General features: G+C 41.7%; 1 protein-coding gene across 7 annotated transcripts; it reads left to right on the top strand.

Moving 5' to 3' along the window:
• The first annotated feature begins 48016 nt into the window (after positions 1-48016).
• PTPN5 (protein tyrosine phosphatase non-receptor type 5) lies at positions 48017-123346 on the top strand. Of its 7 annotated transcripts, none has more exons than XM_063398134.1 (14): positions 48490-48698; positions 89305-89358; positions 90422-90603; positions 91509-91628; positions 93421-93504; positions 97103-97341; positions 99982-100171; positions 102975-103059; positions 105388-105467; positions 105983-106120; positions 109358-109468; positions 114911-115071; positions 117754-117867; positions 121501-123346. In XM_063398134.1, exons 3-14 carry the CDS (start codon positions 90442-90444, stop codon positions 121592-121594), a joined length of 1578 nt encoding a protein of 525 aa, XP_063254204.1. In that variant the 5' UTR covers positions 48490-48698; positions 89305-89358; positions 90422-90441; the 3' UTR covers positions 121595-123346. The 7 variants fall into 7 exon arrangements, with proteins under 7 accessions (XP_063254207.1, XP_063254205.1, XP_063254204.1 ...); XM_063398133.1 differs by lacking the exon at positions 89305-89358 and adding an exon at positions 75491-75634; XM_063398137.1 differs by lacking the exons at positions 48490-48698; positions 89305-89358 and adding an exon at positions 48017-48041.
• Positions 123347-127486: the final 4140 nt, after the last annotated feature.

The following is a 127486-nucleotide window of genomic DNA, read 5'->3' as shown; positions in this document are numbered from 1 at the left end:
TCCATGGAGAAAGAACCACGCGTGTACCTGATTGCTGCCTTCAGTCAATGCCCCTGCCCTTTATAGCACGCTCTGGTTCACTGCCAGCCATGCACACCTCAGGGAAGAGATGGATCTCAAAGAGCTGTGGTTCATGCCACAACTGGAGCCTTCACATGCTGAAAATGGAAAAGAGACATTAAAAGCCAATTTTTTAAAAGTTCTTCGAGGGCAAATTGTTCAGCAGCAATAACCATCACAACACAAACAATTTCCTAGGAATAAGAGACTCAAGGTTGCATTTCAGGCCACAGGCTCTTCACAGCTTGTTACTAATCTGCTGGAAATTTCCTGAATTACAACTGCTACTGCCTAATTGTTTCTATAAGTGAGTTTTGTTTATTCTACAGGCTCTTATTAAAGCTCTATGTGTGACAGGTTTATGAAACTGAGTAGGTGTTGCTTCTGGGCTAAAGCTTCTTCTTTTTAACTCACTGGAAGTTAATTTGTGCATCTGAGTCATAAAACCTCTTCAAATGGAAGAGTCAGAAAGAAGTTATTCCACATCCTTATGACCAAGATTTCGAAAGAGACACAAGTTTAAGTTATGTTGGGCCTCTGCACACAAATCCAGGAAGGATGTGCTTATTACTTACGGGTGCTCTAGTTTACACCATAAGGAATACTACTAATTCTCTGGGCAGAATTGGAAGGCTGCAAAAATATAGTGATCCAAAGCTGTCCAGTTTGGAGCAGTTACCCTAGCTGCTCCAATACTTTCACTGAGACTGTCAGTAGAATACGGTTTAAAAAAGAAAAAAAAATCAGAATGGCCATATTTAACTGCATACCACAGCCAGCCTTGATCACAATAGTGTATTCTCATTAGTTATTCCCAGTTTCATTCATCAGCTCAATGAGCAGTGTCAGCCAGAAGCATCCAATTGTTGAGCGTGGTCAGGGAAGGAGTTGAGAACAATGCAGAGAGCATGGTTTTGCCAGTGTGTAAAACCCAGGTGCGCCCATGTCCTGACTGAGGCTTGTCACTGCTCTCAGCATTGCAAGAGGGACAGAATGGTCTGAGAGAAGGTACCAAGAAGGGCAGGTAAAGAAATGTAGATGATGGTGCAGCTGTCTTATCAAGGGAGCCTTAAAAAGCTGAGTGTTTTCAATCAGGAGAGGAGAAAGCTCCCTGGAAGTAAGATGAATGAAAAACTTATTCACTAAATCAAAACTAACAGTCATAATGAAGTGCTTTTGTACATGGCATGTGATGAGCTTGTGAAATATGTAGTCACTGCAGGTTTTAAAGGCAAACAGTACCAGCAGTTCCAAAACTTCATGGACACATTCATGGACAATATGTCTATAAACAGGGAGAAAGCAAAGATGAGTCTGCAATGTTTGGATGCTGGGAATGGTATTCAGAGAGCAGTCAGTTTTGTTTGCTTTTCCTGAACAGAATCACTTAATGCCACTACTGGAGACAGGATACTGGATGGATTCATCCCTGACTGGGCAAGTAGCACATTCCTTGGCTACTGTTTACAACCAAAACAGTGCACTGTAGGAGGATAGCTTGTATCATAAGGTAGAGCTATCCACACCTGGGCCTCAAACTAGGCCTCAGACCAGGCCTCAGGCCTGGTCTAGCAGGCCTCAGTACGTTCAGCATACGTACTGACAGATAAACTTATCTACTACTAAGGATGTCTTAAGGTGGTAGTGTCACTAACATAGAACAGTTACTGGGATGACACGGTGGCTACCTTAAACTGCAATAGCTTACATACTTCTGTATGTTCACCGCCTATCACAATGCACCTGCTACTGTAAACTATTCGCTCTGTACTTAACCGGCCATCTCACAGAATAAAGCGGATTACGTGCTTAGAACCATATTGGTGTGGACGCACGTTATTCTAGTCCCCAGTCTTTCCAGGGTTCCACGTCGTGTGGCGCCCGAACAGGGACAGAGCCCTGGATTTTAATGAAATATAAAGCTTCGATGCTGTGTGATTATTTAGCTTAAATGCTGTGGATAATTTAGCTTCAATGCTGTGGATTATTTAGCTTCAATGCTGTTAATTAATTAGCTTAAATGCTGGAAGTCCTCGCTTGATTTTGGACGTGTGTGTGTCGCCTGCGAACTACAGTCCAGAATTCCCGAGGCAGGCTGGGGAGCGTCTGTCGATTGGATTGATCAGAAAAGGCGACAGTACCACCTACTGTCAGCAGAGAGAAGGTAAGAGCGGCAGACGCGGAGGGATTCAATTATGGACCGGTACCTTTTGGCTGCCATGCAGCTTGTAGCGTCCATTGTCTCGAAAAGAGGCGAAAATATCAAAGACTCTGATAGAAATCACGTAATCCTATGGATTCAGAAAGAACAGAAGCGAAAGCGGCCAGCATCTCTTTGCAGAGAAGCAGGACGGAAAGAGAAAGGCAGATTGCTATGGGACGTTGTAGTTTTACCCGGAAAAAGAGCAAAGAGACGTTCAGAGTTAAGTGTAATTTGGGAAAAAGCAATAAATACCTTGCAAACATTCACAGAAAAGAGTAAAACCGTAATTTTAGCCGGAGAAAAACAGATTCCCTGTCCCTCTGCTTCCCTCTCCAAGAAAAAGGAACAACAGGAAAAATCTAAGGTAGCCAGACGCTTCAGTGGAGATTCCATGCATTCCACGCATTTCGAGAGTGAGAATGCAGCTTCGCTTTGGCCCTCCCTTTGTTCATCTCTGGCTGTCCGTGCAGGGAAAAGGCAGGAAATGCTCCCTGCACCTCTTGGGCCGAATGAAAACAAACAAGAAGTTACTCAGCTGCCAGACCCGGGAGGCGGTGCGAAAGATGAGAAGGCAAGAGGGGCCGAAGGCGGAACAAGGAGGGCACAAGTGATGCAGCAAGGAGGCGGATCTCAGGGCGGCAGCAGCAGCGGAGCGACCAGCAATGTTCCTGGCTGAGCCGTGGTTTTTTTTGTTTTTTTTTTTCTTTCTCTGTCCCGCTCAAAAACATAATAAACAAGATGTCTACTAATGAGAATGCCAGCACACCGTCAGCTCAATTAGAGGCTCCTATGCCCCCGCAGTCTGCCAATCAACTGCACTAGCCGACGGACTGGGCTCTGAAATCTTCTTACCCCCCCCCCCCCTTTCGCTGAGTGCAGAGGCATGTCAGTGTCGTCTTTGAAGATAAGCAAGCATCGTAACTCGACCCTGTGTCGTGCTATTACCCAGGAAGCTTTCAAGATTGTTAAACAGAGACAGTGAAAACATGCAACAAGTGGACATTGCAAGAAAAACACCAGAAAAAGAAGGGAAAATAGTCATCTGTCCCTCTGTTGTGAAAGAATCCATCACTGTGTGAGAAATACAATGTGAAAAAGATACATCCTATCATGAAAAAGACAAAGCAAAAAATGAAATAGAAATGAGTTCTTAGCTAGAGTTATTAACTCTGTGTAAGGATGAGTTGTTTCTACATTTTGATGTTGTTAAAATTAATTTTTGTGTGAATTAATTTGAATTTGAGTTAATTATTGTTAAACATATAGTTTTAAAGCTTGTTTTTAGGATTTGGGCCCTGATAAGTTTAAGTTAAGTTTGAGTCTATACTTAAATGTTAAGGAGTTTAATTAGTAATGATTTTTTAGTGAGTTACCACACATATAGAGTTTACAAAGTTAATGAAGGTTGTAGATTTTTGTTGAGACGTACTTATGTTAGATTTAAGAGTTAGTTGATTTAAAGAGTGTTTTATAATTTGTAAAAGGTATAGTTGTTTAATTTGTAAAGTTTAGTTAGAAAAAAAAAAAAAAAAAAAAAAAACTAGATTTAAAATTACATGAAAATAGTTATTAGTGCCATGCTAGCTGCATTTGAGTAAGTGGTGCTGAGAGGGCTCTAGCTGACATCTCCAGCTGGAGTGGTCCCCTGCTTCACTGCTAGGTCTTCTAGTAGTTGCTTTTGAGAATGATTCTCAGAGCTGAACAAAGTCTCATCTCAGAACTCTCAGCGTTGTTGTCCTGCCTAGAGAGGTGGGTGCAGCTGGCTGAAGCCAGCCCCTGGCACATCTGTTTGGGCAGAGAGGCTGTGCTACTGCTCTTGAGTTTGGTCTTCTGTGCTAGGGAGAGAGATGAGAGAAGGCTGTCTTACACATTAGCTTTTAGTGCTTTGTCACTCCTGAGGCTGGGGAGTGAATGGCCTGAGAGAATCTGTTTTTATGACCCCTCCTTGGCGGGTTGAGGCGGTGACCAGCGGGTCATTTTTCAGGGAGTTTGTGCTGGCTTAGTCCCAGGCGAGCATGTCCTGTGCTGCAGCGATGGGGACGCACAGGAGTGTGCCTCAGGGGATGAGTTTCAGAGCCTGAGGACTGTGGTGGTGTGTTTTGTTCAGTGATGGCACTAGTGAGAGAGCTGAGAGCCGTGATGTCCCCATGCCTGACAGAATGGGACAAGGGTAAGGGACTTTAGCCAGTGAGACTTTTCAGTCAGTGTGAATTTTGATAGGATCAAGATAAGTTATAATAGAGGTAATTTGAATTCAGGGCCATGACAGCCCAGCCTTCTGCTGAGCAAAGTCATGTGGCACAAATTCTCTCAAGCTGAGTGACCTTCTCCCAGGTTCTCCAAATAGCAAATCTTCCCAGCTTCGACCACAGCCAGTGAGTTGAGAATAATGTTTCCTGAAACAGCTAAATAATCTACAGGCTGAAATTGTACTTGTAAAGTCCACGTTTGTCGTTTGTCAGCCACATAAGAGCGTTTGGAAACATGATTCACAACATTTTGAACTACCTGACATTCAAGAGGCAGTTAGCAGAGCCAGCAATCTTCCTGGGCAGGAGGATGCCAGGGCAGCAGAAATTCACTGATAATCCTGCCAGCGGTAGCAGTGGAGTCAAGAAATTTTTGAGAAAGGTCTTAGGGCAATGAATAAATAAACAGTTTTGCCCAGTGAAAACAAGTTTGACGTTATAACTGTGCTTAGAACCAAAAAAAAAAAAAAAAAAAAAAAAAAAAAAAAAAAAAAAGCGAGAAAGAGGGAAGAAACAGGTTTAACTGAAATGATAATAACAGAACATTGAGAAAGAAGATTTAAAATGATGCAAATTGTTAGATCCTTAATTGTATTGTTAGTTGTGAGTTGTCTTAGTGTATGAGAGTTTTAAAAGATAAGAGTTTTAAAATATAATTCGATGACATGTTAAGTATATAAATTAGTAGCATTAGTAAGTTGATGTTCAAGTTTTTATGTTGTGTTATTTGTCGATAGGGTTTTCTAACAAGTACTTGTCATTTTAAATGATTCTATTTATCTTTTTAGCCATCTAAATATTTCATGAATGTTGTTAACAGATATGGTTGTATTATTAGGTGCAAGTCAGAATTTTTTCTTAAGTGTCATGTTAAGTATATAGTTTGTCTCTTTTGTAATCAATCTTGTATGTTTTATGCAATGTTTTAGCATGTCCTTTTGAAGCTTCATTTGATTCTTTTAACTGTGTTACGCATTTCGCTTGAAATGAGATTTTAGGCTTGTTTTGGTACCTCTTGTGTGAGTCGAGACATTGCATTTCAGTCTGCTAAATCCTTAAGTATTTTTCAGAAGGTCTTGGAGAGAGAGATACCTGAAGCATCATTGATGATTTTTCTATCAGGTGTTGATCCCGTGATTGCTCCAATTGGTACTCAACTGTTTTCAAGAAGAGTTCCAGAAAAGACGAGTTCCCGAGTGATCGGAACAATTTTTTATCTTAACTTTTAAATGTCTCTTTTATGTAATGATATTATGACAGTTCGTTGTATCTTAGGCATTTTATGTTTATTGTTGTTAGAAATTGTCTTTAAAAGATATGCTAAAGACATCACTCCATTTTGGAGTTTGAGTTCTGGCCAAACTCTAACTCTAACTTGGACGGATGGTGTTTGTTAACGAAGCCCAGAGGTTTCTGCTCCAAAAAATAATATGCAAGTTATCTTAACTTGACAATTTGATCCGATCAGAATGACAGCTGAATCAGCTTGGAGTGAAGATTGCCATCTTTACCCGGGGGAAGATGTCAAGGTTCACTAAAGAAAAGCGTTTCAGCAGTTTGCAGTCTCTGGGGTGATAGCAGAAATAGTTTGATAATCGCTTATCACTTTCATTAGTAAGCAAAATTCCTATTCTATTTCCTTGTCTCTGAGAATGCTAACTCACATACCAGGTCTGTTTTAGTTTCTTTTCTGCAAGCTGTAGACTCGATGAGATACTAACAAAAGCTGAACCAGATGAGAAGACAGCAACACAGACACAGCACTGCAGCTGCGTTGACAGAAGTAACCCTGGCTGCTCAGTGACAGCAGAGAAGTCTTCAGCTGTGAAACATCATCAAGCAGTGCAGAAGAAGAGGAGACAGCAGATGATTTGAAACTTTAATCTAGAACCTGCGTATGAATGAAGAGCAAGGACTGAATATAGTGTGCTCTCATCTTTTTGCTTTTAGCAGCTAAGATCTTTGAGTTTTTCTTAGGTAACTCAAATAGTGCTTTGCTCATAACAGTATATGTAGAAGCAGCCAACCGTGTCACAGACCCAGTTTGGATAGCTCTAAAGAAAAAAGGGGGGATGTGTAGGAGGATAGCTTGTATCATAAGGTAGAGCTATCCACACCTGGGCCTCAAACTAGGCCTCAGACCAGGCCTCAGGCCTGGTCTAGCAGGCCTCAGTACGTTCAGCATACGTACTGACAGATAAACTTATCTACTACTAAGGATGTCTTAAGGTGGTAGTGTCACTAACATAGAACAGTTACTGGGATGACACGGTGGCTACCTTAAACTGCAATAGCTTACATACTTCTGTATGTTCACCGCCTATCACAATGCACCTGCTACTGTAAACTATTCGCTCTGTACTTAACCGGCCATCTCACAGAATAAAGCGGATTACGTGCTTAGAACCATATTGGTGTGGACGCACGTTATTCTAGTCCCCAGTCTTTCCAGGGTTCCACGTCGGTGCACAGCACAAGGATATAGCAAATATGAGAAACAAGTGTATTAGCATGTGGCTTGCTACCTCAGCAAGACAGGTAACATGTAACAGGGTATGTTACTATTGTCATTCACAAAGGAGGAAGGGCTCGCTGCTGTGATTTCAGACCGAGGTCCAAGATCTGCTCTGGCTTTGCTTTCCCTTGCAAGTCCTCAGATTCAGACATTATGGGACATCTGTGACCCACACAGAATTCCAAATAATCTTCTGTCCTGTCCATCATTACTCAGTGCCCTGGAGCTACGGGAGCCCAAGGTGCTCTTTCTGGTTGACATTACTCTGGCTCTTACATCACCTCAGACCTTGAAAGGGTCCTCCAGGCTTCCATGTACCACTGAACCCAGAGATGAATCTTCTGGGAACAACTCTCAAGCAGAACCACAAGTCCCATTTACACTGCAACAGAGGAACGCTACACTAACCTCAGAAGTAGCTTTGGTGAAAAAACAGTGAGTGGCTAAATGCCTCACCCTGGGATGGTCCTACCATCATGAGGGATGAGGAAGGTTTCAAATGTTGGATGGAGCTCTAACCTAATTTCTGCTGGTACAAGCCCTCCACAGCCTGTAGCTGTAGCAGGTACTGGCTGGGGACTGCTGGGTAGTATTTTAACTCCTAAACAATACCTTTTTATTTTTTCATTACAAGGCATTAAAGGTGCATTGAGCAGAGCCATCTTTCAGGAGGGTGAAACAGACAGGGTATTCAAAGAAAACATGGCACTTCTTACAATGAGAGGGAAGTTAACTTGAGTTCTGGTCCCAGGTTTGAGATGGTTTTATTTTGACTGAGGGGGAGAAGACAATTGTAGCTGTAGGGGCCAGCAAAAAAAAAAAAAAAAAAAAAAAAAAAAAAAAAAAAAAAAAAAAAAAAAAAAAACCACCACAAAAAACCTGGAAGAACTGCTTTTTTTTTTTTTTTTTTAATACAATTTTTAAAAAGACTTTAAAGTGCCATAGCTGAAAATGACTTTTTGGAAATCGCTAACACCTTCAATCAATTTAAGTTCACTCAGTGGCCAGCTTCCTTTGTGTGGGAAGGCAGGTGAGTGGGAGGATATCTTTCACATAGCAATTGAAGGGAAAATATGCATTAAAACCCCACAGACAAGCACGCTCCAAAGCATTGAGTCAGCTGCCCTGGCAGCCAAGAGGGCCAGCCGTGTCCTGGGATGCCTCAGGCTCAGCATCAGCAGCCTGTCAGGGGAGGTGAGGTCAAGTGAGGTGATTGTCCTGCTCTGCTCTGCACTGGTGTGGCCTCACCTCGAGGCCTGTGCACAGTTTTGGGTGCTACAATATAAGAAAGATATAAAGGTATTAGGAAGCATCTAAAGAAGGACTATGAAGATGGCAAAGGGCCTGGAGGAGAAGCTGTATGAGGAGCAGCTGAGGTCACTTGGTCCATTCAGCCAGGAGGAGGCTGAGAGGAGTCCTCGTTGCAGTTACAACTTCCTTGTGAGAGGAAGAGGAGAGTCAGGCACTGAGCTCTTCTCTGTGGTGACCTGTGACAGGACCTGAGGGAATGGCCTGAATAGTTCTTCACCCAGAGGGTGTTTGGGTGCTGGGACAGGCTCCCCACAGAGGTGGTCACAGCAGTAAGCCTGACAAAGTTTGGACAATGCACATGGTGTGATTTTGGGAGTTTTGTTCAGGACCAGGAGGAGATTTCTTGCGATCCCTTCCAACTCATCATATGCACGATTCTACTGCAGCTGAGCTACTTCTAACACTACAGAACATTTTTGTGTTTTGAGTTTGAACAGACACTAGACTTTTAAACTGGTCATCTCTACACAGGAATGAATGGACTCTGTTCCAGTAGCAAGGAAGTTGTGGTCCTATAGCCTGTCTCACCAATGCACATTTCCGTGTAATCACTCGGTTTCAGCCAGAAGTAGTGTTGTGGGTTGCAAAGGGCTCTGGCACAATAAATATACATCAGAGTTTTACTCAGACTTGCAGAAAGGGCAAGAGGAAAGCCCTGCTCAGCATAGGCAGTCCCTGTCATATTACCAAAGGCCACAGCCATAGCTCAGCTGCCCCACACAGGAGCTAGAGCTCTGAGGTGGCATAGAGACCCAGGAAGCAGTGACTGGCAGGATTCTGGGAAATACCAGAAACTGGCAGAAACATTTCCCCTTCTCCAATTATTTGTCCTTGTCCTTGTCTCCAAGCTCACGAAAGAAAGGCATAAATTTTTTCTTGGCAAATAAAGTTCCAGTGGAATCACTTTCAATTACTATTTAAGTCCCATAAATGACACCATATAATCCAAATGAAATAACACCAAGCTAAACTTGGTGCTACAAAACATTACAACAGGCTGAGTCTGCCCTTGATAATAGTGAGTGAAATCACCTGCCCTCCTGGAACCCGGCAGGTGTTTGCATGACTGGCAACCTCTGTCAAGGGCATTAGAAAAGGGAGTGGCTGCACACATTATGTTGTCCAGAAGTCCCATCTGCCATGATCTTCAACAACACACACTGCCACCTTTAAGCACTGAAACCTTAAGAAACTTGTTAGAAAAACCATGGTTGTTACACCACTTGCAAAAATACTAATGCTTAAACAGCACCAAGATTTCCACATCAGAGGATTGTCATTCCAGAGTCACAGATGACCGCTGAAATCCCAAGATGACAGATATCCATTAAAGCAGGAAAAAAGCTAAAAGGTTACAAATTAAATCCACCTAAATTCTTTGACAAAATGAGTCAACCTCCCTTTCCCTTTCTTCTGACATTAACAATTGTGGCAGGAGGGTGGAGCAGTTTGAATGCTGGGCTTTTATAATGTTTTGCTTACTAGCAAAACTCTACCTCTGCCCCCGCTTCTCCCCATAAGTAATAATGTGGAGAAATGATGCAGAAGTGCAGGTGTCTTCCGACTGTGATGCATGTCAAATATATCAGTAACAGACTGCTAGTGGACATCCTAGGAGAGCAATTAACATCTGCAGGGTCATTTAACCTTTGGTCCGTAACAGAGATGGCCCCTAAAATACAAGAACATCATCCTGTGCTCGTTTAACAGATAGTATTGAAGCATGAACTATTTTCATGGCAATGTACATTTGGCAATACCATAAAAGTGGGAGAAGCAGTTTTCTGAGTAATAAAACTACTGGCTGGAATGCAACTGGCCTGTTTTACACATAACCAGTATTTTTCTGCACAAATGCCTGCTTTAAGGTAAACATCTCCTTTTTACAAAGGCATGCAAAAAATGACAGGAAGCAAAGAGGCAAAAAGAAAGAGGTGAGACAATCCCTGAAGTGCTTGTATCCATCACTATACACCAGAAAGATATCTTAAGGCTTCTCTTGGTGGATGTCAGGTCCTATTTACTGTGCTTAAACCACTGTAGTTGAGTTAGGATGGTTTCAAGCAGCTTGGCAGCAACCCTTAGCTTAAACAGCAAGATGGCAAGAAGGCTGCTAAGAAGACATTTTCCTGGGAAGAAAACAAAAGCTGACATCAAAAATTATCAGTTCACATCCCAGCTATCATGGCTGAACTCCCTGGCCCTGAATTTGCATCCCTGCACATGCAATTCTAATGCCTGGTGGTGTGCTCTGATCTTTGTTCGTTTACTTGTCCTGTCTGACTGGAAATGGTGTTTTGGCAACAGCCTGCTATTTACTGTGGCACCACAGCCCTAAACATCCTTTAAGGCATGCTGAGGCTTAGCTGGCCAAATCCTTGTGCTGGCCTTTCATCTGTCATTGAAAGCCAAGTGCCTGGCTTGATGCATCCTTTTCAAAAATCCCAGGTTCTAGGTTTTGATAACTTCTTAAAAATTATCTACTTTTCAAACTAACTCATTTCCATCTACCACTTGAACCCAGTCACTTCTGTACAGCTTTCTGATGCTACTGGGAAAAGCTTTTAAACAAATGTTCAGTAAACTCTAGTAAGTGAAATAATGAACTACACATGAAATACTGAATGAAATAATGCTAATTCCCTGTGTTCTTCTTGCATCAGAAAAATGGTGCACCAGCATACTGCTTTTAGGATTATTAGTTTGTGTGTGCAATGCTTCCACCTGTCATTCCTCAGTTAAACAGGCTGTTCTGAACAGTACTTCTGCTCCCTGGGAAAACAAGAGTCCAAAGGGCAAGGAAGCCACATCCACAACTAACAATCTCTGCGGAAGGCACAGATCCTTTTAAAAACTGATGGATTAGATTCAATCTGCTTCAATAGGCACTCACCAACAACAGTCCAAGTTAATTTTACAGCAGATAGCTTAAAGGTTAGGTGAATAATTTATCCTCTTAAGAGAGAAAAATTTCCTTTTCTGAAAGATCCTGAACTTTCCAGAGTGCATCTATACAGATGTAAGCTGTTACAACAGCTTTACAGACTGTGGAAACAAGGAATCATTTGTTGCTGTCTGTACCTGTCCTCTTTACTCATTGCTCCAGAGCAGAGTAACTCCAAGCACACCTTGCAGAGGGGCAGTGGCTCCATGGACTATGTTCTCTGCCAGAGGTGATGTGGCTTTGCAGGCTTTTAGTTCCCATGAGTGCCTGGCTGAGGAGCTGTACTTGTCACCTCTGTTTCTAGATGAGAGATTAAGAACATAACTCCTTTCAGGTAAATACTATATGTGGTTCTACAGCAGTGCACTTGCTCAAATTAAATGTGTCACAGCAAACCCGCTCCTTTTTGACAAGAAATAACAGTGGCCAGGGAGAATAGAAACAGGAAGAGAATAGGGTGAGGGGGAAACAGATATCGAGGGCATGGCAAAAAATTACTGCCTTATTTCTCCTGGAATTCATACCTCCAGGTGACATCAAAGCAAGGAAATAAAGATTTAAAGCAGCTGATCAGGAATAAAACAAACTGTCCAGAACATGAAATCAGGACATCAAGAGCAAGGAAACATTGAGACTAGGGGTTTTTTTCTTGTTGAAGGAGCATTTCTGCTACTGCACTAAGCAGAGCTAGGACTCAGTCTGTGGCTGCAAGCACTGCAGGAGAGGCCATAAGCACATTGTATGGGTTTTCCATCAGACTATGCTGTCATCTTTGACAAAGCAGACAGTGCTGAGGCTTTCTGCTAGGACTGAGCTCTTCCCTCTCAGTCACTGGCTTCTTTGTGCTAATGCACTCTGAGAGTGACAGTTAATGACAGATACAGGGGAAAAAAAATCATTGTCATGGGAATTCTCACCGGGCCCATCTACTGCAACGATGTGACCAGCCTTGCCGGGTCCCAGGCAGGTGGGTGTCTTGTAGTTGCAAAGCAGTGTGTCCTTTTGAATGATTTCTAATCCCTGTAGCTGAGGAAAGCAGGAGATAATGGAAGATGTGCTTATGCTTCTTAGTGGTTTATCAGAGGGAATTATAATGGAGCATTTTCAAAATTAATTCATTTCCTATATCCAGCATACTTAATTAATCTGGGGAATAAAACTGATTAAGTTTCTCTTCTAGAAAGCATATTCTTCACTAGAACTTGATCTTGCTTTTACTATCAATATATGGTTTGGTGAGATAACTATGACCCAATTTAAATTATTTATTGCAGCATCAATCTTACCTAGTCTATAAGCCAGTTCTGATTCTACAAGGGGTGTGTATCTCCACAATGCAGTAAGTCTTTGTCTGAAGGTAGATGATTCAAAATTAAAGTTAAAACCATGAATATGTTGACCTGAGTAGCCAAGAGATTCTGATTAATTATCAAAATTTTATTTGCTGATCTCCTTCTCAAGAGATCCTCAGGTTTTAACTTGCCCAGGTCTTAAGATACAGAAAGATTAATGTTGATTGCTATCTGCATGCTTATTAGAAGTTTTGATTTTCCAAACAAGCCTTATAGATAAGAGAAATAAATTAGATTTTTTTTTCTTTAGAGGATTAAAGATTTGATGGAGTAACTCCTTCCCTTTCTTGTATGAACTGACCTGTCTGATGTAAGTCACTGGAGCTTGGTGCTATATAAAAACATGGGCTGTGGAAGAAATTAAGACTTAAGACATAGGTAAAAGAAAAACAAGAGCTTTATCAAAGAAACAGAAGAGGTGAGGAATTTATCTAGCAGTTAGTGTTGGTGCTATTCCTTTCTGCTGCCAAGAAGATTCCCTAATTTGCCACCCCTTGTTCCTTAACTCTCCTTCTCTGGACACAGAAGACTGCTGTCCACGTGCTGTTACTTCCATAACTCATTTATCCACAAATGTGGGCCATGTTCCCCTTGGTATCCCACGAGCTCCAGCACTTGCTTTGGCCATGTGAGCTTTACTGCTTCACCTAGGTTCTGGCATAGGGAGCTGGGAGACAGCTGTTAGCCAATAGATAATCTTGCTCTCAGGAGGTCCTGCCAGGCCCCTGCCCTCCCCAGACACCAGTAGGTAGCCACAATGCATTCTCTAAGAGACACCCATTGACTAGTAAAGCTAGTAAGGAAGTAGCAGCCACCAAAATGCAGTGCAAAGTCTGATCTTGCTGCCAGCCAGCTATAAATAATTGCAGTCATCTCAATTTCTCTGATTTAATTTCACTTTGACTACAGCAGCACCACCTTTAACAGTGTGGCTGCCAACTTCATGACAGGGTTTTTTTTCTTTGCGGAAGGTCTTGCATTTGCGTCACAAGCGGGAAATACTCCAAGCTTTTATTTTAAATGAAATATGGATCCTGAAAAATGATCCAAAAGCTCCCTAAAGGATCATAAGCCAGAAGGTGGGAGGGGTGGGGCAAAGAACACATGATTTCTAAATTCTTCTCATGATCTTTGAACACCTGGCAGAGCCAGAAGGAAAGTCTGGGGTTTGAGGAGCTTTTGACACGTTAGCGGTCACAGATTTTCATTCAGTCCTTTGTCGTCTTTAACTTGGGTTGCAAATTGACATTCAAGATGCATGAGGTGAAGAGGGAACACCTTGAATTCTTGAGTTCCTGCCACTGTTAAAGCTGTTCAGTGCCTGAAATGCTGACCCTAAAAGCCTGGCCTGGCCAGACAGTGCTGTTTGGACAAGGAAAGTCTGTCCAGGTGCTTTTAATTACCAGGAAAGTAGTTTTCCAGAAATAGTTTGCTGGCTGTTTGCCAGATCTATTTCTTCCGACAGGAAACGCAAAATGTAAACATCCAGCACTTCATAACAGACCACAGAAACTCCTCTCCAGCCGGAGCAGGACTCTGGAAAGACTGTGCTATCTTCTTATCTCCTAACCCTGGGCTACCTCCTAAGCAGAATTATCCCACACACCTTAGCAGCTTGTCATGGGGACATTGTGGGAGCTCCCTCACACTGCTGGAGACATTGCAGTGCTGAGGAATCCACTGGGTCTTGGTACAGAAACACTGCTTGGGAGAGCAGATCAAACAGGGAGCTGCTGCCATGCAAATGTTTATAAAGCCCTGTCAAAAGACACTGGTCCCACCCAGCTGCCTCCGAGTGGCAAAAGTGGAGCCACAGAAAACTGATTGAGAAGGAGGGGTGCTCTTATTTTGTCCTGTCTTTGGCATTAATTTCTTCTTCAAACCTACTGCTATGGCTGCTGTCAGCTTTTCCTGAACTTCAGAACTACTTTTTAGTTATGTGGCACCTTGCTTACAGGTGATATAGGTATAGAGGTACCTCACGGTATCTTGTATGTTACAACATCTCCTAAGGCAGCTCTTTAGGGAGTATTTCACTTTCCCTTTCCTTGCTTTGTGCCTGGGAATGTCTTACAGGAGGCAGACCCCTGGGAAAAGTCCTGATATCTCCTGATAACTCTAGGTGTATGGGGAAGCAACAAAGTGTGCTTTCTGGGTTCTGTCACCTATGCACAACACTCTGGCAGGAAGAAGATGAGACAGAGAATGTTACAGGGAATAAATGGAGCTTCACTCTTTGCAGTAGCTGCCAGGCAGCTCATGGCTCCAATTCTCCCTTTGCATCCTTGTTCCCTGCTGGCACAGCATCTGTGCTGAGTCTTTCAGCATTGAAAGTTCCCTATTTCTGGAGTCTTTAGCCAAACTACATGACAGGAGATACATTCTTATTAGTGCTCTAGTTTCTAGTTTGGCAATTTTTGGAAGGCATCCAGAGGACATGTTAAAGGATGAGGAAATGGTGTGGTTGATTACACAGATATTACTCTTAATTCCGGTGATGTCTTGAAATTATCAGGAGCAAAGTTTCTCTGCTGGTAAGTGCTACACAAATATGTAGGATAACATTTGCAATAAGGAGGCAATGGATAGAAGAGGAGACACAGATAAGGGAAGCTCTTTAAGGATGGCACAGTAAGTGATTAAGGAGCTTGCCCAAGGTTGTAGAAAGAGATCCTGTGAGAGCCAGAAACTGAGATGATGTCTGCTGAGTCATAAAACACGAGTTTACTCATCTGATTTTTTTCCCATTACATAGATACCAAGAAACTCATCTGTGATATAACACACACAAGTTGCTTAAATGCAACTGAACTCAGTAAACAGAGGGTGGTTTCATGAGCTTAAAGAAAGGACAACCTTCATCTTACAGAGGGTGAAAAACGAATTAATTCTTTGCAGGGAAGGCATTGGCGGGGCAGTGTCACTATTGTGCTTGGTTCCAACAGGGAGATGACTCAGTAGTGCTGACACTGATGCTGCTGTTGGTCTCCCTTGCACATCTGACTTCCTTGCTTTGGGAAGTTTTTGCAACTGCACCCATCCTCCACTGGTCTCCAGCCCATTTAAAGTCTCCTCAGCCATCCCCATTCAAAGTCTCCATAGCCACAGTCAGGTCAGGAGGGAGCTGTGTGGAAACACCACTGTCTGTTACGTGTACAGTGCCAGGAGAGGCTTCCAGCTCAATGAAGTCCTTGCAATTTACAGTCAAGAGAGGCTGGAGGAGAGCATCAGGAGGGAATTGCCTTGCAGAGCATTGCAGATTGAATCAGGAGTTTCTCCTCTGGAGACCAGTTGTAAAAAAAAACCAACAAAAGATCATCTTGCTTCCTCTTCACAAGAGGTCAGGCAAGGCAGAGAGTTGGCGTCAGCCCCAGCCAGATGAAATTAGCAAGGATTAGCAAAAAATCCCGTGTCCATAAGTAACCTTTATAAAAATTAAGACCCTTATATGGCACCAAATAATGCAAAGGAGAGCTTCCCAAGAGAACTTTCAAAACATCAGCACTGTGCGATGGGCAAACAAACAGCTGACTCAGTCACTAAAGGGATGTGGTGCTTTCTGGGGAGGCTCTGGGAATTGAAGAGGTGGTGTGACATGGGGTGGTAAAGAATGAATCAAAGCTGGAGCAGAGGTTTCTGGTGTGTTGAAAAAAACCCCTCCAGTTGGCCAGAGTCTGACTGTGTGCCCTGTCAGCCTCTGATCTGACGGAGAACTCTCAGCTCTTTCTTTAATTTATATCCTTTAACCAATTCATTGAAGACAATGTGACTGCATCTGGGCTTGAGTGTGACACAAAAACTAAATTCTCTACTGCACTGCTGTCTTGAAGTGCTTCCCAAAAATGCAAGAGTGAGTCTCTCCAGCACTGCCTACAGTAGAGTTTTGCTAAACATTTCCCACCAGTCCATGTCAGCTCTCATGGAAAGGCAGCAGCAGTGTGGATTCTTGAGCAAAGCAGATTTTGAATTTGCATATTAAAAGTCTGAGTCCATGAGAAAAGATTTTTAGAAGGCTTAAATGTATTAGAAGCTTAGCTAGCATTGCTTTGCCCATTCTAGAAAGAAAATCTGTACCTCAGAATCCATCTATAAGTTTCTAGAAAAGTAATTTGACTTTCAAAGTAGCATCTGTTCTCATCTCCAGTGGGACTTGCACACATCCAGAACTTATGAAAAAGCAATATATTCCTCTGTAGGAGGCCAAACCTAAACATTTATTAAAGTAACATTAAACATCCACATTTGCAAGGTCTCAACCTTCCTTTAAAATATTATTTTACTAACTGATTTTTCTCATTATCTAAAAGTTGTTCATGCAGTGCTGTTTAATAGGTTGGGTGTGAAAGAGGTCACACCCAAATTGTGAAATTGGGTGAATTCACAGTAGGTTGAGTGTGAAAATGAAGACTATGTCAAAGCAAACCTCAAAAAAAAAATTACTGAAAATTTTGGTCTGTTTGGGTGGTTCCTGCAATTTGTCTTTTTGTAAAATGGCTTCTTGCCTGAGGAAAATTTTAAATGCTCTTAGTTTTTGAATATTGTCCAATGAAAATTTCTGAAGGTTATTTTTTTCCATTTGAGAACAGAAACATGTCCGCTCCATGGTCCCCTGCCCACAGCTGTTAAAAGATATGTAAAAGCACAGAAAGGAGCCCAACCCAAAACAGTAGTTATTAAACTTCCCCCTTCCTCTTATTTTGCAACAACAGTTCAGAAACATGCACAGTTAACTTTTCATCATGAAAACTATTCTCATCTAAGTTGCTAATACACCCATAGAACTGATAAGCTAAGAATATTTCCTGATTTTTTTATTATTTCCACTATTTATTTCCATGCCAAGGAGAAGCGTGTTCTCTACCCACTTTGGAATTCATACTCAAAGATACATTAGCTGTGGAATGGGAGACTTTAGGAGGTTCTTTTTCTTCTCTATTTTTTGTTCTATCTAATGCTTTTATAGAAAGATGTTCAAGAATCTGATCACTCAGAGTGCTCTGAAAGGACTTTTGTTAGTAACAACCAGGACTTATAGGCCAAGGCTGCACATAAACAAGAAATTTCTTCATTTAACATCAGGATCCCTGAACAAAGGGATCTATTGATCTTCTGAACTATAATGCAGAGCACTCAGCTTTCTGTACCTTTGTTGCCTACAAAAACTGCTCTTACTTCCTGACAGGAAAATTATGCCAGACTGACTTCATAAGGCACCCTAAAAATGGTTTGATCTCTTGTGAAAACTAGAAATTACATGGCTACTCTTAATACTGTTATAAATATCACTAATATTCTCTTTTAATAGGCTGCTAAGAAAATTTTATATTAACTTCTTGGCGTGGCTTTTACTGAAGCAGCATTCTGCAGGTCCTTACTACATAAGCACACTTTGATAGTGGCAGGAAGAGGATTTAGAGCACAGGCACCCACACCCACAGGACACCCACAACCACACCACACTAGACACCCACTCACTTGTCACAAGACCCCAAGAGCACCCCTGCCAATGGGACTTCTGTTTCTGCTCAGCTCAGCTCTTGAGTCTCATGAGCATTGCTGGTGTTGGCCTTGCTTGGCCTGTCCCCCAGCTGTCCCCCTGCATTTGAGCATGAGGCCACCCAGCCTTGCCATCCCAGGGACCGTGGTGTGCCACTTCAGGGCTTGGGATTTGGGATTACTTGGGATTTGACAGGTTTGGTAGGACTGGCCACCAACCAGGGCACAGCTCTGTTACTGTGGCAGGTGCTTGTGTTCTGCAGGATTTGAGGCCTGAGGGATGGCATCAGATCTGCTGTTAGCCTGGTATCCTCTGAATGACAGTGGCCAGCAGCAGCAGCTTTGGGAAGAAAATGAAAAGAGAATAACACCGTGCTAAAGATATAGTAATGGCTTCCCAGTGTCTTGCCAGCAGGTTTTCTGCAGCATCCAATCTGCAGCTCAGGGTTCATCTACATGGTTACATCCTGCCATTGACACTTTTCTGCGTGAAAGAACACAGTTCAACAAGAAGCAAAATACAGATGTTTCTTTCTTCAAAAGTTAAATTATACTTTTAAATACCAGAATTGTTTGATGTAAGCCTGGGGAATTTTATGGAAACAGAAACTAAAAAGCAAGAAAGAGGGAACTTACCAACCTGCCCTGATCTCATATTCCCTTGTCTACACCCCACCCATTTGACACTTTTGAGCTGAATTGGTACCAATAATATGATAAACTGCCAGCTGGGTGAGGGTATGCCAGTAGTACAGGCAGTCATCCTGTCTTAGCAAAACCATTTTCAGAGGAACAAGAGGAAGGACTAGGAAGACCTTTGTAAAGTGCACAAGTATATCAGTGCTTTTATGGCTTGGTTACTGGAAGCCCTACACATGTTTCAGTTGATAAGGCAATCACAAGGTTTTCATTCTCATCTGAATAAGAATATTTAATCTTTGCAGCATAAAGTCCCATGTGCTAAATTAAATTTCCTGCCAGCTCAGCAAACAGTTTTGCTACTTTGAACTGCATTGTGCATGATTTCCTTTCATCACAGGATGCATTCTGTCTTGAGCATCAACAGCCAAGAGGAAAAAGCCCAGTCTGCTCCAGCACAAGCATGAACAAGCTGTGGTATTCAGAACCACAGCAGCAGGCAGCTGGGGTGGGATGCAGGTGACAAAGCAGAGGTACCTGTAACGGGGACAAATCTGTCTGAATGAGTCACTGCAGGCTACTTTTCCATGAAAAAAAAGCCTACTTGGTGGCATAGTGCAGCCCATCTGATGGAAGTGCCTGGCTATCCTAAAAGTGCCTTTTTCTCTGCATTGGTTTTCAAGGATGTGTGGAAAATTAGCTCAGGTGCAGACAGCCACATGCAGATCTCTGGGATCTGGAGGGAAGAATCAGATTTCTAGTTTCCCCCCAGTTCTAGCTAATAGAAACCTTTGCCAGAGTAGATTTAGGGAGGCTTCTCTAGGTCCCTCCTGCAGCTCACTCATCTATGAGTATGTTTCAAAATGCTTCATGCTTATAGGCTAAATATGGCCATTTCATTCCAGAGTTCCCTAAAAACTTAAAGCAGAGAAAGCTGGTCATATTTTTCTTTCAGGGGAAGAGAAGGAAGAGGGGGAGGAACTAATGGCATTATTGCAAAAGCAGAGGTGTTTTTTTTCATGTCATATACCCTCAACGAATTCAGAACATTGCATCTTGGTAAAGTTCACCAAATGTTTGTGCTGATTTTGTAACAAAGTTTTATCTGGTTTAATTCTTTATTTAACTTTCCTTATTTACATTTTTACTATGTGAGGGTGGGTGACACTTGTGATTACAAAGATTTTCAACAAACAGAATGGATGCTACAGTACAAACCAAAAGGGAGACTGGGGTCCCCCATTGTTAGGAACAGACAATCAGTTGCCTTTTGGTTAACTCTATTGACAATTCAGGCCCTTCTTGGATTTTCTTGCATCATTTGGAGTTCATAGCATTTTAGAGATTTGCTGACAGAGGTTCAAAAGTACAGGGATTTCAGCTATTAAAATCAAACTCAAAAATACACTTTTTTTGTTTGATCAGTGAAATGTGACAGGAAGATGAGTTGGACCTACAAACCTCAATTCCTCAGTATCTCAAACTCTAGCCTTACTCGACCAGAGTAACTGAACATATCTGAAGAAGAAAAGCTTCATTTGCTATAAGAAGGAATTAAATGTGTATAAACAGACATTAGGTTTTGGCAGGCTATTCTCTCTCCTAATCCTCAGTATTTCCCCAATTACCATACAGCCCAATCCTTCTACATAAGTTGTTTTTATTAACACTATAAGAGGCCATCTGTCTGCAAATACCCAGTCAAATAATAGAAACCAACAGAAGAATAATCAAATTCAGCTACTGACAGATCAAAAAGATTTGTATGCAGAATAAATATTTACTTTTTTAAGCACTTCAGTATCATTCTGGGAGTTTTCCAAGCATTTATCATTTCAGTGTGGCAGGGAACGGTAACAATTCTTTCTCCACCCACTTCAAGAATTTTTACTTTCAATCACCAAAGATGATGTAACATGAGGCCTTTCCAATCTGCGTCATATTATCACACCCCCAAAATAATGAGCATGCTGTGATTGTTACAAGATAATAGAAAAAAAAAACCAACACATTTTGAACCCCAAAATTTTGACTCTCTCAGAGATGCCTCGTCCAAAAGATCAGAGTTTCCCTCCAAAACTATGGCTGCAAAAATGGGCAGGTCCTCTGAATGGGTCCCTTGAATCAATGTAGATGGATTTGGTTTAGCAATCAAAATTAAACTACTTGGATTAATTGAGTAGTTTCTGTTGAGAACTCTCCCACCAGGCAGCTTTTTCCAACCACTCTGCCCCCAGCCTGTAGTGGGCTGTGACCCATATGACACAAGTTGCTTTGTTTTCCAGAAATGGCCAGCAGGTTGTTCTATGCAGCATCCCTGTCCATCTTTCTTTTCTTCCTTGTTTTCAATGGAAATATTGAATAGGACAAACAATGCTGATTTTACACTGAAGATCTTAGAGGAAGCTTCTATGCAAATTAGTGTGTTTAAAAAACATAAATCAGAATAGTTTCTTCTCTCAGATAACATGGCAGGACAAGAGGAAATAGCCTCAAGTTTTTCCAGAGGAGATTTAGATTGGATATGAGGAAAAAATTATTCACCAAAAAGGTTATCAAGCAATGGAACAGGCTGCCCAGGGAAGTGGTTGAGTCACCATCCCTGAAAGTGTTCTAAAAAGGTGTGGATGTGGCACTCAGGGTCATGGTTTAGTGGTGAACCACAGCTAGTTTAATGGTTGGATTTATGATCTTAGAGGTCTTTTCAAACCTTGACAACCCCAATATTGTGCAATTTCACTGACTGACCTCAGAACTGAATTTGCCTCAGTGGCCATAATGATTCTAATCTGTAACTGTGGGTTTTAAATAAAGTGTCAAAATGGACCAAAAGCAGCTCAGAACAATGAAAACCAATTAAATACAATGATGAAAGATCTAAAGAGTTTATGAAAACAGACTAAATTGCCTCTTGAATGATTATCTCTGCTTGAAGGCAGAGATGCTTTAAATAAAACTTGTCTTTTGTAGAAAACATTGCCTTCAAAATAAATTTCTGGCTCTTACGAAAATGAAATTACAGGAGGGATATCTTCTCATAATTATCTTACACTGTAGAGTTATGATGTACTAAGAACAATACCACAGTAACTAAGAAGGTACAAATGCAGCAGGTTTGTGTAAAAAAATTACATAAATGTTTGCAATATGGTCTGAAGTACTACCATTACTGCTTAGGGAACAAAACCTTTCCACCAGGGATAACTACAGCTGCCAAAAATCAACTATTATGTAATAGCTGGGGGAAAAAAAGACTGAAAGAGGGAGAGGAAAAAAATAACCACTCTGCATCTCCTCGTGGTCCCTGGAGTATCTATCCAGACCAGATGTTAGGAGGGAAGGATGTGCTTGGGCTGCCTGCTGCACAACAAATGATTATGCTTTTTGCAGTAGGGTAAGTACAGAGGCATCAGAAATGCTGGGATATTCATTCTCATGGATAGCAATGGGCAGGACAAACCTCCTGTTCTTAATTGTAGGTCTCACCTTCAGAGGATGGGGGACCAGTTCCTGGCTGGGATGTCTGGTAAATTGACTCCTCTCTTTTTGTGTCTTGGCTACCTCTAAGATGGCTTAAGCCAAATCACAATTTTTCATCATTTGGAAGAATGTTAGAAATTGACTCATTGATTTTAAAATCACAACAGTCATGTTAATAGATATTAGTTATTATATATTGCTGCACAATAAAATAGTTAGTATAAACTACATTTGTATCTGCTTTGCAGATTTAAAAAAAAAAAACAAAAAAACAAACAAAACAGTGCATTTGGAAAACGGTTCTCCAACAGCAAAAATTCCACTAATAAAACATATTCCACTTCCTGCTTAAGCTATACTGTTCTAAGGCACTTACCACCCACATAGCTTAATAGAGGGAAGGCACTGAACTTCAGAGCTCAGAGAGGGACCAGCAGTAAAAAATGCTCTTCAGCTGTTAAAGCCACACACCATTTTGCTGGGCCTGAGAAAAGGATGGACAAGTAGCAGGAGAGTTAATGTCAGGAAATAATAATAACACTAATACTTCACTAATTACTCTTTTCCTCCGCACTCGATCAAAAGTGAGATTAGGACTGCAGCTAACCAAAAAATAAACCCCCCAAATTTATGTTAAGAATAAGAGGATACATCTGTTTCCTGCCTTAGCCAGATCTGCTCACTCCTGCCATCAGAATAGCTGCACCGAGATGCAAAGTTCCAAAGATTAAAGCTGAGGGCCACTATTTTTACTCAGACGAGCTCCAGAATATGCGTAAGGGTAGTTTATTATGTCATCTCTGCCTGTGACAATGCAGAAGTGCTGCCAAACGGGGAAACTCGTAATTGTGAAAAGCTCATTTGAGTGAATGCAAGTAAGAAATTAAGGAAATATCTGTCCCAGAAGAGTTCTTTATGCCATTTCTGGAAGTCAAAAAGATGAGCTTACCATGGATTTAAGTAAGCACAGCACTGACATTTGGCTTTAGTGGGACTTTGCCATTTTGTCCAACGTGTCTCAGCTCCTACAGTGGAAAGCCTTTTCAGTATTTTAGATCTGGAAAAGAGACATTTTGAAAATGGACTCCTTCATTTAATTTTTCTTTTACATACTTCTAGTTTTGGCCTGTTGGCAAGATTTCTTAAAAGATGAAAATTGCTAGCAAAAACTATCAGAGTGGGAATACCTAGTCACACTGAGAACTTATAACCATCTGTTACTGGTTACTCATGAGTGGCTGGAGTCCCCTTTGTGCTAAGCACTTCATATCTGCATAGCAAATGAGAAAGTGCCTGCCCCAAATAGCACAGAACAGACAGAGCTAAGATTTGCCCAAGACTGCAAGATGTACATGGCAGAATTGGGAAATGAGCCCAGGTTCTCTCATCTCAAATCCAATTCATCTTTCTAGCTGAAATGGATTGGAAACTGTCCTATGTCTGCAAGGAAAAAAGTTCTGCACCACTCACAAAAACACACAGGGTTTTGTTAGTCTGTGGCTAAACATGGGAGGATGTCCCGAAGCTGCAAAGGAAAAGGTTAAATTATTGTTTAAGCTGAATAAAGGTAGAAGCTACTGCCCATACTGTTCAGAGTGACAGCAGCAGAAATAATCACTTTGTTTCACACAGGCTTCTCTCCCTGTGAAGCCTCCTGTCCCAAAGGAAATAGCAGTGTGGGTATTGCCATCCATTTACTCCCTTCCCTAATATAAGCCCCACGACTTTCTGTCATCCTAGCAACCTTCTATCTTCAAAATGCCTGAACCAGGTTTCTACAAACCAGGAAAAAAAACCCCTTAAAAACCTTTTTAGTTGTATTGTTTGGGTTTTGGCGGGGTTTTTGTCCAATATCTGAGGCTCTGATTGGGCAGAGATTTGAATAGGGAGAAAGAAAGGGAGAAAATATCTCTACTCAAACAGCCTGTTTCTGCTCCTCCTTGTCTAAAAGATCTGCTAATACCACGACATCCTTGCTGTAGAAGATCTCTATAACATCTTGAACCATTAATATACAGTGGCTGGGGCTACTGCACTCCTAACTCACAAATTCAGTCAGATGGAATAAATCCCAGCCCAGGGACATTCCTGGATTAGTGGTATATAACCCCCATCCCTGGCAGTGTTCAAGGCCAGGTTGGATGGAGCTCCGAGAAACCTGGTCTAGCAGGAGGTGTTCCTGCCCTTGGTAGGGGGATTGGAACAAGATGCTCTTGAAGTTCCCTTCCAACCCAAACCATTCTGTGCTTCCACTGGAGGCTTAGAGCTTGGGAGGTGCAGGAGGTCCAGAGAAGCCATGTGCAGCAATTGCATGTATTGCTGCAGCAATTCCTTCTGTAGCAGGCAAACAGCAGCAGCTGTCATGTGCCCGAGGAGACAGGTCTGTGTTTGTCCTACTGACCTACAAGCAGGTTTGTTTCTCACAGCCATTCCATGTCACAGGAGCAGAGGAGGTCACAGCTACTAACTGCAGGCCTGGAGCAGTGGCGGTGACCATGCAGCTGCTCCCTCCAATGTCTGCCTTAACATTGTATTACCACCAATTCTGGAGCCCAGGCAGTCCTCACACAGAGCTCTTTTGCCCCAGCTTTGCAAGGAATTAGATTTGGAACCAAAAGGCACTTAATTGTAATGTAAATGAAGAACCATGGAAGGTAGTGCCTGGGTTTTTGACAGCATGATTCACGGTGGTTACTTTTGTCCTTTCAATGGAAGCGATGTAATTAGGAAAAGCATGGTCAGATCGAGTTGGCCTTGCAGGAGGAGACAGAACTCCAGTGATGAAGCACATAACAGAGAAGTGGAAAATCCCTCCTCCACAGTTCATGCAGCACTCAGAGTGTCATCTTTGAACTGTTCTGCAGTGTATTTTCAATAACACATTACATATACGCCTGGAATAAAACATAGGAACTCTACCACTACATTGATTGGATTTTGTTAACTCATAAATCCTCTTAATGAAACAAATGCATCCAGGCTGAAGATAGAGGTTAGTGTTTTTAGGATTTTGTTTTTTTTAAGTCACTAGCCAAATTTTAACTGTAAGAGAAGGTGTTACATGTGCAATTTCTAATGTTACTGCTCAGCCTGCAATGAGATTATAGTATTGTTAAAATGAAGGAATTCCTGTTCCGTGGTGTTGGTTTTGGCTGATCCTGTATTGTGAGTTAACTTCATGTGATGTATTTTCTTTAGAACAAATTTCCTTCAATTCATCAGCAGAGGCTCAAGCTGCTCTGCTAAGAGTTTGTGACATTTTTTTGGAAGTAGTTATGAACTCACCAATGCAAAGTTAACAGATTGTTACGAACACTCCCTTGGGAATGACATTTCTAATTTTTCTTTATCCTTTATCTTTTGTTTATATTCTTTTCCCTTTCAAGACCATATCTTTCCAGCCCAGAAAAGCTCTTGTGTGGAGCTTTTGACACAATCCTAGAGAGCTGCAGAAGAACCCAGAACAGAGAAGAGCATTCTAATTATCCGCTAGAATGGAGGCCTTGAGCAACAGATTCAAGAGCAAATGTTTAGTCTGTTCCTGGCTTTCTCTCAGACTCATTGGATAATCATAGTCAATTGATTGCAGTGGGGTATTTCAGAGCCAGCCATAAAGACAACCAACAAATTATCAGTGGGGTGATTGGTGCAGAACCAGCAGGTCACCTGGGGAATTACCTCTCAACAAAAATAGGTTTGTGTTCCTATGCTTCACAAAGGGCAGAGGCAATGAACACACGGAGCAAAACTGGAATGAGCTCTTTGACAGAGTATTCGGGATCATGACAAGAGATGCCATTAAGTATTTAGTCAGGGAAAGAAGTATGTGATTGTAGGTAACATAGCTTGTCATTGGTCTTGGTAATTACGGGTAAGAAACCAGTATGCTCAGCCAGACACTGGAGAAAGATGGATTAAAATAATATGGTGTCAGTAAGGAAGAAAAGTGACAAATTCTTTTGCTTTCAAACTAAATAGTGCTTGCTCTTTATTTTGCTTTGAAGATCCTCATATTTTATACAAATGGACCATTTTGAAAAATTCTAATTGGCTTACTTCATACAAAAGCCTGTCCAAGTCTCTTCAAATCCCTTGAGAAAGGCAGAGAGGACTAGCAAAATGAAAAATACCAAAGGAAACAGTCAACAAGTGACCTTGTCATATAGTCCTGTTTAAACATACACTTTACTTAACAAGTGCAGTAAGCTGCAGCTTTGTATTGGATACGGAAAGAAATATCCCCCCTGAAAAGTAAGATTTTGGTCAGCCGTGAAAGCTGCTCTCTTTAATGTGGCAACAACAGGAATACAAGAGCTTCACATTCCCCTTTTATATGTTTAACCTTTGACAAAAAGGTTAAACACTTCCCTCACAACTGACTCACATCAGGAAGCGCAAGAGCTCCACTCTCCAGATGAAGCCTGGCTAGCTGAAAATGCATTGTCAGCATCCAAGTGCATTAAGACAAGGATTCCTTGTGCAGCTCTGAGTAGTGCTATGGGGGCAGGAAGTGGGTAAGCAAGAGGGTCTTTTACAGACAGGAGGGAGATGAAATAGTGCCGGGAACAATAAGGAAGTTCAGGGTGGAGGGAGAATTAGCTCCAATTACAAACATCTCACTGAGATCTATTTTAAACACATTGGTGTATTAAAATCCCCCTAGCAACACAGCAGGAAAGTTTACAAAACATTAAATGGAATATCTATGAAAACTTTCCACGCTTTCCATTCTTACGGACATATTAGGGCCAGATTCTCATCTGGTGTCAATATGCCTAATTTCTTTCACTTGGCTAATGAATGTAAGCTCAGGTTTGGCTGGATCTGTTGGTTTGTTCATTGGAAGACTGGTGGCTGAACTCCTGAAGCATAGCACCTCCAAAGTCAATCAATTCAGCAAGTACTTAATACATCAAAAATTCAGGGCTGAGGACCAGAGAGGGCCATTGATTCTTATTGCCCTAACTGGCTAGAGATGTCCAAGAGAATAAATACAGGCCCTGCCAGGTGGGAAAGAGTTGCTGTTGGAGTGCTGAAGAATGAATGCTGGAGGAAATGCAGAAGTGCTGAGCAGGGACATCTCCCCAGGATAAAGCATGAAGAAATGATTGGAGGTGAGTCCAAGGGTGACTCCTCACCTTATCTTAATATTTGGAGGGGTCACCTACACAGGTAAGAGTGTACCTGCACACCCAGAATAGTGCACACCCAGGAGTGCAGTTCCTCTACATAGAGCATGCTCAGGAATGGGAAGAGAAATTGTTAGGAACATGGCAGTCAGCATCTGGAAGTAAGGTCTGGCTGCATCTGCGGACAGACCACGGCTGGTATGACAGCCAGACAACAGAGATTCTGGAAGGGTCTTGGTGGGGGCAGATAGTGCTACTCCCCTTCCTCATACTCTGTGACAGAAAGGGGAATGGAGGATGGGAAGAGCCAAGCACTGTTTTCAGGAGCAGATCCTCTCTGAGGTGACCCCTGCCTGAGCTTGCCATCTGCCCCAACTTAATCCCTCTCCTCTAGCCCCCACTGCTCTGTTCAATCTTCTTCCTTCTGTATCTTGATTTGACTCATTCTTCCCTGGTAGAGGAAAGGCCACTAGAAAAAGTCATAACACTCCAGGACTTTCTGCTCTTCCAGGCTTCCTAGCTGCTGCACCTTTCCCTGCTGCTCACAACCAGCCCACCCCACTGTCCTGTTCCCCCTTCTTCTCATGACATCATGTGGCCTCCTGCAACAGCACATAGGGGCATCTTTCTCCTGCCTGAAGCCTGCATTTTAGGGTGGAAGGGTGAGCTGGCACCTTTGCTTGGCCTAGGACACAAAAGCTCTTGCAAACCACAGCACAATATAAGGAGCTTAGGAAACGGTCGTGGCCACGCTCCCGGTTCCCTTCTGCACAGTGAGGCAATTGTGAAAATCTGTAGCTCAGCACAGCATGGGATGGTGTCCCAGTGTCGTCCAAAAGCACTCTCTCCAAGACAATGTGCAGAGAGGATGTGAGGAAGAGGCCATTCCAGGACTCACTTGACTCAGAAGGAACAGAATTGCTTGTCACAGCAGCACAGAGCCCTTCAGCCAAGTTGGTGTGGCTGAAGGATTCACAGCATATTAGGGCACAGAAATGGAATCTTCTCTGGATTGACCCTACAAGCAGGTGATCCTAAACCATGAACTAAAATTATAGAATAAAATCAGATGTCTAGGTGTCACCTGCCCAGCATATCTAGAGATTACAAAGCTGTGCTGAAGGCCTATCTCCTGCAGCCCTCATTAGATGTGCAATATAGCAAAGGGTAAATCCTACCTCTGGAATTCTGTGAGGCTTCTCACTTTAAGTGAAGCAGAAACTGGCTCTTGGTAAGTGAGTCAATGTCCCTCCAAAACCAAAGCCATAGTAATGACAAGGAGCTCATCTGCATTTGAAGAGTATTCAAAAAAAAAGAGGAGTTTTCTTGGACACTGTGTTGAAGACACGAAAAGGTATTGCCACAACACCGACCCGCAGCACCCGTTGTGTTGCACGGTGCTCACAGGGGCCACAGCCACCTCCTGTGTGTCCCCCAGCAGACACACCCTGCAGTGAACTACAGGGTCACGCTGCCTTCACAGGTGGCACTACGGTGGCAACCACCACGTCCCAAAATCATCACACACCCATGCTCCAACTGTGCCCATCCTGCCCACCTCACAAGAAGCGTTCTGAGCCAGATATTTTACATGAAGCCCACAGCATCTGCCACTGAAATCGTCATAGTAACGCTGTTTCCTGCAGCTTGGTATACGATGCAGCAGGCACCAGGTGGCGATATCATTGCAAGATTAGCTGCGACATTACAAAATCGTTTTGTAGTAGAAGTGTTAAAATTGTTACCTAGACACCGTCATACACCATTATTGATCCAAAATGAAAATTTTATCGCTCTCTAGCAACTGCCTGATTTGTCATGCACTGACTTTCTGATCTTCTGCAACAAGATAGGTTTGACCTTTAAAAGACCGAAAGGGAGCTCCCGTCGGTGTGGGATAACTGACAGCTTTCAGCAGGAATTTCTGAGACAGACTCTGAGTGGGTTTGCTCGTGGTTTTGTGTGCACACGCATATGTGTGTTTTAGAGTCAGAATAACTCGTGAATGGGCAGAATGAACTCCTACCCTGCTAGTGGAAATGGCAGGCACTGTGCTTTGCAAGGATTCCCCACTGGGGGAAAAAGGAGTGGGTAGAACAGCCATGTAAGGGCTGACTAAATGAACAATGCTCACTCAGTGGAAGAAGCAGAAGAAAGCAATAAGACAGTCAGGAACTTCCCCAGCTTGCTGGCTGGAATAGCTGGCACCAAGCATTCAGACCTGCAGCACTAATGGGCTCTCCAAGTCAGGATCAGGAGCAAACAGACCTCAAGCCTGTTTCTCCTCTCATCAGGACTAGCAGATTAAAGTCAGCAGAGCTATTCTAACATACATTCCCATATCTGGATGCCAGATGGGAAATAAGTAACACATTTCTAAGAGTGAGAGTGACTAACCATTGGAACAGACTAGCAGGGGAAGCAGCAAATTCTCTGTTTCTGAGCCCAAACTGGATGCCTGCTTTGTGCAGGCTGTGTTTTAGGGAGACACACAAAGCTCTTTGTGAGGACAGCAGTCTAAGGCCTGTGATTAGAGAACATACTATTCAATCTGGCTCTGAATTTTATTAATCTGTAGCAGTCCAGAGTATATCAGAAGAGAACTGGGCCCTGCATTTTTTCCCAAGCGGGTGCATGGACCAAGCTTCTGGTGTACTCACAATGCAGGATTCAGAGTTCATTTTTTTCATAACTCATCTACTGGTATAATCATATAATTTGATATTCACATTAGCTCATCTGAATTGGTTATAATAGAAGTGAATTATCCTCCTGTTTTTTGGAATGAGTATCTTTGCTGTGGGCTGTGATTTTGGATAAGCTGGATACACCTCAATTCTTCTGTTTTACTATTGCATTTCTGCTGGTTAATCCCACTTAAAATTCCAGACAAATTTCAGGAGATAGACAAAGGTTGTTGAGGTAGAATTTGCCTCTCTCTGCAATAAAGTACAATTTTTAAAGTTCAAAATACATAATAGCAATATCAGAGATCTATTTGCACATCAGTTCTTCCAGAAGGCAAAGCCTGCGAGGTAGTTAGAAAACATTTCATATCAAAAAAACATATAATTCTCTCCAAACAACTAATATAGTTTGAAAATGTTTGTCTATGTGTCCTCACATATATTTCCCTTTAGTGAACTGTGGTACAAAAATATCCAACAAAGCTGGGTCCATGCTTCTGTAACTGGCTGAAAAACTCATTCAGGAAATTTCATCAATTGAATTTTGTAAAAAGTTCTGGATGAACCAGCTTTTGATAAATGACCTAAATTGTGCCTACACTTTCATTTCCTTTTAGCAGCAATGAACATGCCACCAGCCATAACATTTGGCACTGGTTCAATTAATCCTGATGGTCTGGTGCATGGAAGAGGTAAGATATAATATCTCTAAACTGTGACATTTTATTCTTGGTGTTTCATTATTATTCCTTCAGTATTCACTGCAAGGCATCTCATCTTGATTAATGCAGTGGATATTCATGTGGATTTCCCTTTTCTTCAATTAAAACAGCGTTATAATTCACAACTGGCATAACTAATTGAAATAATGCTTCCTTTTTCAACCACATAATCTATTCATTACAAAAGTAAGTAATAGTCTTATTGTCTGCTCATTAGGAAGTTGCATGAAAAGAATAGACCAGAACTCTGTTTCTTGAAGTAAAAGAGATGAAAAACTTATGTTCTTCTGCCATTTAAATATATAGACGGGAAATTGTGAATTTCCCATTCACACATGCGCCCATCTCCATCTCTGAGCATCACTGCACATAAAAAAAAGAAGTTCAGAAAGGAATGATCCAGAGGAGTCCCAAGACATCTTACTGAACTGTATGCAGGAGAGCACAGCACTTTGTGCCTGTCCATCCACAAGCTCCATTTCCAGTCACTGTGACATTCAGCCCCTCACGTAAAACAACTGAAGCCATTTGGGATCTCAGCTGCCTTCCACCTTCACAGGTCAGCACAAGAGACAACTTCTTTACTGCTCCCAGGCAGAGAAGCCTGAATCCCCAAAGGTCTGACTGCACTAAAGCAGGCCAAAACGTTTCTCTCTGCCCCCACGGGACCCAGCCTGTCACTACTGATGTTCAGAAAAAGCTGGCTCCTTCCAAAACCTCAGCTTTGGATCCCAAGTGCTTTTCTTCAGATTTTGAGACCAGACAAAGATCCACATAATTGATGTCATCCAGGGATTAAATCATGTGCTGTGGTCAATATGGTGAATGAGCATACTTTTGGTCCATAGTGCTGCAGAAAGTGGACTCTTCTGTTCTCAGAATTTCTACTCCTGCCTGCACATTTGCAGTCTCTCTTGGGTCATTGCCCCTTTTCTTGAACAGTGTGTTTTTTTCTGCTTCAAACAATAAACTAAACTAAGCACCTCCTCACAGTACTCTTCTAGTTTTACCATCTCCTTTCTTTACATTGAACAGGATTTAAAAACTTCATTCCACACCCATTTTTGACACACTGTTGCACTGCACCAAAGTTAAAAGGTACAGTTTCTGGGGTAGGCAGATACTCATTCTCTTTTCAGTTGCTGGTGTGCTTTGTAAAGCACAAACAACAGACAGCTATTTCAGCAGAGCCCAGATTAAGCTGTGTTTTCCTGGAAAAATATATTACCAAGCAGTAACAAACACAGCTGTTTGTTTTTTGTTTTGGGTCAGGTGGTAGGAGATCTGAAATTAATTCAATCTCCGAGATTCAAATCCTGAATGAACATAAATAATATGAAAATCTACCATTTGGGAAATTATAGTATATGTTCATTTTTCACTGCCTCTCTTTTAGGAACAAATTCTACTTGCTATTACAGCAATGTAAATTCACAGCAATAGCACTGGTGGTGATCTTACACTGAAGTATAGCCTTGTATATCAAATCAGGGGATGGTCCTCTCCAAAGGTGAAAGGCATTGTATGAAAAATGCTGATTGCTTATTAACAGTGGAGTGTTGTAGAGTCACTACCAGCTGAGCTAATATGTATTTTCAAATTCTTTAGGATCACTTACTAACAAAGCTTTTGAATATATATTAAGGTACAAGTTAAAAAATTGAAATCCTGAAGAAAACATGTTGTTTTTAGTATTTCTCCCTACTACCCTGAGAAATTTCTTCAAACTCCAAGAGAAAAGCATTGTCCTGCTCTGCATGCCCCCTGGGTGCCTGGCTATGGGCTGGCCAGCTGTGTGATCTCTTGGACAAATGTCAGGCCCAGCAGCCAGACCCCACCACCCCCCTGCCATGACCTGCCCCTCTCCTAACCTCACTCTCTGATCTCTCCATCCTGCCTCCCGTGCCTGACTCAAACTTCAGGCCAGGAAGCACCACTCTTCAGGGCAGTCTTGAAAATGAATCTCATGAGGGACTGAGTGAAGCCTGTGTCAGAACTCTGGGCTGGTGAGTGCACACTTTTGGGGCACGGTCTGTTTAGCCAGGGCCGGCCTGCAGGAGCCATGGCCAAGCTCTAGCTAAGCTGGCAGAGCCCCTTACATACAAGTCATAGAAGGAATAAAGAAGTTTCTCTGCAAGCATTGCTGCATCGGGGTGCCTGCCTTCCCCTGCCTCCAGTCAAATACTGAAGTACAAACCTGCCCTCAATCCACCTGCATCTTCCCTTGAACAAAACAGCAATCACTCACACCTTTTCCCCACTGATGGAGTAGGGATAAACTGGGCTCAGAGCCCTAAGCACAGCTTTGACTACCAGAATCAATGGACCCCAGGATCACCAAGCAAAGGTGAGTGTGGTGGGACAGTGGCACAGCTAATGCACAGCCACCCTCTCCAGGGCAGCCGTAGCTGCTTCACTTGGGACTCAAATCTGAAACCTCTGGGGTGCTGCTCTTTAACTAACAAATCAATCTCTCATACAGATTGAGTTGCTTATTAAAGAGGTTGCTTTATGCTACAAAAAGCTCATCTCAATAAGCAAATCCTCCTCCTTGTTCTCTGTTGCCCTTCCACCTTGTCCTGTCTTGATACCTTTGGCTCCTTATCTGAAATTGGCACCTAAGTTATTCTCTGTGAGGATCTAAGGGGGTCTTTTTCCTTTTGTACTAATTTTTTTTCCTTTTTGTAACTGCCCTTGCCATTAAACAAGTTTCTAGGTCCAAAAGAACAGTGCATGACTACTGTGGATGTTATGTGAACGGAAATTATGTGGTTTGAATTTTTACATGAGAATTCCAGAAGGAGGCAAAATGTTGCAAACAACCTTCATAAATAATTTTAAACAAAGATCAGGAAATGCCATCATAATTTAACTCTCAGTATCTAAAAAAGAAGTTCATAATGTTGTAAGACTCCTGTTAAGTAAGTATATTTGCTTAAGAGCTGATTGAAAAAGTGCTGTGTTACTGTTTACATTTTCCATTTTGTATCTCCTGTCCAGGCACAGCTCACTGCTGGCAGCTTTTAATTTGCACTCTGCAGTATTTCGTCATCCAAAAAACAGTCCCTCTGGGGCTACAGAATAAATGGCTGGAGGGAGATAGGTACAAACCAAAACGTCTGGGGAAGGCTGGAGCGAAAAGCTGGTGACATCTATGGAGCTGTGGAGTTACTGCAGCTTCCTCTGGCCTCCTCTTTCCTCAGTCGTTCGGGATAGGAAACAACCCTTTACTCAGCGTGGGATTCCGGACTCAAACACCATTCTGCTTATCTGTTGTCTTGTACTGCCTCACACATTTATTTATGTCACTACAAAACCCTGCATAAGGAGCTTACTGTTTTTAAAGGAATGCTCTTTACAGATGGACAGCCAGACAGCAAAGAACCTGGTCTGTTTAGTCCAGGTCAGTGATGAGTACTGGTTAGGGAGGAGATACATTCTCTACTGTAAAATACCAGTTTTAGTAACCAGCTTTAAGGAGACAAAATTAATTTCACCAGCCAGAGACACAGTTTCAGAACAGCAGTAGATGTCTTGTTACACCAACATTTGACATCCAAAGACAGGCTGAAATGAGATCTGAAAACAAAACCAACAGCATTTAGAGCACAAGAGTAAGGTTTAGGCATTTCTGATAATTTCTGTTACTGATCTGCCACTACCCTTAGAGGTAGAAGAGGGATCAGCTGGTTTTGAGCAATTTTGTGAGCATATGCAGTTATAAAATTCTCTCTTGTGTCATTGGTTTTATATGAGGAAAATTGTTGTCTACAGTCAAGACTTTTTACTTGCATTTCTTTCAAGTAAGTTTTATACTGTTCAAAAGAAGCTCACCTCTCTTCATAAAAAGATAAATTTTACTTATTTAGTATATAAAAGCAAAAACAGCACATCCCATATTAATTTCAAGGTATTGGAAATAATTTAGTTACCTACTTACACCTATTTTTACTTCTGTATTTCTTGTGTAGCTGCCTCAAGAGGGCTTGGGTTCCAATACATTTATTTAGTGAGAAATGTCTTCAGTCTGGTGCTCTGATAGAAGACAGAGAGAAAAAATATTATCATCCTTTTTTCTTACCAGAAGGAACTGAGGGACATGGTAATTTGCTCATACACTCCAAAGGTCTGTGTCAGAAATGGAATTTTAATTTGGATCTCCTGAGTCTCTTGTAGTGCCATTTCTGGTGTCTCAGTGAAAGCAGCCTTGAATTTCTGTCACATTTCTGAAGGCAGAGGGCCTCACACAGGCTCCCTTCAGCTTCCATCCATGACTGCAGTGCCTCGGAGAGTTGCTCTGAGTGACAGGAGGAGCTGTCTTTCCCTGCTGGCAAGATAAGTGTGTTTATTATTTTTTCAACCTGCGTTTTGGAGGGTTACTTATGCAGCCTTAGAAGTTCACATGTGACTCTTCTGTGCCAGTACTCAAGAGTCATGGTCCCTGCTGCTGAATATTTGCACTGCTCTTTTGATCCACAGCTTTGAAGAGAGATCTATCAGAGAAGAGGAGGAACTGCCACAGCTGTCTTTTCTGTAAGTAGTTATTTATGCTTATAAAACCAGATGGGAAAGGTGCCCATCTTGTGCTCTAGGCACTCCTGTTGATTATTTAAAAGCACACTATAACAGAAAGACAAAACCAGTAGACCCACACAGCAGTAACCCTTGCTTAGAGCCTACATCAAAACTGAGAGAGTAATATGAAAGAAAGAGAATATTCAGGCCTCTGGGATGAAAAAAACCCCATGCATTAAGAAGCAGCCATGTTTCTAAACACCCTAGAATTTTCCAACTCCTCCAACCACAAGAGATTGCGGAATTCTGAAAAAATACATGGTAAAAGTACCCAGATCAAGAAATCTGACCATAACAGAGCAGGTCCCAAGAACATGCAGGTTTATCTATGCAAATAAAAAACCAACCAACCAACCAACCAAACAAACCAACAACTGATTTTTCTTGATGACTGAAGAGCTTCTCAAAATTCCTGACCTGGATGTAATTTGCTCGTCGATGGTCACACATATCAATAACTCCATATAAAACCCCCTACTGTCTCTCTCTTGCTCATGCTCCTAAACATACCAGGCATAAAAATAGCAACTTTACAGTCTCTTCTCTGATTCAGTACAACCACATTCAAACACAGGATGCAACCATATACTTTAATGTCACTGAGGAGAAAACAACAACAACAACCAAAAACCACACTGACAAAAAAATACTGACAAATGCCTTTCCCCCTCCCTCTCCTTCTGGGTCTTTTCTAATCATTCAGTGACATTCACTGGAAGCTGTTGTTTTCTCCCAGGAGGTGACAGCTGCCTTGAGAGAGCATTCCTGAAGTACCCTAAGTGGCTTTCAGAGCCAGAGGTGACATTTAGATGCAGGCAGAACAAACCAGGAGGTTTAGAACACCCCATTGGAGGGGCAGCTGAGAGCTCAAGAGTGCCTCAGGACATAGAATTACAGCCCACTCAGACAGGAGGTAGGAATTGAGAACCAATTTTCAAATATCCCAGTGAAATCCCAGACATTCCTGCTGCAATTCTTTGCCTTCCTGCAAAGAAGTTGAAGTGGCAGCCAAAAACTAACCTTGTACAGCAAGCAAATATGTTATTATTTTTTCAAAAATCATGTCCTAGTTCATATTTTCCTTAGATGTCAGTTTTCTAGAAGTTCCGGGCTGGTTTCTGTAGTTCTGGTATCTCTAAGGAAGCGTTTTGAAAAGCCTCTGCATTTGACATGTTGGAAAATATTTGGACAGCATGAAGGTTCACTGTATTTACTCTTATCAGACCTATTTAAACATCTCTAAACTGATGACCAAATGCCCCTTGGGATGGGGGCAGTTTGCTAAAGTCATTGACTTTGCTTTTGAAAGGCATTTTCAAGATAAAAATATAGTCTATCTTCAGGCATCATGAACCACTTGGCCCATGGCAGACTCACAGGATTCTGAAATTTTATGTTAACTATTTCTTTCCTCACCAGGTACAAACCACTTCACCCCACCCAGGCTTCCAAACTCATATTAGCAGTGTTCTTGTATATCTTGCATTCTCCCATCCGTCCTGCCACCTGTTCTGTTGGATTTCTCCCTGACACCACTATCATGAATGTGGTAGATGAAGGGATTGCTTCAGTCTCCTGATGCCAAGAGCCCTGGCCTTTGCTCTTTCCTCACCAATAAACTTCATGTTTTCAAGTGAAACTGGAATGGTTCTGAGTCACATCAATGTTAATTTGCACCTGTGAACTTCAGTACCACTGCCTTGTGCTTTTTCAATTCAATCCCAGCTGAGTTCTCCTTTTAATTCTGAATGGGCACAAGGTAGGGTAGCCAACAGTGTGCCCTGGGACTCACCTGGCCCTAGACAATTTAGGGAGACCCAGTGGGTTGGCATGACAATCACTAATAACTCAGATGACACAGAGACAAGTCAAAAACAGAGACAAGTCAAACTGAATTCAAACAAACCCCCAAAAGTTCAGGAAATGTAATAGAGCCGACTCACTTTGGGACTACAGGAATATCTGAGGCTCCCATTTCTTAATCAGCACTTACTGTAACTTTTCAACCCACAGAAAGAAAAGCATATCAATATTACCATGTGTGCTGGTTTTGCATTAATTGATTTGTGGTGAAGTGGGAAAAAGTTTGGCCCAACTCCTGACAAACACAAATTTTCAAGTACCAGATTTTCACATGGGACAAAATGTTTACATTTATTTTCTCTTTAACTGCAGAGTAGGAAAGAATCCTAGGCATAAATACTTGAACCTCCAGATTACTTCTGCTTTTAGATGGAGGAATGGAGGCACAAAGTGGCTGAGCTCTGACTGATCCAAGGACATAAAAAACCTAGTAAATCACCCAAATTACTCTCAGGAGCCAGGAATTCTGAGTCTTTGTCCACTGCTGTAATGACTAAATAATGATGCCAGCCATGATAAAACCATATAAGAGGAGAAGGTGGGCGTTAGAACACCTGCAATTAGCAACAACTAGGCTAATCTTATGTAGTCTGTGTAATCCAAACATTTAGAAAAATACTTTTGCCAACCCACAGAGGAAAATTGTATCACTCTGTACTCCTACAATGCATTGTACTACATTCCTTGTTAAAACAGTATCAACAGCTTGTGTAACACTCTTTACTAACATATTCTTTAACTGGAAATAGGAAGTGAGTAATAACACAAGCAACAGCATCTCCTGTGTTACTTTTGAGGGTGTGTGCAATACATTAGTCAGGTGTGCCACTGCTCTGAATGAACAAGAGAGAGACCAGGTCACTTGAGTCCTGGTGGTGTTAAATTGAAACCAAAGGTCACCCTTAAGTTTCTCTCCTGCTGTCAGGGGCATTGCATCAATATAGACAGGACCTCCACACTGTAAGAGAGTTAATCTCCACAGAATTGACATTTAAAGGAAGGGATTAAAATACTGTAAATTTAACAAGCAAAATGGATCTCAGATAGAATGGACTTTGGAATATGGGTCTAGTCATACCTCAGTGCTGTTTTAGGCGTCTCTCACCATCATATTGCAATGGAAGCTGGAAGGGATCTATCAGGTGATACTTTGGCAAATGAACAGGAACTTATTCTTAACTCTTTTGTTTCCTAATTTTTTTTGAACTGTTCCAATAGCTATTTGCATTCAAACAGCTCTAGGCATTCACACAAAGAACACAGGAACAGAAAAATCAAACTTGAGGCCTTTTAAGACTTAGTCGATTCTGGATATACATAGACATAACTTGCACCAGTTTCAAAAGGAATTGCTCTGGCTTATGCCACAGACGAGTGTGACCTTTGAGCACGTTTGTTTTGTATACTAGCTCAAATATATGCAGGTATGAGCTCAGAATAGCCCCTTTGAAGTTAGTTCTGGAGCAAGAGGTTAAGGAGGCAGTAAGGCAGCTTTGTCCACAGCCATACCATTTAAATAAATTACAAAAGCTCAAAGTAAAGTAATCTGTGAAGAATTAAGGAAGGAAACTTAAGTTTTGATAGTTTTGACCTATTGTTTCAGTTTAGAAGCAATTTTCCTGTTTCTTCAGTTAATATTCTGATACATTATTTTGCTGATATATTGCTGATATATTTGAATCTTCAATGACACTAATGCACAAAATAGCACTGCAGTCTCATCACACAATGTCCCATCTTGACCCTCCAGACCAGGAATGAGAGCGTGTCCCCAGGCTGTGGGGCCTTTTTCTCCTCTCATGCCCCATCCACTCCACCCTCAGTGAAGTCCCAGTGCCTGGGGCCCTCTCTGGTGGAGCCTGAAAGCCCAGTGATTCACCCTTGCCCATTTATCTAAGTCTTCATAGGAATGGGGTGGCACTACAGGAAAGTGAAGCTACATCCCCAGAGACAGTCTGCAACTTGTCCCTTTGACAACTGCAGCCAGAGGGAGATATTCAATCGTTAAGAGCTCCAGTGCTGACATGAATCCCTCCCTTCTCTCCTACAGTTTTCTCCTACACTTCCAAGCCATCAGGTGTGCATTAAGAAGCCAGGTAAAACCCAAACCATTCTCAACAGCCCATTTTCAATTAACCAAGCCCCATTTCCCTGACAAAACAGCACTTTGCAATAGGCTGTAATGACCAGGGCTCACAATTCCAAGCTTGGCTATTGCTTTGTTCTGGTGATGTTATTTTATATAGGAAATAGATGAAAAGATGAAATGTAACTCCCTCACTCCCTCCTCGGTGGGATGGGGAAGAGAATCAGAATAGTAAAAGTGGGAAAACTCATGGGTTGAGATAAAGACAGTTTTATAGGTAAAGGAAAATGGGTTCCGACCTCCCAAGGGCAGGCAGGTGTTCAGCCAGGCTCCATCACACATAACAGTGACCAGGGAAGGCAAACACCATCACTGCAAACATCTCCTTCCACCTTCTTGCCCAGCTTTGTAACTGAGCCTGATGCCAAATGGTGAGGAATGTCCCTCTGGGCAGCTGGGGTCAGCTGTCCTGACTGTGTCCCTCCCAACTTCTTGTGCTCTCCCAGCCTCCCCCGTGATGGGGTTGAGAGGCAGAAAAGGCCTTGGCTTTGTGCAAGCCCTGCTCAGCAATAATGAAAACATCCCTCTATCACCAGCACTGTTTCCAGCACAAATCCAAAACACAGCCCCACCAATTACTGGGAAGAAAATTAACTCAAGCCCAGTCAAACCCTGCACAATCACTAATTCTCAGAGCTTGGAGCAAGTGCACTTGTTTTCTTCAATAATAACCATTTGCTTCTTGCCTCCTCCTATTCAGGCCTGTGACAGTCTGCCCCTGTTCCATTTTAAGAAGATAAAGCTACAGAGTATGGATAAAGATGCAGGGTATGGATATAGATGTTATATCACTCTATGTAGTGATACAACAGTTGGACACAGGTAATTTATTTCTTTTTTATCTTAAGATGAAGCTCTCTTGCCAGCTGAAGTTTGGATGACCTTTCTGTTTCTCTTGCTGAATTCCATGCTCAAGTGCCATATGGATCCCATGTCAGCTACTCCTACTGTGAGTGTCACACGCACCAACTGGTGTGCTTTCCCAAGCACTGGATAATGAGAATGGCTTATTTCTTTCTCATGTGGTAGACACAAAAGGTTAAAATTCTCTGTTTCTGGCAGTATATAAACTTGAACAGTGTTCGTGTGATGCACATAGAGAGGTATTAAAATGCATGGCAGAAAGTGCTGTTAAACAATAGCAATAAGGCTCATCTTACTTAGTTTTTTTCATTGTCATTCTTGATTATTGATACTTTTCCAATTGGGAAAACCTGATTCATAAGCTCCCATATGCCACAGCTTGGAGTAAGTTGTGAGCAGTGCCTGGTGAACTGGCTTTGTCACAACAGGCAGAAAGAAAGGGCGCTGCTGCTGGCAGTTCAGTAGCGCTAAGTGACAACGAGACTGGGAACGAATACCAACTAGAAGAATTCAAAGAAAAAGCTTGACAACAGCTTCAGGTGCCAGACAAAGCCATCTTGCAGAGCATATGCCAACTTCTGATGACTACACGCAATATGTAGGTCCTTGGTTGCTTAATCAAGTTATTTGCAGCAAAGGAATATATATATCTTGTCTTTAGGTAACTTGTCATGATGTATAAATTAAAATTTTTAGTTGGTTATATGCCCTGAAACCTAATTAAACCACAGAAAAACCTTGTCTTTTATCAATATACTAAAGGTGTTTTTTAAGACATCAAGATACTATTAAAACACAAAGAGTTATTTTCTATGGTGGTGATCTCAGAGAAATACAATACTGAAATTATCTCTGCTCAGGGTATTGATCATGAGGCCCCAATCAATTTGATTTCCCTGGTTCAGTATTTTAGCCTGCCATCCCTCAAGGTCCCCATATTTCACATACATCCTTTACATCTCTATGTACAACCATAATTGCTGCTATATACTGGCAATAAATAGACTTCAGTAGCAAAAGATGTTCATCACAGACACATGGAAGACTTAGGAAGCATCACAGAAATCATCGCTTTATGAATGAATTATCTGAATTCCCATATTTTTAAATATTTTTGACCTTGGTAGGACTATTTCAAGTCAGAAGACACTTTCTATGGAACATTTTCTATGGTACTCTTGGACCAAATGTACTTGTTTGCAGTTTTGGATGACTTTGGACATAAATTTTCTCTATTCTGGATCAAGAGGACTATTAAATCAGACAGATAAACAGGTAAAAATCTTTAGCCATACCCAGCTATAGAGACTCCAGCTATCTCAAGTGTCTGTCAGTGCTGCTTAGCAGCAAGGCGTGCTGTGAAAGGCTTGTTTACTAATATTTGCAAGACTACAACAGATGTAAAAAATGAGCTAGGCTACAGTGAACATTAAGAAAGGGCAGCTGATTGTTTAATCTAGAGAGAGGGAATTTGCTAGAAACACCACTAACTGTTTGCTGGCATGGAAATTTTTATAGTCAAGAGGAATATTCTCTACAGCATCATCCCTTCTTTTCAGATTTCTGCTTTTTTCCCCCTGAAATTGCTGGAGCTGGACTATGGATTTTTGTGTATGGGAAGATCTGGCTGGTGATAGGTGTTGGCTTACCAAAACTTTTGTGATTTGACTATTGTATGTAAAATTAGACTATTTATGTAAAATATGCAGCAGCAAGAAGGAAAAATGCACTCAGAGACAATGTTTTGAATGCTAGATATGGACAGGAGGGATCCTGCAGAGAGATGAAATCAATCTAGGGATAAGTGGGGTACTTTAAAGCTTCAGGAAGCTCAACATGTATTAAAGGGAAACATTATAGAACTGACTGCACACATCTCATTGGTTTTTTCACGGTTAGGTTTACACAGCAGCCATTAATTCTTTTTTCTTATTGGCTAATACAACAAATTTTCATGGCTGTGAGTATATACACATATAAAAATATATATGTGAGATACTATACTTCTCAATTCAGATTGCATCTAAAATCCAGCTCCTGTAGTTTCACACTTCTGTAAGAGTCTCACCTGTTTTGTTATGACCCTGTTCAATTGGGATAGAAAACTACAACCCTGGCCTGAAAAATTTACTTTCTGATTTAGAAAAAGATACTTTAATCAGTGATAACAAGTATCAGGGGAAAGAGGAAGAACAATACAGGTGATAAGATTATGGAATTACATAAATTAAAATTGTTTTAATTTCAGATTTTCCCCATCAGATCTTAATACCTAATATATTGTTAATAGTTTTTAACAACCATTTCAAAATCAGCCTTGTCTAAATGAGCAGTGAGAGAGCCAAAAAGTGATTTTGGAATTTTAAATGCACTGCATTTGTGGATTCTGTCTCAAACTACCTCCCAACAATGCATAGAATACCCAGTGATTTCTGTAAACAGTCTTAAGTTGAGCAGCCACCTAATACCAAAAGTTCCACAAATACCAGCTGCTTTTGGAAGTATGTGCATTGTCTATTTTAGTTCCTTTTTTTTAGATTCACACATACAATGATCTAAAGCTCTTTCACTTCTCATTATCAGACCATTTTCAAAATCATCCATTCTCACAGTGTCAGAGCACTTGTTCTTTCCTGCAGCAAAGATCTCTCATGCTGTAGCTGTAGAGGTCTGCAGGCCTGATCCCCTGAAAACATCCTGCCACCAGCATACTTTTTGTCCTCAAACAAGGAATAGCAAGCTGCCATTCTGCTTTCCTCTGAGCCATATGCTTCAGCATCTTGAAAGCATCCAAGCCAAGACTTCTTTTGCTTAGCTTGAACCTCTGAAATGAGATAACCTCACAGTCCCAATCTCATACTTCTGGATTTTTTTATTTCTGACTTTTGTGCAAATTGAGGTTTATAACTCAAGCACAAATTATGCTCCCAAATTTTTGACCACGTTAACCTTCTGCACTGTGCATTTATCAAAATAGCTGCTGGTGACAAAGCTAAGAGGGGAAACCCCAGGACATGCACCATATGGTGACAGGGACAGCAACAGAAACAGTAAAAAATAGTAATTACTAAATAAACCAATCCTTCATGGTTTCAAAATGGCTTTTCCAGGAAGTATGAAAATCTCCTGGTTAATTCTTCCTTGTGACTACTTGGTTCTGAATAAACACATCTCTTTCTCAACTTTGGGAAAAGTTTTTTTTTTCCTCCTTCTGCCTTTTTTTAACATTTGAAATGTAAGTAGTATTATAGTAACCATGGTATCCTGATGACATAATGGTTACCATGAGAACAAAGCTGAAATAGTGTCATTAGAGCCCCTTCTCTCTGCTGTGTGTTGAGTTTTATATTTAATAGAGATGGCCAAACTGCTGCCACCCAGCCTGGCCAATTCCATCTGGCTTCATAAAAGCAGAGCTGCCCTGTGCTGCTGCCTTCTGCCTTGGTACTGTTAGCTTTGCTTCAGGGCAGCTGTGCCACCAGCCTATAAGCTAGGTCTGCACAGCAGCACGTAAGAGGATAACTGTTGTAGCAGATTCCCTCAGGACAGTGGCATTTGTCATGTCCCTTGGGCATCCTCCTGTACAGCCTTTGGCCATGAGTAAAATGGTGGGGTTTGGTCTCCACTTGCCAGACAAACCAGATTTTACATATTTTTTACTGAACTGTGCTGGAATATTTCTCTGCTAGCCTGTACAGGGTCTCTCAGTGCATGATTGCCTGTGGTCCAGCCCTGCAATTACCTCTGCCCAGAGAGTGCTCTGCACCCACAAAGGAATCCACTGGCCACTGCCAAAAGCTGTACCCAGAGGGCAGCTACAGCTTCAGACAAGCAAAAGTTATTCCCAGCTAGTTTCCTCAGAGAAGATCCTCTTTTACTGCAAGAACCACTGGACATGACTCACTGCATATTGTTTGTTCATTTTGCTATATATATTTCCCAAATGCTATTTTAAGTTGCATTTCTCCCTTATGCTCCTACCAAGTTTACTGCATGCAAACAACCCTCCAGTTTTAATTTCATATTTAACCAAAACAAATGTGGTGTGGCTCTGTTCACTTCAGTAAAGCTATCTGGATTTGTATTCTGCATACAGATATAAGAAAGCTGGTCAGAGGGAAAGACACAGAAGGTACTGCACAACAAAGGGGCCAAGGAAGCAGGCAGCATTTCATACCAAGCTCTCTGCATTCTGCCTGTGCTTCCACACCAACCCAATTCAATTCCTTCAGATGGTTCACATGCATTTTCTTCCTCCTCTATCCAGAATCCACTGCACAGACTCTTCCCAAAGATTCTGGCCATAACCTGTTCTGGCTGAACAAGCCCAGCTCCCTCATCAATTCCTCGTAGGAGAGATGCTCCAGACCCTCAACCATCTTTGCAACCCTCAACTGGACCCACTCCAGGAGCTCCATGTCTCTCTTGCCCTGAGGAGCCCAGAGCTCAGCACAGTACCCCAGGTGAGTCCTCACCAGGGCTGAGCAGAAGGACAGGATCACCTTCCTGACCTGCTGGCAGTGCTCTTCCTAATGCCCCCGGGATACCACTGGCCTCCTTGGCCACAAGGGCACACTGCTGGCTCTTGGGTAGCTTGCTGTCCACCAGGACCCCCAGGTACTTCTCTGCAGAGCTGCTTCCCAGCATATCAGCCAAGGTCAAATGGGTCTCATGTCCAGAAGGTTAAACAGGAAATACACCCCGAAGTCATTTAGAAACCAGATGGATAAGATTTTTCAATTACTTTCTGGACCATGAAATCAAATAGACATAGACTATTAACAAGGACATGAATGCAGAGTGCATCAACTTCAAATGTTACAAATTCCCAGCTATTCCCACCTTAAATCTTACCAGGATCTTTAACAGCTGTCTCAGACACAGTATAGGGCAAATACTTCACTCTAAGCAAGGTAAAACTTTTGTACAAAATTCACCAAAATTCACAAAATAGCTTCTGTTCTACAGCTGTATCAGTGGGTGCCCCAAAATTATTTACATCTTCTGAACACTACTTCAAACCTGTCTCATCAGGTGTGCTTCACCCAAAGTTCAACCTTGATCCCAGCTGTAATCCTAAGTCAGCAACCTCTGCCTGCCCAGCAGGGAGCTGCTGGCAGGGTCAACACTGAAGTCCCTGGCATGGCTGGCAATATACCCAGCTTGCTGTCACTGAGTCTTCACTCTCTGTCCTGTGTTTGATGTTGGCCTCACCACAGTCTCAACCCTTAAACCCTTCCTAATTGTGTCAGGGTGACAGAACACCAGAGCAAACCCAGCTTGCCATCAGCCTAACTCAAGTGCATGAAGCCCTCATAGCACATCCATGTACCCAATCCCAAATTACGGTCACTTCTTCCTGACATAATTTTAACAGCAAGTAGGTGGTTGACCAATTCCACCATGTTCTCTGCAGAGTACAGGGTACCCAAATTTTGTTATTCAAAATCGATTCAGGCAGATTTGGGATGTTTTTCAGCAAAAAAAATTGCAGAGAACCACATGTGGTTTTAATGCTGTTTGTCCTGCACCTTGGCATGCACAAGAAGCAAAATGATTTCTCAGAATAAAGCAGACAAACCCTGCTGCCAGCACCCAAACCCTGCAAAGCTACTGTGCACCCCATGGCAGTGAGCAAGATGGCTGGCAGAGTAGCTTGGAGCATTTGGGAATAAGGAGAACTGATTCCATGGTCCACTGCAGTCCTTCTGCACTCTCAGAGGAGGTCCCATCACAACACGAGTCCAGGTTCTCCTAACACTGACTTTGGGAAGGGGAGAGGATACTGACCTAGTGCAATAGTAACTGATGAATTTAGTTTTGCTTTACATCAAACTGACTCACCCTGCTCTGATACCAACTCACAATTCTCTCTTAATTGGGAAAATCACCAGGATAGTACTCACTGCCAGAATTCTGGGTCATAAAGTCATTCTCTGACTCAGAAGAAGGTTTACAACAGCTGTGGCAGTGATATGTATTGTAGGTGAGTCATGTTGAACTATTACCACAAACATAAGAATCTTATAAAACAAATATATAAAGGATTGCACTGCTTTATCTAAATTATAATGATACATTCATTGTTCTATAGCAAAAGATTTGATAATGCTATATTGTCCACTCAGTTTTCAGGAACACAAAATTTAAAACATGAAGGTCAAAAGATTTGACAATGCTATATGGTCCATTCATTTTTCACGAACACGAAATTTAAAAAATGAAGTTCCTAAGACACTTCTCCCCACAGAAATCAAAAGCAGCTTTTTTTTAAATTGAGAGGCTAAAATTTTAGCTGATACAAATTTTCTGGCAGGCCTTAAATTTGTGGAGGCATACTAGTTTAAAACCTCTCAGAATGTGATTCTAGATTCATGGGACAAAACTCCATGTTTATTGATTATGTAACTGCAAATGCAGATATCTCAAGTGCAGCATGCAATCTATTTACCAGCGTATTACAAAATTTTCTATGCATATTCAGAAGCAGAAAATGTTCTTTTCAATTTAAATTGTATGAGATTTAAATAAATACTTTTGGGTGTTCAAATCAAGAACTCCAGTGAATAAAATCAAGAAAATACATAAAATATTAATTAGAGGAATGACTGATTTTCAGTGAATGGATAGGGAGGTAACCACTTACTTTGTAGGCCCCCACTACCTGAACATTTAAACCTTTGACTGTGCAGCAAGGCTACTAAAACTAACACCACTCAACAATAGTCATGCCAGAGCACTGGGACAACCTCTGGTCTCCAGCCAGAGATTGTGAAGCGTGTGTTAAACAAGTCACAAGCATTTTTGGGACAACTGATTTGAGGGGAAAAAAGGATTACAAGGCTACCCCACAGTACCAACTAATCACTGGGAAAACCAAGTGGGCTTTAAATGAATTTTGAGATGGTTTCCTCCCTCCTATTACTTCCGGACAAGAGTTCTAGTTCAGGTATTAGGTGCTGGGTTTTTGTGAGTACAAAAATAATTGCCTTTGTTGGAGCAAAGTGCGTTTATACACGAGGACCTAACCAGTTGCTGTGGCATCTCTAAGGCCACAGTCCTGTCTCTGGCTTGACAAAGCATCAGCCTCCCACCTTCTCCCCTGTGGGAGCAAACCCACCACAGGCACCGCAGTGTCTTCAAGCGGCCTCTCAGGCCCCTCCGAGCGGAGATGCCGGGGGTGCCGCTGGCAGCCACCTGCCCTCCCTCAGGAGCCCACAGCGGGCCCCGGGGGAGCTCCCCACGGCCGGCCCCGGGGGAGCTCCCCACGGCCGGCCCCGGGGGAGCTCCCCGCCCACCCGGGCCGGCCAGCCGAGCCCGCAGTCCCCGGGCATCACTGCGGCAGCGGCCCCGGCGCTCCCGGGGGCCGGGCCGGCTGCTCCCGCTCGCTGCCTGCCTGTTTCATTCATGCTTTCTCCTTCGCCATCTCCCTCTCCGGCTGAGGGGAAACGGGAGCGCGCGTGGGCGGCCGCTGGAAGGCTCCCTGTCAGTCAAGCGGCCGAGCTGAAAAGAAGGCGAGCGAAGGAGAAGGAGGCAGAACAGCTTTCCCGGGGGAGGGGGCGGCTGTTGTCGGCTGCCAGCCTCGCAGCCCTTCCCGGGGGCACCTGCAGAGACGGGGTGGGGGAAGGCGGGAGCGGTGGTGCACCGCAGACCTTCCCGCCGCGGGGGAAGCGGCTCCTTCCCGCCGCTCGTCACCTGTCCCCCTTCACACACGCACCCAGCCGCCACGGGGCGGGGGGCGGCGGCCGCCCTGTCCGGCCAGCAGCGGGCGCGGAGTCCGCACCCCCGGCGCTGTGGGGGCTGCCCGTACGTGTCTGCCGAGGCAGCGGAGGGGGCAGAGCCCGGGGGGTGGCAGTGGTGGGGGGTACGTGGGGCGGCTGTCCCCCTCCGCTGCACCGGGGAACTTCCTCAGGCTGAGGGGCGCTCCGTAGTGCCGGCACCAGCTGCAGCACGGGGAGCTGGCGAGGGGGCTCTGAGGGGAGGCTCGGGGCAAGTCGCACGGTTTCGGGCGGGGGGGCGGCCCCGCAGCGGGCTGAGGTGGGCTGGCGCTCAGTACCGGCAGGGGAGGGGAGCGGGGCTCTGGCGCAGCGGGGCCGGGGGCTCGGCGGGGGAGAGCCCGCTGCACCCACGGCACCGCAGCGCTGCCTTTGTGCTCCCTCCGCACCTGAGCGCCGGGCTGGGAGGGACGGCGCAGGTGGGGGCGGGCACGGCAGCAGCTGCGGCGCATCCCCGGAGCCGGGGCGGGGAGGTAAGGCGAGGCTGTGCCGTGCTGCGGCGGCCGCTCCCGGGGCTGCGGGGGGCGGCTGCACGCCGGGGGCTGCGCCTCCGGCCGCCGGCGGGGGCGGCGGGCAGGGCACGTCCCTTGCTTGGCTTTTCCTGCAGCCGTTTCCCGTTTCGTCCTGCTGCACGCAGAGAGATGCAACAGCGGCAGCCCGGTCCCCGAGGGAAGGACGGGGCTCGGAGGTGGGCGAGTGGCATCAGCCCGGCCGGTGCGCGGTGGGGCTGCCGGGCGAGGGGCTGGGGCCGGGGGAGCGGCCGGCGGTGCCTTGCGCGGAGGGCGGCCTCAGGCAGCCCGGCTCCTCCGGCGCCGCTCGCACCCCGGGGCGCCGCTCCGCTCCCCTCCGCAGGGCCCGGCACGGCGGCGGCGCGCACAAGGCTGGGCTTTTCTCCCGTTTTCCCCCGTTTTCCCCGCCACACAACGCCGAGATACGGGAGTAGATGCCGGTGTATGCGCCCAGCGGACCTCGCTTGGGAAAGGTTGGGGGATTTGGGGGAGGCTGCTTTCGAACCGGCACAGCCGGTAGTTAACTCGCGGCTGCAGTTACAATCTTCGCAGCAGCAACAGCTTTGCGATGCTTTCCGGGAATGCTGCTGCTGGGAGCTGCTGTTCCAGGCGGTGCGCCGGCGCTCTCCTAGATGGCAGTGCTGAGAGCAGGAGAGCTGCCGGCGTGGGCAATAAAGTGCTGGGAACCCGGAGACCTGTGCAGCTGGATTTTGGTAGAGTTCAGCGTTCACGTGTGCCCTGTTAATACTTATTTGCAGTTAAGACTTTTTCCCCCCTTCAAACTTAACATATGGTTATCTTGTTATGCAATTACGTTTTGGTGAGACTGTGATTATGTTGTGTGAGAAAGGAAAAACAAATGTAGTAGGTTAAGCCTTTTTTAATTGCAGCATTATTTACAAAGTTGCCGAGGTTCGGACCCAGCTCCGCTGGCTGCCCCCTGATCGGCAGCGATTTACAGCTGGTGGTCACGCTCTGTGTCTGTGTTAGAGCAACAAATTGCAGATTCAGAAGAAAGGTGGCTGCATTACCCTGTTTTTATCTCTCTCTTTACTTCCAGAATGTTGCATACACTGGGGAAGCAATATTTTTTAAATCACAATGTTTTGTTAGTCAGTTTGAGATTATAACTTCCTTGTTGTGTAAATTGTGCGGTTAATGGATCAAGTTCAGATCTCAGACAGACCCAGAGCTCATGTTGATTTCAGCACAAGTTGAGTTGTTCACAGCTTGCTCTGCTTCCAGTTTCTTCCTTTGTAGTAGCAGAATGCAGTGATTTTGCCAATGCTCTCATTGATATATTTGAGTTAGTGTTGTACATCTGAAGCCAAGGATAGTTCAGAGGCTCAATATGTGGCCATTGAGAGAGAAAATTTAGCCAGATGACTTGAATGTGGATAAAATGGAATTGAGAACTGTTACTCTACATTTGCATATAATGAATCCAAACATTCTCAGTAGGTATGTGGAGAAAGGTAAGCACATCACATTTCGTTGTTTTATTCATTTTGTTATAATTGAATGGGCATTCTTTGTAGGATTGTGTAGTTGGTTTGTTAGGTTTTTTTATTTTTATTTAGCAGTATAATGGTTTAAGGTCTTTAAAATGTTTGTCACTCCTCTGCAGAAAGAGTTGCCAACTGGGTGTCATGCATGTAAAACAAGAACAAGAGCCTTTAAATAGCAAAACCAACAATTTAGTAACGATTTAGTGTGATAAATGGCAGAGTGCACAAAAAGAATGCAAATCTGAACAGTTATAGCATGCATCTTTTGGTATTAATATTGATTAAGTACAAAGCACAAAAGGCAAATAAACACATACAGATTTTAAGTGCCTAAACCGGTTTGAAATGGAAGAGCTGTTTTCTGTTATGTGTTTTTTTTCTGTTACATGATTTATGCTTTTAAAAAAAGCATGGGGTTGGGGGAAAGATCAGAGAAGTTTTTACAAGCATGTCTTTTGTTTTCTGGATCTCAGCATTCCATTATGTAGGAGGATGCTTTCCAGTATCTGCTTTCGCAGTATCTGGAAAGGCAGATGTTACTGCAGCAGGAGCAATTACACTGATTTGCAGCACAGAAAAAAAAAAAAAATCTTTCTGCCTCTGTGTAAAAAGGTCAGCCATGCAGCTTTGGTTTTGGCTTGTCAACAGAAGAGATGAGACAGAGAAGTTAAGTTTGTTCAACAAAGGGAGGGAAGTAATGTACAGTTTCTGCTTCAGGAATAAAATGAGTAAATCTGCACTGAAGAATTTCACTTGCTTGGCTTTACCTCCAGCTGTCCACAAGCCAACCCTTTCTGAAAGGCAGAGAGTTTTGCTAGGTTTGGTTTGCTGGCAGTAGCTTAACCAGATCACTCTCTCCTGTGGACTGTTGAGTCCAAAGGCAGAAGAGGCAGTGGAGACTAGAGGCATGGAGGCTTTTGTAGGAGAGCCTTGCTGACTTGTGGCTTTTCGAAAGGTGCCTGGCAAAATCCCATAACGGAGCATTTTGCTCTCACAGTTCTTTTTCAGTTCCCTGCTTACCCTGTGTAGGCCACAGCGATGTGTGACTGATGTGACCCAAGATTCAACCTATGATAGGGCCTGGCTTCTTGGTTTGAACTTGGCTTAGAGAGTTTGTCTCGAGATTTCAGAGATAATGTGCTTCAACTTTAGAGAATATTTGAGACTTCCTGGCAAAGAGAACACGCAGGTTAGATTTAAGAACTGAAGGACTGATTTGCACTAAAGCATCTTTAGCAGAATAAGGCCAGAAGAGATGCAGAGTATGTGTGTGCTGTATGTATCCATGCTACCACACAGAGAGCAAGCTATGGTAGTCAAGAAAGGCAAGGGTTTTGAACATCTCTGGAAGGTCACAATATTTTTTATCTCATGATGGAACTCATGTTCTTCTCATGACCAGACTATCCTGTGATTTTGAGCAACGTTTCAAAGAGCTAGTATGGCAGTAATTCAGATCTTAGAAATGAGATTCAAGCTCCTGTGTTGTAAGAGTCCTGATCTGTGACCAGCTAGAATGCCAGTAAGTTGTTTGTTACTGGATTGTGTCCTTTTTACTTAGTCTTTCCTTGTTTAGTGACCTGCTGCATGTAACCTGACTCCTAACCTCTTCGGGGCAGGAGCAGCCTTTCCTAACTTGTTTCAGTAAGGCTCAGATCCTTGTTTGCAGCTCTAGGAGATGGATGTAATAGAAAGTATCAGTCTGGTAACCCTGGTTTAAGGCCATGAGTAGCTACCAAAAGTATTTAGTGTTTTTAGGAGTTGAATCTAGTACAAAAATTTTATTTCTTGTTTGTTTTGCAATTCAGTGTCATATTTAGTTTCATTCTGTGTTTTACTTCAGTGTGTATGCACAGCTAGGTAGTGCAACTTTCTGTATTTTTATAGCAATTCTGTCCTGTGGACACAACTGCATGTGCTTACAGGAACTCATTTTTGACAGAAATCCTCCCTTCAGGTATAAGCAATTTGCTTAAGTTACAGGGAGGTTGTGACCTCCCTTATCTATCATCAGATAATACCTTTTGTTATTGCAGTATATAATAAACCCACTTAGACGATCTTTTAGAAAAGAATTGAATATGTGAGGCCAGGCTCAAATAGCAGGGAGTGCCAGCAAGAATGAAAACTACATGTAATATATTTTATGTACATGCATTTGTTTAGGATGATGACTGTCTTTGTAATCCTGTGTGTGCAAACATGTTGCCTCCAGATGGGGCAGAGTTTCAGGCAGGTTTTGAAAGCTTCAATGAGAAGTTACCCATCACTGCAGTGTGCAGAGCCTGCTCCTTGCTGGTTTTGCCCACTGCCACACCCACAGCTAACATGTCACCATCTAAAGTGATGTCTGTGTGAATACACTGCTTCATCAAACTGCATAAGCTATGACACAGCTAGTCTTAATTACACTGCTTTTTAAAGATCGTTGGAATGTTGTAGTCCGTGTATGGGTAGAACTGTTCTGCCCCTTGATTATCTATAGATCAGGTTTCATTAAGTGCTGATGAGCACCCAGGACTCTGAAGGCAGCAGTTTTGTGCAAGGTAAGTGTTCCTTAAAGAAGCTGATGGAGGATAGAGTTCCTAGCAGACACCGACAGCATAAGATGTCACTGTAATCTAGGCTGAAATTTTATGTCTGAAGGACAATTGGATGTCCTTGACTTTACAAGAATTTTTTGCACTGGAGAAACTTAATAATGGGTTAGAAACTGCTTCCAGGAGCAGTGTAGATATCTTTGTTTCTGTTCAGTCACATTACTATGACTATGGAGCAACTAGTTTTTTTCTACAAGTGAGTGTGAATTGAAGCATTCTACATTAGAGGAAGACATTTAATTTATCCTGGTGAATCTGTGATCTGCATCTGTCAGTTCTGAATGACTTTGCTTCCAGAACTGCTTGGAAATCAAGGAAATGGATGATGTAAGTGGTGTAACATAACAGATTCCAAAGGAGTCTGTGTTTGGAAGATGTGTGTTCCAAAGCTGTTGGTTTACTTGCAGAAGGCTCTTTAAAACCTGCAGCTGCCAAAGGTCATGAGGTCTTTCATGTAATTAAATATGCAAAATATCTCATATGAAGGAACAGGTTGGAAGTTGGGAGGCCAGGGCACTAACACTGCATGTGATGCCCTGAAATACATTCCACAGTTGTAACCACAATATTAAATATAAACCAAACACAATTCTTGGCAGTTAAATGATAGAGCACTGCTTGGGATGGGGGGGGGGGGGGAAGGGGAGGGGGGAGGAAGAAGATCACTGGATATTTTAGTGGGCAATAAATGCAGAAAGAATCTTGCAAAATACGGTTCTATTTGTATTTGTAAGTAAACAGTTATCAAATGCTGTCTCTCATTCCTATGTGACCCTGAGAGATGTGGGAGATGGATTTATTTAATTGGGAAATTGAGGGCTAATCTACATATGGAAATTCACGAACATTAGCATAGCAGGCTTATTCTCCACACACACATGGCCCTTATGCAATCAGACTATGAACTGGAAATGTATATGCCTGAATGTTTGGAATGGTTATTCTGGTGTGTAGCCTGTGTAGACACACTCTTAGATTTGAATTAGTACTGCAGCAGTTGTTGAAATGAAATCTAAACCTAAAGGAGAATAAAACAATGAAAGAAGCCCTTTAATAGTGTAAGTAAAGATGTAGCAAGAGCACAAAGATCTTTGAAGTAATTGTGCTTTGGCAAAGATACACATTTTCATCCATGAACCCAATATGAGATGTTAAGGTTAAAAAAATCCTCTTAGATAGCCACTCCTTTGTTCTATATATGTTGAGTGAACAGAATATTTTTGATTTAGAGGAATACTTTGTATTTACAGCTGCAGTTGTTTCTTCAGGTAATGATGTATCTTGTGTTGCTAGTGCAGCAAAGTGACTCTGTGACTCTGGACTCGATCCATGTGCATCTCTTCCAACTCAGAATATTCTGTGATAAATACTTGTTACTTCTTGAAATGCATGTTTACTGAAATCACAATTATACCTAGAAATCCCAAAGTCCCTAGATCCCATGAGTTCTGTGTGTCTGGAGATGTCTTTATTCAAATGTGAGGGGTACAGATAAAGATAACTCACATTAAGTGCTATTAAGAATTAGATGTTGCAAATTGGCATATGAATAGCACTAGTCTGTAAAATTAAGTCAGTTAAATATAAAGTTGTTTTAAATAAATGGCAAAAGAAGAGTTAGACATGGGACAGTGGGGGCTGTTGATACAAAGGAACAAACAAGATACTTGAAGGATATTGTTCTTTCAAAAAAAGACTGAATTTTTTGTAAAAAATAAGTAACCAGTTTGGATTTTCTTTATAGTGCACAAGGTTTAAATTGTTTCTCATATCACACTCTGAAGTAATTGACAGTGGAGTATTTGCACTGTGGGACCACATCAGCCTGTGAGCTCATTGCATAAGATAGTCAAAAGACATATTACAACAAATTAGGTCTGGATTGTGAGAAAATATGGTCTAAAATTGTGACTGAATTTAAATTGAAAAACTTTTCTAAATTAATGTTTAATTGAGGCGATATAATTTAGGATATTTTGTTTACCTTCAGTTTTTGGGGTTTTTTTTAGCAACCTACCTGTATTGTTTCTGACTTTCTTAGAAGCAGAGATTTGAAACTTTCACGTTCTTAAAGACTGAACGGGACCATTTCTATTTTCTAACATGTGGTTTGTGCATAGCTTCCTTTATTATTGAAACTACAGCATACTACTTAGGTTATTGTTTTATATATAGTTTAGTTCCCTTCTGATTTCCCTTCTTATCTTAATTACTTTCTGATTGCACTTCTTAGTGTGGGTGGCTTAGATAAATGTAGGTGATGACTTCATTTGGACCAGTGTACACATCACTTTCAAGATGAGGTGGTATCTTTTATTTTCCCCCTAATTCCACACTTCAGAAAATAGCAATCCTTGTGGTTTCTACCGAGACTAACATTTCCTTTTTCCCTCTAGATAGCTGCTACTCCCCTTCACTGGTAAACCATATTCTGTTCATAACACCAGTGATATGAGCCTCTGAGGGTATCTTAGAGCGTGTTAGAAAATACAAATGCTGGCATTTGGTAAAGAACTCTTGTGGATATTGTTGAATAACCAAAACCATTGGGGGAAAAAAGCTCAGAATTTTGCACAGTGAGGGTATTTGTTCTGAATTTTCTTTCTCAGTTGCTATAAATAATAACCATTTTCATAATAGATGACTTGCAGTCTGTAAAAGCAGGTCATTCCAATTATTACCTTCTATCTCTTCCTGCTGTTTCAATGGCAGATTTTTAGCAGCCAACAGCATTGCAGGCATTTTTAGGTGGATGTGACCACTTCATGGATGCAAAATAAGGGGAAGGCTCCACTGGGGTATAGGAAGCTTTGTGTCCTTTGGCAAGGCAGGATTTTAAAGGCTACAGTTACCTTGGGTTTTGTAGCCCCATTCCTGCCTCCTACCAGCTTGCCTGGAGCGCAGCTTTACTTCACTTGTGTGTAACGGGAGTTGTAAATGAACATTGAAGGGATGGGGAGAACAGCACTTGAGAAGTTTCTTCTTTGGTTGAGAGAGGTGCAGGGGAGCAGAGCAGCCTGTTGGACCTGCTCACTGACCCCAGCTGGTCTCTGAAATTTGGGGTGTCACAAGCAGTCCATGGGCTGTAGGTTGGCAGTTGTCACATGCAGCTGTGGTGACAACACAAACAGCAGAAGCTTTCCCACACAGACACTCTGGAGACGTGTTCTTACAATTAGCTGTTGATTAGCTACCTCCTCAAAAGGCAGGGATCTCCCTGGATGCTTTCCATATGTCTCGCTTTGCAGCTCATACTGGTGTCTTGGAATTGACCAAAATTTGGGATAATTTAAATACAAGCATAGACTCCTGTAAGATGGTGAGGAAGCAGATCATTGCAGGCCTGCTAATGGCAGTGAGAATCCATATGGGCTTGAGGTTTCATTTTTCTCCACTCTTGCAAGATTTAGGTCATAATGTTTAGGTCAGGACACTTAGAAGCAAGCTAGGCATCTTGATTCAGCCTCCCTAAGAGAGTACTTGTTTTACCAGAGAAGTTATTTGAAGCACTCATGGATATGTGATACCACTGTGGAATTCACTGTCAGTTCACTGAATTACACTGGCCTGTTTGGGTTTTTTTGGTTTGTTGTTGTGGGGGCTTTTTTTGTGGGTTTTTTTTTTGTGGGGTTTTTTTTTTTTTTTGTGTGTGTGTGTGTGTGTGTTTGTTTGGTTTCATGTTTTAATGGAGGTAAATAAAGTGTGCTTAATATGTTTTTTCCTAGCAACATCCAGAGATTCTGGAGAAGGGAATTCATTTTATTAAACAGGCAATGCATTTTTTTCTGGTGATTCTGGTTCTGCAGGGTCCTTTTTACTTTTAGGAACAGAGCTGCTTCCTTCCTGTACCTTGGCTGGTTGAGTATGGCTAGGTTTGTTTATTTTCTTTTGCAGAATGCATTCCATTTGGTACTCCAACAGCATCTGTTCCCTCATTTTCAGTCTCAGTAACAGTGTACATAACCAGACTGGGCTTGGCTGAAGCTGTCTCCTTCAGGGGAGGAGCCTCCCTTGCCAGTGGAGATCACTGCCCCCATTCCATTACCCTGACTGAAGCCTCTGTCCCTTAAGTCTCAGAATAGCAAGCCAGAGAGGTGGAATAATTTAAGTCGTTGCCTTGTTTCATTCCTCTTCTAAACATGGAAATCGGAGCCTGCAAACATTCGTAAGATGAAACGTTGGCACAGACGTGGTAATTTCTGTGAAACTGCAGATGTGACTACTTTGTTATGAAACTGCTGGGAGCTTCAAGAATTATTGTAACAAATCCTGTGACTAAAAAGCGTGGAATGGCTATTTTATTGTGCTTGTGATTGCTTTTTCACTTCAGAGCCTGTTTGGAACGGTCACGTAATTAAAATAGTTATTATTTCCTTTTGAATTAAAAGAACTTCTCTCATACCTGCATGATACCTGACTTGTACCAAAAGACACAAGGAGCCGAGTGCCAAAATGCTGTCTGTATTTCAGCCTCTTAGTTATTGCTTTAAACCATGTTTTCAGATGGTGCTCTGTTCTTTGTGGTAAATTACTGCAAACACATGTAACATTCTCCATGCTATGTACATTTTCTAGCATCCCAAATATCTAAATTACGTATATTGTCCCCAAAGCAGGCACTGACGTTTGCTCTTTTATCCATTTTGACCTTTTTTGCATCATGTTCAACAGTGTATAACTTTGTTAGGAAAAACCATCATCCCTTTGAATTTCCTATGAGCTCTCTAGCACTGTAACCCCTCAGAATCCTGTTTGGAAACGCTGTATATCTTGAATGTAGTTTTGGCTGTTGTCACAGGTCTGTGTGTTACCAGTGGGCAGATCACAAATGGAGAGTCAGTGCTCTAAAATTATGTAGTGATGCTAAATAATGAACCAGCAATTAAGCAACAATGCTTTATCTGCAGTGTAGTCTGTGCAACTCAGAACATCAATTTTCAGTCTGTTATCCATGAGTAGATTAGATTACATTATATTAGTTTAAATTCAGGACTGTTGCTTTGTGTTAGCCTTGGGCATGACTTTAACATTAACATTACTTACTTTAATAAAGGGGTTTTTTAGACACCAAAAAAATGGTGCCAGAGGTAAGATACTGATGTAGGCATGATGCTAATTCCAATGTTTAGACAGAAGAGCTTATTATTCATGTATCCAGGATTTAGAAAATGATTCTCTTCTGCTTGGCAAGCTTGCTTCAAAGTCCTGCTAATGCCAACTCTGGCTTCACTGTGTTCTGTCACAGCCTAGCGGCCTGGGATTTGTAAAGCTGTACCTATGAGATTGCTGATTACACTGGGAAGAGAAGGCAGTCCAAAGCTAGCTGGAATAGTGTCTGCCATCATTTGGGAATTTGCTTTATTAAGGCATCTGGCTTACTCCCTCGGTTGTTGATGCTGAACAGAAATTGAGAGTAGGTCTCTAAGCTAATTTATTGTCTCTCCTTGAAACCGGATGTTTATTCCACTTTGGAATATAGAGTTTCCTATCTGTGTCTATAAGCTTTTCTTCCTTTTTTTTTTTCCAGCTGATACCAATCTCTGCTGCTCTGTGCATGGCTTTCACTCTGTCCGTCTGTGTCTGTCTCCTCTCCAGCCCAAGTGTCAGCTCCTGTAGCTCTGTATTTCTCTTCCTCTCAGAAAGAACTCAGTAACCTTCTGCCACAAAGGTTTCAGACCAGGGAAATACAAACTTCCCTCTTTTTCCACTACATCCTGTCAGATTAACAGCTTCTGATTGATATGATATTGCCAAGTATGAAAGAAGCAGCTTTTCCCCAGGGGCTGTGAAATCCCATGGTTGTAAGGGACTTCATTGTGGGCTGAAATGAGCTGATGGCCACCACCACAGGATACATGAAAGTAATTTGCTTCTAGTTTTTTTGTTCCTCTTCTGCAACTGAGTGCTATGGGCATCATTCTGATTCTGAGAACACAGCAAGTGTTCGGAAACATCATCCTGCTGTCCTAAAAAATGCCTCATTAATCCAGCCAGCGGTTTTTAGGCCTTTTCCTGCAATACTGAACTTAAGCATTGCACTTACCTGGTTGTAATTGCTAGTTTTGTTCCTTGGTTGCTGCATGATTTTAGGAGCTGATGCTTCCTAAATTACCAGGGGTAGAGATGAGCAGAAAGCTGGGATCCTGCTAACATGTCAGGCTACACAAAGCCTTGCTTGCTTGTCATAGTAATTTGCATGTATTGGTCTTTTGCCCTAGAGAAGTGGGTTTTTTTCCTGTTGTTTGAGAACAGGTCTCAGGCCTTAGATCAGTGTAAATTTCAGAGCTCCTCTGCTGTGCTGATCCCTCGTTGCATTGTTTTGGAACAGTTAATTGATTATAATTCTGGATGGTTAACTCATTTTGTTTGAGGATTTCTAAACCTTTTCCTGGCAGACTCAGAGACACCGGTTGATGTGGGGAGCGGTTTTGGGGAAGCAAAGGGATTGGAAGGCAGAAGAAGCTGTTTCTCTTTTGTGTGGAGTGGTGCCATGAAAAGCAAGAGATGGAAAGGGTGAGAGAGTGATTGTTCCTTTCCCCCTCTGCACCTGCCAGGCTTTCACATTTGAAGAGCGTGATGCAGAAGCAGAGCTCCATCTGCTGATGTTCTCTTTCGTGTGGGATAAGGGGGTCTTACATAAATGACTTTGCTGACCTGTGTTTCTGTGGATATGCAATATCGTATCTGCGGACATGTTGTTAACTACTGCACAGAAAAGGAAAAGTGAGAAATCAAGTCAGTTCCAAGGCTGGAGAAAGTAAGCACCCTTTTTAGTTGTATGCAGGTCATCATTTCTAAGTAAGGTTTAGCATCTTCACAAAACTTGGGCCAAGATCACTTCAGACATTACCCCAAAATGAAGCTTGGTTTTTCTTCATGTTGAACTTGGGTGGCAGAGGGAACAAGGTCAGGTTATGTGGTGTTGGCTGGTAAGAAGTGAAATTTCAAGGTCTGTCCACTCTGTCCACACAGGTGTAGGTTTTTGTTGGTTTGGGGGGGTTTTTTGTTTGTTTGTTTTTGTGTTTGTTTTGGTTTGGTTTTTTGTTGGTTTTTTTTGTTGTTGTTGTTGTTTTGTTTTTTGTTTTTGTTTTTTTGAAAGGATTCTGATACTCAGCTGAGGGGCAAAAGCTGCTCTTCTGTTTTGGTTTCAAGTGGTGTCTAGGGAAGAGGAAAACAGTGTTGGCAGCAGCTTCATTTGCTTTGAGCATTATGTCTGTCTGTTCCCTGGAGAACTCATTAATTTTTAAGGCTGTGGCAGCAATAGTCTAAATGGATACAGTAGTGATACCCTGATGGTTTGAGATAGTGCATTCATCCTTTTGGGATAAGCAGTTCTGCTTCCTTCAGAGGTTCTGTGGTATCCCAAGATCACTGGGTCAGTCTCACCTGAGAAGGCAGCTGTTTAGCAAACAGGAAGATGCCATTTGGTTTAATAATGGAAACAAGAAAACTGTTCTTTTAAGAGCACTGTCTGCTCTTTGAATCCTCTTAAGGTTCATTTACCCTCCACTGAACTCCACCTGTTCGTAGAAAAGGGTCTATGCAAGAAGGTGAGGTTCTTGCATGATGGTTTGTGCTGTGGAAAGAGTAGTGTGTGAAAGACAAGGTTCTGAGTGACATTGGTTTCTCCTCAGTAATTGCTAGTCAGGATGAGTGTTGATTGCTGACTTACAGGCTCTTAATGTTGTGAATGGATAAGCTTTTCAGACCTGGATATGTTAAAGGTGGTCATGTTTCAGGTACGTGTGTATATGGCTCTTTTGTAGCTTGTAATATCCAAATATTTAACAAAATCAAGTAAAATAAAGACAATACTGGCCTACTGTGGGAAGTTTTATATAAGACAGGGTGGGGAGTTCCTGAGAGAGCTGAGCTGTTGTACCCAGCTTCCTTTCTAAGAAAAGGCATAGCAGACTGCCACTTCCTTCCGGGGCACAGCCTGGACTCTGAGAAACGTGGTTTTTTAAAATGGGTGGGTGCTTCAAAGGGGCAGCAACCAGTGCTGAGCTGGCAATAAACAAGCAGGGGAGGCTGTGGCATGGCCCTGGAGCCCCAATACCTGTTTGTTGTCACCTTTTACACAGTCACAAGGCATGGGGTAGGATAAAATGGGGATTCTTGCATGACCCACTGTTGGGGCTGGGGTTCACAAGTGGGACAGACCTGGCTGCAGCCAAGGCCTGAGGCACTCTGCAGGCAATTCTTGGGTACTTGTGCACAGCTGTGAAGGTACCAGGAGTATTGAAGGATACAGGACATTTAGAGGCACTTAGGACAGTGAAGGATGGAGACAGTCAACTGATGGGCCTCCATTTAGTACTGAAAGCACTTACTGGCTTTACCTTGAGCTTACCACCCTTACTTTTAACCCTCCTGGCCTTACTTGAGTACTGAGACAATTTAATGCAGATTTGGATGGTCGTGAAGTGCCTCTGTCTGCTCTGTCCATTCTCTTAGCAATGTCTAATGCTGCTTCCTCTCTGCACTATTGCAATCCATTTCCAAGAACTGGGAGTCAGAAGCGTGCAGTCTGTTCCAGCTGATGGAGTTGGAAACTGTAGGGGTTCCAATTTAGATGCTATATAGCTTCTAGTTAAAAAAACAATGCCAAGATAGCGTGAAATACTCCACATATAAACATCAAGGGGAGAGTAATGCTCCATCTAATGCAAATTACATTCAGTGTGTAAAGCCCTTATATGTGCTGTATATTTCATCATGTTTGCAAGTTTATAATGCTTATCTTCTGGGCCCCAGACTGTAAATATCATTGGCCCTGTGATGGAAGAAAGATCAAGCTCTTTAATGCAGGAATAACAGAGGAAGTATAGATGGACAGTGATCCAGACCACAGAAACCGCTTTGTGCTTTGAGACCCATGGATGTAAATGTGTACTCAGACACTGGGGATCCCTCATTCTTTGGGGGGATGCTAACAACTCATGTCCCACTGAAATTAGACTCAAGGGCAATTACTACCTGCAGAATTCAACCTTAAATGCCTGCCAAAATGTTTTGTGCCTTTGGAACTTGTAATGGTTCAAAGCTTCTCTTTTTTTTTTTTTCTTTTTTTTTTCTAATTTTGATTAATTTTTTATTTTTAAAATTAAAACATAAAATTCAATCTACTGTGGCACTAGCATTTTCCCCCCACCTCCCTCCCAGATTCTCTCTTCCTGAACTAGAACCCTGTATATAATTTTTCAGTAAGTTCCAGGTTTATTTTGCTAACATATGTGGATTTAAAACCTAAATGCTGGCAAAACCTTAACTAGCTTATTGCAAATGTGTCACTTTTCATTAAGGACTCTCTAGGGTGCAGTATGTTCCTTGGTGGATTGGCTTCCTGGAAATTTAATGGCAGTTTGTGAATTGGCATCCAATTTTGTTTTTAGTCTATCTCCTGCTACTATAGAAAGCAGTTTTGGTTCTGATAATTTGAGATATTCTGTTTTGCTTTGCTTTACTTTCATGTTGTACTTTAGGCAGTAGGATGAGTCAGCTAGTACAATCTTTGAGAAATAATACAAATAAAGATATTTTTGAGTCCACTTACTCTTCTAGAAATTAAGCAGGATATTTATGCCCAGCCATCAGTAACAAGTTGAGCTCGTATCTCACCTGTTGGTGAAGTTAAGTTCATAAAAGGCACCTGAGCTTATGTGCAAGTCCAGCTTCATTTCTTTCTAGTAATTTTATGGGGGTTGAGGTATGAACTATAGGGTGCTGTTTGATTTACTTAGCTCCTGGTGCATCTGGAGGGGAGATTATTTTGCTTCATCACAATAAAGTGTTGAATTTTTTTTATTGTGGCATGGTACAATATTCTGCACTTCTTACATGCTGTCCGTACAGCATTTTTGTGCTATAACTTTCTAAATAACTTCAAGTATGGGCATAATCATTCTAGAATAGTTTAAATACTCATCCTTTCATAATGTGACATAACTTGTATCTGTAGACAAAGTCATAAATGCTACATGGTTTGGGGAGCTGCAACTGTAAGACCCAAATTGGCCTGTGTAGAAGCAGCTATTTTGTGTTAAGCTGCTTAGAGAAAATATCATCTTTTATAAGATCGACCTCCCTTAAAAATTACCATTACCATTTTGTTTTCAGCTTCTTTCTTGTACAATACTTTCCAGTCAGTTTGTTCTTTGTTACCTTTGTAACCTGTACTCTGGCTCACCAGGAAGCACACAGACAGGCATATACCTTCTCTGAATCAGCTTAGAATTTCATGACCAGGGCTGCACCACTAGGATTGAGATTCATGTGGGTGGGAAGGGGCATTATATCAATGGTTAACTTATGGATAAAGAAAGGGGAAAGTTGTGGCTGTGCAGAGAAGCAGATCCAGAACTGAGTAAAACTGTTAAAAGGGTGACGGGCCATGTGGCTGGAGAGTATCTCCTGTTTTCATATCAAATTTCTCTGATGGGATTGCAGTCTGTATCACAAGTGTCAGTGCTAATGGCCAGAAGGTGTTTGCTCTCTCTGTAGTCTCTTAGAAAGACGATCTTGAATGATTCTGTGGGTTTTGCTGGGGTTTTAAGACTGGACTCAAAACTGACTCCATGCATCTGGTATTTTTAATACTCTTAGGAGTCCTAGGCAGAAGAACGTAGTAATTTTGATGCTTGCTGTTGTGCTTTGTGAAATCCAGTGAGAGGGAATTATCTTTACTGCATGTAGACTGAGAACTAAGGAAGCTGTTGTGACCACTTGTAGTGGCAGGCTCTGTAGCAGGGTTTTCGTCTGTTATGTGGGAGGCTTAGGTTTCTTCAGTGGAGAATTGAATTTCCCTGTTTCACTGAGGTTGGATTTTTACAGCACTGTAACTCTGTGTATCTTGCAGAATCTGCATGGGAGCAGAGCTGATTTGTGTTGAGACAGATCTCCCACACGGCTGTGAAAACAAGTGCACAAATTCAGAGTAGCTGGGTGTAAATCTGAAATAACTGTCATGGAGATTGATGTTCTCTCTAGGAGTTAATCTAGATTTACATCAGGGAAACTGTGACCAGAATCTCCCAGGATTCATCTTCACTAGACTTTAGCAGTTCACTAAATTAATTGCTAATTAACTTGAGATGGTTGATTATTGTGGATACTTCCCACATATTTCTTCTTACTGTCATCAAATTTAAAGACAGAACTCCACTAGTTCAGACCAGATCTCACCTGTTCTGAACTCCTGCTGTCAAAAGCTGTTCCCTTCAGCTGGATATGAACACTGAATGCAGTCAGCAGACATTACTGCAACGAAGTAACTGCAGCACACTGCAGTTCTCAGGAATCCAAACTTGTGCACATTTGGGTCAAAACCAGCGGGGACATGGCAGCCTGTATTGCTGAAGGCAGTTAGAATAAGCAAGGGGCTTAGAGAGGTCCTGCAAGGTAGCCCCAGATAACCCTTGAAGGCTGGCCTTGCCACTTTCCACAGTGGAGTGGAGCAGTGTGAGGCTTCTCCTTGATGTAAGTGCAGAATCAGTGTGAAGTGGTTTCACCACTGAGATAGCCAAGCAATGGCATGACTTACCTCCACTCAAAACCCTTCTTCCCTTGTGTACCAGAAGGCAGTTGCTTTTGTGCTTTGTTAATTCTATCCAAAGGTGGTTGTAACATGAAGTATCTCACGGTAAAATACCAGTTCACAGTATTCAAGGACATTGGGAGGGAAATGGCCAGAGCTTTTCTTTGAATGACATTGAAGGAATATTCCTTCTTGACAACACTGAGGCACCCTTACTCTTCAGATTTCGCCATCAACATTACACTACAAAAGAACGCCTTTCTTGTATGTGTTTTGTATGGCTCAAAAGAAATTTGGATCCCAAAACGATGGGGTGTCTGATCCTGGTGTGGTCTGGGCAATGAAGTTTTGTGACAGCCTTACTTGAAAACTAAGTTTAGGTTCTGTTCCAGGCCCCACCAGAACAGAGGCAGAGCACAACAGTTAAAGCAAACCAGCTTGAGAACTTCTCGTGCCCCCTTGAAAATAGTGAAAGGATCTGTGCCAGGGTTGAAAACAAAACTAAATTAAGCCTCTATTCAATAAAAAGTCCTTATTCTTGAATAAACATGGTTGTTAAATCCCAACAGAGAATGTGTCTAAACAGCATGAATTTCAAAGTTACCCTTTCCTTTACAAAGTGCTTAACAGCCTCCCAGTCCTTGGGCTTCACTTTGAACTGGCCTGCTTCCCAAGAGCCTGCAGTTTGGACTGGGAGGGCCTGGTGGTGCTGCCTGACAAACACGCAGTGAAGATGGAAGGAGACAATAAATGGGTGATCATCTTCCCTGCCTGCATGCCAAAGTAAAGGCACGGTGCCAAGCAAATCTGCGCATTAGATGACTAACAGCTCCCACACTGCCAGTGTAGGCAGGGAATATGCAATGCAGCCACATATGTGTCTCAGAACCACACCGGGTGCTTTTTATTCTTAATATTTGGTTTTGTTTTTAAATAGGAGTTCAGATCTTTGAGCAGGATGTTTATCTCTGTGCACAGAAAACAATATTGGTCATAGCTTTTAATATACGATCAAGTTTTTGGAATTACCAGCTGATATATCTGCTGTGAGTGACACTGGAATTTCAAGTAACTGCTATAAATGCTCTCGAGGATGGCTGCGCTTATCATGTGTAATTTTCTGAGTTTACCTTTATTTAGTGGCTAGGAAATAGCTTTTTAAAGCATGTGAGATTTTTTTCCAATAGGAATATTGTTTTGAAGTTTTATATTTAATGTTTGGGTTCCTATTTAATTTTTTTATTAGTATTTTGCCCTGATTGAATTTTGATCACCCTTTTTTGGGTAAAATTGGTGGGAGGTGTTCACAAAAATCATTATGCTGTAACAAAGGAGTTGAATTTAATTTGATACTTGCTCAGCCTTAGTTTTACCATGTGGATATACAATGAGCTGAACCCCTAGGGAAGTCCTGTAAATCCCTGTAAGCGAAGTGCAGTTCACCTTAGCATTTAATCTAGCAGTCAGCTTCCTCTGAAGAGGGTCCCCTTTTCTTTTTCCCATTGATGGCTCATCCATACCCCACCCAATTAATTCCTTTTCTGTCAGTTCTGCAAGCTGAAGCAGCCTTGTTGCTGCACAGATAGCATAGACAGGGGGATAGGATGCAGTAGAAGACACTGAACAGGATGAAAAAAACCCCTCTCTTTCTGCAGCAGTGAAAGGTTAGATCATCCTGAATGCAACACAAAGTGGACCCCAAGTGTTGATGGTTTGGATTGTGGACTCATACAAATTCCTCAAGAAATATTAAGGACCTTCTGGGCTAAGAACTCCACAACCACAAATGGTAGGCAGTTTCTTGAGCTGAAACTGAAAAAAGATGGAGAAACAGGAAACCAAAGACAGACTCTCAAATCCCTGAGGTACAGAGCTGTGGCCTCACAACCAGATGATCTCATGTCCAATGAGCTCTCATCTTCCCAGAGCTAAAATTTCTTCAAGTTTATCATGTTTTTTACTGGCATCTCATAAACATACAGTACTGTGGAAAGCAGACTTCCAGAGTACAGGTAGATAAGAGCTGAAGCCCTCAGATGTTTTCCAGGACACTCTCTCATTGACAGTGGCAGAATCTGTCAGTATCTATTTAGCACTGAGTAACTATTTGATGACAAACTAATTTTTGAGTTTAAGAAGGAACAAAGCCCTATTTCCCTTACAGACCTATTCAGTAGCCTGTGTAATATGGATTGGTCTCTATTTACTCTGTTTTAAACACCTGTTCCTTCTTTCTTGATCTCTGAGTTAACATCCAGATCCCTCATCCCTGTTATGTTGGTTTTGCCAGTAAATGTTGCTTTTATGTGGACTAGCAGTTAGAAGGGCTTGGGTGGAATGACAGGGATGGCAGTCCTCAGAAAGTCTGCATTATATAAGCTGTGCTTTCCACCCAGGTGGTTAATTAAACTTGGTTTTCAGATCCCCAGACAGAAACTACCTATGTGCACACTTCATTTTAATGAGTTTCTGTTCCTCTGCCCCAAGAGTCTTAGCCCTATCTTCTGGTTTGTCCATTGTCGAGAGGGAGAAAAGGGAATGTAAGGACAAAAGGAGAGTGTGTGGCTCCATGTAGTCCCACTTTGGACAAACAGTCTTGTCTGGGGGTTGTAGATTGAGTGAGGGAACAGCTTACAACATCTCTACGGATTGTCTGTATGATGTGTCCTTTGGAATAGATGCTATATCCTTCCCAGAAGAGGGAAAAAATGAACAGTAGCAATAAACCATTTAATCATTTTGTGTTCCATCCTCTGCGGTTGCATTACTGTTCTGTGATGATGCTCTTGCACTTTAACCTGCTTTGTTACCCTGTCAGTGCCAGGGCATGTATACAGATAATTTTGTGTACAATTTTTTCTTGCATTTGGGCAGACCATGTCATTGTTTTCAGCAAAAACTAACTTAGTAGCTTAAAAACTTGGGATTTTCCTCATACATAGCACAAGATAAAGTCACTCTTGGTTCCCTGAATGTGCTTCTGGGTATTTGTTACTAGACATTTGGCAATTGCTTCTAAGTCCTCTGTGAAATATCCTCAAGGGGTTTCACACAGCTCAAAATTAGGTGCCAAAATCTTCTCTTAACTTGTAGCCTCATTTTACTGGCACTTTTGCACATGAGTGAGTGCTACTCTGGTTTTAGCTGCTTGTGTCAGAATAACAGAGGACACACCAGAGTTTCTAAAGGAAGGTTATGGTGTTGTATTGCCTTTATTGTTTAATGTGAATTGCTTTCTGTAAAACTGCTTGGCCTTGAAGGTTTTCCTTGTAGTCAAGGGCAGATGGAATTATGTCTTCTACATCAGTGTATGTAGTAGGTGTGAAATGCTGCCAGATCTCAGCATTGTTTTCGCATCAGTTCTGCACTGATAATTACTGCAAGGTCTAAGTTAATTGAGAATAAGCCTTTATGCATTTTCAGGGGTTGGAGTGATTCCTGCCTTGCTTTAGTGATATATTCCTTTTATCATTCACATGCTGTTGGAGAGACAGAAAGACAGGGTATATTAGGTAATAGATGGGTATTTCTTTCACCGGTGTAAAACTATACCTGTCTCTAAATTACACAATGGGCAAAGAGGAAGCAGGGGAGGAATGCTTGAGTTTGGAGCAAGTGTAAAGAATGGGATTAAGTGTGGAGTCTGGCAAGGCACTGGCACTGAATGCAGAATACAACAGTAGAATGTGGTTTAAGAGGCAAGTCTTTATAGAAGAGTGTAGAGCTTCAACATTAATTCATTTAATTCATTTGGCCTCTCTGGAAATGTTGTGATACCAAGTTCTTTGTACGCAGTGTGTAAAGAAAACAGTTTTATATTAGTATTTGAGTATTGTGATGAACTGCAGACACTAACGAAGGTCAAAGAAAGCATTTGGGGCTACTGTCATTTTAAACAGCTGTATGCTAAAAACTAGGTGTGATCGGGTTACCTTGTGTCAGCTGAACCACAGTAACTAAATGTAGACATTCCTACTCTACTTTTCCAAAAGCACAAACCCCTCCTGGCTTGAATTTTAGCTCTTGTCTTCTGCTTGCATTGGACTGAGGGCACACAAAGTTAATTACATTTCCACTTAGCAGAAGTAATAACCTTTGCTTGCTGGGGCAACGTGCTCAGATACCAGAGCCCTTTGTATCAAGACGGGAAGTTCTGTATAGAGAGGTATAACATCATTTATTAGATCACTTTAGGGATGTAATTTGGCCTTCAGTAGTGAGCCAAAAGACACAAAGTCCCTTACGAAATCCGGTTACTCCTTGGTTCTGCACCTCATGGCAGTTCTGCTGGAGGGAGATGAGTGCATAGTAAAGCCTGTTTCTTGGGAGTTGTTGCACACAACTGGCTATTATGTCATTGGCAAGTTTGAGGGGCAGTGGAGGTGCTGATGGTAGACTCAGAACTATCCACACCTTCTTTTTATGGTGCTTTCATGTTGTTTTGAGTAGCACCTGCTCTGTAAAAGGAAGCTGACTTCCTTTGGGACTTGCCTGCAAGACATCTTTTCTGGTTTTGAGCCTGGATGGAAGAAATCACATCAGAAAACTAACTTAATAAAAACATCTAGCTGAAAATAATCGGTTGTCATATTTTCCTGGGAAGGAGGGAGAGGAGTTTCTAAGTGGCTATAAAAATATAAATACCAGCTGTATTATTTATTCTGGTTTTAGAAATAACTTTTGGGTTATGTTTTGAGACATACTTTGTACACAGACAGTAATTCTTATTCTTGGACTTACATACTATGTTTCTATTAGTAAAAGTGAAAGAGACACCCGTATCCAGGCCTTTACAGCCAGTTTCATCCCTTAGTAATCCTTTGTCCTAGGTAGCAGAGGATTGCTTAATGCTAAGATGTGCTATATTGCATCAGATGATGTTTTGAGGAGTGCCTCACACATTACTCTGCTGTTTTGCTTTTACCTAGATGCTGTCTTCTTGTATATTGGTGTCTTCTAAGAATGTCACTTACTTTTGAAGTAAGTAATATGTTCTTTAACATATAAATGTGCTGCTCTATATGCAGTGATCACCTCATGTCTCAGTGTCAGAGGTAAAATCTGCATATCTAAATAATGCTGGATTTATTAGCCTGTTCAGAACCAGAAAAATAGAAACTAGAAAATTTTCTAGTCAAAGGATTTCAACATTACCTCTGTAGGAGAGGATACTTTCAGAGTTTAACCCTTTAAGTTCATGTTCTTAGGAGACTTCTTGATTGAGTTTGTGAGGCACAGTGTATTGACATCAATATTAAGAGTTCTGTTTGTCTCTGTGCGTTTGGAAGAGACTGTGAATGAACTGGCCTGATGTTCACAGTGCAAAATCCTTCAGTAGTAGATGACAAATCACATAAGCCTTGAAAGCAGAGCACTTTATAATCTGGACAAAAAAGGTGTCTTTGGCCTCTCCCTTAGCTGAATTTGTGAAGGTGGAAAAGGTCCTTGCAGTTTGTTAGGGGTGAATTACTTTTCACCTGCCTGCATGCCCCGCCCCTCTTTGCCATGTTTTTGCCATACTTTTAGTGGCATGTTGGGCACGTGATCCCTGAGATTATGATAGACTGTTCCCAAATTATGTGTTCAATTAGCCCCACTATGCAATAGGTATGACACTCAGTGCTTCACAAATAAGGGGTTTTGTCTTGTATTCAGGCTTTTAAGCCCTCTCAGAGATGTTAGTGAAATGGGGAGTTATGATTTCAGCTGAAGTCTTTTTCCATATGGTGCACATGGCTCCTAAGGGAGCTTAGTTTATGGATTGCCTCCTTTTCCTTAAATATTAAAATGTTTTATGGTACATACCCTTTGGTTCCGGTAGATTCCAGTTCCTTTGTGCAGGCAATAAGCAAAAGCATCAATAATAATATGACAATATACTTTATCTCCTTTCCATGTTTCACCTCGCCCCACACATCAGTAGGTTGACTCCTTCTTTATGGATGAACAGCTCATCACAGTCTTTTACAATTTATCATCAAGAAGAATTGTGTGTAAAAGCCCTGAATGGTTCTTAGACATCTGATAATGTTAAAACTTAGATTTTCCCCTTATTTTTTGAGATTCTAGTGCATGAAGGGTGTAAATGATAATCCCAGAGGACTATCTGTCCTGGAGCAAGCATTGGAACCAAGTCATTATGTGACTGAAAGGACTGAGTGCAAGTCAGATGGTAAGACAGGAATCTGAGATATATCGTACTGCCACTTCAGTACAGATGAAAAACACTGCCATACACTCTTTCAGAATTTACCCTAATTTTTAGGTTTTAAGGGTTTTGCAAAGCCTAGTTAGCATGGAAGGTAGTTTTTGTTAGATCTTTTCATGGTAGAGTATATATTTTAACCTAGCTGTGGTTCTCACATCATTCAGTGTCCATTTTACCTCCATTGCCTATTTCACGTCTATGCGATTCTTTCTACCTTGGATTTCTAAGTAAAAGGATTGAGTCTTTGTCTCTTAAAAGCTCCTTAGGAAGTCCTTTTATATCCAGTCCATAGCTGTCTCAAGCATTTTTTTTTTCTTTTTAATTGATTTGTGGTAAACAGCAAATTAGTTTTGCTTAATCATCAAGGAAGTGGGTGTTTTCAAGCCATTCTGGACTTGTTTCTAAACATATACTGTGTCTTACAGGGAAGTGTCTCTTATCTGCATAGTGAGGGCTCTTACAGCAACCAGGGATTTTTTTATTTATTATTGATTTTCCCCTCCTGGTTTCTAAAGGACTTCAATTCTTCCCCTTGTCTTTGCATAGGTTTTAACACTGCCCTTCTCTCATCTCAAGGCCAAAATACCCAGTGTTTGTGCACAGAGCTTGCAGGGTGTTCATAGAAAAGATCTTTAATCTGGCAGTGATTACTGGCTTACACTTTATATGTGGGCAATACAAAGGGAAGTTTTTCAAGTAGTTTTGTTTTTATTGCACAATAAGGCGTGGGTAGATCTACCTCGCAGAAAAGCTTAGCCTGGAAAAACCTGGTGTGGGAGGGGAAAAAGAAAAGATTGACAATCATTTATCACGTGACATCAAAGTGGAAGAGTTCCAACAAAGAAACTGTGCTGAAACTTCCCAGCTGATGTGAGCTGAAGGTCATGCACTCACATTCATGTTAACTTGATAGAGCCAGCATGGAAGCATTGTTAAAGTACCATGGAAGGAATTCTATGTCTGTAGGCTACCCCTGGCAAGTGTGCCTGCTGAAAAGCACCCTGGAAAGTTCAGCCTGAGGTGGCTGAACAGACTGCTTTTGGCACAAGAGTCAAAGGCACTTAAAAAGTATCAGTGATGCTGATTTCAGGAAAAGCTTGGGTGTATAAAATTCAAATCCATGTCTTTAATCTGATGGAAGACGATCCAATGAATGTTTGAAGTAGAAGTCATTCTCCACACATTGTCACAGGACTGTAGACTGGCCCTTGTTCCAAATGTGGCAAAGAAAAGGGTATCATTCTGTTCAGCTGTCAGAAACATGATAATAAACTTCAGGATTGCATAAAATACCCTGTAGAAAGGTCTTCAATAGTGTAGTGCTTAAGTTGAGCAATTACATTCATACAAAGAAAATACTGCTTTTATTACAGGGCATGGGAGCTAATGAAAAACTTATAAGGCATGGCTTGATTAGGGTAGGTTGGAAAGCAAATTAAAAATCTGAAAGATCCCTTTGGAAACTTTTGGGATATGTTTATGCCAACCAGTTAATACCAATGGTGAAACCATAAAATTATGGACTAGGTTGAAAAATGGTCATTTTAACTAACCAGAAGTCTATTTCACAGAACTGCCTCATGGTCACATGCTCACATTCAGCACAGTGCATGAAGCATAAAAGAGAGAGAGTGAAATGAAACTGGATGGTGTTTCTGGAGACTTGAAGTTTTGCTGTAGCTGCACGACAGAGCCACGAGCTGCTCTTGTGAGGGTGGGATAAAGGATATAGATAAAAGAAGTCACATGAGTCTGTGGGGATGAGCAGAATTAATGTGCTATTTTTGAAGAAGTGTGCACTTGGGTTGACAGTTTGAAGCTGAAGCCTTTCAGTCAAATTTTTATTGAAGCAAGTTTATTCTGCAGTGTGTACACAAAACACTAGAAAATTAAATCAATTAAAATCTCAGTTCATCTCTTAATGGCATTTAAGAATCAGAGATGATGAGGATGAGGCAATTTGCAGTGCCAAGGTACACTTTCTACAGGTATCTATCAGGGACTGTGATTTCAATAAAGAGTAAATTAAAAATCAGTCCATTCTTTTTGACAAGCATCTATTTGGTAAATTATCACATGCCAGTTTTAGTTCTATGGTACTTATTGACTTGGAACAGTTTTAATACAGTTTCTTTCAGTATTATAATATCTTTATTAAAGATTGGATAAGATCTTAGGTTTTTGGGTTTTTTTCTGTTAATTCTTCTTACACTTGATCCTTTCTCAAGTTATACAGGTGAGTTGACTTGATGCTCTTCATTCTCCTTTTGTGCTGTGCCTAAAATTCTTATCTTCCTTCACACTAAGTAAAGGTAATTGGTAAACTGGCATTTGTAATTTAAAGGCTTGACCCTGTTGATGGTGTCCTCTGATGTATATTTACTCCTCTGCCAGCTCCATTAGCCCAGCACAGCAGTCACAATATCAAGGATATCTTATTGCTGAATACCCAGGGTATTACTTTCTTATCCACAGTGGGATTTCATACGGCATTTAAGGGAACTGATTATTTGCTTTCTGAAGAAGTTCCAGTGAAAGTTGGAATTTTTTTATGCCTTTCAGGCATACTGCATGGAAAGGCAACAGAATAATTTGCTGATATGTTCCTGGGTTTCAGTCTTCAAACTTTAGTACAAGAATATCACTCGAAAAGTTTAACAATGTATGGAGCATGATGAGCATATACTGACAGATCATTGGGGCATACCCAATACGATAAAGATTCAGGACCTCTAACCGGCAAGCAGCTGTATTTCAAAGGTAGATCGGAGTCTGGAGTTTTTAAAACAGTTTGTCAGTTCCTATGGAGATTGGTATCCTAAGTCCAAGGTAAAAGTACATTCTATTGTGTCTCCACTGCTTCACAGGCAGCAAAATAGTATCTCTGGGCTGTCACTCCCTTCCAAGGATTATTCAGGGCTGTTCTGTCAATCCTCCTTTCATCATTCATGTTAGGACAGTTCTTCACCCGTTACTCATGCCTCTCTCTGTGTAGGTCCTACTTTTTAAGCTTCTTCTCCAGCAACAGAATATAAATTTGACCAGGTGCTCTTTGTTTGAGTGAGATCTGGGTGCCATCAACTTTTCATCTTTGTTTTCCTGTGGTCTGATGAAGGAAATGTGGGCATATGGACCTGAGGAGAGCAACAGCAGACTCCAGTTACAGCCCTGCTCCAGATGGTCACGGGGTGAAGGATTGTGGTTGTAGCTTGTTCCTGCTGTGCAGTCAGATGTAGATGTGGCAGCCTGTGCATCACGACAGAAAAGAGATGGGGCATGGGGGATATTCCCTGCAGTTGCATTCCTTGCCTTGGCATGTCTGCCTGTAAGGCCATGTTCCACCCCTGTGAAAGCTGACAGAACTGAAGTTCTGTTAGTCCCTGGCCAGCACTGTAACTCTTCCCTATGTGGGACTTTGTCAGGTTTTGTGCAGGTGCAAATATCATAAACATCACTTGCAGTGTAAGACTTGGAATGCTGGGCTGTCCTCACACTGCCCAGTTTGTAGTATTTGATGTTGTCACAACTGTACCTGTATTTTCTTAATTGTGAGTGACAACAGACGCATTTGTGTGCTGTATTCACAGACAGAATTAAAGGAAGTAAAAGCACGTGGTAAGCAGCAGTTTGAAAACCATGTCAGTCTCAGTTTCAAAAACAACTGTGCAGTATTGTCTCACTGTCAGTGTGAAATGTAATCCATATTTTTAAGCTGCTTTTGAAAAGGAAACTTAGGCCTGTCTTTTTATGAACAATTAGAGTTATTTCAGCAGAATTAGAACTCTATCTAGGGGAATTGAGGCTTTTGAAAATTTTCCTAGACCTTTCAAAAATCTGGCCTCTTGATGCCCTAAGTCTGTTAGGCATGAGATAGCCACTATCATGTTTCTCACTAGAAAAAGGAATCAAAATCAATGCCTGATTTCTGTGGCTTTATGTCTGAAAATTTTCAGTAAGAGCTCACAGTTGTAATTGGGAAATGACAATCGCTAAAAAGTTTAACTAGATTTTTTTTTTCAGAGTTTAGAGCAAGATATTTCAGATGAGAGGGAGGGAAGACTCTCTATCTTAATTCTGAGGTTATTTAATACCCAAGAGGAAGGAAGTTTTCAGTATGCTGTAATTCTTGCATATGCTACCTTGTTTGATTTGAGCTACTGCCAGATGCTGTTTTTAGTCTCCACTCAGTCCTTCTGTCAAGCTTTTCACACTCCTCCTCCTCCTCCTGTGGGCTTCTCTTCTATGGCCTTGTATTTATTTTCCTTCTTTCCTCTTATCAGATATTCTCTTTTCCATTACTCCCAAACATACACCTTTGTTTGCCGTCTGTATTTTATCTTCTCCTTTAGCTGCTTGTTCCTGCTAGTCCATTGTCTAGCTTAACTGATGAGAGTGGTTTTGTAGGACCCACTTTAATGCCATAGAACACACATTTTATAAGCCAAAAATACTGAAGAGCCTGTTTCAGGGATGTGACATCCAAAACCATGCAGAATTGCACACGTTGTTACATACTAAATTATATGCATGCCTCATGAACACTGGTTTGGTGGACTAACTGATTAATTAATGGACAAACTAATATCATAGCTCAAATAAGATGAAAATCAGCCTGGTAAAACAACTAGTCATTTTAGAGGACAGAACTTTACTGATACGTGACATGGTCCATGTACAACAGTTTTATAAACTTGTTTTTTAAGCTGTTCTTCAGCAATAGGGACTGTCACAGAAGATAAATTTGACATCCTTTGGAAATTGTCACCATATCTCAAACCTCTAGTGTTTCTGGAAATCATGATTTCTTGACCTTTGCCTTACTAGTTTGCTGGCTGAGGTTTCATGCTTTCCTTATGTCTGCTGGTGACATCACCATGGGGAAATGCGAGAAACCTCAACAAACAAAGCACTTCAGTAAGGATAGCTTTAAGAGGTGAGTAGTTGTGGAGTACCAACCTGAAGAATTAGGGATTTTAATGGTGAAATGTTCTCTTCATCGTGTCGGTGTTCTGCCTTGGGAACTTCAGGCGTGCTTTGTTTGTGAATCTTCTTACCTCTTTCTACCTACACATGGTCTCTGATCTTTGTTAAGAGCTGGGCCTGCTCTGCATCTTCACAGGGAAAACTCTAAAAGGAGAGAGGAGGGACTGCAAGGCTGCAAGGATTGAGAAGTAAGAAAACTGGAGAGCAGGCATTGGCTTGTGCTTGGCTGAAGCAGTCTCCCAGCCCTGCTACCTGAGGTGTCAAAGAAGAGGTGATCATGGTATGTTCTCACCCATTAGATTTGTTAGATTTCCAACTGCAGTGTGTTGCACCAGGAGATTTGGTTGAATGCAACTTGGGAGTTCCCCGTGGCTCTTTCACCACAAAATGAGCCTTCCAACCGAGATCTGGCTGTGTCGCCAAAAGAGAGTCATAGTCAAACATTTTATTGAAAAAAAGAACAGGAAGGGGAATCTGCCTCTGTGAACCTTCCTTCAGAGCATTCAGAGTGGAACTGAGGAGCTTAAACTCTCAGTTTAAGTGGAGAAAGAAGAGATTCAGACACTCCATGAGAAGAACATGGAGTTCCTCAACAGAAGAGTACTGACAGGTTTGACTCTTTTGCAATACATTTTCACAACATCTGTCAAGCTTCCTTTAAAAATACCCAGCCAGCTCTGGCTTGCCTGTGGATATTTTTCATACTTCCCAGTGTATGGAATTGACATTTTAATTTCACAAACAAATCTACCAGCTTATTAGATTTATCCACCTGCTCATGCAAATGGCAGTGCAGTAGGTTGAGTTTGTTCTTATATCTTTCATCACAGGTTTTTGGTTGTTGTTTAAGCTTTACAGAGTCTATTCTGCTCAGGTCCTGTGTTTTGCTGTATCCTATATAATTTCATCCTTGGGATTGCGCCCACTGCTGCAGTATGTGGTAGCACTGGGTTGTTAGGCTGTTCTCCCCAGGGGATCTGAATACCTCTTCCCTGTGGGCTGTTGGCTTTCTGTGTGCTGCACCCCATGCCGTGGCAGCAAGCTGCCTGGATATTGCTATGTTGTGGTTCTTTGCACCTACCAAAGAGCTTATCAGGTGTCCTTAATGACATGGATCTGTATTGCTTTATTTTCAATTCAGCTGTTTAGCTGAAAGAATGTGTTATTTAAAAGAGCAATTTCACCTGAAAGTAAATGGCCAAATGAATTTTTTTTAGTCCCAACAATAGATGCCATTTGCTGTTGATGATTGCCATCATGGCACGCTTTAAGTGAGAACAAACATACTCCCCCCCTCCAATACACACAAGGCTTTTTTTCTAACAAATTTATTCATTAAGCATATGTTCAAAGACTACAGTTATTACCACTTTTAAACAGAACCATTTTGTCATTGCTTTTCACAGAAAAAATGCTACAGTGTTGTGAAAAACCTATTAATATTCCAGATTCAATTAACTAACATATTCTATTAAAAGTCCTTTTTATTCAGGTTGTTTGGGATAGGAAAATAAATACTGTGTGTTGGAAGCTGACCTTCAAATGACAGTCCAAAGCTGCTGCTTTGTGCAGTCTTTGGCAGTTTGAATGCCTTTACCTTCCCTCTGTGTATGTCAAAATGGTCTCTTACAGAAACTGATGGGAAGCTGGTTAGACTGTCAGACTTGGTCCCAGCTTCCTTGCACAGGCAACATTCCTGTTGAAACAGGTGAAAGTTTCATCTGACCAATTTTGCAGCCTTTTGATAAGAGGGATGGCACTCCTGAAAGACACAAAATGCCTTCCATTTTGTATGCCTTCTGTGGGAGACAAAGATAAATACAGACCTATTTTTCAGAATAGGTCATTTTTCTTTCTGCCAGGTTTGTGCAGGCGTTCTCAAAATGGCCCCTTTTAGCATCCTGTGTGCTCACTGGTACTGATAGGTTCTGAATGTCCTTTGCCAGCACATTGAAGAGCCTGTGTTATTTTTCTGTATGGAAAAATGCTTTTGCAACAGCTCTAAGGTGAATCTTCCTTTGTTCTTGAGCTTTTTTTACAGGCTACTAAAGTGCTACCTCCTATTGGATGCACATATGGATTTAGGGATGCTATTGTCTGTTCAGCTGATAAGATCATTTCAAGATCTGTGGAGATGAAAGGATGAACTATGATGTTACAGTTATCCCTCAAAAATAGGACTTGATACTGCCCTGCTTCCTCTTTTGTCTTTTGTGCCTTTGCTCAGCATATCTGAAATAGATCACAGGGCTTCTACCTGGGCCACAGATAAAACATAGCTCTTGCCCATTCTTTTTGTGATCTTCCCAGCATAATTAATACTACTGCTGTGATTTGACCTTTGTTGGAAGCCAGGCACCCACCAAAGCCACTCTGTCACCCCCCGCCTCTACCCTGAACTGGATAAGGGAGACAAAATATAACAAGTGGCTGATGAGTTGAGATAAGGAGCGGGAGAGATCACTCACCAGTTACTGTCACAGGCAAGACTCAGGGAAATGAGTTTAATTTATTACCAATCAAAACCAGAGCAGGATAGTGAGAAGTAAAACAAGTCTTTAAAACAGCTTCCTCTTACCCCTCCCTCCTTGGTCTTTACTTCATTCCTGATTCTCTATTTCCTCTCTCTTAGTGGTTCAGGGAGATGGAGAATGGGGGTTATCATTCAGTTCGTCACATATTGTTTCTGCCCCTGCTTCCTCCTCAGGGAAAAGAGTTCTTCTGTTTCTCCAGTGTGGGGTCCCTCCCATGGGAAGCAGTCCTCCATGAACTTCTCCAATGTGAGTCCTTCCCATGGGCTGTGGTCCTTCATGAGCCACTCCAGCGTGGTTCCTTCCAGGGGCTGTGGTCCCTCAGGAACAGGGTGCTCCAGCATGGGCTCCTCTCTCCCTGGGCCTGCAGGTCCCCCTGCCAGGATCCTGCTCCAGCACGGGCTTACCATGGAGTCACACCCTTCTTTGGGACATCTACCTGCACTGCTGTGGGCTCCTCCATGGGCTGCAGGGGAATCCCAGCTCTGGCACCTCCTGCCTTTCCTGCACTGACCCAGGTGTCTGCAGGGCTGTTCCTCTCACATATTCTTACTGCCTTTCTTCCACGGCCACATTTACTTCTGTGCCATAACTTTATTCTCCTTCTTAAACAGATTATCCCAGTGGCATCCCTACCATCTGATGTGCTTAGCCTCAGCATGGCTGGCATTAGAACTGCTAGACATGGGGAAGCTTCTCAAAAAAACTCATCCTTGTAGCCCCCCACACCCTGCTACCAAAACTTTGCCACAGAAACCCTTCAGGAAAGGACCAAGCAGTTTTGTTGTACATAATTGGCATTAGGAGATGAGGGGTGCAAACAAAAAAAATTCTTTTAGTGGAATCTTGAAGTAATGTGGAGGAAGACAGAGGTGGGATGGTTTGGAAGTGCTGCACTGGTCTTTAGAAGCTAAGAATGAGATTTACAAGATTACTCAGTACTTTATTCTTATTGAAGTCAAGTGTGGGAGGAGACTTGGTATGAGGCATTTGGCATCTTCTGTTAATGCGGATGAAGTGTTCTGGATAGCATAGCAGAAATACAGCTCTGTGGATGAAATCTTGCTTCCCATTGACATATACTGTCACCCACACTTCAGAAAGAGCATCCTAAGGAAAGCAATTGACTACTCATATTCCAAAATGTGTACTATACACAGTGTGTTTCAACATGGAGTCAAAATTGTGGGGCAACTAGGAGTCCATAAGAATATGTTTGGTGCCTTTGTGGTGGTGACCTGAATTATAAATGTTATGAAATCAGGAGCTTCTGGAAAGAAAGAAATGCTCCTATCAAGACCTGATAAAACAATGTTTTTTAGTAGTCCTGATTTGTGTTGCATAGTTGAGGAGATAAATTCCTGTCTCTTCATCCTCAGAACAGAACTTACTATGATTCCTTTTATACCTGAAGCAACAGGAGGTTTTTAAGAGTGCCTCCTTGGCTGCTGTGCCTCCCACAGATGCAGCACACCCGCCCCTGCTTCCATACAACCTCAGGTCATTTCTGCAGCATTTGCTGGAGTACAGAATGAAAATCTCTAGGTTATCTGTGATCCCAGTCTGGAGCCAGAAGTAGAAATGCTCTGCTGATGCATGATCCAAAATGGTGTTTGCTTACCACCTTGGTGACTTGTTGAATAATGTCAGCTCTTGCTAGGGTAACTCATCATGAGGCTGTGTGATGTGAGGTGGAGTGGAGCCTTGGGATACCCGAGTCCATGAGAGGTTTGTTTCTTTGGGTTGTTTTGCGGAGTGGTGCAAAATCCTCCCGGAATAACTGCAGAGCTCATCCACCAGCATGTGCTTTTTTTGTGTCACCTTCTCCAACAGAGAGATGTAACAACTTGTGCACGTCTGCGTATCTATCTAGACAAAACATTGCTCAGTGCATGTTTCCTCCCTGGGAAGAGGATGAGAAGGCAAGCTGTTGCATCTTTTTAGTTTACTATTTAAGGTTGTGTATCCATGTTGATGAGCACAGTATAGGAACCCAGACAGACTAGACACAGGACTGTTACCACTTTCTACTTGCATCGTTCCCTTTTTGTGCTCCTACGTGGATAGCTAGGGAGAAGGAGAGCTTGAAATTGTTACTTTTGTGACATTTTAATAATCTAAGCATGCCCCTAACATGAAGGGACTGCAGTTAGAGGTAGCTGAGTACTGAACTGCAAATAATGATATTTAATTGTGCTGAGTTTCCAATAGGGGTCATAATCGTGTAGCCTGGGATGGAAATGGGGCTCTAATACAAAGATAAAATTGATTTGTTTGTGGATGTCCACACCCTTATCTCTACAAGTGTTTACTTCAAAGCCTAAATTAGAGGGTCTGAGTGATACTGTTGTTTTCTGAGGAAGCCAAGCAGTGCAAGCATAGCCTTTTTAAATGCATGAAAGAAAGCAAATTGCTTATACTTGGCATAATACCCTTGGGGCATGGATCAGGTTTGTGGCTGAAGATGATTGTTGAGACTGGTCTCAATATAATTTACTTTGCTCAGGAAAGAGAATGTCTTTGAAATGAATGTGATAGTGGCTTTCCTAAATGTGTCTTTTTTTTTTTTTTCCTTTGGTGAAGGCTCTAGGGCATAAGACTTTACTTGAGTCACTTAGTAAAGCAGGCTATCCCCAAATGAATGGCGTCAAAATGTTCAGTTGGAACCTGGCAGGAAGCCAGCAAACCACCCCTCTGTTTCACAGTGCAAACCCTCTCATTCACCAGAGCAGAAAGCAGATCTAATACCTGTAGAATGCCAGGCCAGTCACTGAGGAGACATTAGAAACACACAGTGGTATTAGCATTATGACTGTTGAAGTTACTAATTTAACAAAAGAAATATGCCTTTTTTCTTTCAACAATGGCAGTGTGGCAGCACCAATTCAGATCATAGAAGTATGAATAGTAAATACTTTCAGAAGTGTGCGATGCAAGAATGTGCTTGTTTCTTTTAGTTGTCAGAGTCACTCTTGTATTGAAGAGGCTGGTTTGTCTTAGACTAAGTTATTGCTGTTCTTTGATTATGCATTCAAGCACATTTAAGTATATCCTGTAGTTAAAGTGTAAAGGCACAAAAATGATAATTAGGGTTTGGAAGGGGAGAGTTGGTTATCCTGTTTGAGAGCATTCAAGCCTGTACATTTTGATCTGCATTGCTGCACTGCTGACAGTTCTCCCTGCCTGTGTTGCCTGTGTTGCCTGTGCAAGGCTGATTGATGAGCAGTCTAAGCCTTTATCTCTTTAACTGTGGAATTACAGAGCTGCTTTGTGGGTTTCCATTTTCAGTGTTAAGGGAGCTTGCAGCCTGGGATTAATCTGGGACAACCAACTCCACTGCAAGTCAACTTGTAGTCTGTTTACAAAAGCTCAAGGCAGCTCTCCAAAATTATTACCAGGCACTTGAAAATGTTCAGTGAAGAAAACAGCATAGCAAAGGAATCTGTTCCTTATTTTTAAAAAAAAATTAAAATTGCATCCAATATTCTGTGATAATCAGACCTTCTGTGAGAGAGTTAAGGGGAAAGGAGAAAGGACAAAATCAAACAAAAGAAGCTTAGAATTGAGCCCTGATTGAAAGATGGCAATTACTGATTATGTGTGGATACAATAGAAGTTATTCAGTGTCTCTGTCCTCTGAGGGTCTGCATTCACTTAAGAGCTGTAAATTGACTATATGTAATGTTTTATTTTGAAGCAAACACTGCTCTAAGGGCCCTGGGTGCCCTGAGAAATGGCATATCCTTTAACTTGATGTTTTGCACAACAGAAGGAAAAAGGACACTGCCTAACAACACATCTTGTAGTTAAGACCTGTAAGCATTAGGAGAGCCATTAGGAATAAACCACTTGTGTATTTGACTTAGCAGTGGGAGTATGATTTAGATGTGGACAAGGGCATAACTAGTCTTGCATTGGGAATTAAGAGCAACTTCCCCACGATTAGTAAAGACACAGCAGTTTGTAATGAGTGTAGAACCCTGGCAGTCAGACCCTACAGGTGGTGGTACAGTAGCTCCCATGCGCTTCCCATGGGGCTGCTTTATCTGACAGACCTTCACTGCTGCTCGTGGCTCCTAGCAGCTCCTCTTTGCTGTCTTCCCAGAGCAGAGAGCCCAAGGAATTTTTTTTCTCTAGCTCCCATCTAAGTGAGGCTCACACCTAGTTCAGAGTGATGTCAACTGAGGTATCCTGAGCCCCTTTTTCCCAGCAGCTCTGTTTCATATGAGCTGTTATGGACTCGAGACTTGGTGAGAGGATCAGGTAAATTACCTTCTCTCTTACTAGGTGGGTTAGGTATATTATAAAGCAGTCAGTACCACTGTGTAAGACCCTAGGTATGAGAGCAATGCTGTCTGGAACATTTGGTTTCTTCCAAAAGGAAGGGTTTGGTGACAGATCAAATGAAGTCCCCCAGACTCACCCTTCAGTAAAACAAAATCTCTGGTGTCAGGCTGCATTTTCCCCCCTCCAGGGATGACTTCATAGGCTGGCATACTGTCTTTTAAAATTGTGGTTTGCAAATTCTTTGGATTATTTGGAACAAAAATGATTGTATGGAAGCAGTGGACTTTGAGAAGATTGTGAGTTTTGCTTTTCTCTTTCCCATGTTTCTTTTCTTCTGCAGTTATCATTTTTTCATGAACTATTTCTTGAGCAACATCACAGTGAGCTACTCTGTGGTGAGCAGTGGAAGCTGGTATAGAAAGGCATTTTGATGTATGCCACTTCACCCTCTGAGACTGGATTTTGTCTTTGCATTTCAGGTCTGTAGAGCACAAGCAAATTTACAGATCACTAAAAAAAATCACTAAAAAGTAAAACTGAACATTAACTAAGAACAGATTCTTTCTCACAGGGAAAAACAGGCTTACTTTTTGAATCATTAATTCTGTTTAACAAAACAAAATCCTTATTTAGCTCCTAACAAGCCCTCAGTTCCTCTGCTAACAGTAACAGTGGGTTAAACATTAGTCTGAAAATTAATCACAGTTGTCCTTGTATAGTCTGAAAGTTAATTTCAGAAGTGTTTTTTCAGAAATGGAATTAATAAATCAGGAAACTTCTGGGCATTTTCTTTTTTCATGACTTAGAAAATGTACTGTCCAGAATTCTAATCACAGAAAAAATACTGCCTTGGTAATTTAATAAAATGTTTATTTACATCTGTACAGCTCAACCTAAGGGTAATCTGGACACTATATAACCATGATAAACATGTTTCCCACCGTTGATAGAGTCCCTTTTCTGTACAAGAATTTAACAGGTAGTAGGAGATGCTGGCTCCTGTTATGCTTGAGTTTTATGGAACCTGCTATAAAATGGCTAGGATTTTCTCTTCATCATATTTAATGATGAAAGTTGGAGCTGGTGGGCATTTCCAGTGCAGCAACTCAGCTGAAGATGCCCTTAGGAACAGGAATCTATCCAGATGATATTTTCACTTATCATTGTGGCACTTCCCTATGGCAGCCAGACAACTACGACACAGTAGCTGTCGGACTGTTGAAAAAATCACAGCAACTTGAAAGCTCTTCTAAATCACAGCAAACAGCCTTGCCTGTATGCTGAAATTCACAGAACATGTCAGCAAGCACATAACATCAGTGACCGATCGGGAATCAGATGAGGCTTGCAGCTTGTTTGATGGCCAGTCTCCTCCTGCTGAAGAAGAGGGGGAGGCAGTTTTTCTTGCCATCTGATATTTCTCTTCTCCATTCCTCTCTAGCAGCTTGCAGGCTTGCTTTTATATGTGACCCTGCGGTATCATACTCATGGTCCTGGGTGAGCATGAACATTTTTTCTGCCTTCACCTCTCCTTTTCTCCTCCCACCCATCCCAGATGAAGTGGCAGGTGGACTGAGTGGGAGCAGTGTGAACTCAGTGCAGAGAAAACGTGTGACTCAGCAGTTCAGCAGGGAGCTGCAGAGCGGAAAGGCAGCTATTCTCCTTGCACACTCTGGCATCAGGTTGCTGTTCCCTCAGAGATGAGAAGAAGCCCTTTATGCAAGGAGATGTGCAGCCCCCCAGCATGGCAAAGGGGCTGCGTGTTCTTTTCAGCAGATCTTATTTCATGCAGAGAGAAAAGTTTCTTCTTGTTGCCAATGAAAGGGGAGAAGCATCGGGCTGGAAATACATAGACCTTGGTTATGTGCATAGCTCGCTCACAGATTTTTCTGCATGACTTTCCCCCTTCCTTTCTTCCCCTCTTGATGCATCTTTCCCTTTTGGTAATCGGAGTTTGGCATAAGCAGCAGCCAGACTCCATCAGCTGAGCTTGGGAAATGCAAGTCTACAGTACTTTTCCTGGCAAGTGAATGACACCCCTTTTCCTTTGCACTGTCAAAGAGCTCCACAGAGAACGCTTGCCTTCCTCAGAAGGAGGCTTCTGGCTTTCTCCATGTTGCCTGCCCCTCTTGGACAAGTAAACACAAAGGAAAGTTGATAATTATGAGTTAACTGCCACACAAGGAAAATTACCCTCCCTCACTCTTCGAGAGGGGCTATTACAGTGTCTATCTAAGCAGTTTTGTAATGATGAGAAAGTTGTGGTATTTTATTACCAGTTCTGTGTTTGTGTGTCAGAACAGAGGACTGAAGTAGAATTTTCTGTATAGACTAATCAACAGCAGGTAGACATTTTATATCAGTGGTTGTACTTACTGAAAGTTCAGTTTTAAAGCTTTAATGAGCATTATTGTCACTGAATTTCCCCAACACATGCACACCAAAACAGTAAGCTGTGGGGTGGTGTTTTCTTGAATCTTCGGAGAGCCTGAAACAGTGTCACTGGAGAGCTGTTGAGTTCCCCTTGATGGGCATATCAACCCATGAATCGGTGTGAATACAATATTTGGAAATACAAATATTTCCAGTGTGATCTTTTTAGCAAAAATACTCAGCTTTCCCAAATAGAATCCTTCAATGTTCAAAATTTCAGTTGTTCCCCACACAGCTATGAATACCTGTAGCCTGGCTCAGCTTGTTTTTACAGTCCAGGGTAGATACGCTTAGAGCAAGCTAAAAGCATTAGAAACTGCAAGTTGAAGTTCTTCTCAGATTAAGGACACTGACACCCGTGTTGCTGGTGTGTAGGCTCAGGCTTGGTGAAGAGTCTTCCATTCCTCTGTAATGTGTCAGAGAGGGTAGTTCTAGTTTCTTGGACCTCTTACTTAATTTGATGGTATGTCAGACTTATTTCTTCATGAGTTCTGTAACAGAGTAGAGTTTGAAGCGTGCAGTTACAGTCTGCAGTCCTACAAAGGACCACAGGATGGATCTAACTGGCTTCCAGTTAGATACCAAAGTGATTTCAGGGTTGCTTTTGTGCCTTGCATTATTTAGTGGTAAATGTAGTGGAGATCCATGGATCTGCCTGGCTTGTTGCTTGTGTTTGGCTTGTTGCTTCAGCTTTGAATTAAGCTGTCTGATACTTTTTTGAAGTAGCTCTCAATGTGGTTTTGCATTACAAATGCAAGCTCTACCAACCACAAGCTCTTGGCAGCTAAAACTTGGACTTTATCCAGAATGGAACTGGAGGTACTGAGGAGATTATATTGTTGTAACTCCCCTCTATCTCCAGTCAGTCAGTAGTAGGTAGCTGTGGGGTGCATCAGGGGATGTTTTTCTTTGCAGTTTTTAATCTGGATACTTTTGGGGCCTAGATGCTCTCCTCCTCAGCAGTGTTTTACTCAGCCATTTGGAAAACATAAACATATTGAACTCTTGTGAACAGAGCAAGTCAGGGATCAAGCAGAGTAGCAGTTGTCATGATCAGAAAGGTCAAAAAAAAAAAGAATAATGGGGAAACTAGCATCACCAGTTTTCAACACAGATCATTATATCTTTAGTGTAAATTTTCAACATAGCTTATCAAAGGAGTCAGGAGGGCAGACAGAATCAAGAAGAAACAGAATTTCCTTGGTGGTGAATTTTATGTCTGTAAACAGTAATGATGCAGCTTCTGTCACACTACTTAATAAATTAGGTTGCTGTTCAGAAAGAAGTTCAGTAGAAGTTTCAGAGTTATGAAACAGTGACCCACTAATTGCTTTCCCGCAGTGATGAACATAAGTAACATAAGCTGTGTTTGCCATGCAAGTATGAGAGGTCCCCTTCCTCTTACCCACTTCTTCCCATGCTACTGCAGTGCAAAAGACAGGTAATTATTCAGTTTCCATCTTTATCATGCTGCAGTAGCAACCAAAATAGAGATTTTCTTAGTCAATACCTTTCTCCTAAAGCTCCGTTCTTTGGATAGACAGGTTTTTACCCTCCAGCACAAGCTGCCTCTTGTTCTTGTGCACTCTGAGGCAGCTCATTCAGCTTTGATGTGTCTTTCCAGCACCTGGGCTTGCCTGCAATCAGGATGTCTTATGATGTGGGTATTTTACAAGGTCTTGACCAGATCTGTGAACTACAATGCCGAGGGCTATGTCCTGTGTGCAGCTGAGGTGCATTTTAGAATTCTTTTCAGTAGCGGACTGAGACTGATCACAACAGTCTACTTTCACCTACTGTTCTTTCATCAACAGCAGTTCCCTCTAGCAGTCAGATGGAAATTAGAGACAGAGATTTCAGCAGGCAGTTTCATTTGGACATCTGAAGATGCAGAAGCCATAAACAGACTTGGGACTCTGGTCTGCAGTGGTGGTTGATGCTGTGAGGCATTGCTGGCATGTTCAAATTTTGTTGTGCTTCCACTCTGTGGTCCATTCCTGCAAATTCTCACCACACATGGCAGTCATGAAGATGAGGTTCAGAGGGATATGTGCCTCAATATACCTAAAACAATTAGAGGCAATGCAGCCAAGCTGCTGTGGTGTGCTGGCTGCTGCAGCTTGGGACTTGGCAGAACAAGTGAGGCCTCTTTTGCCCTCCTGTCTTATGTGTCTGGAAGGTAGAATCCACCATTAACAAAATTTGTATTTCTCAGTGAAGAGGAAGCACCATCCCAACCAGAAGCATAATTCCCACAGGGACACTGTGATGGATATACATAAATGTCTAATAACTGTATAAGCACTGTCTTTTCATGGTTGGGGTGCATTTTCTTTCTGCTATAAAAACAGTTTTGTTGAGGAACAAGTCTTTCTCTCAAAAATACATTGTTAAATTAAGTCTGCCAATGGAGCTGTGCCAATTCCTTGAGCATTAGCACCCATACACAAGAGAGGACACAAGTTCCTTTTAAAATGTTAACTTCATTAGGAAATACAGCCAGGATGTGAGGTTCTGAGGCGTTGTTTTTTGTTTTGTTTTTCTCTGAAGGCTTTAAGTATGAATCAGTTGAGTTACAGAGCTGCTAATGCCTCACCCACAGCAGGATTTGATGGCATAGTGGCATATTTGTTACTGTAAGGCTTTGTTGACTTGCTTATTATTGCTACAGTGCCTTTTAGTGTTTCAGCTAAGACTAGTACTCTATAAGCACTTGTTTTTCTGAGAGTTATATAGGTGTTTTTTCATTCTTCTGTTATGTACCCATGTATAAAATCAGAAAAAAAAAAAGAAAAAAGGATAGAGAGATACAGGCGGGTTAAAATGGGCATTGCCAGAGTTACAGAAGCCATCTTTTATGTCCTGAGTGAAGAAAGATGTTACCCTATATATATTATTCCATAATATGATAATATGCAGTGCTGTGACATGCATTTTTGGCAGCTTGTTTTGGTGGCTCTGCTTAAGGAAAGAATATAAGATGAATGGATTCCTGGCATGATCCAGAAAGTGCTTTTCCCTCAACAGCAAGGACAAGTTTAGGTTTATGGTGCTGTTTTGAAATTTCAGCTTGCTTTCACAAGCCTTATGGCTGCTACAGATGTCAAAGACCTTTTAATTCTTCTACCAAAGTTTTTTTTTCCCCTAGCAAGAGTAGTATTGTGCCAAAGCAGAAGTACTCATGGAACGTGAATCCCCATGTCCTTGATGCAGGAAATGAGAAAGCTATCACATGGATGCTACATTTCACTGTCAGTCAAATCACTAGCAGGGAAGAGGCTCAGTTCATTCCTGAATGCAGTCTCCCTTGGCAGCACTCTCAAGACCTTCACATTCACCTTGACACAAGAAAGCTTCACTGGTGTTTCACTCATTACCTCATCTGCAACTGAAAGAATCCTCGGCCCATTAGGGCAAACAGTACAGGAATATAGGATTGCAAGATGGTGTATGACTGCTAATGGAAGGCTTGTTTAAAGCTGGTGTAGTTAAACCAATACAGAGCCCGAGGTGGGCATCATTATATTTGTCAGAATCTAATCTTTTGGGATTTGTAGGAGAAAAATTTTGAGTGGAATGTATTTAATGCTAGACCTTCTCTTTGTATATCCAAGACATGTATCTGTTTATTCATATATATGGATTCAGCCAGTTCTCCATTATTTTAGTTCTTACGCCTTTTGCCTTGTTCTTGTGCTAGTGAAAATACCTCCTTATAACTTCTTGATAACTGTGTCAATTCAGCTGAGCTCAAATCCTGGGCTCCCAGGTCCACAGGCCAGCTCTCTACCTTATGCAGTGAGAATAATTGAAAGTGAGAGTGGCCTATTGTCCTTCATATGGGGCAGTTGAAAGAAGGAGAATGTGACTCCTACAGTTGTACAGGTGTTACTAGACAACGCTGGAATTCCAGGAATTGGACTTCTGAGCTGTGGAGAGGCACAGATCCCCATGGTTACAGACACAGAGCAGTGCCCTAACTTTGACATCTTTGTTCCAGAAGATGCAGTTAAGTGGCCTTCACATCGTTGTATTATAGTCAGGAGTTTGTTTCCAACCAGAAATGACCTTGTAAAATCTCAGGCTGTTACAAGTATGAAACAAAGAAATGCTGTTTACGTGCTACATAAAGGCAGCACCTTTGGTCAGTTAAAAAACTGTTCTGAAATATGAAATATTATGACTTATAAAAACCAGCTGAAAGCTGAGCATGAAATCTGCATTCCTTGGCTTCTTGCATTCCTTGGTCTGATTGTCTTTCCAACGTTGTTTTAGTTTAGCACTGTGTATATTTTATCTTGAGATTTGGGAAGGAGTATGCAAAACAGGAAATCATTGGAACTTGGAAAAAGAGTAAATATGTTCATTAATCATTCTTAGGGACAGAGGTGCATTGTTTAGTGCAGATAAAGGAAAAGTAGAACTTAAACTATATTTAGTGAAAATGGAAGGTTAGAGACTTTAGGAGCAAACACTAATAAACTATAGGAAAGTAGATATTTTTGAAGCTTTAGATCTCAGCCACAGGTGCATGTCTCTCTGTAAGGATGACAAAAATACTTTGTGACACAAAGATTCTGTCCCTGCTAAATTTCAAATTCCTGTTCCAAAACACAGAACGTAAACATGCCACAAAAATAGCAGGAAAAAATGGCAATCATTAACAAGTATTTTCCTCTCAATTCTTGTTCAAATCTAGGGAGACATGAAGCAGTTTAGAAGCTTGAAACTTTTCAACTTTAAGGACTGAGAGGTAAATTTCCCATGATGTCTACCATTAAAAAATCCACAGCATTAAAAGATGAATTCTTACTATGGCCAGAGCCTCAGCTGATACAGAGATATATTTCATTTGCCTGATTAAAACTGTGGCTAGTTAATGGGTGCTTATATGACTTACAGTTGTGTTATTGTGAGACATTTAGAGAAATGTTTGCTGAGAGGAACTTTTTACAGAAACCTGACCTCAACAAACCATGTAAGGACCAATGGTGTGGCCTTTCCCTGGGACACAGGAGGGTGGTTTAGGCTTAAGCCTCCAGTGATGTACACAGGGCAGCCTTGGGGCATTCCTCATGTACAAAAATGTAAGTCAGTAATACTTACACCCAATGATTCTGATCTTTCACTCCTTCTCACCTGTAAATGAATTTATATCTACAGGGCCTCTGTTCAAAATACTGTTACTGAGGGAATAGCCACACCAGTGGTTATTTCCACTGAACAGAACAGCATTGCAACATTATTAAATAGCTCTTGAGTATGAATTCATCCAAGAAGTAGGTTATTGGAATAAAGTCTATTTTATTAGTGCCTTAGGACACTCAGCCAAAACTCAGAGTCCCCGAGCACTATTCAGACCCATAACATGAAACAGTCTCTACCTCAGAAATTTATAATCAGATTAGACAAAGCAGACAAATAAAAGAAATAGAGAAATTGAGACATGAGGGGGAAGAATGGGTTCTCTGCCATCATGTAGCTGGGAAGCGTGTAGCTAGGCAATAGCACAGGTAGCTTCTTTTAAAAAGTAAAAATGAAAAAGTGCAGCAATGTAAATGAGAATTTGTTAACAACAAAGCCCAGAATCTGCACCTCCGGAAAGAAAGGGAAAATAATTTATCCGCCCACGCTCACTTTTTTCTGATGAAGGCAGGTGAATAAAGCTGCACTAATAGAGTGTGACGCTCACAGTGCCGAGCTGCGCTGGCTGAGGCGGCACCGAGAGGTAACCATTGTCTCCAGGAAAACAATAGCCCTGCAGCCCCCGCGGGCACTGCCCATTCATGCCCTGCACTTGTCCTTTGCACGCCAAGGTTGCTCCCGTCCAGCCGGTATGGAGTCAGTGGATGAAGCTGAAGGACGGCAAGGAGAGCTGAGCAGGAAGGAGCAGAGCCTGAAAGCCTCCCACAAAACAGCAGTGCTCGGCTGGCCGCCCCGGTGGAATGGATTAACACCCGGAGACAGCATGTATCTGTTCGTCCTCTCACAGATACTGGTAAGGCAGCTTGCCGCAGCTTTGGAATGCTGGGACCCTTCTGTTAGGCTGCGCTGGCTCGGGAGGTGTCCCTGATCACGGCAGATGTAGCAGTGGGAATAGGTGCAGTCCTCATTGCTGCAGCCACCTCTCATGGCTTTGCCTTTTGATGTCCCAGACTCCCATCCCACCTCCTGCTGCTCTGCAAATGCCTCCTTTGCCAAATGACCGATATCCCACCAAATCCATTTTCTATAGCTGATATGTATGGGGGTAAAGACCCATGTTGTTTAAGAAGTGGAGTGGGAGTTGTATTCTTTAAAGCTGTGATGTGCCCTTCACAGTTGGAGATGAGGTTTTGCCTCTCTGTGAGTGTGTTAAATATAAAGTCATTGCTTTTGTAGTTTATGTTAACTGTGGCAGCACCCTTGAGTGGTTCAAATGAAAAGTTTCCATGTGTGTATGTTTGTGTGTGTGTATTTATAGTGATGCCTATATGAAATATGGCCATTTGTGAGGGCTTTGAGAGAGGCCTTAAGAGTCTTTTATTAACATCCTAGGATCATGGAATTACTGGTTTTCATCTAAAAGTAGTAATCCTGAGAGTTCAGAAGCCAGAGGAACCTGTTGCTCTTTCAGTGCTGCTCCCCTTGCTGTTTCTGGGCAGCCCTTTTTCTAGTGAGGATTGAAGGGAGCCTGTGTAACTCAGTGATGTACATCTAATTAATAATGGCTGAGCTTGGAGCCTTCAGTCTTTTTATTCCTGTTAAGCTACAGCCTAGAAAATACCTGACTTCTTAAAGCAAAAGTGATAATCAACATGAAATCAGTGCTAACTAAATTAGTTAATTATGCAGTCTTGAAATGAAAATGAATGTGTGTATAATGAGAGATGCTAATTACATCTTTTCTGATTGATTGCACAGCTTCTCTGCATGATGCTGTGGTACAGCACTTATGGGACCATCCCAGCAGCTCAGAATGCCTTCGACCTGCTCTCTTACTTGCTTACCCCATTTAAACAAGTTTTTTCAGATCAAGGGGAGGTAAGTCCCTGTGCTCCTCTCTGGTTATATAGTTGATGTCAGTAGTCTTGGGTGGCTGCTAGTATCTCTTCTGATAAGTATAATATGTGTGTATTTCATGTGTATGTCCTGAAATGGCAGAAGAGTTTTCTGAAAGCAGATAAATATTTTATCTTTGATCTATTGGGCTGAATTTTTTGCTATGATATTAAGTCAGCACAGCAGATTTTTTTTATGTGCAAATTATTGCAGATGAAACAAAGGAATTAGAAATCATCTCATTAAGGTTTAGCCTACGGTAAAGGGAGAGCTGGAACTTCATTTCTTAGACTGAATAGAAGCCTAAATTCTAGAAGAATGTATCAACCCCTATAAAAGAAGCAAATCACACCGTAGTCTCAAAAATATGTTTTTGTGGAGTGTTTAGAACATATCTGTTGCAGGAAATGTATTTCAAGTGCACTAGGTGCACAGATTCAATTATATCTACAGAGCTACCCCAGTAAAATTGCTTAGCTTCTCACCATGACATGATGACATGTATACCAGAATGATTCATCTGATAAATTACTGGTAATTATACCCAGTGCAGATTTTTCTAGTGTGGACAGAACCTTAATTAAGTGGTGAACAGCTACTTTCAAAAATCTGATGAAATATATTTGCTATCAGAATACTTGGATCCATGGTACATAATCTTTGAGGCAGAGGCTTTGCAGTGCTCATAGAAAATCTGATTCAGTGCCTCTTGTGATTGAAGTACAGTGGAGACTGTTTTCTGTTTTCTCAGTGTTTGTGAGCTGCATGTCACCTGCTCTTTTGGGGTTTTTTTGAAAGAAGCACTTTTTCTTCGCCTTTTTGCAGTTGGCTTCTTTATGCACAGAGCACTTCACAGACTGTTGCCTGTGTCTTATTTGTAGTGGCTCAAACATTAAAAATTTGTTGTTCCTTACACAAAATCACTGATTTGTATAATTTTGACTTACAATAATTGTCTTTCACGGAGGAAACTTATTCCTAGAATGCACCACAAGAACACCCCAAGTATGACTCTGTGCAGATGTTCATGCATATGTTTGAGGACTGTTTATTATACCACTATTTATTGTGCAAATTTATACTTGAGAACGGTATAGACAAAGAAATCTGATGTTAAAACAAGCAAATGGAAGCTCTTAACTCCAAATTTCTCATTAGCTGTACTAGTCGGAGAAAAACAGAGTAAAATTCCTTGCTCACTGAAGCCCGCTAGAACTGAATTTGGCATTTACTATACAGAACAGGCTGAACTATAGACTACTATAAAATGACATCAGAATTAATTCCACTGCCAGTGGTGTGAATTAACCTGATGGTGTTTCACTGAATGTGTAGAAAACGCGGAAAACTCCTCTGTGGCTGGAGTCTATTTGAGGATCCCAAACCCAGGAACAATACTAAATTTTGTTTAAAGCTCTTTGCCACAGTATAAAATCACATTGACTGTAGCAATGAAGCATTGGTCCAGTCTGCAAAATTGCATTGTGGATTCAGATCTCAACTTTGGCAAAGCATGAGGATAGAAAGTAGAACTCCTGTTTGCCTTCACAGTGAAATCTGGGGTTTAGACCTTCTGAGATGCTGGGGCTTAGAGATGGTTTCAGTTTCAGTCTTCTCCAAAGCCTGGCAATTTTTTCAGTGGTAATGGCAGCTTTTCCACAGGTGAGTAAATCTTCATGGGAAATAATATACACTTGGCCAAGATCATGCATGCAGACACTGTACTGTGCCTCTAAATACTCCACGAATCATTGTCTGTTCTGTTGTTCCACAGAGCCTGACTACAGTTGGGAGTGTTGTGGTCTCATACATCCTGCTGTCTTTGGCTTCTCTAGGACTGCTATTTGTAGGATCTCTGGTAAGTTATGGTACAGCACAAACTATACTCATGCCCTTTTTTTGTGAGTATATTTTATTATAGGATATATAGGAGTTTATTATAGGATATTTTATTTAATGAAAGTTGTTGGTGTCACGCCCAAGTTGATTGTAAAGCATCATTTTTGGGGCTGTTTCTGTTATTATCTGCTTGCTTTATGTAAAGGAATTAGCCTTAATCAATTTCTTGAGGAAATGGGGATTACACTGAAGTAGAACAGTACATAAAAATGTTTGCTACTTTTCCTTCCACAGATGGGGAAACTATTTGCACTGAAGTAGAAGGGGTGTGGTCCATTAACAGGACCATCATCCATTGATTTCAATGGCAGAAGGAGCTGTTCCAGAGTACCACTGTTCTGAATGTGAGGTCCTGATAGATGTAGGCCAAGACCCCAGCTGCAGAATAAGCTTCAGTGGCATAACTACAATTAATCTAGTTAGCTGTCAGCTGTTGGGGAGCAGCAGTGTGTTGTGTTTCTCCATGGATTGTGTAACTGGCACAAAACTGTGGGGTAGATGGGAGAGCTAAGGGGAACTCTGTCTTGTCAGAGCTCTTAACTGGAGCTTTTCAAACCCCTCTGGGCTGTTCTCCAAGAGTACAATACTGAACATGCAGGCAGAGCATCACCTCCTGTCCTTCCAAAAGTGCACCCCAGGTAGCTCAGGAAGTTGAAGATGTGCTATGCACTTGCTGTTTGAGTTATGGACAGCATAATGAAATATATCCCAGAATCATGGGACTGCAGGTGGGCAGAGATTGCTAGTCTAACATCCTGCTTGGAGCAGGGCTGTTGCCAACACTTGGTAAAGTCAGCCATCAATTTTTCCACACAGGTTTTGAAAACCTTCAGGGAAGGAAGGTTTATCAACTGCGTGTCACTTTTGGGGAAGAATTTTTCCTAGTGTCTCATCTGAGTTTAACAAATGTAAATGTCTGAGCTGACTTTCTGCAGGCTTGTGGCCATTGTCCCTTCTGGTATCAGCCGACACTACCAAGAAGTGTCTGGCTGCATTTCTGGAGCAACCCTTCAAGTGGCTGCAGGCCACTGTTGGACCATTGCAGCCTCCTCTTTGCCAGGCTGAACAAGTTCAATTCCCTGCACATTTTTCCTGTACTCTAGACCCTTGACCTCCTTTGAAGCCCTCTATTGGGACCCCTCCAGTTTTTCCATATCTCTCTTAAACTGGGGGAACCAAATTTGTAGACAGTATTCAAGGTGCAATTCTGCCAGTGCCAAGGAGAGGGGAATGCCTCCTTTGATTTGCTGGCCACACTCCCTGCTAGGATGTTGTATTATAAGCTATGGTTAAGTTCACTCAGGGGCAGCACAGTGGCAAAATCTTCTGTTAAATGTGTCAGGAAAATGGGCTTTCTAAAAATCATTCTCAAGGCAAAGTTATAGTTAATGCCTCCATTATTGTGATCATTGAGGTAGACAAGGAAGTTAGCAAGATTTAGGCAATTTTCTGGGTTTTTTGGATGCTGCTATACCTTATCCAGATTAATTTTGTCCTCAAACTTCTGGTAATTCTGTAATTGCACATATTAAAGGAAGAAGAAGACACCTAAGCATTGTCAAGAACTATGTGAGTTCCAGATGAATTTGCAGCAGAATATTCTGGGCTGAGAATCTGTATAGCAGGGGTGGGAAATTTTTTTGCATATTCAGCTATTTCTTGGTGGATGAAAACATTCATTGCTGACCTGTTCTTAGCACAGAAGGTAAAGTTAAGTGAAAGCTCTCTGTGGCCAAAGATTCTGATCTCTCTTTGTACAGATTTGCATGTCAACTCCTTGCAAGTGAACATGAATACCACTATAGAAGAAAGCAGACTTGGCCCATTTTTGTGTTGGTTAAAATTTGTGTATAGAAAACATTTTCTAGCAGTTTTCATGTTGGCAAGTTTGCACTGGTTTGTATTCCTGTGGTCTGTGCTAAGAATTTTGGAGCTGCAGTAGAGGCACAAATGTCACCCTGCTCTCTGGATAAGTCACTGGGCCACAAAGTATGAGGTGTCCTGTGAGTTCCAACCAGTGGTCCATCTTGCCCAGTATGTTCTCTCTAACATGGTCATTAGGAAGGAGAGACTGTTTAGAGACAACACATGAGCCTTGTTCCTTCTTCCCTACCTGCCCCCTTCCTCTCAGGTGTCAGAGGTCACACTGCTTTGCAATTTGCAAATTTGAAAACGTCTGTTTTATCAGTATTTGTGGAATAAAATATCATTGGCAGAACATTGGAAGTGGTGATTGAACCAGGCAAGATTTCTACAATCCCAGCCTGCTGGACAACAGATTGTTGCATGAAGACATTTTTCTTTATTTTCCCCTTTGTCTCAGCTGAGTGATCTCTCTCATCTTCTCTACTTAAAACTGATTTTAAGCCATGTGCTGCCTAGAAGAGACCTTGAAGAAATCTTTTTCTTTGAGGAGTGCCTTTATGACCAAGCCTTTCTTTCCCAGTGTTGAAATTGAGACTGTCTTGCATGACATCCTAGTGTGCTTTAGTAGCCTAGGAAGAGAAATTGGATCTTTTTTAGTGGCACTTTAAAATTCAACTGGTCATTTAAAAGCCATGTAAGAAAAGAACAGAGGGAAATCTGTAGCAAATAAGACGTGTTCTTAGTCTCAGAAGGATGCATGACAATGCACTGCAGTTTGTATGGCATTAGCCTGGTGATACTACTCCTAGTTCAGTGCTAGATGGATGACCTAGGCTTCCAGTTCCTGGAATTTAGAGGTGGGCTTGAAATTTTTAACTGAAATCCCTGTGGAGGATTTGAAGTCTACTGATCTGATTTCCAAATCATTGAGTCTATCACAGCATCTGCACAAACTGATATGATATGGAAATTTTTTAGACTCATGCAATTTCAAACCTTTTGTTAATTTCTAATATAAGCTTTCATATTGCACTTGTGTCTTAAAACTTCACAGGATTCATTATTTAATGTTTATACCGTATTCAAATCAGATAATTAGATTATAACACAGTCTTTGCCCCTGGCCAAAACTGATATGCACATTCGGAGCCCCAGGATCAGGTACATCAAAATTGAGGCTTCTTCAAAAAATGATGGGTTTATGCATAAATTCAGGGTACAGTGCCTGGTTATTAAAGATGTTCAGCTCAGTTATATTAACTTAAGACAGCTATATGTAAATTTCAAATGGAAAGCCATTAAATCAGGAGAGGTATGATTTGTAGAATACTATAGTGGTTTTTTGTTTTGTAAACAAGCCTGGGAAGGATAAGAAAATGAACAAAAGAACAGTGGTATCACGTTGGCTTGCATATGATGGTCACAAGCACATTCCACTTCCACTGTATCCCTGAGTTAAGCCTGGCTAGCTCTGTGGAAACCTCTGTGGCTGAAAGCAGGTTTGAATGGGTAGATGTGAATCCTTGTACCACGCACCAGAAAGCTGCTCCTGCATGGAACATTCCTGTTCTCTTTAGTACTTTCCAATTCTAATACAGACAGCTGGGATGCTGCCCTAAAGACCCATGCCCTAGGCTGTATGGAAGGGCTGGCTACAAGCAGAAACTTTTTAAAATGTTTGTTTCCTCCAGTTTTGGCACCTGCTCAGAGCCCAACCAGACCCCTCCTTTCCACTGCAAGAGGACAGACGCCAGTCTGTGAGCCGGCAGCCTTCCTTCACGTACTCAGAATGGACAGAGGATAAAAATGAGGATGACTTCCTAGATTTGGATCCTGTACCAGAGACTCCAGTCTTTGACTGCGTTATGGACATTAAAGCGGAGACAGACCCAGCTACTCTGACGGTTAAATCTGTGGGCTTGCAAGAAAGGTAGGGGAGATGGGACTAATGGGGAAAAGTCTGCTCCCAAATTTTGTGGGTTTAGGAGTTCTGTGCCTGGTAGGAGGCTTTATTGGATTTATGAATGTAATTTTCAAATGTGGTTCTAAAGTCAAGCACCTGCTTTATTTCCTGTCCTGTTTTCAGTTCAGTCATAAAGACAAGCATGTTAGCTAAACAGCACACAGTTTCTGGACAGCTATCAACACTGTTCTAAAGTATCATTTCTTTCCATTAAATACATCTATTTGTGTTTGATCAGTCTCTCACCATTGATCAAGACAGCAACTGCATTGCATTAAATCCCCTAGAGAGCGGTGAAAACTTTTGCCTCTGAAAGAGGTGGGTCTTGTTGATTCTTTTTTTCCCCCCTGTCACTCATACTGGAGAACTAGTCTTTTCTCCAAAAGCAAACCATAGAAAAAAGTAATAAACTTTGGGATTCCTCTTAATCTAGAAGTAAATGAATTTGATTCAAATTAACCCAGTAATGAAACTTTGGGGTGAGCTGGTGTTCAGTGCTTGAACCATAAGGGCCGCTTGAAAAGAGGAGTTTCTCAGGCAAGTAAGGAGTTTCTCAGAGTTTGATAGCTTGGGAAGGGCAGTTCCAAGATTAAAGGAAAATATTTTTCTGTTTTATGTCCTATCAGTTGTCTTAGTGAAATAGAACAAAGGTCTTGATGACAGAATTCCTGTGAAGAAATTCTGCTGAAGTGACAATGTTATGAATAAGAATGCAGTTACTGAAGGGCCCAGCATAGGAAAGTATCACTTTCCTTTATTTCTCAGTTTTCAGGCTTAACTGGAGGGCTAATCATAGTTAATTCTCATCTGTAAAGCTTAAAACAAAAGACAGAAATTAAATTTTAAGAATACAATGCTGATTTTCCAAAGCTCCTCAGGAAACAGTAAAAAGGAATGTTACAGAAGAGGCTTTCAATTTGCACTCTTGTGGGTTTTGAATGGGTTTTTTTCCACTTTATGGTCTGTTATAACATTGTTCTAAAATCTTATACCTTTTATTGTTTTATTCTAACTTTATATGAGATCACAGTAACCTCTGGGGCTTGTCCCTGAAGCTGCTGCTTTGTTGGTTTTTCATTATAGGCAAGATTGGACTTGAAATATGTGAGTCGTTTGTGTTCTTCACTATCCCTGATTTCATTTCATTTCTGTCACCTTAAAAATGTAAAATTTCTCCTCATGTGACTGCTAGCCTACACTAAAGATACTCACTGTATCAAGAGAATCGGGGAGTGTCACTTGGGGAATAATCAATTGGTTGAAGTAATGAATTACAAGCAAAAACCTGTCAAATAACTAGAAGTGGAAGAATGAAAGTAATTGCTTGAAGTTCTCAAACTAGGCACAATGTGAATGCTTAAGACAGACACTTGATTTCAACATACATGTGTCCTTGAGAAGACACCATTTCAGGTTTGAGCTGTGCCCTAACAAACCTAATTTATGTTACACATTGATCACTTTTTGTCTGGTGTTGTGTTGAATTACCCACCTGTGCCTCTTTGGCATCTACTTCTCTCTTATTTCCCTCTCATTCTTTAACCACCTATGCAATTAAAAGGGTGGTCAGCAGTTAAATTCAAACAGCATTAAATGTTACTGAAGAAGAAATCATCTCATTTCCTCATGCTGAAAAATTATTAATGTAGGTAGTCTCTTCTACCCTGAAAGAACCAAAAGTAATCCTTGTCAAATGCATCTGTTTTGAGGGAGAAATGTGGTAGCTGTTTAATAGCACACAGGAGGGTAAGGTGAAATCCTTTGAAAGGTGTCACTAAAGATTCCATGTCTGCCACTAGTGGCATCTCCCCATGGCTGTGAATCACAGCAGGAAGCTGGCTGCAAATTCTTTTGGACAAGCTCCTGAGTCCAGGAAAGGGCTGTGATCCAAGTGATGACTTGTGTCCTCTCTGTGAGTTGGTCATGCCTGTGTGCTTACATGGTTTTAATAATAGCTCCTGCACACACCTAGCTAAATTTTTCTCGTGGAGATTCATCAAAAATAGGTTTACTGTGTGGATGTACAGAACCTTTACTTAGTAATCATCATATTGTGTGCCTTTATTATTATGTTAAAAATATTTAAATATAGATTTGCTGATGGGTTTTGAATCTTACTTTTATCTATCATATGTGACACTAACAGAACCTCAGAAGTGCTTTAAAACTTTATTCATAGTAGGCATTTTTACTTATTGGGTTTGTTGTGTGGCTAACCAATACTAAAAATTCTACACTCAACATTATCTCTGTTTATAATGTAACTGTTTGTTAAAGTGTTATGAGCTTCATTTTACCCTTCTTGTGATGTACAGTTGTGGAAAGAATGTTTTTCAGGTAGAAAAATTATTCACTGCAGTGGTTGACTGTTTGTGTCTTTATTAAAGTTGAACTGGTAGTTTATCCCAAGATCTTACCCCAGAGATGTTTCAGTGTACAAAATCATCTTCTGGTCTTGTCCACTCAAGAAGCATCACCCATTTTCTTACAGGTAATGACCAAAACGTCCCCATCAGAACCAGCTGAGTGGTTTCCTAAAGTTGTTCATCTGTCACTGCTGGCAGTGATGGGTCCCTGTAAGCAAACTTTGACTGCTCTGTTTTGCAGGAGAGGTTCAAATGTTTCACTCACACTGGATATGTGCACCCCTGGCTGCTCTGAGCAAGGCTTTGGCTATGTCATGTCCCCACGGGAGCAGTCAGCCCGAGAATACCTCCAGACAGCATCGAACATCCTGACTGAAGAGGAGCTGCACAAGAAAGCACTGGATCCTTTCATACTCCAGGCAGAGTTCTTTGTGAGTGTCTGACCTCTCTTCTAGGAGCATCAATAAAAATGGGATGTTGCCTCTCCACAGAAGACCTTGGCATTATTTTCTGCCAGTCTAAAAGTAGTACATGCAAACTCCACTTCTGTCAGTGAGGCATTTAATGCAATTCCCAAATTTATCATCTCTTTAAATTACAATGTCTGAAAGCTTTCAGTGATATTGTTACTTAAAAATTAGTGAATTGGTTCTGGCAAAAACAACAAGAAGTCTTTGTTTTACAAGATTTTGATTTTTTTTTGGCTGACGTATATTACCTTTTTAACAACAGCGACAAAATAATCACTAGAGTTCAGAAGAAGGGCCACACTTGCTATAAGCATAACTTCTTGAGATGTGTTTGGAGTTGCCCTAGGGATGAAATTAACCCTAATCCACCCTCTTTGCTGTTGATTGCTTAATGTGGAGCTACTTCTCAAATCTAAATGTTCTCAGGTTACCTGAAACACAGTGTGGTTCTGTCATTCAGCAGGAGCTATAGAAAGTATGTATTACTTAGATATTTCTCTGCACAAAAATAATTTACTAGTTGTAAACTACTGAAGTTAATACCCCCACATCAAATATTCTCCTAAGCATGAAATCTTAGCAGAGCAGGAAGATTGTTTTGCAACATTGCAGCCCTTTCAGCCTGTCCTCTTCATGACCTCTAAGTGTGTGAAAGGGAAAGACCACTCTGATTGTCACTTGCTGTCCTCCCTTGTTGTGCAGTTTCAGGAGATTTTCCCTTTACAAGAGCAGGGGGATAGTCTGGGTTTCTGTTTTAAAATAGAACACAAGGTATCTGTGATCCTTAATTAATTTAGTGCTGTAGAAGTTGAAGGAAAGCAGCTTCTGTGTAGGCAAAGCTCTGATTCTTTTAAAGTAAAGCATCTATTGCTCTTCTAAAGAGGGAATGCTCACTCAGTGTCTGAACAGACTGCTAGACTAGTCCACATACAGTTTCATCAGTCTTTGAGCTACTCTGTAGCAAAGAAAATAATGTTAGAAGTTGGGAAAAATACACTTCATTTATCTGAGAGAATTTGAATTAGGTTTCCTGGTATTCATAAAATCATTCAGCAGCCAAGCTATCCCAAGCTATTTTCATTCTTTAATGAAAACTGAAAGAGTATAAAATGCTGTGTAATCAAAATGTCATTTCTGTAATTAAAAATTGTAAACTAGATTTTTTTAAAATGAAACAGTTACCACCAATAGCTCCTTGTTGTGTGCTTTCACTCTGTCTAATCTACTTGGTTTTCAAAGTCCAGATCCCAGATGAAGCAAACAGCTGTTTCATTTTGGAAGAAAAGTCAGGGAGGAAGTTAACAGGGCTAAATCTTGAAATTTGTACAAGATGTAGAGTTTTTACTCAGGCAGTAGTCCTGTTGATTTCACCAAGAATTGGCTAGTGCAGTGAATGACTTAGAAACAGCCCATGGAGCTTGGCTCAGGAAGAGTTTGGGTTGAAAATACCAAGGAACAGTTGAGAAAAATACGAAGATTTTGTTCCTATGCAGTTCTCAAAATTGATAGGAAATTACTTCAACAAAATGTTTTTGTCCTTATTTGCCTCTGGTTAAAGCCAACAGTGTGCTCAGTGCTTTGTAAGAGATGGACTGCAGATAATCTTCTAAGGTTCCAGAATTGACCTCAAGTTGTTCCAGGGCAGGTTTAGATTGGATATTGGGAAAAAAATTGTTCACTGAAAGGGTGATAATGGAACAGGCTGGCTGAGGAAATGGTGGAATCACCATCCATGAAAGTGTTTGTAAACATGTTGGTGTGATACTTAGGGACATGACTTAGCAGTAAACATAGAGGTGCTAGGTGAAAGGCTGGACTCCATGATCTTAGAGGCCATTTTCAGCCTTAATAATTCTATGTTTCTTCAGTCCATAGCTCTGCTCATTTAATTTTTCCCAGAGTAAGGCTTGCCTTACTCAAGCCTGGTTCCTGTTACGAGTCTGTCCTGTAGTGGTCTCTCAAATCCAGCTGGGATGACCATCTCTGCCTCCCAGTTCCCGTGAGCCGTATCTCTGCTGAGCTCAGTTAACACATCCCTTCTCTTCACCTGCCCACCAACTCCAGCTGGTGGAAGGTTCCTGTTTGTTCCTGGCATTGGCCACTTATTGTGGGGCATGAGCAGGGAGCAGGACCCTCCTCCACCTTGGTGTGCTCTTTGCATCAGTGACAGAGAGCACAGGCAGATAGCCTTTTGCAATCCTTTTCTATGGAGCTTGACAGCACGACGAGCAAAGCAGTGATGCTCCCCCAGCTCCATGGAGTCAGGTCAGCACACCAGCCTGTCATAATGTGTGTCATACTTTGTTGCTGGTGCAAGTCCCCAGCAAATTATTAACTTCCACCTTCAGAGAGGAAGCGATGTGAGTCAGAAAGGATGGGGCTGAGGTCCATCCTCTCAGAGCAGTGTCTTGCGTTCCACCTCTGGCATCGCTCTGTGCCTACGCTTGCAATTCAGTTCTAATAATATTAGGAGTGAACATGTCATGCGTGTTACTCAATGAATTAGTCACTAGGAGCGTTTTCACATGAAGGATTTCAGAAAAGAAAGCCAGTGACAGTAAAAGGAAACATCAATCATACTTTGGTGGTAAGTTGCTAGAGGTACTGTACAACGTGTCCCAGCTGACTTCATCACTTTGCCTCCCTCGCAGGGAGGACACAATGGGCTTGGGTTTTTTGTACCTCCTGTGAATCTAATAATACTACTGACTGTCTCTTACGTTCTCGTGGGTTTTTTGTTGTTTGGTTTTTTGTTTTTTAACAGGAAATTCCAATGAACTTTGTTGACCCAAAGGAATATGATATTCCAGGCTTAGTGCGTAAGAATCGCTACAAAACAATTCTCCCAAGTAAGTTTCTGCATTTTATGTCACTGGGGCAGAGTGGTTTATTCCACATGCTGGAGGGCTTTGCATTTTCCTCTTCAGAGTGCATGAAGTGTACTGTCACCACAATGTATTGTCCAAAAGCCATGTTTATGGAGCAGCAGCATAGCTTCAAAGCATCAATCAAATTTCCAAAGAGGTACAGCGCATGAAGAACCAAAATGCTGCTGATTCTTAGGGAATTGTAGGGTTTTTCAGATAGTAGAATTGCATCATTTGGTGCTGCTTAAAAGTTGCACCCAAGAAGCTGGTTTGTTAAGATGTTACTTAATGATTTTTTTGGTTAAATTTCTTTCGAAAGACCAAATTCTAGCAACGTTATTTTCCTGACTGATGTTTTTTTCAAATGCAGACTGAGAATATTAGAAACTGGTTTGATGGCATTAAGATGACAGAGAAAAGTAGTTACACTAGTTGTATTTGTAGGCAGGAGTGAGAGTTTTGAGAAACATTTTGGTACAAATTTTTACAGGTGTCATCATTTTCCCCTGTCTCATACTTTAAGATACTTTGGAAAGTGTTATCACCCTTTTGTTTAGTTGGTTGGGGTTTTTTTTCTCTAAGCTGTTGTTGGAAGATGGTACCACCATCCACAGTAGTCTTTTGCAAAATCCAAACAGTTCAATGTCAGGTTAGCAAATATTAGTGCAGTGAAGTCAAAAATGTCCTCAGCTATACCTAACAGCAATGAATCTGGATTTGAAATGGTTTCAAAAAAGATTTTTGTAATGTCTTCAAACTCCAGCCCTGCAGCCTGATGTGTGCAACTCTTTTGACGATTTTGTACTCTTTCTCAGATCAGAAGTGTGAAAACATTTAGCAACATTTCATTATTGCTGTGCTAATGGCTGAGGTGATTTGTTCAAGTATTAATTCACTGGTTTTGCTGGAACGGGAAGATTGCAGAAGTGGATATTGATTTCAGATGCCCAAGGTGCCAGATCTCTAAGTGATCTGTGTGTTCTGAATTTGATATCCCTTCATCTCAGCCGTATGGATATCTGCCAGCAGCCACTGTTGTAACTTTGGCCTCTTCATCTCAGATAACTGCTTTCTACTCAACTGCCTCTGTAAAGGTTAACAACTTTATTCTGGCCTTATTATGATCTGAGGGCTTTTTTCCTGAATGAACTTTTAGCAACTATGTCTCTGACTGTGGCCATGGGATGGCTTGATACTGCTGAGGAAAGGAGAGGGCTGAGTGGTCACTCATATCCCACTGCCTCCATTTCACAGGGTTTGGTGCTGGCAGTAAAGAGGGATAACAAGGAGACCTAAACATTTCTCTTTATACTTCAAAATGAAAAATGAATCTAGTCTGTCTGAGGACAGCATTTAATGCTGAGTCTTTGTAGTACTGTAAAAATTACTGTGTATTTAGTCCTTAATATGATATTGGGTAAAGCAAAATTTTTGCATAATTTTTATTTTATTCTGCTTTCTAAGCCAGCTGAAGTTTTTTATGAAAAAGGCACCTGTGGTTTGTTTTTAATATTATCTTGGTCATATGCACTGTTGCTGTTTGCTGAGGCCTCTGTCAGGAGGATGTTTCTTGTCAATGGGTAGCACTGGTCAAAGTGGATGAATGTGAGGCTGTGTCAGTTCCCAGTAAAACCAGTGAAATAGCCATTGACTTCAGTGGGAATTGGACTGAACTTCTAAAGTGGAATAATGTTTTCTTTTGTCATCTTATTAGAACAAGAATAATGCTTCATAAACAGCCTCAGTGAAGGAGACTCAAGTACTGAAGAGACTTAAAATGCAAGAGACTGTTAATATTCTTTAATTTCTCTGTAACTGTTATATTTGTTAATAGCACATCTTGGAGTTCTGTTCATTGCAAGATGAAACAGGGAAAGAATTATTGTCATCTGGCTTGCCTGGGTGCAAGAAATGCATGTTTATGTTTTGGTAGAAAAGCTCTTTGCTGTCATTTCACAAACAATATTCTAATGTCTTTGAAGACAGAATGAGTCTGTTGACCTAACAGATTGAAAAATAATTTCCTGGAGCAGAAAACTGCTTTACCAGAGTAATGCTGAGACACTGACTCTGCAACAGGACCAATTAAGGCAGGCTTCAGAGAGTGGGTGAAACTGTCAGAAGGCTGCAAATTACCCCAAACATCCTTTCCCTTTTTTAATGGTCTTAATGTGGGGGTTTTCCAAGGCCGCTCACATCTGCTGTGATGGCCATGAATGCATGTAAATGTCTTGCTGTACTAAATAATCTTCTGTGTGTGTTTCCTCTGAGCACCTGACAAAGTATTCCTTATCTCCGTGCACCTTTCAGATCCTCACAGCAGAGTGTGCCTTACCTCAGCTGATCAGGACGACCCCCTCAGCTCTTACATCAATGCTAACTACATCAGGGTAAGAGCTCCTAGCCCAGCGTGTCTGCCCAGCCTCTGTCAGCTCTGTTAATGTAAACATTATTTAAATAATGTAAATATAACGTAAACAGAATTGCAACATACATGGGCTTTTAAAGCCATCCCAGCTGATCTGATTGCTCTTCTCTCCTGCTTACATGAGCTGAACCCCAAATCTCAAAGTACACCAGTACAGATTAGACCAGATAGAAACATACTTCTGCAGTTCTTGATGCAAAATTCCGTGTCAGCTGGCCTAACCAAGGCCAGTCTGAATAAGGCTCACGACCTAGCCAGAGCCACCTCAAGGCTACTGGACACTGTTTGCTGGAATTACCTGAGTCCATACTGTGCCTTTGCTCCGTGTGCACGTGTGCAGGAGAGAGATAAAGAGGAGAACTGGTGCCACGGAGTCAGCGTTTCATCCAGGATACCTCTCTGTTTTTTTAAGAATGAACCTTCAAGGTTATAGTGGATATCCCTGTTAAAATTGATCTCTTGTTCTTTTGTTGGCAGGGCTATGGAGGAGAGGAAAAGGTATATATTGCTACTCAGGGACCGATAGTTAATACTGTCAGTGACTTCTGGAGAATGGTGTGGCAGGAGCGTTCTCCCATCATTGTCATGATTACCAATATAGAAGAGATGAATGAGGTAATGCTGTTACACCCAGTCTATATTTTTATCTCTACTCCAGCAGATATTTTCAGCAGAGACACTAAGCCAGCAAACAGAAGTTAGTTCAGTGGCCTGTGCAATCAGAGGTAGCATTAAATTCTTCAGGCTCAGAGAAGACATGGGCTTCCCTTTCAATTCAGTTTACTGTAAACCTGTTCTGCTGTCTGACTTCTCCTACTGTTGGTTTTGCCATTTTCCTCTCCCAGCTGACCTGAAACCCTTCCTTACCAGCTCTATTTGCAGGCAGCCTTTGCAGTTCTTTCTAAAGGAATCAAAAGCAATAGTATTCCATAAGGTGGAATAACTTTATTCAGTAGAGTTGTGGCTGCTTTATCTTGCATTTATTATGATTTGATGTCTATATGCACACTTCATTGAGGGAGTACCTGATTTCTGTATGATAATCAACAACTAGAACTGACTTGGATTGAGGACTTTCCCCTGAATGTATCTAGGGAATGCTTATGAAATACTGAAATCAGGATGCTGAAATTTTCTATTTGTCACCTACTTTCATAAATTAAAGTGTAGCAATGTTTTTGCTAATCCACCTAAAGTGATTTTTTTTTCAGTTTGTAATACTGCAGCCCTTCAGCTGTTCATTACTTACCTGCTGAAGTCGTTCCCCCATAGCAGAGTTGCAAGAACTTTGTGCCTGGGCTTCAGGTCACAGACAGGTAGCTGAGCTCACATCTGCCTTTACTGGCAATGTGAGATGTGAGAAAGTAGTCCAGGCATGTGTTGGACTCTGCATCCTCCCTCACCACTAAGCAGCAAGGTTGAGTGGAGATATGTCAGGCTTGTCCTTGGGAATAGATTAGTAATTTAGGTTAGAGATCTTTGTTTGGAGAAGAAGCTTTAGGTGCTTAGAAATCAAAAAATATGGGCATACAGACAGACTTGTAATGGTTTATCTGGTAGCTGGAAGCTTAGTGCCCATAATGATACACGTGCACAAACCTGTAGTTTTCCATAGTTATAAAGTAAATAAATTTAACCTTCAACTTCCTTGAAAAAAAGACATTAACAAGACTGACACAGAATTATCACGCTTTGCAAGTTAAAAATGGTCAGTTATTACAGCTGGCTCATTGGACACATCCTGTGTCCAATACAACAGAGTATGTTGCTGATCTGAATGGGGTTTTTTCACTCCTGTTTTAAACTTGCACCTGCCTGTATCTGAGCAGCAGCACTGAAGTAATAACTTGCTCATTAATCAAAGTTCCCAGTTTCTGGTGCATATGATACTAAAATGTCATTGCACCAGAATCTTTTGAGGACTTTGAGGTTTTGGAGAAGATGCAGAGGAAATGTTGGTCCCGAATGACACGTCTGATGATATGTTTTTCCACTATGGTTTGCATAACAAGACTGTGTAACAGGAAGGCAAAATCACCCTTATGTCTGGATTACCTCTTAGCTGCACTGACCAAGTGTTTCACCCCTCTTATCAGTCATGGGAAGCAGTGCACTGCAGTGCACTATAGAACTGGAGCTTGCTACAGCCTGTAGATCACAGCAGAGCAGCTGAGTCTTTCCCAGTACATTTTCTGTTGAAAATGTAATGGTGTCAGCAATCTCAGCCATAAATACAGGGTCCTTTCATGTAAATGCCTTCTCTACTCCCTCCATTTGTCTGCAACACTTACATTGATAGTTGAATAACAGGACTCAAAGTACATAGATTCAGATCCAAAAGTTTTGTTCAGTGATGATGCTAGTATGAGAGGCTTTGTGTTCCTCCTCAGAGCAATGACTTCACTAATGTGAGTATTAAAAGCTCTGCACCTCAGCCCTCTGTCACTTCTAATCTGACAGACAGCCCACAGAAATGAGTGGGCAATCTTACTCCACTCTTTTAAGCAGAGCAATGTCTGTGCTATTGATAGCTGGTCGTGCTCCTGACAATTTTTGCAGTGGCTTCTGCAGTTTATGAGTAGAGGAAGAAAAAACACAATCTGCATAAATAACTTTACAGAGACACAGTGGGCCACACTCCCAGTGGGTTATTAACTGATGTACTGTGCAGATGGAACAACACTGATTCTCCCACACAAAATTTTGACTCAATAACTTTGCAAGGTACTTTTCTGTTGTTAGTCTTTCTCCTCAAGTGGAATTATGTTTGGTGGGGGAGAGCAAAATGATTCAACTTGTTTCCTTCAAAATTGTGTACAGCTCTGTAAAAGAGGAATCTTACAAGCACCATCTTTACTGAGGTTTGTTGAATAGCAGATACCTACTCCCCTGTGATAATGAAATAGCTTCTTGCATTATCACAAGGGAGCCTTTTTCTCAGACTATGCCTCATTCACGTCATTCCTTGTCTATGTGCTAATTTGTGTACCATCTTGAAATGCCTGTTTCTGCCTTTGCATATTGATAAACTTAGAGAAACTAAATACAAAACCACAGTCTCTTTTAGCCTTCCTTCCAGGACTGGAGTGCTTACAAATTTTCACTGGCTTATCTCTAATGTATCAGAACCAAAAAATAGGTCTGCAAATGGACTATAGTTTCTGTGTTTCTAAGTGTCAGGTTGTGCTGGCTGCATCTCTTACTGATTTATGGCAAAATCAAATGTAGTCCAATCTCTCTCACAGCTACTGCTGCCTTTTAGTTCCCTAGCTCTGAGAGATTCTCACTGACAATTTTAAGTGGATTTTGGTACATAATCTATTTCCCCAAACATCCCCAGTCATGTTATTTTGTGCAAAAACATATGCAAATGATAATTTTATATTCAGGGAGCACTGAGTCTTTATAAAAAATAGAAAAGCTGTATTTTGGGTTTCTACATCAGTATATATGCAGCACAGATATATTGGTAACTAGTGTATATTATACTAATCATTATTATCTTAAGAAAAAGATTAATTTAAAAACAGAAGCACATTGCCACGGGCCTCTCTAATGAACCTTCAAAATGCACATCAGTTGCATAAAGATAAATAAGGATGTGTGTATTTAAAAGCTTTGGTTAGTAATTACTTGATTTGTGCATTTTTAATCAAGCAATCAGGCTATTATGGATGCAGCAAAAATCAGCTGAAATGTGGTCCCTGTTTAGTAAGTGAAAGCTTGTACTTATTATAGAAACAAAATTTATTCATATTCATCTATGCATGTGCTATATTCACTTTCAGAGGAGAAAAAAACTAATCCTCCCTTGATACCTGCTTAACTGGATTTGTTTTATATTGCACACAGAAATGCACAGAATATTGGCCAGAGGAACAGGTCACCTATGAAGGAATAGAAATCACAGTTAACAGAGTCATACAAGCAGACGATTACCGTTTAAGGCTCATCACCCTAAAGGTAAATCGTTCCAATGTACCTACAGTAGCTTAGCTGTCGAAATCTATAAATGCAGATGTTCAGGGGGAATTGTGTGGAAAGCTTCGGCACAGTGGACACTGTACAAATACCACTTTCCATTACTGAAGTCATTGTAGCTTTGCCCAGTTCACCAGCAGGAAGGCTACAGGGAAATAAGCAGTGAGAGGTGTAGGCTGCACGTGTACAGTCTGAAAGCCACCAGGCCAGTTGTAGTAGTATGGGCTTCACTGGGTAAGAAACCAGTGACTCATTCTGTGCCTTTGTCCTCTGGGTTCATTGATCATTTAGAATGAAATGTCACTTCACAGAGAGCTTCTTACTTCACAAGTGTAGTTTTATATACCAGTAATCATTCTATAATCTTGTGGATAGAGAGTTTTAGTGCTGATTTAATTTTTTAAGTACTAAGATACTGCTTAATCTAAAGTACCAGAGTCCTATTTTACAACTCTATTCATTGCTAGGTTCTAGAATATCAAGCTACGTGTTTTAGTAACAGTCTGTTTGCATAAACTTCATACACCTTTCATCTGCCAGATCTACCCCGACCTCAGTATAACATGACAATTTCTTTCCAAGCTGGAAAATCTCCCCTTTTATTCAACCAGTTTCAAGTCTCTTCAGCCATATGCTAATGGGCAGAAAGCCAGCATATGACATCCCGTGTCTGGATTCAGAGTGTAGAAAGTCTGTCACTCATGCTTTTGGCAAAGGCAGCAAGGAGAAAATCACACTCCCTGAGAAGTGGGAAGTGAAGACTATTTACATGTTGCAGACTTCCAGCTCATCTGGTTTTGTTTTTCAGTTAGACAATGGTTTTGTTTTCAGTACTAGCAGGTCAATGTCTCTTTCCTCCACCCCTAAGTGTCAGGATGTGAACTGCTGAGTTCTAGAGCTGAAATAAAGACTCCATTTAAATTGCCATTCCCTAGAGCTGTACATTTGTCATTTAATGGCAATAGAGGAGCAGCAGCTCTGAACCATGCATGCATTAAGTGACTTGGTAGTGAAAACTGGAAAAGCCATGAACTGACTTCAGTTTGCCCTTAAACATGAGTGTTCAGAAATACATGGTTACTGAATGCTTTACAGAGTGGACTGTCAGTTTTCTCTTAGTATAGGGGACAAGATTTTTCAGGTTTTGGGACTTTAGATAAAGCTCAGGCTATAGGCAAGGATTGTTTTCCTTTCTCAGAGCAAGCTGCCAGTGTCTAGCCACTGAGTCATGATCTCAGCTACAGCATACATGATGGTAGACTTCAAACTGTCAATTAAATCTTGCTTCCCTTTAGCTGTTCTCAAGTCTTCTCAGTCTCAAGGAACAATCAATAGAGACTATTTTGTTCAAGTCAAAGCAGAAGTGTACAGAACCACAGAAGTCGGGTTCTCCAAGCAGAAGCATATGACTTGTAACACAGTAGGCAAAACGGAAGACATCCAGAGTTCATCATTAGAACTTGTCTGTTTTCTGTTGCTGTCAACTAAATGACTTATGTAGTGATTCATGTTTTTCTTCAGATGACTTTTACTTTTCTCTCAGTGTTATTGACAACTTTTTTATTATAATTTTCACAACTGAGTTAAGAATTGGGTGTTCATAACTTCTGTGACTCAGACATAGTCACACATTCAAAAGCAACTGTGTTTCAGAGCAGTGTTGATCGGATTTACTATAGCGAGGTGGAGTGCTATTTATGATAACTAGTTATGCTCTCTTAAAGTATTTTCTCCCTAGCATAAATACCCTAAGGCCAGACTCAGTGCTATGATAGTAAGGCTCTCTTTTCCTGTAGTGAGCTAGACACAGCCTTAAGGATCCTGTGGCTATGCTTCAGTGAGCACTTCAAACCCAGTATAGGATGGAACAGCATCTCAATGAAGCTGAGCCTCCCTTTGTCCAGCTCTCTTGTTATGACCCATGTGCCCTCGCAGCTGTTTGTGAATGTTTGCCAAGCCAAAGGGAGAAACTGATTGATCCATCTGGAAATTAATCTATCTCAAGAAAGGAATAAGATTTAATGTGATTGCTTTCCCAATCTAGTTCACTGTGAAACTGTACAAAAGCTCTGTCATCCAAAGAGGAGGATGGAAAATGCACAACCACAGAGAACTCTTGGCATCCAATGACTGACAAGCATAGGGAGGGACTTGGGAGCATACATGACAGAAACTATTTTCAGGTTTTTGTGCCTTGTTCTTTAGAGGGAGTTATATTTGTCTTTTTTTTTCCTCTCTCTCTTCAACTCAGCCAGCCATGTGTTGAAGGGAGGGTTGTGGAAGCTAACATTTCTGTTCTTGGACCTTTTGCAAACATTTACTTTGCCCTGTGCCAGCTGGCTTGTACAGTGGCTGCAAGGGTAAGGCCAGTTCCCTGGGCACCCTGTTACTATTTTGCACCTTTAGAAATCAGGCAGAAGGATATCACTTTGAACACAAAATCAGAAGCTCATAGTGCTACTTGGCACTCCTAGAAGGAAACAGCACATTTACTATATTCATAACCATGCTGAGACAGAGAATCAGAATTTGTGTCTCTCAGAAAGACCTGGACTGCAGCTAAATACAATTCCCACCTTCCATACTGCCTCTGAATTTCTTACCGTGTCTAAGAGAGGAGTAGAATTGACAGGAGACCGATATAAGTCTGTCTGTCAGAAGAGATAGAAAAATAAGCTCCCATCTCTTTCCCCTCATCTATTTATCTAGCTATCACAGACAGAGATATGGCTCCTGGCTCTCTGTCTGTCAAATACATTATGAAAGCAATTATGTCACAAGCACAGCTCTGGCTTTGCTGAATGAATCTGTCAAGAGGGAACAGACTGCCTGGAGTGTTTTGCACACAGCTCTTGGCACTAAAAGAGCAGAATACTTTGTGGGGGGAGGTTTTTATTTTTTTACTGAAGTGCAGTTGTGATATTTGAAGTCCAGATTTCTGTTGTGTGGCTTCCCACATGGATTTCTGTTCCGTTTAGCATTCACATAATGGTTGGGGTTGAAAGGGACCACTGGAGATCATCTGGTCCAACCTGCCTGCTAAAGCAAGTTCCCCTAAAGCAGGTTGCATGTGCTTGTATCCAGGTGAGTTTTGAATATCCCAGAGAAGGAGACTCCACAAACTCTCTGGGCAGCCTGTTCCAGTGCTCTGTCACCCACAAAAGATCTTTCCTCATATTCAGATGGAACTTTCTGTGTTTCAGTTCGTGCCCATTGCCCTTGTCCTGTAGCCGAGCACTACTGAAAATTGACCCATCCTCTTGACACTTTCTCTTCAGATACTTAGAGATTTGGATAAGGTCACCTCTCAGTTGTCTCTCCTCCAAGCTAAACTGGCCCAGCTCCCTCTAAGTGAGGTGCTCCAGTGTCCTGATCATCTTCATGGCCCTCCACTGGACCCTCCCCAGAAGTGCCTTGTCTCTCTTGGTCTGGGGAGTCCAGGATTGGGCACAACACTTTAGGTGAGGCCTCTCTAGGGCTGAGTAGAGAGGCAGGATCGCCACTTGCAGCCTGGTGACTCTGCTTTTCTTAATGCACCATTGGACACCATCGGCCTCCTTGGCCACAAGGACACTGCTGGCTCATGGGCAGCTTGTTTTCCACCAGGTCCTTCTCCACAAGGCTGCTCTCCAGCTGGTCAGCCCCCAGACTGTACTGGTGCCTGGGGTTTTTCTTCTCCACGTGCAGGACCCTGCATGTGTGTGTGTTGAACTTCAGCAGTTCCTCTCTGGCCAACTCTCCAGTCTGCCCGGGTCTCGGGGAATGGCAGCACAGCCTTCTGATGTGTCAGCCACTCCTCCTAGTTTTGTATCCTCATCAAAAAAATGTGCTGAGGGTACTCTCTGCCCCTTCATCCAGGTCACTGATGAGTAAATTAAACAGTGCTGAACCCAGTACTCATCCCAGGGGAAAGCCACTGGCTATGGGCCTTCAACTGGACTCTTTGCTGCTGAACCCTTTCAACCAGTTCTCAATCCATCTCATTGTCCACTCATCTTAACCTATGCTTCCTGAGTTCATCTCATGAGGAGGTTATGGGAGACAGGGTCAAAAGCCCTGCTGAAGTCAAGATAAACAATATTCCTGCTCTCCTGTCATCCACCCAGCCAATCACATCATCACAGGAACCTTTCAGATTGGTCAAGCATGATTTCCCCCTGGTAAATCCATGCTGAATATTCCAGATAACCTTCTCCTCCACGTGTTCAGAAGTGATATGCAGGGTGAACTATTTAATTGCCTTTCCAGGCATGGAACTGAGGCTGACTGGTGCATAGCCCTCTGGGTCCTCCCTCTTGCTGTCTTTTTGAAGTCTGGAAGGGCACTGGCTTTCCTTCAGTCTTCAGGCACCTCTCCTGTTCTCCCTGATCTTTCCAAGATGATGGAGAGTGACTTAGCAGTAATGTCTGCTTGCTCCCTCAGCACTCATGGGTAGCTCCCATTGAGGCCATGTATTTGTGGGTCTCAGGTTTACCTAAATGCTTTCTAACCCAATGCTCATCAACCAAAGAAAAGTTGTCTTTTTCTCCAGAATTTCTTGCCTTCAAGGTGTGGGATTCCTGAGGGGCAGCATTGGCAATGAAGACTGAAACAAAGAAGGCATTCAGTTACTCTGCCTTCTCTGTATCTTCCACCACCAGGGCTCCCACCTCATTCAGCAGCAATTTTCCCTGCTCTTCATTTTGCTACTGATGCAACTGAAGAAATCCTTCTTGTTTTCCTTGATATCCGTTGCCAGATTTAATTCCAAATGGGCCTTAACCTTTCTTGTCACATCTCTGCATAATTTGACAGCATTCCTATATTACTCCCAAGTGCCCTGTCCCTTTTTCCATATTCCATAAATTTCCTTCTTGTGTTTTTTTGGTTTTTTGTTGGTTTTTTTTTTTTTTTTTTGCCAGAAGCTTCTTGCTTACCCATGCATGGCTCCTGCCCTCTTTTCATGATTTCTTACCCAGAGGGATGCACTGAAATTGAGTTTGAAGGAAGTGATGCTTGAATATTAATAAGCTATCTTGGATACCCTGTCTTCTAGGGCCCTAACTCAAGGGATTCATGCAATTGGGTCCTTGAAGGAATCAAAGTTACGTCTTCTGAAGTTCAGGCTTGTAATCCTACTTACTGCCCTTGCTCCTTCCATGGAGGATCCTCCACCATCTCTTGGTCACTGCAGCAAAGGCTTTGTGTGCCCACTTAGGTCACTTAATACGAGGTCACCTCTCCTCGCTGGCTCCTCCACCACTGTGTCAAAAGGATCTCAGTTCTCTGCAGCAAACTCCTGGACTGTGTGTGCCCAGCCACGTTGTCTTTCCAGCAGACTGATTCCATCCCCTCAGTCTTAAAGGGAAGGCCATTCTTCAGTATCATTTTACAATGAGAAGTTCTTGTAAAACTTTTGTGGTTTTTGTCTTAACTGGATTGCAGAAAGGAGAAGAAGTCAGAAACCTGAAACATTACTGGTACACATCTTGGCCAGACCAGAAGACACCAGACCAGGCTCCTCCTCTGTTACAGCTAGTGCTGGAAGTGGAAGAGGCCATGCAGAGTGCAGAGGAGAAGAATGCCCCAGTGATTGTTCACTGCAGGTAAATAAATGTTGTGTCTGAATTCCTAGGGCTCTTCGCATACAGTGATGCAGTGCAGACGCTGCCATATAGGCCATCAGTCACACATGTGAAATCTTGCCCAGCTGCTTCTGAAATATGCTTTTCAAAGCATTAATCACAATTTTAAAGCTTTAATGACAATGGTTTTCTGTTATCAAGTGTTGCATTCAGATACAGACTGAATTGAACATAGAAGCTGGCAGTGGCTCAGTTAGTTGTAATACTTTCATTTCATTTGCCTTACCAGTAATATATGCCTTTAATTATCTTTTAAGGGCCAGGTTAGAAAAGATTGCCATACTTTTGGTGAAATTGAGTAGAAAGACATATGCAAGCAGACAAATAATAACATTCAACTTTAGGCATCAAAGTTGCCTGTTTTATAGATTCCTTCTTTGCTATTTCTTTTTTGTTTTGTTTTAATCATTATTAGGCCAAAGACAATTATTTAAATACAACACATAAATGAAAGAGTAGCAAAGCTGATTACAGCAAGTACTATTTAATAGTCAGGAAATGTATGGAACTGATGGTAAAACTGAAGTATCAGTAAAAATCCCTGGCAGAGATGAAAACTTCTATGGAAGGAGCAAAGTCTTTACAGTTGGTTTGATGCCTGATGAGAAAATTGCAATTATCAATCAGAGCAGAATAAAAATAGATGAGGATAGATACTTCTCTGCTGTCCTCAGAAAGAAGTGGGATGATGTACTTACATTTGTAGACATAATGAAGTATGTTCTTTTGCACTGCTAACTAGGGAGCATGTTAAGCTTCAGCAACCACTATTAAAGCAGATATGCTAACTGATTTTCATCCAAGAGTGTTTTAAAAAAGTTGGCTCACACACTCTACAGCATTAAAGTTTAGTATAGATGAATTACAGTTCTTGGAAAATTGGAGAATTTCCAGAGGTCTAAAAGGAAGCCCTGTTTTGCCAGTGTTTAGAAAGGTTAAATGTGATTACTTAGAAACTACAGCCTGTCCTCAAAACAGTTGTTCCAGGTAAATAGCAGAAAGCCTGATAAGAGCTGCAGTTTATCTTGCCAGGGTAATCTTCCATCATTTCAATAACATACATTTTGCCAATTTTATTTTTGTACAGAATTTTGCTTAATTTTGCATAATGTTTTCTAGGAAACAGCAGATGGTTGCTCTCCAAAAGCCATAGTAAATGAATATTATACAATGAGAATATTTTTAAGAGCCTCTTGGCAGAAATGGTTGGTAGCCTGATGTCATCAAAGATCCGACTATAAGCTAATATGGAGTAATCACTATTAAAACGCTCATGTGATACAACATGCCCAGTTTTTCTGCCTGTGTTTTAAAACAGACATGGAAAAATTTGGGAGAGTTCAGATGAAAATAAGAAATGGTTTGTAAGGAGGTCCTCTTTGTCCCTGGAAATTTGTGACTCTCTAGGAGCTCCTTAAAGAACTATGGTTATCTGCTGCTGGTTACCATGTCACTCTTGCTTTGCACATTTGTTCAGTCCTCTTGTATGGTGTAATCCCCATGACACAGTAATAATCTGGGGAGAAATGGGGCATTTTTGTTTGGAAAAAAAATGCTAAGAGATATGATGATAGGATTATGAAGCGTTCTATAACGATGGATAATGTGCTACCCAACACTGTCTCAGACACCGAGAGACCTGCAGCTTGTCCTGGGACAAGTGCTGTTTCTTTTATATAAAAATGGGTGTTGCTCCCTCCCTTTGCAAAACACTGAGGTGTCTGGACAGTAAACAGTATTAGGAGCTGTGTGCTGTGTTCTGTTTGGTTATGGTCAAGTGGAAGACGAAGGTCTTGTGGGCAGCTGTGAACTGTGAACTCCAATGTTGCTTGAACGTTTGTTGCCAGCGATTTTGCGTTACAATTTTCTCACAATGTAAATGAAAGCAGATTTCCTGTAGCTGTGTCAAGTAATTATTCCTGAGTATGCTCACATAATTATTTCACGCATAAGAAGGGCTTCCATCATTTGCTGGTAGTTTGTTAGGTGATGAGAGGAATGCACAGCTTCTATACACTGTGGCTTTGAAGATAAACTCGGTTCTGGTCATTAACTAAGGACTGTATCAGATACAAAAGAGTTCAGGAAAATTTAAAGACATTTTTTTGATTGTGAATTTGTTGTATTCTGCTCTAATTCAAATTACTAGATTGTAGATCTGACACTTACTATATTGCTGTTAGCTCTAATTATTTAACCAAGGGTTGGGGTTTTTTTACTTTACCTGTGAATGAAAATAGTTTTCAAAGAAGCTGTTAGAATTGAGAATTTCAAAGCGAAGTTTGCCTTCAAAGCAAGGGTTGCTGTCAAACCAAATCTTGCTAAGAAATGCAGAAGCTTTTTTTCAGTGGTTCAGTGAGAGGTTCACCAACATATATTCAGTCAATGAGTCTCCAATAGTCCATTTTTAACACAGTACCTGCAATGTTCACGCTTGTGCTGTGAGTGGCTCACGCTTAATCATGTCATCCAGCGAAGCTGGTATCTTTTCCTAGTTATGGCTTTCCGTCTGGAAGCTGGCAAAGGTCAGAGGGACAAAGAAGATGAGGGGGTCTGTGCTGGTTTAGCAGCAGTTGTTTGACAGGAAAGTTCCAAAATCCTTCTGACATCTCCACTGCCTCTCTCTGCTCTTCCCTTCCTTAGTGCAGGCATCGGGAGGACTGGCTGCTTTATTGCCACAAGTGTCTGCTGCAAGCAGCTGAAGAACGAGGGCATAGTTGACATTTTGCGAACGGCCTGCCAGTTAAGGCTAGACAGGTAAGAAAGCCTGCTTCCTTCCCAGAAAAATAAAAAGAAAAAAATGGTAATATTTCCAGTTATTTAAGGAGAAGCAAATAAGGAGAGGGGAAGAATAAACCCCAAGCAGAGGCCAAGACAGAATATTTCTCTGACTTGTAATCTTTGCCTGAGCAGCAAACCTTAATGAGCAGCCCTAGAGCTGATTTGGGTTCACAGCTGCCCATCTCCATGCCACAAGGGGCAACCTTTTACCAGCAGAGGAGTTGGCCCTGTGTTCATAAAAAGCTCAAAGATCTGCTGTACTCAAGTTCAGAGCCACACATCATCACTTTCTTCCCAGAAGGAATAATGAAAATTCATCTATATTCTGGAGCTGTGAGCCATGGTGAGAGAGACGTTGCTTAGCGAAGGAGAGTGCACAACCAGGAGTGTTTACAGATGTATGAAAGGAGCTGTGAAAATCTCCACAAATTCAATGGTTTCCAGTTAAGCATTTCTTAACACACCACCTTGAGCTTGATTATGAAGTAAACAGACCTGAATTTTGTACCAGAGATGTTATTTTTCCTCTCCCACTGGTTTCAAATGCCATCAAAACATGTCTCAGTGCTCTCTCTAATGATAATGATAAATGTAGTCGGGGGAAGAGATGTCACGAAAAACATACCAAAGATTTTTCTGAGGGAAAAAAAAGAACTTCAACCCCACGCTGAACTTTATTTCAGAGAAGAAATTATGCTCAGTGGGAGGCAAAAAATGAAATGCTTGCTGCCCTGCTGAGGCTCTGATAGACAGGGACCTGCAGGGGCTTAGAGATTTGGCTGTTTCAGTGGATTTTAGCCCAGACAAGGGAAGGTTTCTTGAGAAAAAGAAAACCAGAATATGAATAGCGAGTGCTGATTATCCATAGTCCACTTAAATATCTGTCTGGATGTGAAATATCTTGTCTCTGTGACTAATGCCACACAGGAAAATCACCACACAAAGGAAGGCTGAAGGCACTGCAATATGTGTGAGACAGCAGGCCAATTGCAAATACTAGCTTTGAAGGGAGAGGGGAGCTGGCAGTCACTTTAAGACTCTGAAGAAGGAAAACCATACTTAAAGGACACCATAGGGGGAAAGAAAGACTGAAGGAGCCTCTGTGGCTGCCATGTAGCTCTCAGGAGTGGGATGGAATAGATAAAAGTCATTTAAATGTCATGGGGTAAAATACTCAAGATGGAAAGCAGATCACCATCCTTCCTACAGAAAAGCATGATTTCTTCAAGGACTGAAAAATAGGGCTCGTAGTCTCCTGGAAGTCATGCTGCCACCCACTCTTATTTTCACTAACTCCCCCCAAAATCTCCAGGAGGCTTCAAAAGTAGCATGAGAGGTTAAGACAGTGTCCAAGCAGCTAAAAGACAGCAAGCTCTGTCTCCTTCTCTTGCCTGATCATTACTGTCTAGGATAGTAAGGAGTCACCAGGGACTTAGGGAAAGAAGGCTGAATGCAGGCCAGAGTAGATGTCTGAAGGAATGCACCTCCCTGCGTCACACAGAAGTAGCAAGGTTGACATTACCCATGAGAACCACCTCTGAGGTTGCCATTGGTATGGAGAGAACAAGGTTTTTTTCCCTTTCATTCCCTCACAAATCCCTTGGAAAAGTTCTGTGCACTGGGCTTTGCATCAGTGGCCAACAGATGGTCCTAAAATAACCTAGTATGACTAAGGAGAGGAAGTAATCATTCCTGCATCCTTCCCACAGTGCTGAGAGACATTTGTTGTCATTGCCCGCGATGCAACTCAGATTTCAAAGGTTTCTGTGGCAAATAGGGGTGAAAACATAATTCTGTGCCAAAGCCTGGACAGCAAGCACATGTCATGGTGTGCATATGTGTGGCAAGGGAGGAAGCCACCACAGAGCAGGAAACTGGATAAAAATGAAAATAATTTTCTGTGCTCTGAATCTCAATGACCACCCTGGTGCTTCTGTTGCTACAACTTCAGGCTGCAACCCCACTGTCAGTGGAACTTCTTGGGGAGAAATTGTCAGATATGACTAATGTTCCTTGTGTGTCACAATCTGACACAGATATATTTCAGTGCTGTGTGGAGCACAGAGGGACTCAGAAGCAAATAAACTGTGAGCTTGTATTAACTAGAGCAGATGGGGAGGAGATGCTCGGCTAGGAAATTTTTTTTTAATAAACACTGTGCGTGTTTCTCACCTTTGCTAGATGATGAGTGGTTGGAGAATAGGCCCTTGCCCTTGCCTGCTCCTTAAGTGTTATCTGAAGCAGCTGCTTAACAAAAATAGTGCAAAGGGCTGAAGGACAAGGTTGTCTTTCCCTCTCATCTCACCCTTACTGGAATAGCTACTGTGTGACCCATAATGGTTAAGCTGGACACCATAGGAAAGGGCTGTCCCCAAGGAGGGTGCCAGCAGTCTGCTACCCATTTGGCTCACAGGAAGCAACTTTCATGAATGTCTTCTGGTGAGGTTTCTAAGGGAAGGCACCACATATGCCTTTCCTCAGACTGACACAGCCTGGTTGGCTCCAGTCACCCATGGGTTCCCATGTTCCTCAGCTCCACTTGTCATTCCAGCCTCCTTCTGGCACCGTGCTGCTGGGATCTGTGCACCAGCACCTGTGCTGGCACAAGTCTGCATACACCTTCTGTGAGCTTCAGACACAAGTTCTAGTTGTCTTCATAATGGATTGTCAAGAGATCATATCACTTTCAATGGGGTACTCTTAGCCAAATTTCAAATGTTAGCAGAATCTGCTTAAAATTAACGACTTCATCCTGATTGGTTTTGTTTGTTTGTTTCCCATTGTAGTGGTCATATGTTGGTTAATATGCTCCTTGCTGAAATACACAGGTTAATGACACATGGAAAATCAAACTACTTTTGCTCCTGCTTGCATCACCTTTCAAGTTTTCAGTTTTAAAGAGAACTGTAAAAGCTGAAAAATAAGCTGAAACAAAACAGGTTACTGTGCTGAAGTATATTTTGCTATCAAGGTGCACACAGCAGTCAACTCAGTTACAAATCTCAGCTGTCCTTTCTAAAAACATTGCAAGCTCCAAAATCCTGCTGGCCATCCCTAGTTCTCTGCCTAAAGCTTGATGTGGAGTAGCACAGAGGAAAGAATCCTCATTGGAGAATGGGAAAATTGCATCAGTTGTCTGGGTTGGTGTGGCTTGGCCTGGCCCTCTTTGGTCCCAATTTCAGTTCCCAGTGCAGCTGTGAAGTCTTGGATAAGCTTCTCCCCCTCTTTTTTCCCTGATCCCATCTCTCAGGGCTTTGGGGTGGGAATTACTTTTCACAGAAGGGTTCTTGGAGTACAGGTGTTCAGGTAATGTGAGAGTGATGATGGCGATGCCTCCCTGGAGGAGAGCCTCTGCCAAGGACAATGAATGTAAAGCCCATTCCTGTTCTCACTACCTTCTGGTGCTTGCTTAGCAGAGACTTTCAAAACAGAGGTCAAGGTCAGACTTGAAGCTGGTTACAATCAAAGGGCACTTCTCACTCATTTTCAGACAGCTTTGGCATAGACCATGGGTGTGGAGCACAAGCTTCATGTTAGCTGTGCTATTTCCTCATGTGTTTGCAAGTAATAAGACTGCTGTTTCCCTCCCCTTTTCTTCTTGCCTTTCAGGGGAGGAATGATCCAGACTTGTGAACAATATCAATTTGTGCATCATGTCATGAGCTTGTATGGAAAACAGCTTTCTAGAGCAGCAGAAGAATAAGTGTTCATGATATTCCCAAAGGCTAAAGCCAGGAGAACTTTTGACTGTGCTCAGATATATTTCAGATCTGATAAGAGACACACGGTAACCTGGCTGTCTTAGCTGGAAAGATATTATTTTACTTTGATATTGCTTTTATGCTCTTGTTTGCATTGACATTTAAGAGCTGAGGTACGCCTTGTCTTAAACATATGTGACAGGACATAATCTTCACCAAAAAAGGCTTATTTATACTGTAAATAATAATAGTAGCTTCATTTGTTACAAAAGCAAAGGAAAAAAAACAGAAAAAATTTCACTGTCTTCAGTTTGCTATTTTTTAAAAGGTCATTGCTAATATATCCAAATACAGTGTGAAACTTTTTGAATTGTCATGCTGAAATGTGCCGTATGTTGACTAAGCTTGAAAGTAAATTTTTGCCTCTTTCTGATTGTTTTTACATATAAAATTACCGAATACTGTGTGTATCGTAAACCTTCTGAGCCTCTGCATCGAAAGCCTCAAGTAGATTCGCATTGAAATGATGTTTCACACATCATGTTCGCTTGTTTATTTTTCTAAAGCACTCCACTACCAGTGTTATCAGAACTAAGGGGGGAACAATATTTCAACAACATGAGTCAAATTCTTGCCTCGAATTCTTACCAGCAGTGTACCCCAGTATCATGACAGTGGGGTGAATCTGAGTAGACATTAAACTGAACATAAATGCTTCGTGCTTTACCTTTTCTTTGTCAATATTTGGGCATCTTAGTCATCTGGCAAACAGATTGTATTTCTGCAAATAGTTTCTACTTTTACATAGAATACAATTTCTTCTGAAATCTGAGATTCAAAATCAGGTGAGGAATTTTTTTAGTTTATCTTTATTAAAAATCTAATAATAAAATAATTTTTATTCTATGAATTTATAATTGCTTCAAAGCTTTGAGGGTAACCATGTGTCCAGTGCCTATTAAAATTAATGCAAATCCTAAAGGCAGCTTAAAAAAAAATCAGTGTGAACTTGTTGGCTGCTTTGTGATATATTTGCCCTCAAACCAAATTTAGACAATAATTAGCCCATTTTAACCACTGTTCCAGGCAACAGTGTTTCCTTTCCAATGATACAGGCTATGCTTTTTGGTTTAGACTTCAATCGGGCTGGGAAGATTGTGGTTTGTGTTTAATGCTTAGAGGTGAGCACACATTTTAGTGCTTCACTGAGTAGAGAAAAATGGAGGTACGCAGGATCCTTAACATGAAAGATGAGTGTTTGGTGAATGGAAGCTCTGATGACCTACTAAAAATATATTTGCTTCCCTTTATTTGTAACAATAACCAAAACCCACTGCTTCTATCAGTGCAGAAGATTCTGCGAATTTACTGCACTTCCTAATCAGGAGAAGGTAAAGCAGCTCTCAGAACAATAAGGGCTGATCCTGCTCCCACTGATGTTTTGCCATTGACGTCAGCAGGTGCAGGGTAAGGCCTGAAATGTTACGCCTACAACTTCATCACTGTGGGGAAAAAGTTTCCCAATATTTCAGTACACATCTTTGTGTTTATTCTGTATCCATGAACCTGTAAAAATCCTGTCTGCAGGGTTTGCATGAAAGTGTGGCAAAATGTGTTATCTTTAAACCACTTGATTTTATTGCTGTATTTAAAATATTTCCTTCAGTGAGAAGCTAGCAGAAAGAACTGGCATTCTTTTTTAAAATACTGGTGATAGTCATTAAAGAGAGCAATAAACAAGCTTTTGAGCATAATATGACTGTTAGTTTTATGTAAATCTTGATAGCTATATTCTCCCTTATGCTACCAACTTTTTCAAATTGGTAACATTGTTCCACCTAAGCACTCCTTAAAAATAACCAAATAAGTACTGATATTCTGAATAACATTGAAAGTGGAACTCCCATAAATATTTTTCAGCTTTTCAGTGCCCTTCTGTGTCAAAACTGACTCAGTGAATAAAACTGCTTGCTCTGTCATCAGCTTCCCATGCATCTGCTAAAGAACGCTTGTTGGTTGGAGGGCAGTGTGCATAGAGGAGGTAAGTTCAACGTATAAATTGCTTCCTGTACAAGGAGATTTTCTAGAGGAGAATAAATTTATGGCAAATAAGGTATAAAAGGCTCTAAGATACTGACCTTGAGGTCCTTGCACAGATCCTCAGCAGTTAGTTGGCAGTGCTTCACTGACTTGAGTAGAAGTGAATGATTTACACCAATGAATGAAATCTGTCTGCTGTCCACTCCCATTCTGCATGTGTGAAATGTCCTGAGAGTGGGGTTGTCGATAAAATCAGGTTGTTTGGCATCAATTCACTGCACAATTGATGAGTGATGAGACACGTCAGTCTCACTGCATGCTCTGGTGATGAGGGCTGCACTGCTGCCACCTCCTACCAGTCAAGAGCAATACCACTTGGTCAGGATCAAAATATTCAAATGCCTCTTAAAGTGTTATTTTGTCTAACAGATTTGGAGCTAATCCTCCTATTTACTCTCAGGCTTATTATAATTAACATATTTCTGTCTCTTTTTTCCTTCTTTTTTAATAGAATTTGAGATCTGAAGGACCTTTTATCAGCTGTTCTGATCTCTCTGGCAGCAGAGGTAGTCTTAAGAAGTGCTTAAGATTAGCAGAAAGGAGCTCTGGCTGTGTGCAAGCACTTGAGATGAGTGGGGCTGCTACTTCTGTAATCAGCATTTGAAACTGAGCTGACAATAGGAACTAAGCTAAATCTCTGGCTAGACTTGTCTTTTTGCTCTTTCTCTATTAAATGAAAATTCCAAGCATACTTCATCCACTCTCTCCTGCTCAGTGCCTGGGACTCTTTGTACCAGAGACCACAGTGTTAGTACCTACAACCCAGTTGTTTCCCAGATGACTGAATTCCTCTCTCCAGGTGGGTAAGCATATAACAGACATGAGATGATTTTATTTAGAACCAGCTATGATGTCTTCTGTTTGATAAGCCTTTTCACACTTTGAACAGCACAGAGCCTAGCTCAGTGCCTTGGTTGTTTGCTGGTCATTTGGTCAATTTGGTCACCACACTTTAGCAGTTTTATCCTGTTTCTGTCATGGTAACAGAATAATGGCACATTCTGTCCTCATGCAGGTAGTCTGAGATCAGCAGATACCAAAGTTATGTAAAAACAAAAAGTAAGATTGCACTTGAGTGTAAGGGCTGTCCCCAGATAAAGTGCAACTCGCTGTCTGAAGGAACAAGATAAAGATGTCTTGGTCAAATTATTATTAAATGTCAACTACCTTGTAGTCATGTAGGGAAGAGAACTGCATTTCTTCCAAGACTTTCAAAAGTATCAATTTATTCTGGACTTTTCCTCTATAATTAGTCGACAATGGAAAAATCTTAACATGTGAATTTGCAGTTGCAAAATGAACATGAGCATGAAGACAGGACAAAACAGGACCTTGGTTCCTGTCACTTCCCTGCTGTCTCTTCAGGAGGAGGGATCATGCAGCTTGCACATAGATGGTCGTGCTTTATAGATTTGCTATGGAGAAAAAACAAAGCACTTTTTCTGAAGTCCCTGGAGATAACCTTGTTTCTTATGCCAAGTCTGTAGATGAGTATTTCCTGGTGTCTGCAAGAGTGACTGTCACCTTAGGATAAAGTAGGGCAGCTCAAGGAAGCTTTTTTTCATGCAAGTTTAAAAAAAATCTTTATTTAAAAGCACAGAAGAAATATGTGAATGAAAGCAGCATTTGCAGCTTTGTGCATAAGGCACAGGCAGTCAAAGATCTGCATGCTCTGGGCAACACAAGCGTTGATTTCTTGTGTCTCAATGTGAATTTCACATATTCACAAATAAGTTAATTTCTTTGATTACATGCAAGGAAAGAGACGAATCCACTCTCCTTTGAGCACTGAGAGAGATCAGGCTCCAGCACCTGAATAGAACAGATGCTGCATTCTTGTGGCGTGGTGTGAAAGTCACACAAGGCGTTATGATTAGCCCTGCCCAAGCTTTTGGGCCATGTCATACCCAGCAGGGCAGCAGTATCATGTTTACTCAGATGATAGCAAAGCTGAATGAAGAGAGAGACTGAATTAGTTACTGAGAATTAAAAGCCATGTTGGCACCAGAGCTGGCAATATGGCTCTGAGCGTTTGAGAACATAAAGCTTAAACAGTCTGGCAAAGGACTTGGGCACTGCAATCCCTGGCCCTTTCTCTCTGCTGGGCTGTGCTACTCAACCTGTATTCCCTCTTAGTCCTTTATCTCTTATCTGCCTGTTGCTGCTTATGCCTAAAATAGAATTAAGTAAGTCACTGTATTGCACTACTTTTAAGTTAATATGTTGCTAGTCAGTGTTTTCCAGAAATCACCTCTTTCCTTGGACAGAGCCTGTCTTCCTAGACACCCTTCAGAGGGCTCAACCTTTTCTGTATACATTTTCATCCCAGAACTTTGGGGGCAGAGATCTGCAGTTTTGTGCATCTTACTAATGGGGTTTCTCCATTGAGAAACAGTTCTGCTTGCCTGAGTTAAAGCTTTTTATTAGTCTGACTTTAACACCCCTAGTCCCAGTACCAGGTGCAACTTTCCTCTGAAAAGGCAAAGGCAATATTTCCATGGATCAGAGGGGAAAAATCCAGCATAGATCTCCTTTGCATGTTTTAGCTTGTTTGCCTCTAAAATGGACACAAGGAAACCTGTCAGGAATTAGGTCAAAACTGATAATGCACAATGGAAACCTCCTCTTGGAAATTAGCTTTGGCCCGTTCTATCTCAAAAGAAGGAAAGCCATGTGTGATTGGTTTTACTACATCCATTGTTGTCTTGGTATTTAGGATGTTGTGAGGAGTACAGAAAGCAAACTCTCAGGCAACACAAAGGTCAGGGTGTCAGTTTGGATAGGTGGGAGGAATTGGATTGTGTTGGCAGTGTTTTGGTTTTTGTTGGGGAAGACACAACTTTGAGTCCAGAAAGCGGGTTTCTCTGTAGTTAGGTTGGGCTCTTGTTCCTGAAGTAGAATACTGAAGATATAAGTGAAGGTTGGTTTCTTTATTAGACAAGCAATAAATAACACCTTATGCACTTCATGGCGTGATCAGTCCCATTTCCACACACTTCTGATTTGATCTGTGTTAATAGAGCATGAGCTTCCAGACAAGGGAGCACAGAGTGTCTGTCTTGCTGGATTCCTTCTTTAGCCTGTGAAACAGCATATGTTTATTTTGGCTGTCTGTATGTGGTATTTTTTGCTCACTGGAAAAGCTGACAATGTTTCAGCCTCTGCAGTGTTTTTTCTTGTTGTTTGTTAAACTTTTCACCTTCCTCTTTCTTTCCTAGACTAGTAGAACTCACCTAAAAATCATCAGGAAAAGGTGGTCTGTTCCTGAAGGGGGATGGGAGGCTGGGGTGTCCATTGCCAGAGTTTACCCATAGAATTATTCCCATCAGCCTGTGGAAGCTGGCCAGATTTTTATGTTCTTTGGTTTTCTCAGTTCCTGTGTTTTGCAGAGCATAACCCAAGTGCCTCCTGCACTAGATTCCCTTTTCAACTGAATTTGACATTTATATGGAGTAGATAACAACATTTTGTTCCGCACAGAAATCAAGTGTGGTCACTTAAGCAGTTTATTGTCACTATATCTTGTTAAGCCTTTGTTGCAAGCAAGACAGGTAGTTCGTGTCCTGCAGAATGGATTGGTCTTATCCACCTCAACCTCCTGTGCTATGTCAGCAACGCTGTGGTTAACACATTAAAAAATAACTTTAACTTTTTAAGTTAATGTAAAGTTAAAAAAAAAAAAACTTTTAAAAAGCTAAATATACAAGCTGAAATCTGGAATTCATTCCCTCCTTGAGAAGTACCCTTCCCATTGGGAATGAAGTCGTCCATATGAAGAAGTGTGGCGGAATCTT

Source organism: Prinia subflava, chromosome 5 (assembly GCF_021018805.1).
Source record: "Prinia subflava isolate CZ2003 ecotype Zambia chromosome 5, Cam_Psub_1.2, whole genome shotgun sequence".
Classification (NCBI taxonomy): domain Eukaryota; kingdom Metazoa; phylum Chordata; class Aves; order Passeriformes; family Cisticolidae; genus Prinia; species Prinia subflava.
The sequence above is the reverse complement of the archived record's forward strand: the minus strand, read 5'-3'. Positions and strand labels throughout refer to the sequence as shown.

Bases quoted from the DNA above. Each gene is read 5' to 3' on its own strand.
- PTPN5 (XM_063398130.1), top strand. From the start codon at position 49,088: ATGCTTTCCGGGAATGCTGCTGCTGGGAGCTGCTGTTCCAGGCGGTGC. The intron at 49,233-90,421 runs GTAGAGTTCAGC...TTGCACGCCAAG, and splicing joins ACCTGTGCAGCTGGATTTTG to GTTGCTCCCGTCCAGCCGGT. The intron at 91,629-93,420 runs GTAAGTCCCTGT...GTTGTTCCACAG, and splicing joins TTTTTTCAGATCAAGGGGAG to AGCCTGACTACAGTTGGGAG.